This window comes from Euphorbia lathyris, chromosome 2 (assembly GCF_963576675.1).
Source record: "Euphorbia lathyris chromosome 2, ddEupLath1.1, whole genome shotgun sequence".
In the NCBI taxonomy this organism is placed as follows: domain Eukaryota; kingdom Viridiplantae; phylum Streptophyta; class Magnoliopsida; order Malpighiales; family Euphorbiaceae; genus Euphorbia; species Euphorbia lathyris.
In genome coordinates this window covers 99,806,155-99,950,333 of record NC_088911.1, presented here as the reverse complement: position 1 = coordinate 99,950,333, position 144,179 = coordinate 99,806,155, and the positions used below count along the sequence as shown (strand labels likewise).

Below are 144,179 nucleotides of genomic sequence, written 5' to 3'. Positions count from 1 at the left end.
TATTCGTTAATTATGGATTAGTTATAGTCTTACTTAGCTAATTCAGTAATACAGAAGAATATCCCAAACTAATCTGATACTTGATTTGGATGAATAATCTTTTCCATCAATGATCAAGACTAATTGAAATCCTTGCCTGAGAATCCCTTAACTGAAATTCCAACATATAATTTTACATTCAATTTCAATTCGAATCTGCAATTTTTATTTATTCATTAATCAACAATTTCAATCCCCCCCTATTTATTTTTTGTTAATTGCTTAGTTATATTTGTGATTAGATCAGTATTAATCCTTTGGTACGACCTTTACTTACCCTTTTTACAAATCCATATTCGGTCAAGTAAAGTATTAATTATTTTTGGTGGATTCGACACCCATCATTGATGCTAGGGGACATAGTGGGGGTCTTCCCTCTTAGGGAAATCTGCGAAGGAAGTCACTGTGAAATCCTACTCAGATCATCATATTGAAGTTGTAGTGCATGGAGGGGAAATAAGGCAAGATTGGAGGTTGGTAGGGTTCTATGGGTATACAGATAGGAGCAGACATAAAGAGTCATGGGATCTATTAGGCAGCCTTACTTGTACATCCACACTGCCTTGGTTAGTGTTGGGAGACTTTAATTGTATCCTTGATCAGAAAGAGAAGGTGGGTGGGTTAGCCTATCCATAAGGCCTGATCAATCAGTTCCGTGGGCTTATTTCTTCTATTGCACTTGCTGAGCAAAATATGAAAGGAAGCATTTTCACATGGGAGAAAGGAAAAGGCAATAGTGTATGGATCCGAGAAAGACTAGATGGAGCCTTTGGGTCAGTGGACTGATGTAGTCGGTTCCCCCAATATGTTGTTACAAATTTGATATCTGGATCGCCAATCCTGATTGAGCATTGAGGCCTGGCAAAGAGGGAAGCTACAGCATCGATTCAGATTTGACAAAGCTTGGATAAAAGAGGAGGATTTTGATGGGTGGGTTGCTGGAGTATGGAGACAGAATGTTCATAAAGTGGTGCCCAGAAGATTGGGCCTATGCTGTGAGGCTATGGCAAACTGGGGAAAACACTTCAAGACTAGATTTGACAGAAAGCTCCAACGTTGTAAGAGGGTTTTGGAGCAAACACGTGATATGACAGATCTGGATAGTGTGGAGAGATATATGAAGGCTCGAAATAAGTTAAATATATTATTGGAGCATGAGGAAAATTATTGGTACCAGAGGGCGAAGGTTTTCTGGCTGAAGGAGGGGGACTGCAATTCTAAGTTCTTCCATGCTAGTGTTAAGACAAGAAAGCTATCCAATCAGATTTCTAGCCTTATCAATAACGATGGAATTGAAGTCACTAGGACACATGGGATGAGAAGTGTGGTAAAGACGTATTTGAACAGTTGTTCAAGGGTGAGGAGGAGGTCAATTATGGGGCAATGGGATCCTTACCTGTTAAGGTATCAGATGTTATGAATGAAACACTGATTCAGGCTTTCACTTTTGAGGAGTTCACAACAGCTGTGAACTAGATGCATCCTGACAAATCACCTGGCCCTAATAGTTTAAATCCGGGTTTCTTTCAGCACCATTGGTCGTTGATTGGAAGGGAGATTTTTACGGCTTGTGCAGATTGGCTTGACAAATGAGAATTTCCACCTCATCTCAACGACAGGTTGTCATTTTGATTCCCAAATGTGAGAACCCGCGCAGAATGACAGAGCTGAGGCCAATCTCTCTATGTAATATTTTGTACAAAATAATTGCTAAGGTACTTGTAAACCGGCTTAAACTAATCCTCCCTAAGGTGATATCTGAAAGCCAATCTGCCTTTGTCCTTGGCAGATCCCTAATTGATAGTATGAAAATGGATTTTGAGTTAATTCATTACATGAAGAGGAAGAATAAAGGAGCCAAGGGGGGAAGTTGCCCTTAAGATTGACATTAGCAAAGCCTATGATAGGGTGGATTGGGAATTCCTAAAGGAAGCCTTGATTAGGTTTGCCTTTTGTCATAAATGGGTTAAGTGGATTATGCTCTGCATTACTATAGTGACTTATTCCATCTCAGTTAATTCTGAATTGGTGGGACCTATTATAGCTGGCAGAGGCCTTAGGCAGGGCGATCCACTGTCACCGTACCTATTTCTATTATATGTAGAAGTTTTGTCACAAATGATTAGTAAAGCAGAAGCGGAAGGGAGCATAAAAGGATGTAGAATATATGTTGGGGCACCTAGTGTCACTCACCTGTTTTTCGTAGACGGCGGCTTTCTATTTTTTGATGCCAATGTAGGGGAAGGGAACTAAATAAAGAGGCTACTTACTAAGTATGAGAGGGTATCGGGTTAGGCAGTTAACCTCAGGAAGTATGGCATCTTCTTCAGTGCAAATGTGAGAAGCGATGTTCAGGCTAGTATTAGTTCAATCCTTCAAGTTGAGGCACCACTGGATACAGGTCGATACTTGGGATTGTTGTCCCTAATTGGTAGATCCAAGAGGTCTATTTTTAGGTTTCTTAAGGAAAGATTGATGAAACGACTGAGTAATTGGACATTTCGCTTTCTTTCAGCTACCGAAAATGAGGTTATGTTGAAATCTGTAGCTCAGGCTCTCCCTACGTTTTGTATGAGCATGTTCCTACTGCCTAAATCTACTTGTGAGGAGCTTCAGAAAATGATGAACTCGTTCTGGTGGGGTACGAAGGAGGATGACAGTAACAGGATCCATTGGTTTGATTGGAGCCGCATGTGTGAGGAAAAAAAGTAAAGGTGGTTTGGGATTTCGGGAGCTGAGGGATTTTAATCTTGCCTTCTTAGGAAAGCAAGGGTGGAAGTTGATTAATGAGCCTTACACTTTGGTGAGTCAAATGTTCAAAGCTAAATACTATCCTAGAGGGATTTTCCTTTCTTCCAAATTGGGCACTAATCCCAGTTTTGTTTGGAGAAGTGTATGGAGCTCTATTAATTTACTGAAGGGAGGATTAAGGTGGTGCATTGGGAGAGGTGATCAGGTGGTGGCCCATCAGGATACATGGATTTGGAATCAGGAAGGAGTGAGAACTGGCCCGATGGATAATATGGGAGAACAAAATATATTGGTGGGTGAGCTCTTTATTCCTGGATCCAAACTGTGGGACCGAGGAAAACTGGAAGCTTACTTTAGTGGGGACAATGCAGAAATGATTAGTAGAATGGTGATTCCGTTTTTCATGAGGGATGATAGATTAATCTGGCACTTCACCAGCGATGGAATATATTCCTCTAAATCGGGCTACAGGTTGCAGACTGAGGCTCAGATAACTCGAAACAAAGAGGAAGGTTGGAAAATATTGTGGAAACAGGACATCCCGCCTAAACTGAAACTTTTTATGTTGAAGTTGATGACAAGAATTTTGCCTCTAAGACCCAGACTAGCTAAAAGAATTCCTATATCGATCAGTTGTCTATTGTGTCCAAACGATGTAGAGCATGGCTGACATCTTTTTGCGGGCTGTGATTTTGCAAAAGAATGTTGGAAAGTTGTCAACTTATCACCCTCTAGAGAGGAATGGGATTACATAGAGGATTGGGCACTACATATGCTAACATCTTGTTCAACTCATGTAATCCAGAAAAGCATTACAGTGTTATGGGCGATATAGCGGGAAAGGAATGGAGTGTTGTAGAATCAAACGGTTGGTAGACCAGCAAATATCATTAGACAGACTGTTCGATATGTTAATGAGTGGATGCAGATGCAGGTGGAGAAAAAGAAAAGGACAAGAGGGGGTGTACCAGGTAGTGTTGATACTAATGTAGTAGTTGATCATCTTGATGAGGAGGATACAGCCACGGGTAGGAATGGAATTCCAAACCCGGAGGAGTTTTGGGAGAGAGAAACACGGAGGAGGAAGTCGGGGTGCGGGCTAGCCCGGATATTGGAGGGATTGGAAAGGAGGGAAGGGGAATGGAGACAAGATTATCGACTCACGTTTATTGTTTTGTAGGTACATGGGAGGGGTTAAACGACGAGCCCAACAATGAATATCATTCTGACACGACAGCAGCGCCATCAAGATAAGCCGACGCACGCAGTAGTGAAGGTAGGTCGAGAGGCAACGCTGACGACAACACCGAGGGTGAGGGCACTCAATGGTATGACGACAAACAGAATGGTGGAGATACTGAGCATAGATAGACGGAAAGAGCAAGCAATCCGGATGATTACCGATAGCAACGACGGAGTGACCGAGGAGTGAATGCTAGTTAAAATATTAGTGGCAGCAGCTCCGCGAAATAAACAGATGCGGCTCTGCAGAGGCGAACCTCTCGGACTGACCAGAACCTAGATACGCAGTTAAACAAGCCTGCAATGACATATGGTTGGACTACTCTATTGCCAACAAGACCGAATAATAGATCTGACCACAACGGACGTCTAAACGAGCAACAAAAACATCAGACTTGGCAACCACCGCCCTATGAATATGTTAAATGCAACATTGATGCAGCTTTGTTCGAAGATGAAGGTACTATATGCGCAGGAGCAGTCCTAAGGGATTGCACAGGTACGTTCCTGCATGGATACTCAACGTATATTTCTGGAGTGGTCTCGACAAAAATGGCCGAGGCTATTGCACTGAAAGAGAGTATCGGTTGGGTTTTATCATTTGATTATAGGGCTGTTATTTTCGAATCAGACGCTAAAGTGGTTGTTGACTCATTAACCACCAAGCGAACGGATCTAACAGAAAATGGTCAAGTGCTTAGTGATATTAGGGAATTAATTTCAAATCATCCTAGGTATCGGGTGAAATTTGTTTCAAGGTTAGCGAACCGTGCAGCTCATGTGTTGGCACGTAATGCGCGTCCCTATGCTAATTCTTTTTCGCATAGATTTAGTCTTGTATTCATTCGAGACATCTTATTTCAAGATGGTTCTACCATTCATTAATAAAGTGCTTATTATTCTTCAAACAAAAATAATTTAATGATATGATTTAGTTGTATTTATACTTAATTATGATATTGATGTATTTGACCCAATTTAGATTAGGCCGTTGATAGCCCAAAATAGTTTTAGCAGCCCAACCCATTTTAACAAATACTAAAGAACTGATACACAATGCCAAAGAAACATAAATTAATGAAAAGATTACATGATTTAAGTACTTTTTACACAATAAACAAGATTTCATCACACAAATATTGAAATTTTCACATTAAACAATACATGTACACATCATAAACCAAAAATGAAAAACAGAAATCTTGTTCACGAATGATAATTGTAATTTTATTAGGTAACATATGAAAACCTAAGAAAATATAATGATAATCTTAAAATATTCGGATCTTTTTCAAATTAACATGCCAATCTTAATCAACCCAAAATTTTTGGATTCAATTTCGTATCATTCCAAAATAGAACTATTACTTGTTAATAAAACACTGAACCAGTAATCCGTGTTAGGTTCATATCCTATTGTCGATTCGTGTATAGTATACACAATTGCTTTACGAACCCTTTCAAACCCTCCGTCGAAACAGAGTTAATGTATTGAAGATGTTAATCTAATTCAGTAGAGCAGTAACAAGAAACACTATGTCATTTTTCCTTTCACATGACATAAGATACATGACATACATTTGTTTTCGTGACGTCTGAAGATTTTTCGTGACAGTATTTTAACTGTATGTCATCTGAAGGCGAAATAAAAAATGTGCTCGATTCTTAGATGACATTACGATTACAGAATCCTGTCATCCAAAAAAAACGCGCGTTTTCATTAAATTTGATGCGCTCAACGGATGACACCTCTAATAAATGAATGTCATTGTATGCCGAAAATAAAAAAGCGGCAAATGAAATTTCACTTACACGGCCATACCAAATTTTTGGCGCTCTATTGTTTGACTGAAATTTCAGCTGATATATAGACCCTCTCTCTAATCCCAAACCCCAGTTTAGGTTACGCAAGAGCTTCATCCCTCTCATCCCTCTCTATCCCCATGGTTGATTTGAACATGCAATCGTTGGGTGAGCTCGAAACACGGTACTGGTAAGCCATATTTTCTTTGTTCCTAGATGTATTAGAGTATCATTGTTCCTTACTCTACTTTTTCCTCATCCGATTTACTTTTGTGTATGTCGATTTCAGCAGCTGGAATAAGGATCTTGTGATTTTTAGACCTATCGTTGAAAGGTTTAGATCTCTCGCTTAGCTACACTGATTTTATTGTATTCAGATTCACTACTAAAAAGCTTGGGTCTTTATCTTTTTTAACCTAGGGAAATACAGTGCCTAATGCTGAAGATGGTATGAACTCATCTGATTCCTTTTTATTTGAACATAATATTTGCATGGATAGTAAGAATGCTTCAATACATGGGAAGGCTGACTGAAGAGATTGTCAATCGGTTCATGCCTTTAGCATATGGGAAGATTTCTTTAACTTAATGAATATATATTAATGTTATGTTGGTTTGAACTGATTGGCCATGCCTTTAGAAGTGATTGAGTATGTTTGATGTACTGTTTAGGAACCTAGAACTCATTGATTTAGGAAACTAGTCTGATTTAGTATATATATTGTTATGTGGGTTTGAACTGAACGATTACATATATGTATGATGTTGTAGGTGATGATGAAATGATTGGTATGAACTGATTGGTTAGATATAACTGTTTAGGAAGCTAGGACTCATAGAGTTTATGTATGAATGATCATTAAGCATGTGGCTAATTAGGCATACTCTAAAGCTTTGAATGTTCATTGTGATTGACAATACTCTTACACCTATGAGTTATACTGCTAGAAGTGATTGAGTATATGTATGTGTATGTGTATGTGTATGAAACATGTTTATGTTTGATGTTCTGCTGATGTTTATGTTTGATGTTCTGTATGAGTATGTGTACGATTGTTCATTTGGGCATGTAGCGTATTAGTTACATGTATGATGTTGTTACATTGGCCATACTTTTATGCTATGAATGTTCATTGCGTGAAATAATGTTCATGCCTACTTGTTATAGCATGTTCACTTGAATATACATATGTCTACTTGAATAAGTTGTCTACTTGTTATAGCATGTTATGCATACTCTTAAAGCTGAAAATGTTATGAACTCAACTGACTCATTTTTATTTGAACATGAGTTATGCTGATAAGTAAGGATTCTGACTGCAATTCGTTTACAATATACCTTAATCATGCATCAAGTATTAGAGGAACATTGTAAAAGGGTAATTGAGCATGTATAAAGCATGTATTAAAGGGTAAATTTAGGCTAATTGCATGTACTGATATGGCTTGCAAATGATAAGATATATTTTGGTTAGATAGAATATACATATACATACGAACTGAATAACAAGCTCTACGTAAAGGGTTATGTATGTGCATTGGCCATACTCTTACTATGTTCCTTTCCACTCGGTTTGATATCGTAACAACAACATTAAACATGGTGATAGGTTTATGATGCATTCAGCACAAATAGAGTCCCTTGTGGTGTCAGCATCATAAACCTCATTACCAAGTTCAGAGTACAATGAGTACAACGCAAGTGGAAGGAGCATTATAAAAGGGTCAGTTTAGTCTACTTGCACAGACATACGAACTGAATAGAAAAGCTCTATGTTATATTACAAAATGGGGGGATGAGTGTTGCCTTTCGGTTGTAATTGATGGTCCAAAGCTCTTTAGCTGTTCTGACTAGTGAAAGGAAATTTGGAATTGGAATGAGAACCACATTTGGAGCTCACATTGCCTTTCGATTCTCCTTTCACTTAGTCAGGACATCTTAGGAGATTTGAACACCCTTATATTAAGCACAAACAGAGTCCCTTGTAGTGTCAGCATCATAACCAAAGCTCTACGTTATATTACAAAAGGGGGGGGGGGTGAGTGTTTCCTTTCGGTTGTAATTGATGGTCCAAAGCTCCTTAGCTGTTTTTACTAGTGAAAGGAAATTTGGAATTGGAATGAGAACCACATTTGGAGCTCACGTTGCCTTTCGATTATCCTCTCACTTAGCCAAGACAACTTAGGAGATTTGAACACCCTCATATTCAGCACAAACAGAGTCCTTCATAACCCTCATTACCAAGTTCAGAGTACAACGAGTACAACCCAAGTGGAAGGAGCATTATAAAAGGGTCAGTTTAGTCTACTTGCACAGACATACGAACTGAATAGCAAAGCTCTACATTATATTATAAAAGGGGGGATGAGTTTTGCCTTTCGGTTGGAATTAAAGGTCAAAATCTCCTTAACTAATTTGAGTGGAGAAAGGAAATTTGGAATTGGAATGAGAACCATAGTTGGAGCTCGCATTGCCTTTCAATTCTCCTTTCCCTCACTCAAGATAGTTTAGGAGCTTTGGACACCCTCATATCCACTTTGCATACTCCTCAGTCCATATCCGGGCGAGCCCCTCATACTCTTCCCTGTTGCTGCGGTATTGCTCAGCAACTGCTTCTTGCCCAGGATATGGCTCCTCACTATGGGGCTGTAGAAGTAGATCATATAGGTGCCACAGAAACTACAAAATGCATAGAATAATTAGATCAAAAATATGATGTTGTATGTTTATCAAATGAAATAGATAAATGGTTGCATTATACTGTGGCAGTGGATAAGTGATTGGTATTAAGGATACGGGGAAGATGAATCAACCCTTGAGGAGCCACGTTAGGATGATATATCCTATTCCAGAAGCGAAACTGAGAATAAAAGGAGAAATTTATTAGTTTATGTTTCATGTAGGTGATTATATCTTACTGATCTGAGTTAATATTTACTCTTGCAGGACTGTTTGGGAAATCCGGAGGGTAGCTGATTCTGATTTCAAATACACCCCTTTCATATGGGGTGTATTGGGGGCCTTTCATTCTGATCGGCCATTTAAAGAAGTTACCATTGAGGGGACCTGTACGTTATCATCCAAGAAGAATCATTAGAAATACACAGAAGCAACCAGGAAGAGTTACAGAACAACTATGGATTGACATTACGTACCATCGATGGCCAGAAGCCACTCTGGGTTCTCCATGTACAATTTCTCCAAGTCAGCAATTATCTCTTGTGGAGTTTCAACAAGGGGATCCATTGTTACAACGTAAGTTTTCTGGTTGTTGAAGGTATGAATTCTGAACCATTATGATGCATATATTTATAGTGATATGATTGTGGTAAGTGAAAGGCCGTGAAAGGGGAAGGGTCGTAATTATTGAGTTTAGGGTTGTGTGTAATATTAATGACTTGCTTGGCTTTTGCAGATACCAAGACCTTTGGGATTATAGGCCTAATTATTACTCCAAGATATGGATTGACGTTATGGAAGATTATTGGACCAATTTTTGTGTGTTTTAATTCAGAAATGTATTGGTTATTCAAGATATGGATCGACGTTAGGCACAAATGTAAACATATTATGAGTATTGGTCACCAATAAAATTAAAACCATTGATATACAGAATTTCATCTTCATATTTTAGTATGTTTCAGTATTCAGGTATAAAAACCAGAAATTCAAACGAAGAAGAAGGCAAAAAGAGACATTTTAATTTTTAAAAATGTCATATAAACAGCAATAAAAAGACATTAAAATAAACGTATCTGTCATCTGAAAAAAAATCCGTTGACATGATTGATTAAGAGCTATGCCATCTAAACAAGCTATAACGACAGAAATTATTATACGAACTGTCATCTCAAATTCAATATGCCAATTTCCCACACGCTAACTGTTGAAACACCTTTCCACATGATTTTGATTTGACAAAATTATTTAAGTTAATCCATGATTAAGACAATTAAATTTAAGTGCTTTGATTTAATTGTACTAATGTGTTTGTTCAATGATAAGTATAAGAATATATTAGAACAGGAATCAAAAGTAAGACAGGACGAAGCCAGCATGAGAACACAGCAAAAGCTGAAGTGTAACTCAGCATTATAGAAGATAAGTCTTCTTCTAAACTAAAGCTTGCAGACGAAGCTGACCACGGAAGCTGAGTAGAACGTGACCCAGTCTCGCCAGAGACAAAGAACAAAAGCAACGTCTATAAAGTTCAAGCTGAGTATTCGTCAGGACAGCGCGAATGATCCGCTTGCTAAAAGACAAGATCCGACAACCATCTGCGCCAATACAGAAATCTTGTAATTATGCACGGAGTCAATTTCGAGACGCATGGGTCAACTGGCATTTGGCTAAAAGACGAAACTAGTGCTAGAAGACAAACCTGTAGGAAGAAGACAAGCCTGACGCCTGCTAAATTCAGACGACAGGATTGGCCTGCGAATTCTGAATGCTGACCAAGCGTGTGACGCAAGAGAGTCGTTTGAATCCAACGGATACTTCCAGATTCAAATGATTAGAGCTTCAGAATCAACTATAAAAGGACAAGACCTTCACTTGGATCCTTTGCCAATAACCGAAAAATACAAGAGAAAAAGAATATACATACAAAGCACATTCAAACAAGAAAGAAGATCTTACACCGAATTTCTATTTCTGTGTAAAAGCTAGATTGAATTTGTATTCATCTAAAGTGTTCTTCATCTAGAAAGCACAAGTTTGTATCAATTGTAAAATTGAGAGAGTGGTGCTGAGTACTCGGTTTTTAGTACTCAGCGGTAGAGAAAAATCTGAGTGTTCGGTTATAGCGCTCAATAGGAGTTGAGTAGATGAATAGAGGAAGGTACTCTTGCATATTCAACTTCCTTGTAAACGGTTTGTGCTCTACCTTTAAAGAGCTCAGTATTGGATTGAAAAAGCCCGAAGGGATTCTGGGGACTGGACGTAGGCGGAGAGGCCGAACCAGGATAAGTCTGCTGAGTAATTTCTAACTCTCTCTCAATATATATATATATATGTATGTGTTGCTTGATTAAATTGCTCAGGATATAAATTGTAAAAGCTGACACTGAGTAATCTTGGTGCTGAGTTGGAAGCTGACCTCAAGTGTTAATTCCCAACTCACAAGTAAAACAGTTCTAGTCAGCATCTGACTAAAGCTGTCTTACATCTCTCGGCCATGCTGAGCTAAACTAAGTTAAGTAACTTAAAGAATTGATTAAGTCAGCATAATTAAGCGAAAAAGTTACATTAGTTCCTAACCCCCCTGGAACTAATCACACGGGACCAACACTAACCTGACGGTTTTAATTATTAGAATGTCATGTGACGACATTAAAGGTGACATCAGTAATAAATAAGGTGCATCGTAAAAAGGGTAAGATGACATTAATAAAATAGGCTAATGTCATGTGTGATGACGAAACATGATAGAACCTGACTGTCATCTGAAGGTGCAATAGACGGCAGCGAGCCCCATGACAGATTTATATCTCGCGTGATGACGGTTTTTAACCGTCGTCTGAAGAGGGTTTTAGCATAGTGAAAATTGAAAAAATGCTCTCCATTAATTGAATGAAGGTTACAATTCTATAACTCGGTTTACAGATATAGATATGAATAACACACAAACTCATATAGTTCGTTACAATATGAGGAACCATTTGGCCCTATAACATCGTTAGCAGAATTAATTTTTTTGTAATCTTTAATAACTAAAGATTGCAAAAAGGAATTGGACAATTTTCTACTGTTAAAATACACAAAAAGAATTGGATTAATCCATAATGAAACATATTTATTAACAAAAGATTGCAAAAAAGAATTGGAGAATTTTCTACGATTAAAATACACAAAAAGAATTTGATTAATCCAGAATGAAACATACTTACGAATACAGAATTAAGCTCATACTTGCTGATTGCGGCAATAAGAAAGAACGATCATTGTGCAGCTGGGGGGGGGGGGGGGGGCCTCTACAGCTGGTGCTGCATTCTCCTCCATCAACATTATCAGAGCTTCTGCAGCCTCTGCTTGCCGCACCACCACAAGTTGTCCCGCCATTTCATAGGCCTCTCTGGACGGGTTTGGGCATGTACGAATTCCCCTGTGTGAAAGTTGGGCCAGATGAAAGGTGAATCTTATTACATTGGTCCTATGTATAATGATACCACAAAGAATAATGAAATTGAAATTCCAAAAGATGATCAAGAACATTAAGAAATGTAAGACTTCGCAGATGAAAAAGGTGGGAGTAACTTCAAATGTCTCAAATATCCTCGGAATAGGAATTCTTTTGTATTGAACTTGAACTTAAAAATAACTAGGCTTAACCCAAATTAACCCATGTAGGTTTGGGAAATTATATATTAATATATTATCATTTAGTCGAACTCGTCGAATTTGGTCAAAATTAGTCAAAATTATATTACAATTTTTTTTTTTTTGAGATATTCAGTCCAATCTCATATTTCTAGGATCCATGCCCAGCCTTAGTGTACACAATTGCTTTACGAACCCTTTCAAACCCTCCATCAAAACAGAGTTAATGTCTTGAAGATGTTAATCTAATTTAGCAGAGCAATAACAAGAAAATTGGAAAAATGCTCTCCATTAATTGAATGAAGGTTACAATTCTATAACTCAGCTTTTACAGATATAGATATGGATAACGCACAAACTCATATAGTTCGTTACAATATGAGGAACCATTTAGCCCTATAACATCGTTAGCAGAATTACATTTTTTGTAATCTTTAGTAACTAAAGATTGCAAAAAGAAATTGGACAATTTTCTACTATTAAAATACATAAAAAGAATTGAATTAATCCAGAATGAAACATACTTATCAACCAAAGATTGCAAAAAAGAATTGGAGAATTTTCAACGATTAAAATATACAAAAAGAATTGGATTAATCCAGAATGAAACATACTTACGAATACAGAATTAAACCCACACTTGCTGATTGCGGCAATAAGAAAGAACGATCATTCTGCGCAGCTGGTGCTGCATTCTCCTTCATCAACATCAGCAGAGCTTCTACAGCCTCTGTTTGCCGCACGACCTCTGCTTGCCGCCACAAGCTGTCCAAATCTGAAGAAAGATAAGAAAGGTAGCAGAAAAGCTATGGTGGCAATGTGGAGCGATATTGATGAGTCAACCTCATCAGAAGCTGATGCAAATGTGACAGCAAATATATGCTTCATGGCCGACGACGCTGCTGACCACTGCCGATCTGAGCAAGCTGACCTCTCAGGTGGATCTGACCAAGAGGAAGACTCCAATGAGGTAACATCTCTTCTCTTGCTTAGAAATGAAATGGTCAACGCCTTGAGTGATCTATATACACTGACCAAAAAGTGTAATAAGAAAATAAAGGCACTCAGCAGGCGATGTGATGAGATAGAAGAGGTCAAACTGAGTGACCTCCGATATCTTCTCCAAGACAATACCAGGCAAGATGAAAATCTAAAAGTCATGCATGGTTTTGTTTCGGAAGTCCAAACTGAGTCAAAGAAGCTTAGAAAAGACATCACAACCATACAGAACTAGCTGAGTAAATCGGCAAAGAAAGGGTTCTATCCCAATGCTGAGTATCAAGGTACTGGTCAGCATAAACGGTACACTCAGCAGAACAGTCAGTGTGACTGTTGTGGGAAAAGGGGACACACCATAGATGTGTGTTGGCATACTCGGTGGAATGTCCAATGCGACTTCTGCGGAAAGAAAGGCCATACCACTAAGGTATGTTGGCATGCTCAGCACAATCGTGCTGACCAAAAACAAAGTCACCCTCAAAGGGTAACCTATTGTGACTTCTGTGGTAAAGCTGGCCACACCATAAACATATGTCGTCACAAATTAAAATATGATGTTTCACCTGTTCATGCTAACCAACGAGGACCCAAAAAGAATTGGGTACCTAAAGATGAATAGTCTAAATTGCAGGTGAGCCTGAGGTGCATGGAGAAGTCAAAGCTTTGGTATATTGACAGCGCATGCTCGAGGCACATGACTGGTGATGAAACTCAGTTCATCACACTTGAGCGTAAACGAGGTGGAAGTGTAAGCTTCGGAGACAATAAAAAGGGTAAGATAGTCGGCTCAGGTACTATCGGAGGTAACCCTACTATTGAGTTAGTCTCCTTAGTCAGGGGTCTCAAATATAACCTATTGAGCGTGGCTCAACTGTGTGACAGCGGTAGAAAGGTTGTATTTGATGCCACTGAGTGTCATATACTCAAGGGAAAAACAAACGATTTGATTTTAACTGCCCCTCGTGTTGACAATGTGTACATGTTGAGTTTGGAAAAGAATTTTTCGAAAAACATATGCTTAGTGTCAAAGGAGGGCAACTCCTGGCTATGGCATAGGAGACTTGGTCATGTAAGCATGGACCTCCTTGCCAAATTAGCAAGAAAGCAATTAGTTGAGGGTTTGCCCAAACTTAGATTTGAGAAAGATCAATTATGTAATACTTGTCAGCAAGGTAAACAAACTAAAAAGTCTTTTCAAAGTAAAAACGTTGTCTCAACCAAGAGTCCATTGGAATTACTACATTTGGATCTTTTCGGACCTGTCCAGCCACTCAGCTTGGGCGGTAAGAGATTTTCCTTGGTCATTGTAGACAATTTCTCTCGGTACACTTGGGTCCTTTTGCTGAGTAGCAAGGATGAATCTTTTGAGAAATTCTCAACACTGATCAGAAAACTTGAAAATGACAGAGATTTAAAATTAGCTCACATCCGTAGCAATAATGGCGGAGAATTCAAAAACCAACAGTTTGATGAATTATGTGAAGTCAGCGGCATTGACCATAATTTTTCTGCTCCAAGAACTCCTCAATAAAATGGGGTTGTTGAAAGGAAGAACAGAACTCTAGTTGAAATAGCTAGGACAATGCTGACTGAAAATAGGCTTCCAAAGTATTTCTGGGGAGAAGCTGTCAACACAGCATGCTATATACTCAATAGGGCTTTAGTTAGACCTATTCTTAAGAAAACCCCCTATGAACTTTGGAAAGGATGAAAGCCCAATATTGGATACTTTCGTGCTTTTGGTTGTAAATATTTTATACTCAATACGAAAGACAACCTAGCCAAATTTGATTCTAAAGCTGATGAAGCAATCTTTCTAGGGTACTCAACTAACAGTAAAGCATATAGGGTGTTCAATAAATGAACTCAAATTGTAGAAGATTCTGTCCATATAGAGTTCGATGAAACTGGCCTTGCAGGAAAGTCAAGTCAGTATGCCGAAGATGACCCAGGCTCAGCTTCCGCTGACCAAAATGGAGCCACTGAGTCATTACCGCATGGGCTGACCAAAGGTAAAAATGAACCTGAAATTACCTTTGCTGACCAATCTAAAACTGCAGAGATTGTTGAAACACTTGCCGCTGACAACTCAACATTACCCAAAGAAATCAAAATTCCAAGAGGACACTCGGAGAAGTCCATTCTTGATGCTGCTGAGAACAACCTGTTGACAAGAAATCAACTCAGGAGATATCTTAGCAATGTTGCGTTCGTCTCAGTCCATGAACCAAAGAATTTCACCGATGCTGAGCACGACGAATTCTGGATCAATGCTATGCAAGAAGAGCTTGATCAATTCAAGAGAAATGAGGTATGAGATTTAGTACCAAAACCTAGGAATCAAAAGACCATAGGAACTAAGTGGGTCTTTAGAAACAAACTACATGAGCAAGGCAATGTAGTCAGGAACAAAGCCCTACTTGTAGCCCAAGGCTATAGTCAGCAAGAGGGCTTTGACTATGGTGAGACCTTTGCTCCCATTGCTAGGTTAGAGGCTATACATATATTATGTGCATATGCTAGTTTCATGAACTTCAAACTATATCAAATGGATGTCAAAAGTGCTTTTCTTAATGGATTTATAAACGAAGAGGTATATGTTAGTCAGCCTCCAGGGTTTGAAGATCCAAAATTTCCAAACCACGTTTATAAACTCAAGAAGGCCCTGTACGGCCTGAAACAAGCACCACGTGCTTGGTACGAGAGGTTGACTAGTTTCCTGCTGACCAGGAATTATGTCAAAGGCAAAGCTGACACAACCTTGTTCATTAAGAAAAAGGGTAAAAATACCCTGCTGGCACAAATTTACGTAGATGATATAATCTTTGGTGCTACTGATGAATCTATGTGCAAAGAATTTAGATGTCAATGATGAGGGAACTCAACTTCTTCCTCAGACTACAAATTAAGCAAGGGAAGAACGACATCTTCATCAGTCAGTCTAAGTATGCCAAAGAAATGTTAAAGAAATTCAATATGGAAGAATGTAAGCCCATATCTACCCCAATGGGTACTGACACTGTCCTTTGTGCTGACGAGAAAGGTAAGTCGGTAGACAGTAAGTTATATCGAGGTATGATTGGCTCTCTACTTTATCTTACTGCAAGTAGGCCTGACATTCAGTACTTAGTATGTTATTGCGCAAGATATCAAGCTGACCCCAGGGAATCTCACCTTATAGCTGTAAAAAGAATTTTCAGATATTTACAGAGCTCAGTTAATGCAGGTTTATGGTATCCAAATACAAATGACTTCATACTCATTGGATACACTGATGCTGACTATGGACAAGATAAGCTAGAGCGTAAGAGTATTTCAGGAGGATGTCACTTCCTTGGAAGCTGTCTAGTATCTTGGTTCAGTAAGAAACAATCGTCAGTGGCCCTGTCAACAACTGAAGCTGAGTACATTGCTGCTGGAAGCTGTGTGGCCCAGGTCCTATGGATTAAGCAACAGCTTGAGGATTATGGTGTAAAAACAGAAACCATTGAAGTCAAATGTGACAACAAGAGTGCCATTGACTTATCCAAAAATCCAATCCAACACAGCAGGATGAAGCATGTCAGCATAAGGCATCACTTCATAAGGGATCATGTACTCAAGGGTGAGATCAAGCTGACCTATGTTCCAACAGATGAACAGCTTGCGGATATCTTTACGAAGCCTCTGGCTCATGAGCAATTTAACATACTAAGGGAAGCTATCGGTATGTCTAATCCTCTTCAATAAAATTCTATGTTTAAATTGAATGTTGAGTGATTACCATGCTGAGTGATTTGTGCTAAATTACTAACTATTGCATGCTGAGCTAAATATGAAGTATATCACCCTATGTTGAGTAGACATACATATTGAGTGATTACCATAAGCTGAGTTACTAAGCACACGAATATTTCCTCTACGTAAAACTGAGCACTCAGAAAGATAAAAACGCTTGAGATTCTAGATACTGCGTAAAAGACAGCGAAAACAATAAATGCTAGCACGCATATTAAATAGCCACCTAGGATGACATAAGCGCAATTATTAGAAAACACATGCGCCGAATGTGTCATAAATGCCAGGATTCCTATCGATTGATCATCTCGATGCCAAACCGCCATTCCGACCTATCAGATCAACTCGGCTTTCCTATAAATAGTGGACGAATTCCCACTCATACCTCTTTACATTCGAAATTTCTGGCATTCAATCTCTCTCTCTCTTAAATCCCAAAACCTCTCAAAATTTCTCAAGGAATCATGTCTGACGATTCACAAAATATCTCTGGTGTCGGTTACGACGACAAACGCTCCGATGAAAATCCTCCTTCCCCTGCTCAGCAAGACTACGAAGAGACTTCTATTGAGTCTAATGATCAGCATGACCAAACTAAGGTCAGCACCTCCAGCAAGAACCCTCAAGCTGACCAAGCAACCCCTTCGAAAAAGAAGAAGGAAAAGAAAGACAAGCAACCAAAGGAAGATGTATTCCTTCCTATGTACAACAGCATCAAGGGGTGTGAGGTACTCCGGTGCCGCTGGTTCTCTAAGGGATTCGTAGAGGCTGAGAAACCCTTATGTGAATGGATCTCCAAAAACGGCTGGTCTGAATTCTTCTCTCTCCCCGAAAATACCTTCCCACAGTTAGTAAGGGAATTTTACACAAACCTCAGGGTTAACAAGGACAATGTTGACCATCTAGTAACCAGTGTCAAAGGCAAGAACATAACGATTACTCCATCCTATCTAGCAACTTTGCTAAAGCTGCCGGCCAAAGGTAAAGAATTCAGGACCACAAACGCCAAACTTGACTACCCTGTTGAGTTCTGTAAACCGAAGGACCACAAAGGAGAAATAGCCAGCACGTGTATGGGTCAAAATCAAAAAATGGCTCATTACATCCTGACCAACTTCATATTCCCTAAGGTCAACTCCGCCTCATCAGCCTCCAATTTTGAGCAGTGCTTTATCTGGCACATGCTGACCTACAAACCACTCAATATGCCCGTCTTTCTTATCGGTGCATTCCAACGGAGTACCGGGAAACTTAGGATGGGATCCCTTATCATAAAAATTCTTCAGGACCATCAGGTGAGCACCTTCGAAGAAGTTGAGACTTGGGGTACTGAAATCACAGCGGCACTGCTGTTTGGGTTAGCATACAACCAACCCCTCAAGTCTAAGAAAGGAAAGGGGGTTATTGAAGAAAATGAGGAAGAAGTTAATGCTGAGGAAGGAGCACAAGCTATGCCGACCAAGAAAGGAAAGAAAGTGGTGGTGAACAAGGAACCTGCTGATCGCACTAGACATGATAAAAAGAGGAAAGCTGCCCAAACCTCTTCCAAAGATATTAACTCAGCTCCGAAGAAGATTCGGTTTGTATCAAGTGCGAAGAAAGCTGATGCTGAGCAAGGTCAGGAGGAACCTAAGTCAGCAGAAAATAGAAAAGGCTAGTTGTGCCTGAAGAAGAAAGTGAGGACACACCTGAAATGCCTCTGAAAAAGAAGAAGAAGAGCTTTGGGCTGACGCCAATCGAAGCCAACCCATTTGACTTCGTGGTTACTCCTGAATCTCACTTTGTATGGAGTCAAGATATTGACCTTGAAAAGACTCCTACTGACCAGGAGGAAGAACTGGGTAATTTTGGAGGTTAGTTTGATGCTGATAAGACAGGTTCTGCCAAGCCATGTGTTAAAGTTGCTGCTGAGCGAACTGTGAATCCAACTGAGCAAAGTAAGACAGTTGATGCTGAGTCCACAACGAAAGACAAAGCTCTGAAAGATCTCAATGCTGACCTTGGGCTGAACTCCTCTTCTGAGTCCATTGACTCCATTGCTGCTGATCCCTCTCCTCCAACAAATAAGAACAACACAGGCAAACGACTCAAACGAAAGGCTCAAAAATCTCCAGTCATTGACCTTCTGGACGATTCTCCCCTAAGGGAACCAATCACTGACCTCACCACACTCCAGTTTCAATTCTTCTCCACGGTCACTGAGCCAACTCCAGACCAACTCAAGAAAAAGCAAGCCTCTGTTTCTCAAACTGAGGAACAAGCCGATCCCAAAGCTCTTGAGGATCCAATTTCTGCCGAGCAAGTGCTCGAAGTTCCTGCTGCTTAAGACAAAGAGTTAGCAAAGGAAAATCCTGCTCATGTCAGCTCTGAACTACCTCCACCTTCTGCGACTACTCAGCTTCAGAATGATACTGAGCAGGTCAATATCTCTACTGATCCACCTCTTCCAAATCCTTCAACGCGGAATGAAAGCCAGTCAGTTTATGCTGCTGACCTGAACAAAAGACCAGCTGCTGACCACGCTGGCACATCTACTTTTGGACAGCACCAAACTCCTCCTCCATTCGGTGCTATTCCAATTCCGGCCTATGAACCACATAATGATGAATCCTATGCTTACTTGCATGCTACTGAGTCTGGACGAAGAATCATCGACTCAGCTCAAGCCCTACTCCAGGATATTCATCAAACTCATGCCGATGCTGCTGGGTCTGCCCACGTTGAGCCAACACATATCTCGTCTGTCACTCAACTTTTAACTGAAATCAAGGGTCTCAAGGACTTGATGAGTGTCATGACATCCTTTGCTTCTCAACAGCCCAAGCAAGAATCTATAGTGAAGCTGGCTGAACTCCAGCTGACCATGGTAAATCATATGAACTCCATTCAAGGTCAACTTAATACCTTGTCAGCTGCGAACTCAATCTATGCAACCTCTGCTGAGGTTAATCAGCTTTTTACCCAACTATCCTCTGAGCCGACCGGGGCTCGAGAATTAATCTCCTCCTCCTCCTAGTGTTCCATTGAGCAAATTAGTGAAGTCGTTCGCCTACTCAACTTGAGTAAAGAAGAAATGGACACTGACCAAGTAAAGACAAATGAGATTCTGCAGTACTCTCAAGCCACATTTTAACATGTCCGGCATACCAATGCTCAACGACAATTCTATGATGCTGCTTTGCTCAAAATGTATCATCAATCATATGCCAAGATGACTGACACTATAACTTGGATCGAGAAATCTCAAGAATATCTTCTCAGTATGCTCAGTGCCACCATTAGGATACCCGCTTCCACTCTGGACGATGGCATGGCAGTCTTCGATGGTCTTCGGGAAAGTACGAGTCAACTCCAAGCGTACTCATCAAAACTGACTCGTGCTGTTCTTCACGATACCTTTACTCCTCCATCACCGGATGCTGGCAAAACGGGGGAGAAAGAAAAGCAAACTAAGCAAGCTGATGGAACTCAGCAGAAAACAGGGGAGGCATCTGGTTCTGCAACTCAGCTTAAGCCGGGGAATCAGGGTCAGCAACAAAGAATCGCCAAAGGTAAAGGAATAGCTAACCAAGCTCACGTCAACAGGAAGAAATAGATGGACTAGTCTTAGTTCTTGACTTGTAGTTTTATCTAGCATATTCTATTTTGTTAATGCTGACCATCTATATATATTTATTAGGGATGGCAACGGGTAGGGTACCCGCGGGTAGTGCCCTTCCCATACCCTTACCCGTTTATCTGGGAACTACCCGTACCCGTCCCATTACCCTAATGGGTATCATTTCTGCATCCCATACCCGTCCCAGTTATTTCGCGGGTACCCTTACCCGTTAAGGAATAAAAAAATAATAATACAATAAATTTAACAAAATCATACATTTCATAAAAATCCATCTAAAAATTAAACAAATATCCAACATGAGTTTATAAATCATCCACAAAACGTCCATCTAAAAATAAATTGTTCCGTTTTGGTTAATCTTCGCTTTTGCTCCATTTTGTGTCGCCTTTATCAACCTTTAAGAGAATGAAACACATAAATTAATAAGTTATATAATGTAAAATCAAAATATATTGAATAAAGGAAAATACATACCTTAAATCACCATTATCAAGCAATAATTTCCCAAATGTCTTCTTCGTTTTCACTTGTGAAAAGATTTTTAGAAGGATCTTCAAATAAAAACACATATATTAGTTAAGTAATTCTTTAACTTCTAATTGAATTAAAGCATAAATTTTGAAGTTATTATAGTTACCTCCATAAACCGCTAACCAATTTTGAGCACACATCAATGCTTTCAAAGTATCTTCACGAAGCTTACTCCTATAATCATTGACAAATCTTCCACTAGTACTAAAAGCGGATTCAGATGCAACTGTGGAAACGGGAATAGCTAGAAGATCTCTAGCAATCATTTGCAAGGTTGGATATCCATATATCCATATACCCATAGCTAAAAACCTTTATATTGGTGGATCTTGAGTGTCCTCTGGCAATAATTATCAACTGTAATAATGTCAAATTGTCAATGCAACAAATAGTCCCTTATTATACTATATAAATACTTACATACAAAGGACAAAATTCCGAAACAAAACCAAGCCTCAACAACATTATCATATCACAAATATCATATTAGTGCCTCTCTAGTCTCTCCAATTAATAAACCAACATCAGTTCTATCTCAATATTCTTTTATATCATATCATAAAAACCCACTTCTCTTAACTTAATTTTGCTTTTTACTCTATAATATTATCATATCACAAATATAAATGTAGCAGCTATTAGTTTTTTATTATTTCTTTTTGTTTGTTAATTCGGGTTGAGCCCCATTTGGGAATAATATAAAAAGTAGTAGAAGAATATTTGAATCATCAAAGTCTCCACAAATCTTAGAGAGGCAGCAAACAACATATGAGTTTTCGGTAAATACCTTTCACGATGAGTCGGCGGTGATGGTTGACGGCGTCGGCGGTACGGCGGTGATGGTTGACGGTGTCGGCGGTGACAAAAATCAATGGAGAAGTGGAGGAGAGGCGGTGAGGAGAAGAGCAATGGAGAAACGATGTGGTGACTGTAATTTTGAGAGAGGCGGAAAGTTTGAGAGAACAAAAGAGAAGAACAAACAACGATGTTGGTGGCTGTCATTTTAGGGTTTTGTTTTATATAAATAATAACTATAGTAATATAATATAAAACTTACAGTTTAAATGTAAACCATAACAATAGAGTGACGGAGTGGTAATGCTTATGCCTTATAATCAGAAGGGCATGGGTTCGAAACCCATGTCTGTATATGTAGTATATTTTTTTATATAAAGGTAATGGGAAATGGGTAGCGGGTAACGGGTACCCGTTACCCGTCAGATATATACCGGGTATCGGGTACCGGGTACCCGATGGGGTATTCCCATAACCGTCCCATACCCATGACAGGTAGTATTTTTAATCCCATACCCTCTAAAACAGGGTTCGGGTAGTCCCATTAGGGTCGGGTAGTGCCGGGTACCCGCGGGTACACTACCCGTTGCCACCCCTAATATTTATACATCCTTTATTCAAACTGACAAATCTTATGTGATGCTTACTTACTTGTTGTGCTTTGTGCTGATCTGTCTTAAATGAACAAACAAACAAAATTAAAAAGGAATATACTCAGTACACATTAGCTCTGATACATCTTTTCATAACTCTGATACCTGAACTGACTATGTATCAAACTGAGTAAACATATGTTTCAAGCATTGAACTCTTCTGAAAGCTGACCTAGGCTCATCTGAATTAGATCTTGGAAGGTCTGGAATTGAACTAAGTCAGTATATGCATGTTTTAATTTTACTCGATTAAATCTTAGAAGGTTTAGAGTTAATTTAAGTCAACAGATGCAACCCTTACGGGGGAGTAACTTCAGAAGTAGAAAAGAAATTTCAATCATGGGGAATCTCAATGCTGAGTTCCACAATTAAATATTTTGCCAACATCAAAATGGGGGAGTTTGTTGAAACACCTTTCCACATGATTTTGATTTGACAAAATTATTTAAGTTAATCCATGATTAAGACAATTAAATTTAAGTGCTTTGATTTAATTGTACTAATGTGTTTGTTCAATGATAAGTATAAGAATATATTAGAACAGGAATCAAAAGTAAGACATGACGAAGTCAGCATGAGAACACAACACAAGCTGAAGTGTAACTCAGCATTATAGAAGATAAGTCTTCTTCTAAACTAAAGCTTGCAGATGAAGCTGACCATGGAAGCTGAGTAGAACGTGACCCAGTCTCGCTAGAGACAAAGAACAAAAGCAACGTCTATAAAGTTCAAGCTGAGTATTCGTCAGGACAGCGCGAATGATCCGTTTGCTAAAAGACAAGATCCGACAACTGTCTGCGCCAATACAGAAACCTTGGAATTACGCACAGAGTCAATTTCGAGACTCATGGGTCAACTAGAATTTGGCTAAAAGATGAAACTGGCGCTAGAAGACAAACCTGTAGGAAGAAGACAAGTCTGCCGCCTGCTAAATTCAGACGATAGGATTGGCCTGCTAATTCTGAATGCTGACCAAGCGTGTGACGCAAGAGAGCCATTTGAATCCAATGGATACTTCCAGATTCAAATGATTAGAGCTTCAGAATCAACTATAAAAGGACAAGACCTTCACTTGGATCTTTTGCCGATAGCCGAAAAATACAAGAGAAAAAGAATATACATACAAAGTACATTCAAACAAGAAAGAAGATCTTACACCAAATTTCTATTTCTGTGTAAAAGCTAGATTGAATTTGTATTCATCTAAAGTGTTTTTCATCTAGAAAGAACAATTTTGTATCAATTGTAAAATTGAGAGAGTGGTGCTGAGTACTCGGTTTTTAGTACTTAGCGGTAGAGAAAAATCTGAGTGTTCGATTATAGCGCTCAGTAGGAGTTGAGTAGACGAATAGAGGAAGGTACTCTTGCATATTCAACTGCCTTGTAAGCGGTTTGTGCTCTACCTTTAAAGAGCTCAGTATTGGATTGAAAAAGCCTGTAGGGATTCTGGGGACTGGACGTAGGCGGAGAGGCTGAACCAGGATAAGTCTGCTGAGTAATTTCTAACTCTCTCTCAATATATATATATATATATATATATATATATATATGTATGTATGTGTTGCTTGATTAAATTGCTCAGGATATAAATTGTAAAAGCTGACACTGAGTAATCTTGGTGCTGAGTTGGAAGCTGACCTCAAGTGTTAATTCCCAACTCACAAGTAAAACAGTTCTAGTCAGCATCTGACTAAAGCTGTCTTACATCTCTCGGTCGTGCTGACCTAAACTAAGTTAAGAAACTTAAAGAATTGATTAAGTCAGCATAATTATGCGAAAAAGTTACATTAGTTCCTAACCCCCCCCCCTTGGAACTAATCACACGGGACCAACACTAACCTGACGGTTTTAATTATTAGAATGTCATGTGATGACATTAAAGGTGATAGCAGTAATAAATAAGCTGCATCATAAAAAGGGTAAGATGACATTAATAAAATAGGCTAATGTCATGTGTGATGACGAAACATGACAGAACATGACCGTCGTCTGAAGGTGCAATAGACGGCAGCGAGCCCCGTGACAGATTTATATCTCGCGGGACGACGGTTTTTAACCGTCGTCTGAAGAGGGTTTTGGCATAGTGAAAATTGAAAAAATGCTCTCCATTAATTGAATGAAGGTTACAATTCTATAACTCGGCTTTTACAGATATAGATATGGATAACACACAAACTCATATAGTTCATTAAAATATGAGGAACCATTTGGCCCTATAACATCGTTAGCAGAATTAATTTTTTTGTAATCTTTAATAACTAAAGATTGCAAAAAGGAATTGGACAATTTTCTACTATTAAAATACACAAAAAGAATTGGATTAACCCATAATGAAACATACTTATTAACCAAAGATTGCAAAAAAGAATTGGACAATTTTTTACGATTAAAATACACAAAAATAATTGGATTAATCCAGAATGAAACATACTTACGAATACAAAATTAAACTCATACTTGCTGATTGCGGCAATAAGAAAGAACGATCATTGTGCAGCTGGGGGGCTCTGCAGCTGGTGCTGCATTCTCCTCCATCAACATCATCAGAGCTTCTGCAGCCTCTGCTTGCCGCACCGCCACAAGTTGTCCCGCCATTTCATAGGCCTCTCTGGACGGGTTTGGGTATGTACGAATTCCCCTGTGTGAAAGTTGAGCCAGATGAAAGGTGAATCTTATTACATTGGTCCTATGTATCAAGATACCACAAAAAGAACAGTGAAAATGGTTCTGATTATCCCCTGCTGCTAGGGGAATTGCAAATCTCCACATGGGAGATGGCGGCATAGTGAAGAAACTAAGGAATGAAACTTAAAATCAAAATGGTTGCAGAAAGAATAATGAAATTGAAATTCCAAAAGATGATCAAGAACATTAAGAAATGTAAGACTTCGCAGATGAAAAAGGTGGGAGTAACTTCAAATGTCTAAAATATCCTCGGAATAGGAATTCTTTTGTATTGAACTTGAACTTAAAAATAACTGGGCTTAACCCAAATTAACCCATGTAGGTTTGGGAAATTATATATTAATATATTATCATTTAGTCGAACTAGTCGAATTTGGTCAAAATTAGTCAAAATTATATTACAATTTTATTTTTTTCTGAGATATTCAGTCCAATCTCATATTTCTAGGATCCATGCCCAGCCTTAGTGTACACAATTGCTTTACGAACCCTTTCAAACCCTCCATCAAAACAGAGTTAATGTCTTGAAGATGTTAATCTAATTTAGCAGAGCAATAACAAGAAAATTGGAAAAATGCTCTCCATTAATTGAATGAAGGTTACAATTCTATAACTCAGCTTTTACAGATATAGATATGGATAACGCACAAACTCATATAGTTCGTTACAATATGAGGAACCATTTGGCCCTATAACATCATTAGCAGAATTAAATTTTTTGTAATCTTTAATAACTAAAGATTGCAAAAAGAAATTGGACAATTTTCTACTATTAAAATACACAAAAAGAATTGAATTAATCCAGAATGAAACATACTTATTAACCAAAGATTGCAAAAAAGAATTGGAGAATTTTCAACGATTAAAATATACAAAAAGAATTGGATTAATCCAGAATGAAACCTACTTATGAATACAGAATTAAACCCACACTTGCTGATTGCGGCAATAAGAAAGAACGATCATTCTGCAGCAGGTGCTGCATTCTCCTCCAACATCAGCAGAGCATCTGCAACCTCTGCTTGCCGCACGACCTCTGCTTACCGCACCGCCACAAGTTGTCCCGCAATTTCATAGGCCTCTCTAGACGGGTTTGGCATGTATGAATTCCCCTGTGTGAAAGTTGAGCCAGATGAAAGGTAAATCTTATTACATTGGTCCTGTGTATCAAGATACCACAAAAAGAACAGTAAAAATGGTTCTGATTATCCCCTGTTGCTGGGGGAATTGCAAATCTCCACATTGGAGATGGCGGCATAGTGAAGAAACTAAGGAATGAAACTTAAAATCAAAATGGTTGCAGAAAGAATAATGAAATTGAAATTCCAAAAGATGATCAAGAACATTAAGAAATGTAAGACTTCGCAGATGAAAAAGGTGGGAGTAACTTCAAATGTCTCAAATATCCTCGGAATAGGAATTCTTTTGTATTGAACTTGAACTTAAAAATAACTGGGCTTAACCCAAATTAACCCATGTAGGTTTGGGAAATTATATATTAATATATTATCATTTAGTCGAACTAGTCGAATTTGGTCAAAATTAGTCAAAATTATATTACAATTTTATTTTTTTTCTGAGATATTCAGTCCAATCCCATATTTCTAGGATCCATGCCCAATCTTAGTGTACACAATTGCTTTACAAACCCTTTCAAACCCTCCATCGAAACAGAGTTAATGTCTTGAAGATGTTAATCTAATTTAGCAGAGCAATAACAAGAAAATTGGAAAAATGCTCTCCATTAATTGAATGAAGGTTACAATTCTATAACTCGACTTTTACAGATATAGATATGGATAACGCATAAACTCATATAGTTCGTTACAATAGGAGGAACCATTTGGGTTGAGAGCTTACCTATGCCTTGGGAGGTCATGGGTTCGAATCACATCTGGGTCTGGTGGTGATTTTTCTTTCTTCTTTAATGTAAGCGCATTGCGCAAATTTTTTTTTTAAAAAAAGGAGGAACCATTTGGCCCTATAACATCGTTAGCAGAATTAAATGTTTTGTAATCTTTAATAACTAAAGATTGCAAAAAGAAATTGGACAATTTTCTACTATTAAAATACACAAAAAGAATTGAATTAATTCAGAATGAAACATACTTATTAACCAAAGATTGTAAAAAACAATTGAAGAATTTTCAACGATTAAAATATACAAAAAGAATTGGATTAATCCAGAATGAAACATACTTACGAATACAGAATTAAACCCACACTTGCTGATTGCGGCAATAAGAAAGAACGATCATTCTGCAGCTGGTGCTGCATTCTCCTCCATCAACATCAGCAGAGCTTTTGCAGCCTCTGCTTGACGCACGACCTCTGCTTGCCGCACCGCCACAAGTTGTCCCGCCATTTCATAGGCCTTTCTAGACGGGTTTGGCATGTACGAATTCCCCTGTGTGAAAGTTGAGCCATATGAAAGGTAAATCTTATTACATTGTATCAAGATACCACAAAAAGAACAGTAAAAATAGTTCTGATTATCCCCTGCTGCTCGGGGAATTGCAAATCTCCACATGGGAGATGACGACATAGAGAAGAAACTAAGGAATGAAACTTAAAATCAAAATGGTTGCAGAAAGAATAATCGAATTGAAATTCCAAAAGATGATCAAGAACATTAAGAAAGGTAAGACTTTGCGGATGAAAAAGGTGGAAGTAACTTCAAATGTCTAAAATATTCTCCGAATAGGAATTCTTTTATACTGAACTTGAACTTAAAAATAGCTGGGTTTAACCCAAATTAGCCTATATAGATTAAGAAAATTATATATTATTATATTATCACTAATTATAAAGTTTCAAACTAATCTTAAATATTTTCTTTTTAATTAATTACATGTCATATATCATTATTATAATTTTGTTAGTAATACATTTGGAAAGATTTGAAATGATAGTTAAATACCAATCAAACCCATTTTTCTAATTTGTTAAGTCTAAATTTGTCTTTCCTTAACACAATTTTTATGCCAAAAAAAATAATATTGAAATTATGCATATATTATTTTTTATATCTAAAGCATCATTTTTTTTCTTCAAACAATTCTCTTTTCTACCATATTTCTTTATATTTTTATTATTTTATCACCTCTTATTATTTTTGAAATATTTTTTCTTCCATACTTTTTTGTTTTATTCTTTTTCTTTATTCCTTTTTCTTTTACATTTATGATTGGAGGGATTATTCATTAATATACCTGAATATAAATAACGGGTTATCGATCGAGTTATCTCATATAACGTAGATCATTACCGATAAATTGTTCGAGCAAAAGAACGAAAACCACAAACTCATATTGTAGAAATATGCATTTGCAAGGCATCAAAATATAATAACCATATTTAATCGATTGTTCTAAAAAAAATGGAGATCAATAACTCATTATATATATATATATATATATATATATATATATATATATATATATATATATATGGAAGAGTTTTCAATGGTGAGTCTCCATCCATGGAAACCATTATATTCTAAATAAATGACCTGCTATAGTAGGTTACCAATAAGTTATCAGGTTACCTAATGGTGAATAAGCAAATTCTACATGCTAATTAAGGTGCATGTGATCAAGACTGCTCTATAATAAATGATTGTCCACATTTTCCAAAAATACTTACTCTTTCTATAATAAATTCATAAAACATTAAAAATAAATAAATAAAATCAATAAAAAATCGTTGTCTCCAACTTTGGTGAATGAGTTTATTTGGGTAAATTACCAATTTTCACATTATGACCACTGAACTTCAATTCTTTCCGGTATGGTCACTGAACTTTACACTTTTTAACACCGGTGACCTCTCAATTATTAATTGAGCTTACAATTCTAAGGATTTCTAAATTGAGCTTATATTTATTACGTTACTTTACTTACGTTGCATTGGGTTACGATGTGTTAAGGATTGTAAGCTCAGTGATTGTTTATAAATAAAAGTTGGGATAAGGTACCAAAATAGGTCTAAGGTTTTTGGGGAAGTACCAATTTAGGCTCAACGTTCAAAATAGCACCAATATAGGCTTAACGTTTACAACATAATATCAATTTAGGCTTAACGTTTACAATATAGCATCAATTTAGGCCTCACGTATAAAATAGCACCAATATAGGCTTAACGTTTATAAAATAATACGAATTTAAGCTTAACGTGTTACAAAATATATACAATTTAAGCTAAACATCATAATTAAATTAATCATATTATATTCTTTCCCCATTAACTTTATATGTTATCTTTTATTTAGTTCTATATTCTTATTTATTATAATACAATTAATTAGTATTCTTGTCCATTAAAATTTTATATTTGTTTTTCATAAATGATTCCATGACTACTAAATTTCATTGCTCATATAATATATGCAAACTAAAAGTAATTGAATATCCATAATATTTTGAACACTATTATGGATATTCAATTACTTTTAGTTTGCATATATTACATGAGCCATGGAATTTCGGAGTCATGGAATGGTTGATGAAAAATAAATATAAGGTTTTAATGGGCAAGAAAACTAATTAATTGTATTATAATAAATAAGAAAATAGAACTAAATAAAAAGAAAACATATAAAGTTAATAGGAAAAGAATATAATATGGTTAATTTAATTGTGACGTTTAGCTTAAATTAGATATATTTTGTAAACGTTAAGCTTAAATTCGTATTATTTTGTAAACGTTAATCTTATATTGGTGCTATTTTGTACGTGAGGCCTAAATTGATGCTATATTGTAAACATTAAGCTTAAATTGATATTATGTTGTAAACGTTAAACCTATATTGGTGCTATTTTGAACGTTGAGCCTAAATTGGTACTTCCCAAAAACCTTAGGCCTATTTTGGTATCTTATCCCATAAAAGTTTAAAGAAATAAAAAAACCTAAGGATTTACAAATTCAGCTTCCAATCCTAAGGATTTATAAATTGAGCTTATATTTATTATGTTATGTTACGTTACTTACATTATGATACGTTACGTTGCATTAAGGATTGCAAGTTCAGTGATTGTTTATAAATAAAAGTTTGAAAAAATAAAAATAAAACCCGAAAGATTTACAAATTGAGCTTACAATCCTAAAGATATATAAATTGAGCTTACAATCCTAAAGATATATAAATTGAGCTTACAATCCTAAAGATTTATAAATTGAGCTTACGTCACGTTACTTAAACATATAAGATTTATATAAAATTCAAATGTTTTACGTAAAACTTGATTTTTTGCAATGTTACTGCTTTTTTTTTTTGTAAAAATACAACTTTATGTTAATTAAGTCCAATTTTACATAGATCTCTAAAGTTATGAGATTTACGTAAAGTTCAATTTTTTTACATGAAAGTAATATTTTTCGTGAAAGTTAGTGATCTACGTTACGTTATGTTACGTTACGTTATGGTATATGTTGCGTTACATTACGTCACATTACATTATGTTACGTTACATCATATTATGTTACGTTACGTTACGTTATTCACGTTATGTAACATTATATTATGTTATGTTACGCTACGTTACATCACGTTATAATATGTTATGTCATGTCAAGTTACGTTACGCTACGCTACGCTACGCTACGTTACAGATTGACAGCTCAATGACTATTTATAGATAAATTGAGCTTACAATCCTAAGGATTTACAAATTGAGCTTACAATTCTAATGATTTATAAATTGAGCTTATATTTATTACGTTACGTTATGGATTGTAAGCTCAATGATTGTTTATAAATAAATGAAAGCTTAAAGAAATAAAAAAAAATAAAGATTTACAAATTGAGTTCATAATCCTAAGGATTTATAAATTGAGCTTACAATCCTAATGATTTATAGGTATACTAAACTGAAATATTACTAAACTGAAATATTACTGAACTGAAACATCACTGAACTAAAATATTACTAAACTAGCACATCACTAAACTGAAACATCACTGAACTGAAATATTACAAATATGAAACATTACAAAACTAAAACATCACTGAACTCAAACATCACTAAACTGAAATATTACAAAATTTAAACATTACTAAACTAAAACATTACAAAACTGAAACATCACTCAACTGAAACATCATTGAACTGAAACATCATTGAAGTGAAACATTACTAAACTGAAATATTATTAAAATGAAACATTACTGAACTGAAACATTATTAAACTGTAACACCGTGGAACTGAATATTACTGAACTGAAACATTACTGAATTGAAACATTATTAAACCGAAAAATTACTAAACTGAAACATCACTGAACTGAAACATTACTAAACTGAAACATTAATAAATTGAAACATTACTGAACTTAAACATTACTAACCTGAAAAATCACTGAACTCAAACATCATTGAACTCAAACATCACTGAACTCAAACATTACTAAATTGAAACATTACTGAACTGAAACATCACTGAACTGAAATATTACTAAAGTAAAACATTACTAAATTGAAACATTACTGAACTGACACATCATTAAACTAAAACATCACTAAACCGAAACATTAATAAATTAAAACATAGCTGAACTAAAATATCACTGAACTGAAATATTACTAAACTAAAACATTATTGAACTGAAACATTACTGAAATGAAACATTACTAAACTCAAACATTACTAAACTGAAACATTACTGAACTAAAATATCATTGAACTGAAATATTACTAAACTTAAACATTACTCAATTGACACATCACTGAACTAAAGCATAACTGAACCGTACGATGACTAAACTGAAACATTACTGAACTGAAAAATCATTAAACTGAAACGTTACTAAAGTGAAACATTACTGAACTGAAACATCAGTTAATAGAAACATTACTAAACTGAAATATTACTGAACTGAAACAATACTAAACCGAAAATTACTAAGCTAAAACATCACTAGAACTAAATATTACTAAACTGAAATATCACTGAACTGAAACGTCACTAAACTAAAATATTACTAAAGTCAAACATTACTAAACTAAAACATTACTAAGGCAAAACATTATTGAACTAAAACATCACTAAATTGAAACATTACTGAACTAAAAAATTACTAAACTAAAACATCAATAACCGTAACATTATTGAACTGAAACATCACTAAAATAAACATTATTGAACATAAAATCACTAAACCAAAATATTGATAAACTAAAACATTACTGAATTGAAACATTACTAAACTGAAACATTACTAAACTGAAACATTACTAAACTGAAATATTAGTGACCTGAAACATTACTAAACTGAAACATCACTGAATTGAAATATTTCTAAATTGAAACATTACTAAATCATCATTAAACTGAAACTTTACTAAACTGAAACATCACTGAACTGAAACATTGCTGAACTGAAATATTACTAAAATGAAACATTACTGAACTGAAGCATTACTGAACTGAAGCATTACTGAACCAAAGCATTACTGAACTGAAGCATTACTGAACTGAAGCATTACTGAACTGAAATATCACTGAACTGAAATATCACTCAACTAAAATATTACTGAACTGAAACATCACTGAACTAAAACATTACTGACTTGAAACATCACTGAACTTAAATATTACTAAACTGAAACATCACTGAACTAAAACATCATTGAACCAAAATATTACTAAACTGAAACATCACTGAGCTGAAACAATACTAAACTAAAATATTGCTAAACTGAAACATTGCTAAACTGAAACATTACTAAACTGAAAGGGCATACCCAGATATTTACCAAGATTGGTAGTTCTCCTAAAGCCTAACTCCGAACAAAAGTGATTTTGAAGCTTGTTAGAAGTATTAGTAGAAAAGGAAACACGAGATTTAGATAAACTAACCTTTTTCGCCGAACTATTAAAAAATGATACAAAACATGCTTCAAATCATGCGCCTAAGTTAAAGACACTTTAGACATAAGGATAATATCATCCACAAAGAAAATATGAGACAACAATGTCCCATTTCTAGAAACTTTGATAGGCTTCTAAAAACTATCTGCAACAACATTAAAGATAAGATGACTAAGGCACTACTAAACTAAAACATTACAGAACTCAAACATTACTAAACTGAAACATTACTGAACTGAAACATCACTGAACTAAAACATCACTAAACTGAAACATTACTGAACTGAAAAATTACTAAACTGAAATATTATTAAACCGAAACATCACTAAACTGAAATATTACTGAACTAAAAATCACTAAACCGAAATATTAATAAATGAAACATTACTGAACTAAAATATTACTGAACTGAAATATTACTGAACTGAAACATTACTGAACTGAAATATTACTAAACTGAAACATTACTGAATTGAAACTTCATTGAAATGAAATATTACTAAATTGAAACATTACTGAGCTGAAACATCACTGAATTGAAACATTACTAAATTGAAACATTACTGAACTGAAACATCTCTGAACTAAAACATCACTGAACTTAAATATTACTAAATAGAAACATCACTGAATTGAAACATCACTGAACTGAAACATCACTGAATTGAAACATTACTAAATTGAAACATTACTGAACTGAAATATTTCTAAATTAAAACATCACTGAACTGAAACATTACTGAACTGAAACATCACTAAACTTAAATATTACTAAACTGTAACATCACTGAATTGAAACATCGTTGAACTAAAACATCACTAATCTGAAACATTACTTAATTGAAACATCACTAAACTTAAATATTACTAAACTACAACATCACTGAATTGAAACATCACTGAACTAAAACATTACTGAATTAAAACATCGCTGACTTGAATTATTACTAAACTGAAATATTACTAAACTGAAACATTAATGAACTCAAATATTACTAAACTGAAACATTATTAAACTGAAACATTACTGAACTGAAACATCACTGAACTGAATATTTCAGTTCAGTAATGTTTCAATGATGTTTCAGTTCAGTAATATTTCAGTTTAGTAATATTTTAGGTTAGTAATGTTTCAGTTGAGTGATGTTTGAGTTCAGTTATGTTTGAAGTAAGTAATATTTCAGTTCAGTAATATTTGAGTTTAGTAATATTTCAGTCAGTGATATTTTAGTTGATTAATGTTTCAGTTTAGTAGTATTTCAGTTCATTGATGTTTTAGTTCAGTAATATTTCAGTTCAGTAATGTTTCAGTTCAGTGATGTTTCAGTTCAGTAATGTTTCAGTTTAGTAATGTTTCAGGTTAGTAATGTTTCAGTTCAGTAATACTTCAGTTGGGTGATGTTTGAGTTCAGTTATGTTTGAAGTCAGTAATATTTCACTTCGGTAATATTTGAGTTTAGTAATGTTTCAGTTTAGTAATCTTTGAGTTCAGTAATATTTCAGTTCAATGATGTTTCAGTTCAGTAATATTTTAGTTCAGTGAAGTTTGAGTGCAGTGATGTTTTAGTTCAGTAATATTTCAGTTTAGTGATGTTTTAGTTCAGTAATATTTCAGTTCAGTAATGTTTCAGTTTAGTAATGTTTCAATTCAGTAATGTTTCAATTTAGTGATGTTTCAGTTCAATAATATTTCAGTTCAATGATGTTTCAATTTAGTGATGTTTCAATTCAGTAATATTTGAGTTCAGTGATGTTTTAGTTCAGTAACATTTTAGTTCAATAATGTTTCAGTTTAGTAATGTTTCAATTCAGTAATATTTTAGTTCAATGATGTTTCAGTTCAGTAATGTGTCAGTTGAGTAAGGTTTCAGTTTAGTAATATTTCAGTTAAGTGATGTTTAAGTTTAGTGATATTTTAGTTTAGTGATGTTTTGGTTCAGTGATGTTTTGGTTTAGTGATATTCAGTTTAGTAATATTTCAGTTCAGTGGTATTTCAGTTCAGTAATGTTTCAGTTCAATGATGTTTTAGTTCAGTAATATTCCAGTTCAGTAATGTTTCAATTCGACAATGTTTTAGTTTAGTGAGGTTTCAGTTCAGTAATGTTTCAGTTGAGTAATGTTTCAGTTTAGTATTATTTCAGTTCAGTGATATTTTAGTTCAGTAATGTTTCAGTTCAGTAATATTTTAGTTCAGTAATGTTTCAGTTAAGTGATGTTTCGATTTAGTGATATTCAATTAATTAATATTTCATTTTGGTGACATTTCAGTTCAGTAATATTTCATTTTAGTAATATTTCAGTTCAGTGGTGTTTCAGTTCAGTGATATTTTAGTTTAGTAATCTTTCAGTTTAGTAATATTTCAGTTGAGTAATATTTCAGTTGAGTAATATTTCAGTTCAGTAATGTTTCAGTTGAGTGAAGTTTCATTTCAATAATGTTTTAGTTTCGTAACGTTTCAGTCCAGTAATGTTTGATTTCAGTAATGTTTCAGCTCAGTGATATTTCAGTTTCGTGATGTTTCAGTTCAGTAATATTTGAGTTCAGTAATATTTCAGTTTATTGATGTTTCAGTTCAGTAATGTTTCAGTTTAGTGATGTTTTAGTTCAGTGATGTTTCAGTTGAGTGATGTTTCAGTTGAGTGATGTTTCAATTCAAAATATTTCAGTTCAGTAATATTTCAGTTCAGTAATGTTTCAGTTCAGTAATATTTCAGTTCAGTAATATTTCAGTTCAATGATTTTTTAGTTCAGTAATATTTCAGTTCAGTAATATTTCAGTTCAGTAATGTTTCAGTTCAGTGATGTTTCAGTTCAGTAATATTTCAGTTGAGTGAAGTTTCATTTCAATAATGTTTTAGTTTAGTAACATTTCAGTCCAGTAATGTTTCGGCTCAGTGATATTTCAGTTTCGTGATGTTTCAGTTCAGTAATGTTTCAGTTCAGTGATGTTTCAGTTGAGTGATGTTTCAGTTGAGTGATGTTTTAGTTGAATGATGTTTCAATTCAAAATATTTCAGCTCAATGATGTTTCAGTTCAGTAATGTTTCAGTTCAGTGATGTTTGAGTTCCGTAAAATTTTCTGTTCAGTGATATTTACGTTACATTACGTTTGTGTGAGTTTAAATATATGAATTATAGAGATTGTAAGTTTAATGATTGTTTATAAATAAATGAATGCTTAGAGAAATAAAAAAAAAATTTAAGGATTTACAAATTGATCTTGGAATCCTAAGGATTTACAAATTGAGTTTATAATCCTAGAAATTTATAAATTGAGTTTACAATTCTAAGGTAATAAATAGGGGGACAACACCATTAATTAGAACATCATTAATGTTGTATTTGGTTATCATAAATAATAGTTGGTTATATCTTGAGAAAAGAGAAAACGTTTTTCAAAGCACAATATTCCAAGTTACAACTGATATGTCATCAGGTAAAACTCATTTTAATATTAAATCACAACTTAAATTATGGACCATTAGATCTTGATCCAATGGATATTAAACACTCACCACCCATGGAGATAATTTAGTGCTCACCATTGAAAACAACCATATATATATATATATATATATATATATATATTATAGCCGTAATATACTAAGTACTAATCGTGTTAATGATTTTCAATTAGGGTTCATGATTAAGTAGACTTGTTCATGGGTTGGGTCGGACTAAATTTAACCGGACTTTACATATATTTACATTATTCAAGTGCAGCTCAGTTCGAACTATATTTACACTAGACTCGGACCGTGTTGGGCTTGATTAAAAAACTAATTTTAACTCAGTCCATCCAACTAATATTATTCTTTGTATTTGTATTTATATTTATATGCATGTTAAATTATTTAGCAATGAAAAGAAAATAGGTTAATTATAAATAGATACACTGTGATTACACTGATTTGCAAATGGATACCTATAGTATTTTTCTTTGCAAACACAACCATGAGATTGCAAGATTTTGCATTTTTTTTAACTTTGCTAGATTTGACCGATAACGACTTCAAAATGAAAAAATTTCAAGAATTAAAGTTGTTTAGTATCATATTTACTATCGAACCATATTTTATATTTTTCAAAATCATCATTTTTTGAGTTTGCCTCTCTAAACATTAACTTTTTTATTATTATTAGATTGTGTTTAGTAATATGATTTTGTGACACAAAATATATTTAAAGGATAAGGTACCAAAATAGGTCTAAGGTTTTTGGGAAAGCACCAATTTAAGCTTCACGTTCAAAGTAGCACCAATATAAGCTTAACGTTTACAACATAACATCAATTTAGGCGTAACGTTTACAACATAGCCTCAATTTAGGAATTACTAACCGAACGTGACACGTTATTCGTTAAGTCTGCCAACTCAGCACCACGTCGCATAAGATACCAAAATTGGCATAAGGTTTGTAGAAAGTATAAATTTAGACCTCATGTATAAAATATCACCAATATATGCTTAATGTTTACAAAATAATATGAATTTAGGCTTAACGTTTACATAATTGGTTTATTTTTTTTTTTTGATAAAATATAATTGGTTTAATTAATTGGTGGATCCATTATGATTAGTTTAATTAATTGTTGGATCTCTTGTGATTGGTGGATCCATTATGATTGAGTGGTTATAAAGTTTAACCATTAGAGTTAGATAGTTTAATAAAATGATGTTTATTAAATGGATGATGTGGCATATATATTAAATGATTGTGAGTATGAACCATTGGTGATGCTCTTATATTTGTTTTTCATCAATGATTCTATGACTTCTAAATTCCATGAGCTCATATAATATATGCAAACTAAAAGTAATTGAATATCTACAAAATTAATACTATTTAAAATGATATTGATATATGACCATATTGGCACACAAAATATCAATTGTCAACTGACAACTCATCCAAAATGTTACTATACAGCCACACAAAATCCAAAGTGCCTAATATCAGTTCCATAATTTGTACCATGCTAGAAAAATAAAATTATCTTTTTGACACAGCTTAAATTGGATATATTTTGTAAACGTTAAGCTTAAATTCGTATTATTTTGTAAACGTTAAGTCTATATTGGTGCTATTTTGTAGGTGAGGCCTAAATTGATACTTCTACAAACCTTAGGCCTATTTTGGTACCTTATGTGATGTGGCGCTAAGTTGGCAGACTTAACGGATGACGTATCACATTCTATTTCTAATTCCTAAATTGATGCTATAATATTGTAAATGTTAAGTCTAAATTGATGTTACGTTGTCAACGTTAAGCCTATATTGGTGTTATTTCAAACGTAGAGCCTAAATTGATACTTTTCCAAAAACCATAGACCTGTTTTGGTACCTTATCCCTATATTTAACCAAGTTTTACCTCTGTCAATGTCAATTAATAGAATGCTAGTGCGAGATAATAATTGTAAAAATAAGTGATTCGGAATGTCACTTAGGCCCAAGAGGCCCAGTGATGCCCGACCAGCGAATGGGCCAGGACAACAGAAGGCCCACAGGCCCAAGTCAATCCGCTATAAATACACCAAAGAAGGAAGAAGAGTGGATCGGGTAACTAATTTCCTACCTCACTCTCATTTGATTAGAATACTCTCTTGAACCACTAACTGTCTTAATCTTCGGAGTATCCGCAGGGACCGTTCCCCGCGCAGAGACAACTCCCGAAGAAGCCAGACCCTCCCGACGAAGACCCAGATCACTGTTCCACATTCCCAGATTATTTGGTGCGATGAACGTGGAATACAAGTGACTTCGGAGCTTCAAACAAAATACAGACCCCGACTGACTCTGTCCCGACGATAGTACCGGAAGTAGGAGCAACTAGCTCCATGACTAACGTCGAGCGTTCCACTCCGAACGTTCCAATTTCCCCCAGAAACCTGGGGCCACTGATGGAGGAGGTGAGCCCTGAAGAAGAAGAAACTTACAATACCACACAACTCCTTAGTGCAATCCAAGGTTTTCAAACAACCCAGGCTATTCATACGACGGCTCAGATGAAGATCATAGACCAATAAAGGAGCCTGTAGGAGGAGAACGCCAAAATCTAGCAGTACCTTAAAGAAGCAGCAGAAATACAAAGAGAAGGGGGTTGCCAGGAGAGCCCGCGGGACCCGGGGTCCTCGCAGGAAGAGGGGCTGGGGCCGCCTCGACCGGTGAGGGCGGTGCGCGGCGCGAGGAGACAGCAGCCGCGAATAGCGAAGACTTGTTGGAACTGAAGATCCAGTGGTTTCTTGACAAGAGAGCCCTTGGGGGCGTCATGGGAGGAAGCATCACCTCCAGCAAAACGCCACTAGTACAAAGGATCATCGAGATGAGGTTCCCACGGGACTGGAAAGCTCCTCGACTATCCTAGTATTCAGGGACCGAGGACCCGAACGACCATGTGGCATCGTTCATGAGCACCATCAACTTATACTCGAAAGACGAGGACATCATGTGCAAGGTTTTTCCAACCACACTCTCGTCTAGTGCGCAAGAGTGGTATCGAGGACTTGCTCCAGAGTCAATCGACTCATTTGATCTCCTAAAGGATCTTTTCCTCTCCTATTTTTCCGCAGCAGCAAAGGTAAGGAAGATCAGCTCGGACCTCAACGGGCTCAAGCAGTGAGCAATTGAACCGCTGTGCGACTTTCTCTCTAGGTTTCACCATATGGCCTCACAGGTTAAAGGCCTCAACCTAGAGGTGGCTCATGACGCTCTGGCAAAAGGGATCTCATGCGAGCCTCTAAAGCAGAAATGTTTACAAAAGATGCCAAGATCTTTCGAAGAGCTCATGACCATGGCACAAACCTTCGTCAGATACGACAACTGTGACTGGCCCGCAGGATACGAGGAGTCAGACATGGACAAGGCCAGAGGAGACACGCACAAGCAGGAAAAAGGCAGACCGATCGCAGAAGCACGTGAGGAGGGCCGAGCCCGTAAGGAGGCCCCAATGCCTTTTCCGGCTCGGACCGAGCGAGCAAACCTGGAGCGTAGGGGAGATCGATCCCGCGGGAAGGAAGTGCATTACGCTACTCAGGGCCAGCCTCGCCGATTCACGCAGCAGATCCCATCCGCCGATAAGAGCAAGACCCGTGCCGAGAAAGAATACTGCAAGTATCACAAATCCTCCGGACACTCCACGGAGAACTGCTATCAGCTGCAGAAGGAAATTGAGCGAATCACGGAGCAGGGCACGCCACCAAAGGCGATCAGGCAGAGGGAGCAGAGCCCGAAGCAGCGGGAAGCAGGCCGAGCAGATGAGCCAAAGCGGCCAAGGTACCACGGGGAAATACACATCATAAGGGAGGGGGCACCAGCACTCTGCGCGCCTACGGAGAGCTCCCGTAAAAGGAAGGCAATCGAACAAACCCTGACGGTGCAACCACCGCTCCGGACCAGCCATTTGGAGGCTCTTGTTGTCACCATCAACATCGCCGGCTTTAAAATGCACCGAGTGCTAGTAGACACAGGAAGTTCGGTGAACCTGCTCACTTGGACGGCACTCCGTGCAATGAAGAATACTCACGTTGCCCTCCGAGCCGGGACTTTCCCCCTGGTTGGCCTGTCGGAAATTGAAGTCCCAGTGAAGGGAGTTATCGCACTGTCGACTATCTTCGCCGAAGGTGTCGAGGAGATCGAGGATACCGCAAAATGGGTGGTGGTCGATATCCCCCTGGCCTACAATGCCATCATCGGATGGCCACTGCTGGCTACCTTGAAGGCCACAGTTGATATCTCTGGATTATGCTTGACCTTGCCGCTTCAGCACGGAAGGATCACCATCCAAGGGGATCGCATGCTGGCCAAAAGATTGCAGTGGGAGGCAACTCAGCCTCGGACAGCGCTTTACCTGGAGGATGGCCTGATGGATATGAGGGGTTACAATCTCGTACCAATCGAGCCAGTCAGCGATTGTGTTCTCGGGGACACCAGGATAGTGAAAATTGGGACCAGGCTCGCGTCCCCTTTGGCCGACGAAATCAAGGCTGTCCTATCAGAGCATTCAGATGTGTTCGCTTGGTGCACCGGAGACATCACAAGGGTCTCACCTAATCAAGCAGTGCACAAACTGAGCATCGACCCCTCCGTGGAGCCCTTGAAGCAGAAGATGCGAGTACAGGCGAAGGACAAGCAAGCCGCAGTGAAGGCAGAGGTGGACAAGCTCCTAGCTGTAAAATTTATTCGCGAGGTCCACTATCCGGACTGGCTTTCTAACGTTGTACTTGTAAAGAAAGCCAGCGGAAAGTACCGCATGTGTGTAGATTTTACAAATGTTAATAAAGCTTGCTCCAAGGATTCTTACCCGCTGCCTAATATAGATCAGCTCCTCGACCAAACTGCTGGTCGCAAATTCCTGTCTCAGTTTGATGCCATCGCTGGGTTTCAGCAAATCCCTATGGACCCAGCCGACGCCGAGAAAACCTCCTTCATTACGCATGAAGGCACTTATTGCTACAATGTCATGCCTTTCGGGTTAAAGAATGCGGGGGCCACATACCAGCGGTTAGTAGATAAGATGTTCGCCCATCTCATCGGCAAGACAATGCAGGTGTACATTGATGATATGGTGGTCCTAAGCGCTGAAGAGGGAGACCACCCGCGAGACTTGGCGGAGGTGTTAAGATTTTCAGAACCTACAACCTTAAGCTGAATCCAGAGAAATGTTTCTTCGGAATTCGCAGCGGCAAATTCCTGGGATGCGTGGTGTCAGAGAAAGGCATCGAACCCAACCCGCGAAGATCGAGGAAATCTTGGCAATGGAGCCACCACGCGACTTGCATGGGGTTCAAAGGCTCAACGGAAGGATCATCACCTTGGGATGTTTCATCTCTTGCTCGGCACAGCGGTGTTTGCCTACAAAGCAGTCAAGAAGGAGCATCCCTTTAAGTGGTCTACAGACTGCCAGGCCGCATTCAACGCCATCAAAATCTTCCTCGCCACACCCCCACTACTGTCGGTGCCAATGCCAGGGCGGGACATTCACTTGTACTTCACCATCGCCGATGAAACGGTAGGAGTCGTTTTAACTCAAGAAGAGGGGACGGAGCTTTATCCAATCTACTTTCTGAGCAAAGTTCTGAAGGGAGTCGAAATCCGATACTCCGAGGTTGAGAAGGCTCTGTTCACCATAACTCAAGCATCCGAGCGTCTAAGACCGTACTTCCAAGCACATACGGTTGTGGTCAGGACCAATTACCCTCTAAAAAAGGTCGTTCAGAAACCAGAGGTCTCCGGTCGAATCACCAACAGGTCCGTTCGACTGTCCCAGTTTGACGTATGATTTGAGTCCCGCACGACGATCAAGGCTCAGGTACTGTCCGACTTCATCGTAGATTTCACCGGATTGTCTACTGCCAACCCCACGACAACAAAAGCTCGTAACAGCGATGTCTGGACCATGAGTATTGATGGGTCCTGCGCTCCAGGGCGGGCAGGCGCATGCGTAGCCATTCAGGGACCCGATAATCTCCACATACAGTATGCCACCCGACTCGATTTCCCAACCACAAATAATCAGGCAGAGTATGAGGCCTTGATCGTAGCTCTTCGATTATCGAAAACAATAGTGAACGGACAGCTGACGATATACTCGGACTCCAAGCTCGTCGTCATCCACGTCAACGGTACCTACAAGGCAAAAGATCCGACGATGTGCCAGTACTTGGCCCTCGCCACCTCCTTGCTCAATGACCTCAAAGCAAAAGGAATAACCCTCGAACTCATACTGGTGCCACGAGAGGAGAACGAAGAGGCGGATGCTATCGCCACTCTCGCAGCAGGCGAACAGTCCAGTGACCCGCATACCCTCATCGAAATCGCTGTGGCCCTGACCATTCACGTAGAGAGCTCGCTACAGATCGACTCGGCGGACGCTGCGGCTAGCGGGTGGAGAAGTCCAATAATCAGGTATCTTCAGGATGGAACACTCCCCGCAGATCGGACACAGGCGTCCCTCGTGGTTCGGCATTCTTGGCGTTATGCAATGCACGGTGGCTTACTCTATCGGAAGTCCGCCACGCATCCCTGGTTGCGCTGTATATCCGAAGAGGAAGTGGATCACTGTCTAAAGGAGATACACCAGGGCGTCTGTAGCTCACATCAGGGTGCCCGAACAATTACGAAGAAAGCCCAGCTCCAATGGCTCTACTGGCAGACCATGGATTCCAATGCGAAGTGTCTAGTTCTCAGTTGTCAGGCATGTCAGCTACACGCCAATACTCATCACGCCCCGGCGGCTCCGTTCAAAGGCATTATCACACCTTGGCCATTTGCTGTATGGGGCATTGACTTGCTCGGCCCTTTTCCGATGGCTTTAGCACAAAAGCGCTTTGTAGTAGTGGCAGTCGATCACTTTACCAAATGGATCGAGGCTGAGGCAATTGCCAAGATAACCACTGATAACGTAATCGGTTTCCTCAAGCGAACAATCATATACCGATTCGGGGTCCCTCACTCCTTCATCACTGATAACGGGAGGCAGTTCGACTGTAGTCAATTCCGCGAGTTTTGCGCAGAATGCGGTATCAAAGGGCGATACACCTCGGTGGCACACCCTCAGAGCAACAGCCTCACTGAGGTAAGCAACCGAACACTCCTGCGAGGAATTAAAACGCGCATATCCGACCAAGGCCGAGCATGGCCTGACCACATCGCGGCAATATTATGGTCATACCGCACAACCCCTCATTCGGGTACAGGGCGCACTCCTTTTTTCCTCACTTATGGGGCAGAAGCAATGGCACCATCTGAGGTCATCCTTCGTTCCCCTCGACAGACCACTTTCGAAGAAACCGACAACAATGCGGAACTTGCGGCAGCTAGTGAGCGGCTTGAAGAAGAGCGCCTTAATGCGTTATTACACATCACGGCCCATAAGCAGAGCATAGCGCGTTACCATGATAGGAGGGTTCGTCCCTGCACTTTTCAAGTCGGAGACCTTGTGCTCAGAGACGCCGCAGCTGCACAGTCCCCGTTAGCTCAAGGCAAGCTCGGCCAATCATGGGAGGGACCATACAAGATCGATACTGTCCTCCACAATGGAGCTTACAAAATCGCCTCTTTAGACGGCTTGGTCTATGACAATAGCTGGAACATCCAGACGTTGAAGAAGTATTATCAATAGCTTCTTGTAAGGAAAATCATGAATAAAGGGTTTCGTTCTTTTTTCTTTTCTCTAACAATCCCATATTGTTATCGATTGCTTACAAGCGGGCACCACAATGCATTCTCCGCTACAAAAGCATCAAGATGCTACCAAAAGGCTTATCGAGCATCTCGACTGCCTTCGTAATCGCATAACAATCCCATATTGTTATCGATTGCTTACAAGCGGGCACCACAATGCGTTCTCCGCTACAAAAGCATCAAGATGCTACCCAAAGGCTTATCGAGCATCTCGACTGCCTTCGTAATTGTCTAACAATCCCATATTGTTATCGATTTCTTACAAGTGGGCACCACAATGCGTTCTCCGCTACAAAAGCATCAAGATGCTACCAAAAGGCTTATCGAGCATCTCGACTGCCTTCGTAATCGCATAACAATCCCATATTGTTATTGATTGCTTACAAGCGGGCACCACAATGCGCTCTCCGCTACAAAAGCATCAAGATGCTACCAAAAGGCTTATCGAGCATCTCGACTGCCTTCGTAATCACATAACAATCCCATATTGTTATCGATTGCTTACAAGCGGGCACCACAATGCGTTCTCCGCTACAAAAGCATCAAGATGCTACCCAAAGGCTTATCGAGCATCTCTACTGCCTTCGTAATCGCCTAACAATCCCATATTGTTATCGATTGTTTACAAGCGGGCACCACAAATGTGTTCTCCGCTAATAAAGCATCAAGATGCTACCAAAAGGCTTATCGAGCATCTCGACTGCCTTCGTAATTGCATAACAATCCCATATTGTTATCGATTGCTTACAAGCGGGCACCATAATACGTTCTCCGCTACAAAAGCATCAAGATGCTACCCAAAGGCTTATCGAGCATCTCGACTGCCTTCGTAATTGTCTAACAATCCCATATTGTTATCAATTGCTTACAAGCGGGCACCACAATGCGTTCTCCGCTATCGAGCATCTCGACTGCCTTCGTAATCGAATAACAATCCCATATTGTTATCGATTGCTTACAAGCGGGCACCACAAGGCGTTCTCCGCTACAAAAGCATCAAGATGCTACCAAAAGGCTTATCGAGCATCTCGACTGCCTTCGTAATCGCATAACAATCCCATATTGTTATCGATTGCTTACAAGCGGGCACCATAATGCGTTCTCTGCTACAAAAGCATCAAGATGATACCCAAAGGCTTATCGAGCATCTCGAATGCCTTCGTAATCGCCTAACAATCCCATATTGTTATCGATTGTTTACAAGCGGGCACCACAAATGTGTTCTCCTGAGGCTAATCGAGCACCTCCAGTGACTTCATAGTCACCTAAACAACCTCGTATTATCAACAGTGTTTCATGAGTAAATACTTTGATTCATGCTCCACTAAGCAACACTACACGAGCACCTAAAACGTTCACTGAAGAAGGAATTTTCCACGCAATTCAGAGCAAAAAAGGCTAAATAGCAAAGCTGCATAAGCGCATAAATTTTATAACAACAAGCGTACCAAACTTCATTACAGAAAAAGAGCCACAATCACGTCCAAAACACAAAACACTATAGGTAAAACACATCACAATCACTCAAGAGAAGCACGGACACTGTCGGGGTTCAGGATAGCCTCCACATCCATGAGGGCTTGGTGCACTGCTCGCCAATCGACACATTCATCGGTGTTATGCCCATTCTGCCTATGGTATAAGCATGCTTTCCCGACATGCGCCACTCGATGTTCCGGATTGGCCGGAATAGGCCCCAGAAACCCTTGTCTCGAAAATTCAAGGAAAACCACACTACGAGGTTTCAGCGGATCGACAAACGTCGCCTCGTGGGGACGGCTCGACGAAGCATGGTGCCCAGGACGGCGGTTCTCCAGCACAGGAGGAAGGTTCATAACTCTGTCTAGTTCGTCGGCAAGAAGTCTCCTTACCCAGGCAGGATGAGGATTTGTCACAGGTACCACTGACTCGTCGGGATTTAAGAACCCAATCCCATCCTGCAACCAAGTTTTCTTCTCAGTGGAAGAAAAGGCGCTGACAACCACATCGCATGAGTCCGTCACAGATCCAGTATAGGGCACGGAACTCTCACTCTCCCCGTTTCGACTTCTCCGCGAAAAACCCCGGTTCATCCACACAGGAGAAGCATATCACACTTTCTTGTCCAGCTCGTAATCATCCCTCAGGGGATAGTACACGTAAGGATGAGGCATCGCCGAAATAGCCTTCTGGACCTCAAGCACCTTAGCGGAATCCACAACATCCCGAAGTGACATCGCGTGAAAACAGGAGTAAAACGAACGACTAAGAGTACGAGCACTCAAAGCAAGAACGCCACATGAACGAAAAACAGAGACAAAAACGACTCCTATTTATAGCAAGAATGGACAAGACTTGACAAACACATCATGCAAGCTCAACTCAAATCAAAATGCAAAATGATGATCACAATAAACTGCAAAAAGATCCACAAAGATACCAACCGTACATAAATTATTACATCTTTGAAATTATGAAACAAAAACACTGGATATCAGTCACACTCATTTCTTCTTGAATCGACCGCAGAACTCTACGGCTTTCGCCTGGGCCGCCTTATCATACACATTCGGAGAGAATATGACCTCCGGAGGCACATCATACCCGGCAGAGTGAGCAGCAGCAATGAGCATCATCCTATCCATTTTGATCAGCTTCTCCTCGCGTTGACCCTCAAGGGCACGTAGCTCGCTAGCCTCTTTCCGAGCAACCTCTAGCTCTCGCTTAAGTTTCTCATTCTCCTCGGACAGCGCGTCGGCTTGCTTGGCTCTCTCGTCAAGTTTCTCCTTCACTCGACGAGTCCATAGGGTGGCAAACTTGAGCATAACTCTGTGAGAGCGAAGTTTCTCCACATCAAGTTTCAATTTTTTCGCCAGCTCCACTCGGCCTCCCGTCTCCACCTTGAGCTTCTCGGTCAGCACAGCAATCTCGCCCTCTCGGCGCTCCAACAGCTCCCCGGCGGTGGCTATTTTTCCATTCGCCGTTTCTAGATCCTTCACCGCGTTCCGCAGACCTTGCTCCATATCACGAAATAGGTTCTCGTCATTCACACACATGTCAAAGACAGTGTTAGCATTTTGAATAGCCTGCATACAAATCGCACAACTCAGGACACGGTTGTTAGAAACAAACTTAAGCGAGAAGGTCAAGAGAGCTTACCACACCAAGCGCCGATAGGGTCTCCACGCCAAGGTTCATCTTGGTCACACCGTCCATTCGGGCAACTTCTCCGGGCACCTTTGCTACGCGAGCCATCGCCCGAGCAAGTTCAGATGTTGTCATATCGGAGTGAACCAACAAGCCCATAACATATTCCCGGAACTTGGCAATCTTGAAATCCATTCTTTTCATCATCTTCGGATGATCACCTACACGATCCATCATCCCCGCTCTAAGATCGGACCCACCATCGGTACACGCCCGTTTAGAGCCGTCGCTTTCCCCACCAATATCATCTCCAGCACATATCTTTTTGTTTTCCGTTCCAGCAACGGCCTTACCCTTGTCTTTCTTGCGTTTCCGGGTAAGGGGCCCCTGAAGCTGATTCTCGACCTGTTCCTCTTCGACAGCCATCACCTCCGCGGTTTGCTCAGCCTCTTTCTCTACCACGGGCATCCCTTGCGGAATGTCACCAGCAGCGTCAAGGTCCTGATGCGTCGCAAGCATGCCTTTCATACTCTGAACCACTTGGTTCGCATCCTCAAGCGAAGAAAACGATGCTAGGGATCCGGAGGCAACAGCAAATGCTTCCTCTGCAGTGTCGAGGCCAACACCGATCTCATTCGGATCAAAATCCATGCTGACACGGGGATCTCTTGGACCTGCACGGCAAGAACGAACGGAAAGTTTAGACCACACATAAAATATATAGGACGAAATGAACAAAACCTACAACCCCGACCCCTCACCTACAACAGCGACGTTCACGGAAATCGCCTCTAGTTCCGCCAACTCTCCGGCTTTGAAGTTGTACCCGCGTTTCCACTTCTCAAAGTCCGCTGTTGTCCATCCGGATAACTGGGCCATTCACCATTGGTTCCAGATATAGTACCCGATGACCAGGAAGTGACGCACAAGCTCATCCACATCTTGCTTACGATCTTTATCTGTCGGAAGCCCCTTTAAATATGTCACGAGCCGCTCCTCAAAAGGCAACTTTTCTCGAGGTTTCAGCCAACGACTGGAATCCATAGGCTCCTCGTTCCACACTACTCGAAAAGGGAAATCGCCATCCAGCTTACGCCCCAAAAAGTAGCGGTGCCTATATTCATGAACTTTGTCCTTCAAACCGCCAATCACCTTGAACTTCTGATGCGAGAAGGTGACATGTTGCGATCGGGGCCCCTTATTTGGCCGAAAGAACTCACGAAATACCAACCTAGTTGCCCGGTATCCAGCTGATCGATATAACGAGTAGAAGGCCACCATCATCCTCCACCCATTCGGATGGATCTGACCAGGGCACAGGTCATACTCCTTTAGAACCTCCACGAAAAAAGGAAGCAGGGGCAACCGCATCCCCGATTCCAACTTCTCCTCGTATACCACGAGCTCGTTCACGCCGCCCCCATGATGAGCACGGATGTCTTCTCCGAGCGCAACTAGCTCGTATGGCTTCCCCATTCGATACACCGCGGCGATAGCAGCTAAGTCCACAGAGACAATGATACTATGCGCATCGTCCATCGAAAAAGATTCCAGTCTTTTTGGCCGCTCTACTCCCTCAAACCGCCGACCATCAACACTAGTGACCCCCGCATCACGCGTCCATACCCTCTGGCGCATTTCCTCATAAATCGAGGCCAGGGGACGCTCTTCGGTTATCAAACCCTCTAGTACTACAACCACTACCTCAAGAACACCGGTAGCAACTCCTCCTAATGGCCGCTCGACACTAGGCGGCGCACGCTCCACGATTTTCTTTCTCTTTCTTGCAGTAGAAACACTCTCCTCTCCCGCGTTCGCCCGCCTTTTTCGTTTTACGACCCGCGTCCGCGAAGCGTCGCACAGTGTAAAATCACCCGGTGTAACTGGCGGCAGTCTTCTCAGGGCTCCCCGTGAAGAACCCTCTGACATACTCCCCCTCCCCAGCAAAAACAAATAAACAAAAGAGCTAAAGATAGGAGAAATAAGAGGTACGACTGACTTCGCAAAGGTTACGACAAGCATCGTAGTGAATCTTCAGCAGAGCTCCATCAACTAATATGCCCGTTGCCTAGCAAGCGCGAGTAAACGGCAGAACTCCGACGGAAATATCAGTAGGAAATAGCGGCTCCAAAGGAAAAGCGAGACGGTCAAATCACACAAGGGAAAGAAATTTTGGCGAAATAAGACGAAAAAAAGGGCCTCCCCTTGCATTTTATATCCAACCAAGAATGGAGGCGCCGACAAAGCACGATATCCAAGATCTTTTGACGGCGCGTGCAGGAGCATTTAATGAAGGGGCAATAAATGGCGCGCTAAAACCCACAAGCGCATGCATCAATCTGAAGGGTCTCTATTAGGAAATCGGGCACCTTTGCATACAGTTGTCAACCATTCGTTACAAGAGAATAAACCATTGAACTCCTCGTCTCCTCGCATGCAATACTCGGCTAACATAGCCGGGGGGGACTACTTGATTCGGAATGTCACTTAGGCCTAAGAAGCCCAGCGATGCCCGACCAGCGAATGGGCCAGGACAACAGAAGGCCCACAGGCCCAAGTCAATCCGCTATAAATACACCAAAGAAGGAAGAAGAGTGGATCAGGTAACTAATTTCCTACCTCACTCTCATTTGATTAGAATACTCTCTTGAACCACTAACTGTCTTAATCTTCGGAGTATCCGCAGGGACCGTTCCCCGCGCAGAGACGACTCCCGAAGAAGCCAGACCCTCCCGACGAAGACCCAGATCACTGTTCCGCATTCCCAGATTAATAAGTAATATTTCCACAATTAAATTAATGATTATAAGAATATAATATTCATGAAAAGAAGATGCACTAATCAGAATTTATACTAGAATTTTCTAGCTTCATGTCCTAGAAGACCAATCAATCTAAAGTGTCTCTGATTCCCTTCAATCCATTGCGCTTTGGATTCAGCATGAAGATGGGAGAAAAACAGAAGAATGCCCAATAGAGAAGAAGATGAGTTAAACAATGTTGATTAAAAGGAGAATTTGGAGTTCTTTCATCTCCGTTGCTGTTCAATAGATATGAGGCTTGTCATTTAACAAGTTTGGTTTTGTCTTGTCCTTTGACAAGTTTCTTTTTTTGTTTTCAATTCTTGCATCAAAAGTTCTTTTTCCATCTATGGATCATCAAGTAATCATTCTGGAGAATGCATTCTAGCTAAGATGAGAGCTTTTCATAAAAATCTCAGTCCTCAGTTAGCCGAGGCTATAACTATCAAAGAAGCTTTAAGTTGGATTAAGAAGTATCGCCCCAGTGAGAAAATTCAAATTCAGTCGGATTGTCTTGTCATAATCAAGACAATTCAAATGAGTTTAGAAGGTCTTTCGTATTTAGTTGACATGATTTCTAATTGTATTCATTTATTACGAGATTTAGAGTTATGCTATATCTCCTTTATTAAGCGTTCACCGAATTCGGCTGCCCATGCTCTAGCAAAAACTGTCAATTCTGTGTCTCTTCGGGGTAAGTGGGCATATCCACTACCATTTCTTAGTAATATTCTTTCATCTGATTTAAGTTAATAAAACTTGGTATTATTTTAAAAAATGAATGATTATAAAAACATGTGATTTTTTAAGCTCAATTTCACTTTTTTGTTTTGTAATTTCATAATTTTAGTATATTTGTGCAATTGTAATTCATTGGTATTGAGATGTAAGCAAAATAATGGTATCTCATGAAATATTACGATTCTAATTGGTGGAATATTTTGTGTTATTTATAATGTAATAATATAAGGATGTGTCGAGCCGGATTTTTGAGATAAATTCTAAACTCAGCTCATTTTATGGGTGTGCTTGTATCAGCTCGGACCAACCTAAAATCAAATAAATATGTCCAAGCTCAATCCATATAGGACGGTTGGACAGACTAGCGGGCTTGTGAACATGTAATAGTAGTTATAAACTAAAGTGACAATCATTCCATCTTGTACTCTTTAGTTTCTTATATTTATTCAACTATATAAATAAATATAGATAAAGGTACAAATTTAGCCTATAATTATTGGAGAGTGTGAATTTAGTCTTTACGTGCAAAATAATGTAATCTTAAGTTTAGGATTTACCATATGATACAATTTCAAGATTCATCAACAGAAGATGAGTTTTTTCTTTTCATTAATAAAAATGTTAGAAGTTGGTGGATGATTAGAACATGGAAAAAATACTCATCTTCAGGGGCAGAGCCGGGGGGGGGGGGGTAGGGGAGGGTCTCCCGACCCTTCGGCCCCCCGGATTCCGCCACCAGGGGTGTTTTTCACCCCTGGTAAATAAGTTATCTGCCATGGCCGGAGCTCCTCCGGCCATGGGAGACGAAGCCCCTCTTCTTCTTCTGATATAATTTTTTTTTTAATTCCTTTTAAGTTCAAAACGACACCGTTTTGGACTTAAGTGAATTAAAAAAAAAACAAAACTTACTTAGTACCGCCACACTCCACTCCCTCTTTCTCTCCTGCGCGAATTTCTTGTGCCCCCCTTCTCTTCTCCTGCTTATCCTTTTCTTTATTTTCTTTTCTGCTCCTTTTCTTTTCTTTCTTTCCTTTCTCTTTTTCTTTGATTGAGCAACAAAATAGAACAAAGATCAACGAAAATTACATATACAAAGATTCAAACAAAGATTATCCAAGGTTAGTTTTGCAATTTAAATCCCTCATTTATAATTAGGGTTTCTTTAATTTAAATTTTATAAATTATTGATTTTGTGTTTAATTAAGTGATGCTGTGTTTAATTAAATGATTTTATGTTTAATTAAGTGATTTTGTGTTGATAATTTTATTGATTATATAATTTAGGGATATAATGCACAAATTTAGGGTTTAGGGATATAATGCTTTGATGATTTTGTGATTTTATGATTTTATTGATTTTGTGATTTTGCTTTGATGATTTTGTTGATATATATTAGGGATATAATGCACAAATTTTATAAATCGGTTGATAAGGTTCAAAATGTTGAATCTTCATCAAATGACCCTAATCCCAGTGAAAAGAGACAATGTGTGGAATCCGATGATGATGTAATTGGTGATCCGGGGGAAAGGAAACCGATTATTATGTATGATAATGCAATTCAAGATGAATTACGGAGGCGTTATTTGTTAAAAGGTCATTGTCAGCCAAAGGGTCATGTATTTCCTCGAACCTTTATTTCCGGACTTCACAGATGTTTTCAAGTTAAGTGGTTTGATTCGTATCCATGGTTAGAGTATAGTGTATCTAAAGATGCGGAATTTTGTTTCTATTGTTATTTGTTTGCTAGAGGAAATAGGTCTGGTGATAAAGCTTTTACAGAAATTGGGTTTAGAAATTGGAAAAAGGCTTTAGAAAACTTTAAGGATCATGTAGGAGGTATTAATAGTCCACATCATTATGCTACAAACCGAGTTTTTGGATTTCAAAAGCAAAGGCTAAATGTTGACTACTTGTTATCGAAATCAAAGGACACAAATGAGGTTGCTTATCACACTCGAGTAACAACAGTTGTGAAATGTGTCCGATGGCTTTTAATGGAAGGCTTACCTTTTCGCGGACATGATGAATCAGAAGAGTCATTAGAACGGGGCCACTTTCTTGGACTTTTGACATTTCTTTACAATGAAAATGAAGAAGTGAATAAGGTTATGAACTTGAATGCTCCAAGAAATAATCAAATGACTTGCCACCAAATTCAGAAAGAAGTTATTAAAGCTTGTGTATCTGAAACACTCAAAGTTATTTTAAAAGAGCTTGATGGAAAGTTGTTTTCTTTGTTGGTTGATGAGTCTCGTGATTGTTCTATGAAAGAGCAAATGTCTTTGGTTACAAGATTTGTGAATGAAAGTGGAGAAGTTCTTGAACGATTTCTCGGGCTAGTACATGTTGAAGACACTTGTGCACAATCTTTGAAAAAAGAAATTGATAATTTCTTTGCACTGAACGAATTATCTCTCTCTAGTCTTAGAGGTCAAGGTTATGATGGAGCTTCGAATATGAGAGGCGAGATTAGTGGGCTAAAAACACTCATTTTAAGTGAAAATAAACATGCACACTATATTCATTGTTTTGCTCACCAGCTACAATTAGTGGTAGTTGCTGTTGCAGATGTTAACCAAATGGTGGGTGATTTTTTTAGCTATCTATCTCTCATTGTGAATGATGTTGCTTCTTCATGTAAAAGAAGAGAACTTCTGAATCAACTTCAACATGAGAAAATAGTGTAGTCTTTAGAAAGTGGAGAACTTACTTCAGGAAAAGACAAAAATCAAGAAACGAGTTTAGCTCGACCAGGTGATACACGATGGGGTTCTCACTATACTACTGTTTCACGTTTCATTACTATGTGGAGTTTAGTTAAACAAGTGCTTGAGGTTTTAAATGTTGATTCCACTGATCGTAAGATTAAAAACAGTGTGTGGTTTGCTTAGAAGAATGTATAGTTATGAAATTGCCTTCATTGCTCATATGATGAAAGACATACTCGGAATGACAAATATTTTATCAAAATGTCTACAAATGAAGAATCAAAATATTGCTAATACTTTACGAATGATCCAAATGACAAAGGACAATTTGAAAGACTACTTAATGAATGGGTGGGATCAGTTATGCAAAGAAGTCAGTGATTTTTGTATAGCCAATGACATTGAAGTGCCAAATATAATGACCGGGCTAGAAGGTTACTTGATTGTGGACCAAGGACTTATTTTCGTCATTTTAACAAGGAGATTTTTGTGGAGGTACTATGTGTTGGTCCCGTGTAACGTGACAAGATTAGTTCCAAGGGGGGGGGGATAGGAACTATTCAAAAAATTTATCCGTTAAGGCTGACTTCTTTTCTTTAGGAAAAGGTTTACACAGCAGTGTTGAGTAGTTTAAGACACAAGCTTAGTCAACTGGTGACTAAGTCTGTTTCTTTTCTTGAGTCAGGAGATAGCACTTGAGTCTATTCCTGAACTCACCTTCTCAATGCACTTAACTCAATGTGAGTTCGTTACTTGGTCAGTTTTATAGCAAGCAATATATAAAGGAGTTAAAGGTTAGAAATATGTTACTCAGCAGACATATCCTGGTTCGGCCTCTCTGCCTACGTCCAGTCCCCGGAACTCGTTCCGAGCTTTTTGAATCCTCTACTGAGCTCTTTAAAGGTAGAGCACGAAACCTTTTACAACAGAAGCTGAGTATACAAGAGTACCTTCCTCTATTCCTCTACTCACTCCTATCACTACCGCTGAGTACTATAACCGAGTACTCAGCTTCTCCTTTCTATACTTCTAGAAATGATAAGTGTTTGTCCTAAACAACAATTGCTAAGACACTTTAGATGAATAAAATCACTCTAGACTTTTACACAAGATTGGAATTGGTGTAAGATTTGCTTTGCTTTTCTCACAGAACTTCAAGTATCAATTTGGTCAGCGTTTTGACTTAATTGAAGATCTGCATCGAATGAAGCGTTTGAGAGGCCTATTTATAGTGACACTTCAAGCACCGGTGATTTCGAATTTTGAAATAACCGTTGGAGGCAAACGGCTTCCTGTCGCTTTCACTTAGTACGTGCTCAGTGTCCTTGGCCAATCATATTCTTGTATCTTTTGTCTTTAGCAGTGCTCAGTAGCTTTTCGTCAGATGAAACATAATGTTCTCACATTTATGGCAAAGTCTTCCAGACAGCTTCCTGCGTCTTCTGAGCTTTACCCAAAGTAGAAATACTTTGTCTCCAAGTATGTTTGTTCTGCCGCTGACCTGACTACCTTGTCGCTCAACTCAGCAGCTTCATTTTGAAGCCGTTGTGATGAAGGCTTCTCGATCCTTCTTCAAGCTGGGCTGGCGTTTTACTTAGTACGACTGCGTTTTGTCTTCATAGGCCGTGAGGTCTTGATCTGTTGACTTGGGCTTGACTTCCACTTATGGGCCTTTAGGCTTTTTTTATCTTAAATGTCTTATAAATCAAATAACTCAACATTGAACAAACATATTAGTATGAATAAATCAAAGCATTTAAATTTAATGTGTTGGAATATTTTTATCATTCACATAAATAATTTTGTCAAATCAAAATCATGTGGAAAGGTGTTTCAACAAACTCTCCCATTTTGATGTTGGCAAAAATATTCAGTAAAGAACTCAGTGTTGAGCTCCCCCATGATAGTTGACCTTGTTTTTCTCAAGATACTCCCCCGTAAGGGTTGAGCTACTGACTTAGTTTTACTTTAAACATTTCAAGGTTTAATCAAGTAAGTCTAAGGTCAATTTTCTGAATTAGGTCAGCTCATGGAACATATTCTTTTTACTCAGTTAAGTTATGCGGAAGATCGAGTTTAGATATCAATGTACGATGAGTATATCTTTGTTCAATGAGGTTTAGTTAAGAAGACATATAAAAGAGGTCAACATTTAGATCAACACAGCAGACAATCATAAGGCAATGTGAATAAATAACACAGTTGATTCAATGAAGATACGTTAGTGTTTAGCACAAAACATAAATAAGCATCACATAAAATTAGTCAATTTGAATGATAGATGCATAAGTTTAGATTGATGGTCAGCAAGACAAAATACGCCAGATAATAACAAAAGTACAAGCCAAGATCTTAACAAATCTAGCAAAAACTATTTCTTTCTGTTGACTTGGACAATACTATCTTTGCCTTTTCCCTTGGCGTGTCTTTGTTACTGTTGACTACCAGATGCTTCTCCAGCATGCTGAGTTCTACCAGCTTGTTCTTTCTCCCCCATTTTGCCAGCATCGAGGGGAGGAGGAATGAAGGTGTCGTTGAGAGCAGTACGAGTTAACCTCACGGAATATGCCTTAAGCTTTTTCGTGCTTTCATTGAGACCATCAAAAACGGGAACACCATCATCCAGGATAGAACGGGGAACCCTGACCGAGGCACTGAGCATACTCAGAATATATTCTTGCGACTTCCCAACCCAGGTGATAGTATCAGTCAGCATGCCATAAGCTTGATGAAACATCTTAAGCAAAGCCGAATCATAATACTGATGCTGAACATTCGTGTGACGCGCATGTTTGAAAATGAATTGGGAGTATTGCAGAAGCTCATTTGTCTTGAGTTGGTCAGTTTCCATCTCTTCCTTACTCAAGTTGAGTAGACGGACAACCTCACTAATTTGCTCAATGGAGCATTGGGAGGAGGAAGAGAGTTGCTCATTGGTTCTGGCGAGTTCAGAATGAAGCTGGGAAAAGAGGTGATGAACCTCAGCAGAGGTTGCATATATTGAGTTCGCAGCTGACAGGTTTTGAAATTGACCCTGGAGAGAGTTCATGTGATTTACCATAGTCAGCTGGAGTTCATCCAGCTTTACTAGTGATTCCTGCTTAGGCTGTTGAGACTGGAGAGATGTTATAACACTCAGAAGATCCTTAAGACCTTTGATTTCTGTGAGAAGCTGAGTGACAGAGGAAAGTTGAGTTTGCTCAACATGAACTGACCCAGCGGCTTCGACATTGGATTGATAAAGATCCCGGAGTAAGGCTTGAGCTGAGTCAATGATTCGTCGACCAGACTCAGTGGCGTGCAGGTAAGTGTAGGATTCATCAATGTTTGGCCCAGATGCCGGAATATGAGTAGCACCAGATGGAGGAGGTGATTGGTGCTGTTCATTATTTGAAGTGCCAGCGTGGTCAGTGGCTGGACTTTTATTTTGACTACCAGTAGGAATTGACTGGTTGATATTCTGTTCTTGAGTATGTGGAAGAGGATGATCGGCAGAGTCATTTACTTGCTCAGAGTCAGGCTGAAGCTGACTAGTTTGAGGAGGTTGAGGAGTTTCAGAACTGACCTGAGTAGGTTTTTCCTTTGCTATCTTAGTATGTTGAGGAGCAGGAACTTTGAGCACTTGCTCGGTATCAACTTGACCTTGAGTAGCAGTTGAGTCGGCATGTTCCTTAGGTTGAGAAACAGAGGCTTGCTTTTTCTGTTGCTCTGTTGGAGAAAACTCAGTGGGATTGGAGAAGAATTTGAACTGCATGTCAGAGAGATCAGTGATGGGATCTCGTAGAGGTGAGTCATCCAGAAGGTCAATAACTGGGGATTTATGAGCCTTTTTCTTAAGTCTCCTTAATTTCTTAGTCTTTGGAGGAGAGGGGTCAGCTTGAATAGAGTCAAGAGATTCAGAAGGTGAATTTACCCCTAGGTCAGCATGATCCTTTGCTGCTGGCTCAGCTTGTTCTTCAACCTGCTCAGTGTTAGTTGTCTCATGTTGCTCAACATCTGCTGTCTCCTCAGCATCAAACTGACCTCCGAGATTACCCAATTCTTCTTCATCTTGTTCAGTGGGGGTTTTCTTAAGATCAATGCCTTGACTCCTCATAAAATGTGAGTCTTCAGAGATGATGACGTCAAGTGGGGGTGCATCAATAGGACTCAACCCAGAGGAGATCTTCTTCTTCTTTCTCAAAGGTTGCTTAGGAGTGTCCTCTTTGTCTTCTTCCTCAGGCTCAGCTTGCCTTTTGAGGTTTTCTGCTGACTTAGGCCCAACCTGACCTTGTGCAACTTGAGGCTTTGCTCATTTGGACACAAACCGAATCTTTTTCGGTGCAGCATCAGCGTCTTTGGAAGAGGTTTGAACAGCTTTCCTCTTTCTGTCTTGCTTATCAGCGTGAGCTTTATTTGCTTTCTTTCCTTCTCTAGTCAGCATCCCCTCTGTTTCATTAACAGCGGCCCCTTTTCCTTTCTTGGGCACAATCGGTTGGTTGTAAACCAAGCCGAACAATGCAGCTGCAGTAATCTCAGTCCCCCAGACTTCAATTTCCTCAACCAAGCTCACCTGATAGTCTTTGAGGATTTTGGTGATAAGTGAGCCTAACCTAAGGGTACCAGTACTTCGTTGAAAACCACCGATGAGAAAAACTGGCATGTTGATCGGCTGGTAGGTCAGCATGTGCCAAATGAAGCACTGCTCGAAGTTAGACGCTGAAGACATGGAGTTGACCTTTGGAAAGAGGAAGTTGGTCAGTATGTAGTGTGCCATTTTCTGACACTGACCCATGGAAGTACTAGAGATTTCCCCTGAATGACCGGCGGGTTTGCAGAACTCAATGGGATACTTAATTTTACCGTGGTCATTCGTTGTTCTGAGTTTAGCTCCTTCGGTTTTTAGCTTGAGCAGTTTGGCAAGGTAAGGAGGGTTGATAAAGATGTCTTTCCCTTTGACCTTGGTGACCATATAGTCACTGTTATCATCAGCGGCTCTCAAGTTAGCGTAGCATTCCTTCACCAACTCTGGGTAAGTGGCTTCTCGAATAGAGAATAGATCGGTCCAACCATTCTTAGAAATCCACTCGCAGAAGGGTTGCTCAGCTTCAACAAACCCCTTCGAGAACCATCGGGAGTGGTCAACCTTGTATCCCCTTACACTTTTATAGACCGGTGTGTAGGTTCTCTCAATCGGTTTCTTCCCTTTGTCTTTCTGTTTCTTTGACGATGTAGCTTAGTCAACCTGGGGTTTCTTGCTCGGGGTAGTGACCTTAGAATGGTCATGCTGACCAGGTTCTTTAGACTTGGTGGGAGTCTCGCTATATTCCTGCTGAGCAGGAGATGAAGGGTTTTCATCGGAGCGGTTATCATCGTAACCGGCACCGGAGACATTCTGAGAATCGTTAGACATGATTCTTAGAGATTTTTGAGAGGTTTGGGATTTTTAGAGAGATAGAATTTGATTGCCAGAATTTCTAAGTGTAAAGAGGTAGAAGTGGGAATTCATCCGCTATTTATAGGGGTGTCGAGTTGATCTGAAGCGTTGAGGTGGCAGTTTGACCTCGAGATAATCAACCGACAATGATTCTGGCATTTATGACACAATCGGCGCATGTGTTTTCTAATTATTGCGCATACGTCATCCTAGGTGGCTATTTAATGCGCGTGCTAGTATTAATTCTACCACAGATCTTTTACTTAGTGTTAAGAATGCCATACGTTTGGTATTCTGAGTAGTCAGTTTTGTTGAAACACCTTTCCACAAGATTTTGATTTGACAAAATCATCTATGATTAAGAGACAATTAAATTTAAGTGCTTTGATTTAATTGTACTAATCTGTTTGTTCAATGTTGAGTATAAACTTAAAAACAAAAAGAAATAAAGAATAAGACAGGACGAAGTCAACATGAGATCAAAGAACAAGCTGAGTAGAATCAAACTCAGTATCAAAGGATAGAAGTCTGAAGTTTAACAAAGTTAAAGTGGAATGGAACTCAGCATTAAAATCCCTCTCAAAAGTTGTCTTGCAAAATAGAACTCAGCATAGAAGTTGACAACAAACGAAGACAACGAATAAAGTAGAAACTGAGTAAATCTTCAGGACAGCATGAGAGATCCGTTCACTAGAAGACAAGTTCTACAAACCTTCTGCACCAATAATTGGATCCTCGGAATTACGCAAAAGACACATTCCAAGATGCATGGGTCAACAGATTATTGCTAAAAGACAACTGCCACAAAAAGACAACGTCTGCAGGAAGAAGACAAGTCTGACGTCTGAAGAAATCAGAGGATAGGATTGGCCTGCAAAACCTGAAGCTGACCAGAAGCTGTCTCCTAAAAGAGCCGTTTTGGATTTAACGTCTAAATCATTTGAAATGATCCTCCTCCAGGTCTTCATCTATATAAAGACAATCAAACTCTTTGGATCATTGCCGAAGTACAAAAAGGAAAAATACAAGAGAGAAAAATACAAGTTCAAAGCATTCAAAAAACAAGAAAGAGATCTTACACCCATTTTCTATTCTTGTGTAAATGCTAGATTGATTGTTTGTAATCATCTAAAGTGTTCTTCATTTGAAAAAGAACAACTTGTATCAATCGTGATATTGAGAGTGTTGTGCTGAGTGTTTGGTTGTAAACATTCAGTGGTAGAGAAATCTAAGTACTGGGTTGTGGTGCTTAGTAGGAGTTGAGTAGAAGAATAGAGGACGGTACTCTTGCATATTCAACTGCCTTGTAAACGGTTTGTGCTCTACCTTTAAAGAGCTCAGTATTGGATTCCAAAAGCCCGGAGGACTCTGGGGACTGGACGTAGGCAGAGAGGCCGAACCAGGATAAGTCGTACTGAGTAATTTCTAACTCTCTCAATATATATATATGTGCATGTGTTGTCTGTTGAATTTACTCAGCATATAAATCATTTAAACTGATACTGAGTGAATCAGAGTGCTGAGTTGGAAGCTGACCACAGAAAGCGTCAATTCCCAACTCACGAGTAAAACAGCCTTAGTCAACATCTGACCAAAGCTGTCTTACATTAAGATCGGCCGTGCTGACCAAAAGCTGAGTTAACAAACTCATCAAAATTATCAAGTCAGTATAATTAAATTAGCAAAAAAATTATATTAGTTCCTAACCCCCCCTTGGAACTAATCACACGGGACCAACAAGTTTTTCGTAGAATAATTGTTCATATGCTTAGTAACTAAACTTAAGATAATCACTCAGTGTGTACATCTACTCAGCATAGGGAATTTCATATCATGTTATACTCAGCATGCAATAGTTACTAATTTAGCACGAATCACTCAGCATGGTAATCACTCAACGTTTAATTTAAGCATAGAATTTTATTGAAGAGGACTAAACATACCGATAGCTTCTCTAAGTATGTTGAATTGCTCACGAGCCAGTGGCTTGGTGAAGATATCAGCAAGCTACTCATCCGTTGGGACATAAGTCAGCTTGATCTCTCCCTTGAGTACATGGTCTCTGATGAAGTGATGCCTTATGCTGACATGCTTCATCCTACTGTGCTGAATTGGGTTCTTTGATAGGTCAATGGAACTTTTGTTGTCACATTTGACTTCAATTGTTTTAGTCTGAACACCATAATCTTCCAGTTGTTGCTTAATCCAGAGGACTTGAGCCACACAGCTTCCAGCAGCAATGTACTCAGCTTCAGTGGTTGACAGGGCTACTGACCTGAACTAAGACACAAGACAGCTTCCAAGGAAATGGCATCCTCCTGGGGTGCTTTTTCGTTCAAGCTTGTCTCGTCCGTAGTCAGTGTATCCAATGAGTGTGAAATCATAAGTATTGGGATACCATAAACCTGCATTCACTGAGCCTTGCAAATATATAAGGATTATTTTTACAGCTATGTAATGAGATTCCTTAGTGTTAGATTGATATCTAGCGCAATAACATACTGAGAACTGAATGTCCGGCCTACTGGCAGTTAAGTAGAGTAGAGAGCCAATCATACCTCGGTACAATTTACTGTCTACTGACTTACCATTTTCGTCAGCGCAGAGGACAGTGTCAGTGCCCATTGGGGTAGATATTGACTTGCAGTTCTCGAGTTCATACTTCTTCAATATCTCCTTAGCATACTTAGTTTGACTGATGAAGATGCCATTTTTCCCTTGTTTGATTTGAAGTCCAAGGAAAAAGTTGAGTTCTCCCATCATTGACATTTCAAACTCAGTCTACATCTGCTTACTAAATTCCTTGCACATGGACTCATTAGTGGCACCAAAAATAATGTCATCAACATATATCTGAGCCAGTAGGGTATCTTTACCCTTCCTCTTAATGAATAAGGTTGTATCAGCTTTACCCCTGACATAATTTCTAGTTAGCAGGAAGCTGGTCAGCCTCTCATACCAAGCACGTGGTGCTTGCTTGAGACCATACAGAGTCTTTTTGAGCTTATAAACATGGTTTGGGAACTTGGGATCCTCAAACCCTGGAGGCTGATTAACATAGACTTCCTCGTTTATAACTCCATTAAGGAATGCACTCTTAACATCCATTTGAAATAACTTAAAGTTCATGTAACTAGCATATGCACATAAAATTCTTATAGCCTCTAGCCTTGCCACTGGGGCAAAGGTCTCACCGTAGTCAATACCTTCTTGCTGACTGTAGCCCTGAGCTACAAGTCTTGCTTTGTTCCTGACTACGTTCCCTTGTTCATCTAGCTTGTTGCGGAATACCCATCTTGTTCCTATGGTCTTCTGGCTTCTTGGGTTTGGCACTAAGTCCCATACTTCATTTCTCTTGAACTGATCAAGTTCTTCTTGCATTGCACCCATCCAGAACTCATCGTGCTCAGCTTCAGAGAAGTTCTTTGGTTCCAGAACTGAGACGAATGCTACATTGCTGAGGTATCTCTTGAGTTGATTTCTGGTCATCAGGGTGTTTTCAGCAGCATCAAGAATAGCACTCTCTGAGTGTCCTCTTGGTATTCTGATCTCCTTTGGTAGAGTGATGTCTTAAGCTGGTTGTGTTTCAACAATCTCTGCAGGTGTAGATTGGTCAGTGAAAACAATTTGAGTTTCGCTTTTACCTTTGGTCAGCCCTTGAGGTAGTGACTCAGCGGCTGTTTCTTGGTCAGCAGGCGCTGAGTGTGGATCATCCTCAGTCAGCTGTTTGTCTTTTCCTGCAGGGTTAGTTTCATCGAACTCAACATGTACGGACTCTTCTAAGACCCGAGTTCATTTATTGAAAACTCTGTATGTTTTGCTGTTTGTTGAGTAGCCTAAAAAGATAGCTTCATCAGCTTTTGAATCAAACTTAGCAAGGCTGTCTTTAGTATTTAAAATGAAACATTTACAGCCGAAGGCACGAAAGTATCCAATGTTGGGTTTTCATCCTTTCCAAAGTTCATAGGGAGTCTTCTTTAATATGGGTCTGACTAGAGCCCTATTAAGTATGTAGCAAGCCGTGTTGACAACTTCTCCCCAAAAGTACTTCGGAAGCCTATTCTCACTCAGCATTGTCCTGGCTATTTCAACCAAGGTTCTGTTTTTCCTCTCAACTACCCCATTCTGTTGAGGCGTTCTAGGAGCAGAAAAATTATGGTCAATGCCGCTGGCTTCACAGAATTCAACAAACTGTTGATTTTTGAATTCTCCACCATTATCACTTCGGATGTGAGCTAACTTTAGGTCTTTATCATTTTCAAGTTTTCTTACTAATGTTGAAAACGTCTCAAAGGTTTCATCCTTGCTACTCACCAAGATGATCCAAGTGTACCGAGAAAAGTCATCTACAATGACCAAGGAAAATCTCCTACCACCCAAGCTCAGCGGCTGGACTGGTCCGAAGAGATCCAAGTGTAGCAACTCGAGCGGACGCTTGGTTGAGACACTATTTTTACTGTGAAAAGATTTTTTAGTTTGTTTTCCATACTGATAAGCATTGCATAATTGATCCTTTTCGAACTTAAGTTCTGGCAATTCCTCAATTAATTGCTTTCTTGCTAATTTGGCCAGGAGGTCAATGCTTACATGACCAAGTCTCCTGTGCCATAGCCAGGAATTTTCTTCCTTTGACACTAAGCATACATTTTTTGAAAATTTCTTTTCCAAATTCAGCATAAAGACATTATCAACACGAGGGGCAGTTAAAATCAATTCATTTGTTTTTCCCTCGAGTATTTTACATCCAGTGTTATCAAATATAACTTTTCTGCCGCTGTCACATAGCTGAGCTACTTTGAGTAAGTTATATTTAAGTCCACTGAATAGGGAGACTGACTCAATAGTAGGATTACCACCAACGGTTCCTGACCCTACTATCTTACCCTTTTTGTTGTCTCCGAAACTTACGCTTCCACCACGTTTACGCACAAGTGTGATGAACTGAGTTTCATCACCAGTCATATGCCTCGAGCATGCGCTGTCAATGTACTACATTTTTTACTTCTCAGCACACCTCAGGCTTACCTGCAATATAGCTAGTTATCTTTAGGTACCCAAGTCTTTTTGGGTCCTTGTTTGTTAGGCTTAGCAGGTGAAACATCATGTTTAATCTTATGACGACACACTTGGATAGTGTGTCCATTTTTCCCACAGAAGTCACAGCTGACCTTCCGTTAGGGATATCTCACTGACTGGTCACCACCCCAGTGCTGAGCATGCCAGCACACTTTTGTGGTGTGTCCTTTCTTCCCACAAAAGTCACACTGGACATTCCACTGAGGATTCCATCTCTGCTGACTAGTACTTCGGTACTGAGTGTTCAGAGGAATATTTCTTTTATTCGGAACCTTGAATTGATTCTGAATATATGTGATGTCCTTTCTCAGTTTCTTAGAATCTGATTGGACCTCAGAGAAAAACTTGTGCATAGTTTCTATGTTGCTATGCAAAGTTGAGTTGTCTTGGAGAAGGTATCGAAGGTCACTAAGTTTGACCTCTTCAATCTCGTCACATCGCCTGCTGAGTGCTCTAACCTTCTTGTTACACTTTTTGATAAGTGTGTAGAGGTCACTCAGGGCATTTATCATTTCATTTCTGAGCAGGGGTAGTGATATTACCTCAGTTGAGTGTGCCTCATCGTCAGATGCAATGGAAGGGTCAGCATGCTCAGAAACACAAGGCTCAGCAAGCTCATCAGCCATGAAGCAAATCTTTGCTGACTCAGTGGCATCAGCTTCTGATGATGATGACTCATCACTGTCACTCCAGGTTGCCACCATTGCCTTCTTGTTGTTCTTCTTTTCCTTCCTCAAGGTAGGACAACTTGATTTGATATGGCCAGTTTGAAGACATTCAAAGCATGTGATGGGCTTTGAGTTGTCCTTCTTGTACTTGCTGTCGCTGGACTCAGCTTTGTACTTGTCAAACTTCTTGTAAGGCTTCTTGGAATATTTGTCATTCTTTCTAAACAGCCTTTTCATTTTACTAGTGAACATGGCCATTTCTTCATCGTCTGTTGAGCTCCCATCTGTGGAGTCAGCTTTCATAACAAGAGACTTTTGCTTCTTGTCCTCAGACTTCTCCTTCACCTCAAAGTTCTTCATTGAGATCTCATGGGTCAGCAGAGATCCAATGAGTTCATCATACTTATAGGTGGTCAAGTCTTGAGCTTCCTCAACAGCAGTTTTCTTGGCTTGCCAGCTTTTGGGAAGACTCCTCAGTATCTTCTTGACTTGCTCTTCCTCAGTAAAGATCTTGCCAAGTCTTTTGAGCTCGTTGATTATGTTTGTGAATCTTGAGTTCATTTCAGAGATTCCTTCATCATCATTCATTTCAAACAGCTCGTACAACCTCATGTGCTGGTTCACCTTGGACTCCTTAACTTTGTTGGTTCCTTCATAGGTGACCTCCAGTTTCTTCCAGATTTCCAGTGCTGACTCACAACCTGAAATTTTGTTGTACTCTACAGCATCTAACGCACAGTGAAGCATGTTTATAGCCGAAGCATGATTTTGTAGCTTCTTGAGGTCATCTTCTGTCCACTTAGTCTCAACTTTAACAACCGTTTGGCCGTCAACAGTTTCAACAGGAACAAATGGGCCTTGGACTATAGAAAGCCATGCACTCATATTTGTTGTCTGAATGAAGTTTTTCATTCTGTTCTCCAAAAGGTGTAGTTAGACCCGAAGAACAGAGGAGGCCGAGTAATGGACAGTCCCTCAGGAAGAATCTGAGTTGTCTGATTTCCTGGGAGGAAACGAGTGCCGTTCTCAGCCATTATGGGGATCAGCTCAAGATAGTTATATCTTGCTCAGTGAGCTTTTAAGCTCTGATACCACTTGTTGGTCCCGTGTAACGTGAAAAAATTGTCCGTTAAGGCTGACTTCTTTTCTTTAGGAAAAGGTTTACACAGCAGTGCTGAGTAGTTTAAGACACAAGCTTAGTCAACTGGTGACTAAGTCTGTTTCTTTTCTTGAGTCAGGAGATAGCACTTGAGTCTATTCCTGAACTCACCTTCTCAATGCACTTAACTTAGCGTGAGAGGCCTATTTATAGTGACACTTCAAGCACCGGTGATTTCGAATTTTGAAATAACCGTTGGAGGCAAACGGCTTCCTGTCGCTTTCACTCAGTACGTGCTCAGTGTCCTTGGCCAATCATATTCTTGTATCTTTTGTCTTCGGCAGTGCTCAACAGCTTTTCGTCAGATGAAACAGAATGTTCCCACATTTATGGCAAAGTCTTTCAGACAGCTTCCTGCGTCTTCTGAGCTTTACCCAAAGTAGAAATACTTTGTCTCCAAGTATGTTTGTTCTGCCGCTGACCTGACTACCCTGTCGCTCAACTCAGCAGCTTCATTTTGAAGCCGTTGTGATGAAGGCTTCTCGATCCTTCTTCAAGCTGGGCTGGCGTTTTACTTAGTACGACTGCGTTTTGTCTTCATGGGCCGTGAGGTCTTGATCTGTTGACTTGGGCTTGACTTCCACTTATGGGCCTTTAGGCTTTTTATCTTAAATGTCTTATAAATCAAATAACTCAACATTGAACAAACACATTAGTATGAATAAATTAAAGCATTTAAATTTAATGTGTTGGAATATTTTTTATCATTCACATAAATAATTTTGTCAAATCAAAATCATGTGGAAAGGTGTTTCAACACTATGTTTTTCTTATTCTTTTTACACATAACGTTATAACTTATAGCTATTATTAAATATTTTGTTGACTTTTTTTTTTATTTTTACTCAATGCAAGGTTATTGCTCGACTTATTATTGAATTCGATAGTCCCTTTTCTGAATCGAATACAGAACTACTTGTGTGAATGTCCTGTCTTGATCCTACGAATTCATTTGAGAATTTTGATTTATAACGAGTGCTTCAGCTTGCTAAGTTATATTCAACAGATTTTTCCTATTGTGATCTATCTCAGCTCAAAGATGAATTTAAACTGTTCATTTATGAAATGAGATCGAATGAAATATTCTCTAGTATGAACGATGTTGGAGTACTTGCAAAGAAGATGGTTGAGCTAAAGTATCACTCTCTTTTTCCTTTCACATATCGGCTTATTGAGTTGATTTTGATCTTACCAGTTGCAACAGCTTCTATTGAAAGATCTTTCTCTGCAATGAAACTTATTAAGATAGATTTGCGCAACAAAATGGGTGATGACTTTCTCGAAGATTGTATGATGTGTTATGTTGAAAAAATGATTTTTGTTGGTATTGAGAATGAAGCAATTGTGCGCAATTTCCAAGCTATGAAACGTCGAAGGAATAAATTGCCATCTTCTCAGATTTGCTTATCTTCTTCGAGTCAGTTGAAGGTCAAGAAACGTTAATTTTTTTTTACTATAGGTAACGAGAACTATTTATTACCAATTTATGAAGAATTTGTTTTTTCGATTTTTTTTAATGTAGTTTTTTTTTTCTTGCACACAATTTAGCCCCCCCGACTATTGAGTCCTGGCTCCGCCCCTGCTCATCTTTCATTATGAGGTTTAAAAGTACACTATATGGTAAACGTTATGTTTAATAAGATCGAATTGTTTTGTACGTAAAGACTAAATCAACTCTTCTATAATAATCATAAAACTAAATTTGTTCATTATAACAATAAGTATATAAAAGAGGAGGTGAGATAATATGAGAGGAGAGGAGGACTAATTAAACAACCTCACAAACATATTAATTACTGCAAGCATTTTAATCTTAACGCCTTTGGTTTGAAAAAAAAAGGGAGAAAATTTTAGCCCTTGTTTGGCATGAAGTTAGAAGGGGTTAATGAAAGTAATGAAATGTATATTACCCTTATTTTACAGTTTTTTTGTTCTTGGGAGAGTAAGGTGTTGTTTGATAAAACTGAAAATTAAGTGCTGAAAAAATAAGTACTGAATTTTAAGTGCTGAATATTTTAAGTACTAAAAGTATTGAATGATATAACTTTTATAAAAATATTAGTTGATAATATTTAACTTAAAATATTAAGTTAAATATTTTGACTTACCAAAATAAGTGATTTTTAACTTAATTCATTAATTTAAGCAACCGTTATCAAACGCACTTAAATTAAATAAGTGTTGAACATTTTAATTTCAGTAATTAAGTGCTTTATCAAACAAGACCTAAGTGAAGGTTAGTGAGAGTTGATTTTTTACTCTCATTACCTCTAAAATTTATCATAAAATTGAGAGTTAATGAGAATAATGAAAACTTTTTAATGAAAACTAACATTTTAGCTCTTATTTTCATGTTTGGAATTAAAAGAATTAAATTGTTTCTTATCTACAAAAATATCTCAAGATGCCAACTTTGGTAAGACGATTTGAAAAGGCTATATTTCAATTTCTATTAGAATGGTTAAATAAGTGGTTACATGGTTAAGGTGAAAAGTTTCTCTCGAGTGGTGAAAGGGAGATACCCACTAAAGCTATGACGCATCGGATTTCCCATTATATATTTTTTTCGTGATTTATGTCACAAGATCCTTGAGAATTCAATATACGAAATTACAAACTCATAAATAGTATAATAGCCAATTGCATTAACCTTTAGAATTTAAATGTGTCTTCTAACATAACAAAAGTTGAACAAGACTAGATATCCATGTGTTACAGGTAGCCCGATATATGTCATGTTGTGTATAAGACTAGATATCTATCATCATCGTTAGGATAGTGAGTAAATATCAGTACAATCCAAGACAAGCACATTGGATTGCTATGAAAAGTATCTAAAATTGTGAATTAGTCTCTGTGTTATTTGCAAGTAAGATGATACATTGATGTAAATTGGGAAGGAGACTTAGATGTGAAAAAACCCACATCTACCTATGTTTTTTCATTGTGATAAGATGTTATACTTATTGATTAGAGAAAACATGTGATTCCCTATCTTCCATATGATGAGTTGAGTATACGTGATACTCGTTTTTAATGCAAGAAGTGGTTAAATCAGTTTATGAACCATTTAAGTATTATCCCTCTAATACTCATGTAGTGATTAATAGTGATAATCAATCTACTATAACCTCTAGTAAAGATTAAAGGTTCCATATGAAGTTCAAACACATAAAAATTTGGCCTAACCCCTTCCAAGCCCCTTAAATTTGTAACTTTTTTTCATTTAGCCACTTTAACTTTAGGTGTTCCCATTTAGCCACTTAAACTCAAACATTGTAACTCTTTTAGCCTCTTTTTCCAAATCAAAATTTAAAAAATTAGCAAATTCGTTAAATGCAGTTGTTAATTCATCATAACCAATTAAGTTATTAAACAACTAGCCCCATAATTTGGACATCCATAAAACAATCTTCCCGGATTTGAGGGTTTCCATGATACTTTAAATGGTGAAATTTTACCTAAAGGAATATAAATTTAATATCATACGCGTCTCCTTATGTTTGGAAAGACAACAAGTGATATGTAAGTGCCATGTAGGCTTATAAGGGCCAAAGGTGTTTCATTTGTTGAGTTCAAGTGGCTAAATGGGAACATTCTAAGTTTAGGTGGCTAAATAAATAAAAAAGTTATAAGTTTAAGGGGCTGGGAAGGAGTTAGGCCTAAAAATTAAGTATCATTTTGTTAGAAATTTAATTGCATGTAAATAAATTAATATTAATCATGTATCCACTCACGACATGATATCATATTCCCTTACTAAACTTGTCATGAGAAATGTTTATGTAAAACATGTCAGATCCCAATATTTATGTCGGATCTAAACATACTTCATTTTTCATGTATTTTGATAACATGATTATTCAATAAAGTTTGAATTTTATCAATACATGAGTGCAAATGTTTTCGTTAATATTTGCTTTTATATGATTATGCATGTCAGATAGAGAAGTAATTCACTCATGCGAATGTTTACCCTTATTTTTCCATATAGTAACAAAGATAAGGATCAAGTTGTTTTTTTTTTTTTTTGATAAAGGATCAAGTTGTTATTCAACAGATGCATTGCCTAAACTATGAAAATTATTTCATTAAAAGTACGAGAGGATCATATACCTGAAAACAATGCTTGTATATGTTATACTACTACATGTATTCTAAATGGCAAATTAAAAATAACTGTAAACTTTCTATCTTTGTAGCCAGAAATAGTCCTTAAATTAAGTGGACTAAGTTTGGATTCTTAAGTTTTGATGCATGTGTATGGTGTTAATGAAAGGTGTGTGCTTATTTTAAACGGAAAGGATACAATAACACATAATATCATACCATATGCGCTTAGCGATCATGAGATGAAAAATGTATGATCCCAACTTTTCCTAGTATGTGACTCCCCTCACAAAACTATGATTTTTCAATATTTTATCCTTAGGATCCTTGGCTTACTATGAAAGCATAATATAATGTGCCTATCTTAGAAGGATGCTTTGTCAGGGCTATGATGGATTCGACCCGGAAAGGAGCGACTAGACAAGCAAATTAGATTATGACATAAGTATATAGTGCCTCATTAACCCTCTGACTCGTTTAAAGTGACATAAGTACCCCGTTAAATCCACATGGAGTAACAAACGAGAATTTAAACAAATTAAAATGACAAAACAACATAGCGAGCAAGGGGGCTTCGAGGGGGTTAAGCCTCCCGAGCCGCCAGAACCACCCTTACCATGGATGGTTTCCGACCCCCGACAATTGGAACTATGTATTATGCATAGTTTCAGTCCCCTGTTTCCGACAAATTAAGGCTCAGAGTGGTTAATTAACATTGAGTTTATATTCAATTACGAAAGCCAACTTGATTAATATATGATATGCGATAAAATTTCTCTAAGTTTGTTCAAAACGATTCAATTTTACTTTTGTAATCCAAATCTAGTTTAATTTTGAGAAGTTTTACATTGGTACGTACAAATTGGTCTTGGACCACTCAAATTATAACACGTATATATATAGAAAAAAATTGAGCAAGTTCAATTTAGGAAAAAAATATTTAATGCACACCCGTGTAAAATTGGCCATCCCAACGGAGGCAGGACAGCAAGAGGAAAGCTGCCCTCTAGGTGCGCCACTACTTGTAGCATACGTCCAAAAGTCCAAAATATAGTCTGGAATAAGTAAAACTAAGCTGCGGCTCGATTTTGACAACCAAAATTTAAATTTTAGACTGGTTTCTATAATCAATACACAAAAACAAAAACAAACAAAAAAAAGTAGGTAAAAAAATACCCTAATTTGGAGAAATAGTGAATTCAAAGAACTATTGTAACGACCCGGTCTAAGAGCGGCGTCGGAGTAGAAGACTTGAGCAAAGAGCGGCTCTAAGGGATGACGATGGGGGCAGAAATGCACTGAATCCCATATCGGAAGTGGAGGGAGAGTGATTGAGGGCGTTAAAGACAGATTACTTACTAACTCAGATAGATACAGAAGGCATTTGGCGACCTCTGGAGCTTGCGGTAGATGTAGAGGCCATGTTGAATCGTTGTGCCACGCTCTTAGGGATTGCCCTAAGAGTGAAGAGGTTTGGAAGAAAATTCTCCCTCATCATACTTTCTCTTCCTCATGTCCCATTCTGTGAACGACTGGTTCGCATGGGGACATTTTCTTTGCCATTATCTGTCATCAAGTGTGGAAATGGAGGAACGAGGAGATTTTTGATAATAAAGCTGTGCTTTTGCCTAACTTAGCTGAGTTCTTCTTGAAGAAACTCTCCTCTATTATTGATAGTTTCAAAGGTGAGTCCCTTGCCAGATCTTCCCCGAGTAGTGATGTCCACCTCGTGAGCTGGAGCAGGCCGAGAGAGGGGGTTGTGAAGCTGAATACTGATGGTTCCTGCCTCAGTAATGGTAAGATTGTTGCCGGAGGTGTTCTTAGGGATGCGGGAGGCGCCTGGCTTTCTGGGTTTACCCAGAATTTGGGTTTGGGTTCTTCCTTCTCTGCGGAGCTTCTGGGATCCAGCTGGCGATTAGGCTGGGTGTTAAGAGGCTTTCTGTGGAGTCAGATAACTTGGAGGCCATCAATATGATTTTGGGTAGTCATGCCATGGGTCTTCATAGCCGCAACCTTATTAAAGCTATTAAGAGGCTTAGCCCCTCATTTGATATCCTTGAGTTCAGCCACATTTTCCGGGAGCAGAACCGTGTTGCAGATCACTTGGCGGCGGCAGGCCATGAGGGGGTGTTAGGTGTTTCTACCCTTACCGTTCCCCTATCGCTCTTTCTCCTCTTCTTTTAGAGGATAGGATTGGGGTTAGCTTTCCTAGGCTAATCCCGGTGTAGTTGCTTGTTTTGCTTTGCTTTGCTTTCCTTTTCTACCAAAAAAAAAAAAGTAAGGTGTGAATCCAATACATGTAGACGCGTTTTAAAACCATGAGGTCCAATGTATTGGATTTGGACTAAAGCAGACAATATTTGTAGTGGGTTAGGATGTTAGAACTATATTTCAATTGAATCGGATACACAACATAAAGATTAGTGACCAACTAAACCAATTAAAACTCTCAACAAACTTCCACCACAAATTTCTATAAATCAGCCTTCTCTAACTCTTCTTTAATCTTCATACCAGCTTCACCAACCAACTACAACTTCTTAGCTTAGAATAAATAACATATCACCTAGTTTTCAGGCAGAAGAAACAAAACATAGCCATGAAAACATTGATGAATTGTTTCTTCTCACTTCATCTTCTTCTACAAATCCTAACCGTAAACGGAAAAGTTCCGGCCATCATCATTTTCGGAGATTCTACAGTGGACACTGGCAACAACAACCAAATACCTACAACGCTAAAGAGCAATTTTGCACCTTATGGTAGGGATTTCATAGGTGGCAAGGCTACTGGGAGGTTTTCGAATGGTCGGGTTCCAGGAGACTTAATTTCTGAAGCCTTTGGAAACAAGCCAACTATACCTGCATATTTGGATCGCTCCTACGATATAAAAGATTTTGCTACTGGTGTTTGCTTTGCTTCGGCTGGAACAGGTTATGATAATGCTACTTCTGATGTTCTTGTAAGTTAGATTAACTTTATTAACATCAAGATATCCTATATAATTAATCATTGACTAATTAATCTCACTGGAATTGCAGAATGTAATGCCGATGTGGAAGGAATTAGAACACTATAAAGGATACCAGAAGAAGCTTAGAGGATATCTAGGAACTGAGAAAGCTAATCAAGTAATAAGGGAAGCACTCTATCTGATAAGCATAGGGACCAATGATTTCCTTGAGAATTACTATGTACTTCCTCGCAGACGACTACAGTTTTCTGTGAATGAGTATCAGTATTTTCTTCTGGGAATTTCTAGAAAATTTATCACAGATCTGTATCATCTCGGAGCTCGAAACATAGCTGTCAGCGGACTTCCTCCAATGGGATGTTTGCCTTTGATAAGGACTACAAATTTATTTTCTGGAAGTAAATGCATCGAAAGATTGAACAAGGTAGCCAAGGATTTCAATGACAAGTGTAATAGAACAATCACAGAGCTCAACAAGGAGCTTCCCGGGATCAAACTGGTGTTATCAAACCCATACGATATCGCCTACGACATATTTCAGAATCCACATTCTTATGGTAAATTAAGTTCTTAGCTACACTACTAAACTAAATGCATTCATATACTGTGGAACTGGACTTCTTCTGACACAAATCCTAATCCTAATTGCAGGATTTGAAAATGCAGCTCAAGCATGCTGTGGAACTGGACTTTTTGAGATGAGTTACCTGTGCAATAAATTCAACCCCTTTACATGTTCAGACGCAAACAAGTACGTATTTTGGGACTCTTTCCATCCCACAGAGAAGACAAATAAGATCGTTGTTGATTACATAGTCAAAAATTTCTTAGCTCAGTTTCTTTAATGATCACAAAATGCCATCATGAATGTTAGTGAAACAATTCTAGCTCTAGCACTTGTTCTCTAATTAATTAATAGGTTGTAAAGTTTTGGCTATTGTAAACTAATTGTTGAATGAGCAATGCACCGAGCAATAGAGAAGATGGTGTATTTGAATTTTTATTTTTAATTTTGGGGTTTGTTTGTGATAATTAGATAATAAGGGGTTAATTTATAAAATAAATAAATATAAAAATTAAATTAACTCTTTTCCCTTTGACTTTTGACTTTTTTTTAAAACGTTAGTCAATTTGGACTGTGTTCGCTAACGGAATCAATCTCAAGGTACCTATTGCCAACTTTTAAACCACATAGTCTACGTTTGAAAATGACCTAAACCACAAGGTTTATTTTTGTACTTTTCCCTTATTTTTATTTACAGTAAGGGGGTCTCTGGGTACTTTTCCAAGACCGTATTTTGAACTCTAAAGGATAAGATTGAACGCTACAAGGTTTTCCGGCCAGATCTGAAGAAATGCATCAAGCGAAAATTTCAAAAGAAGAAACAAGTTTTAAGAATGGTTGACAGCAAGAAAATCATCAAGGAAAATATACCAAGCACTGCGGGAGTTTTCCTAAAATATGCAAAGAGCATCATCAAAACTAGGGAATACTAGTGAATCATTTTGCTTACATGAATTTTCTCTCAAAATATGAATCACGATTACATTCGAAAGCTACAACCCTTGATGCAATATAGGGAAGGAGAAAATCACTTTGGAATTACAACCCCATCTTGAATGCATCAGATATAAACAGAGCAATAATCAGTAAATATAATGTTACATTGTAAAGCACCTTCGTATATTTCTGACATGCGAGAAAGATATTACTTCAAGGAAAATGGTTACTCAATCTCAACTTTCAACTTACTTGGGCTCTTTGGGGAAGTGCAGTTTGATGAGTGCAGGAAGTTCAGCTAGATCAACCTGAGGTTTGCCCAATAAGATACTCGTCAACTTTGCATCACAATTGACTACATTCTTGTTGTTTCGATCCTAGTATTGCAAAGATGACCAAGGTATCAGAGTTGAGAAGATAAATATATGTTCTAAAAACCAAAGAAGCACAAACAAAATCTTACGAAAGAACAACAAGTGAAATGGATATCCTATTTGGAATTACATTTGCAAGAAATCAACAATTTTAGGTTCATACAATTAAGTTTTAAAGCACGCTCACAATAGCACACACATACAGTTAAGGACTAGAAATAACAAAAAGAGTTTACGGTACTAATTACAAATAAATAATCTGATAGTAAGACTCTAGAGTTTTAGCTGCAATTGCTAGGATTCGCTTAAAAGATAAACAAAAGTCACATCCTATCATTACCTACCAACAAAGTATTTTAGAAGGGTATCTGACAATGTTTCAATTATCAAGTAATTGATGCAAAACATTAATATATATATTATGTAAAACAATAATAAAATTACATGAAGATGAGAGAAGATCAAAAGGAGGCAAATCTTCGAGTGTAATATATAATATTTTCAAATTTCAATCGAAGTAAATACAAACTATATTCAAATAAGATGAAAGTAGTACAGCTAAAATTTGAAATTTTCAATGCCAGTCTCTCTAATTCCATTCTAAATTTTATAGGGAAAGTTAAATCAAGAAGCATAAACAAAGGTAATTGGGGAAATAAGAACCTGGAGATTATTGGTCTTGATATAGGACCAGACACGCATGAAGCAGCCCAATCGAGAAATTTGAGACTGGCCAACAAAGTCCCGAAGGGTTGAAGGAAGATTCACAAGATCAATCAAATTAGCGAGCTTCTTAGGGTTGTCTATGGCAGCCTTCTTAATCTTTGGTGGCAACATCTCCTGAAGCCTGCCTCAATATTCTATCTGCAAATCAGTAATCAACAAATGCATCAATCTTCCTGACTACTTCAACTACTTAAGTTTCTCAATAAACACCAAATTTATTATCTCCATGCATACTTCTCTCAGTTTGCCAAACATATATTCAGGTGAAGAATAAAATCCTTAATGGAGATAACCATTCAAATAATTAACTCAATCCTCAATTTCACACATGAAATTTCCTGCAAGCAGATTTTCACACATACCAGACTAAGTTGATGTCATCACCAAGACATAATTAATCATCAAAAGAACAAAACACATGCGGATTAATATGGAAAATTCACACACGCAACCCACAACCAAATAGGTTATGAGAACACCAAGAACCCATTTTTGAGTTATTTGAAATGGCTCTGGGTCCTCTTTAACTTCTATTTTTCTTTTATAACGATCTTCTCAAATAGCACCAAGAACCAAAGTTATGACCAAAATACACACATGCCATAAATATTTCAATCAATTTCCACAGTTTCAGACATAGAGTTACTTATCCCTGCACCCAAATTATTTCAGGTAAAATAAGGCATCACTATGCATTTGCCAATTATGTTCTTCAATTATCCGTTTAAAGCTTGTGCCATAGAAGTTCCCCAGCAGAAGCTCAAATAACGAAATTGCAGAAATCAAGACCTTGACTAATAACTGATAACTGACCCTATTTCAATAATCATATTCATTCTCCATAAAAGCGGCTCAAAAAGTGAAAATGGAAAACGCATGGCAAAGTTCCAATTATTTTTTCGGGGGAGAACAAGCAGGGTCTGTGGAGAATTTAATCAAACAATTGGCATGCAAATAAAAATAAGTCTTTGTCTATCAAAACAGTTACGAGAAATATCTGACCTCAATCGAGTATAACGATATGCAAATAATCCGTTACTACGTACCAAAATATTAGAACTTCAACAGCAAAAAGGCCGACGGATTCTTAGAGTCGGCGGTTGCTTTGAGAATATGCCAGCAGCAGCAACTGTTCCTGGACCTGCGATTTATTTAGTAAGCCTTTTGAATATCCGGAGTGGCTTCACCAATTTTCAGATAAAACAATGGATTTACTTGAGGTTTGACACTTTTAATAAAACAAAGACATTTTGAATTAATGTTATTAAAATCATCTTTAACGATTTAAAAATAAAAAATTTCAAGAATTAAAGTTATTCAATATCATATTTGCTATGGAACTGCATTTTCGAATTTCAAAAATCATCTTTTTTTGAAACTTTCTCTCTCTAAACATTAACTTGATCTCACTTTACCAAACATCATCTAAATAATCTCAAAATAAAAAAGTTGAAGAATTAAAATTGCTTAGAATATTAGTAGTTCTTAAAATATGTCATTTTTGAAGTCGTCAATGGTGATTTTAATAGTATCAATTGAATTATTTTGCTAAAGTTGAAAACCGCAGTCCTTACTAGGGGTGCAAACGAGACATGGTGGTTCACAAACTGTCCGAGTTCGGTTCGGTCAAAGCTCGGTCAAAGCTCGACTCGATAGAGCTCGGTTCGAGATCGGGATCGGCTCGAGACATTCATGAGCCAAGCCGAGCTTTCTTAAGTTCGGCTCGAAAGCTCGTGAGCGAGCTCGATTGATTTTTTAATTAATATATTAATATTTAATTTATAATGTAAATAAAAAATAATTATCTTAATGCTTGGTGTAGCGCAAATTAAAATTCTGTTGTATACTTTGAAAAAAAATTATGGAACTAAAACTAAAAGTAATTAATTATTGAAAGTGTATCAAATATAATAAACTCTTTTTTTTATAATAAACTCTTTTTAATCTTTACTTATATAATATTATATAATATTGATTAATAATTTCAGTTGATATTAGACCCTGTTCTTTATTACTTAATTTCAGTAACAATCAGTTCAGTTCAGTTCAGTAGTAATCAGTTCAGTTCAGTTCAGTTCAGTTCAGTATTCAGTTTCAGTATTCAATAATTTATCATTATTTATTATAATTATTATATATTATTATTATTTATATATAATTTATTATTATTATCATTATTTATTTATAATTTCAGCAATTTATTATAATTATTATAATTTATTATATATTAATTTATCTATTTTCATTATAATTATATTTATATATAATTTATGCTTTGTCATTATATATATTATCATTATTTATTATAATTATAATTATTTGGTGCAACTTATTTGCAAATTTTGCGAAAAGTAAATAAATATTATATTAATACGTTTACATTACAATGCTCTAAAAAATTAACTGGCTCAACTACCTTAATATCTCAAATAGTGCAATTTTATCCCTAATATTAGAAGCCAATAGCAATTTTACCCTTAACATTGATAAATTGAGTCAAGATTTTGTATTCATATGAAAATTCATATTTAGACGTTAGGAGTAAAATAACCCCGGACCCAAAACGTTAAAGGTATTTTTGTACCTTAATACTTAATTGTAATAAAAAGTTAAGAGTGTGTATTCATATAAAAATTTGTATTTAATTTCATAGGCTTTAAATTATATATAAATTTGTGTTTGTATGTAATTTATATTTTTAATTTAAATTAGACTCATTTTTATTTAATGTCATAGGATTTTATCGAGCCTAGATTTTATTTGATATTTAATTTAGTTTAATCTTTAATAATATGTTTATTTATTATTGATATTATTTTTTTTTGGTAGAAATATTATTATTATTATTATTATTATTATAAGCTTATTAATGTCCAATATTATCATTAAATTATTTTAAAGTCTAATATCATCATTATTGTTACGTTCGATTAAATTCGGTTAAGTTCGGTATCATTCAGTTAAGTTCAGTAGCATTCAGTTAAATTCAGTTCAGTTCAGTATTCAGTATCATTCAGTTCAGTTCAGTTCAGTTCAGTTCAGTTCAGTAGCATTCAGTTCAGTTCAGTTCAGTTCAGTTTTTTTCAGTAATAAAGAACAGAGCCTTAGACTTGTGAAATATATTAAATTCTATGTTTTTTAACAAGCTCAAAATTGTTAAGAAAAAAAATAAGCCCAATGAGTGTGAGGCTTACCAAACTCAACAGGTACAAATATTGGAAGATTTCACTTGGAAAGCAATCCCACATCCGAAATATGTGTCCAAATTAATGAGGTAGCAGCCTATAAATAAGAAGGAAGAATTGGCTCAGTATACTTGCTTGGATAGGTCAGACTAGTGTAGCTTATGGTTTAAGGTTGTGACCACCATTGAACTTGGGATAATTGTGTCCTGAAAGTTTTCATGGCTAATCCTTTTTTAAATAATTGAGTTTTTTTTAAAAAAAATATATATATTAAAAGCTGTTTTTTAAAATTAAAACGAGCCGCTCGACGAGCTTCGAGTTCGAGCCGAACTTATATCGAGTTCGAGCCGAGCTCTAAAATTTCAGGCTTGGCGAGCTTCGAGCTCGAGCCAAGCCCGATCTCAACACTTCTCGAGCCGAGCCGAGCCTGCCCCTGTTCGGTCTCGGTTCGGCTCGAGTGCACCCCTAGTCCTTACTTTGAAAAAAAAGTAAACCACAATCCTTTATCTGAAAATGAGTAAAACCACAGGAGTTTTATTTAAAATTTACCCTATTTGAAATTAGGCTAAATTATTAATGGACTTTTTAAACCTCTAAATTATATTATCATTACAACTAAATTATATTAGTAAATTTAATTTTTAATATGTAAAGTTTTCCTATTGTATATCATTGATAAAAATATATTTTTATACTCTAATTTAAAAATTCTAAACTTCTTTCCTGCTAGATAATACATTCTAAACTCTTAATTTCTAAACTCTAATAAATACTTTGCATTGTCCAAGTGTGTATGTATCTAGTTTTAGTGTGATTGTATCCGATTGTAAATCCATATTATTAGATCTTAAGAATAGTAATGTATTTTTTATCAAGCAGTCTGCAATCAATGTTACCGATACATTACCCAAAACGATTTGTTCTATATCAAATTGGTCTCTGAACAATGTTAAAAAAAAATTGGAGCTGTGCTTCACAATAGTGAAGACCAGTTCTGTGGTGCGTTTTTTAAACTTTTCCCAAACAACTATCAAGTCAGAGATGGAGAAACGTGAGTATAAAGAAAGCGCTAAATTGGTTAAAAAATAAATGTTTGGGAAGATGTGATATTGAATTGGATGTTGCTACGGTAGTTTTTTTTTATTAGAAATAGTAGTCTAGGAGCTACAGAGAACAAAGCCTAGGAAAGGAGACGCCCAGGACATCCTAAAGGAGAAGGTCTTAAATTGCCCTGAGGGGTTGGTCAAAGATGTGCAAGCCCAACGGAAGATCATAGGCAAGGTTCGCTAAACCGTTCGCACTTCTGTTTCCTACACGGTAGATGTGGGAGACGACTACTATCCAGTCACGACTCAACAGATCCTCAATGGCATTAACCAAATTATGAAAGTCGTTGGGGCATTGCTCTCGGTCCTGAATCATACTGATCGCAGTTTGGCTATCCGATTCCACCTCAACAAAACGCAGCCCTTTGGTCCAAGCTAGAGAGACCCTCAAAAAGACCCCAAAGCTCTGCCTTGGTAATGGAACAGTGACCGGTATTCCTTGCAAAGCCAGCGATCCAATTGCCATTTTGGTCCCGAATTAATCCGCCAATAGAAGCACGGAAGGAGTGGCCTTTGAAGGCACCGTCAACATTAAGCTTAACCCAGTACGGAGTTGGTTGTTTCCAAGAAATTAACTTTTCGACTTTGGGATGTTACTGTCGCCGTGAATCACTTAACAGTAAATCGTTTGCTTGTTTAACCTCATTGCAGAAGGCCTTGATATTCTGACAGAGTTCAAACCATGTCTTGGACTTGAGCTCAAAAATTGCAGCGTTTCTATTCTTGCAAAGAAACTAGCAAACGACTCCAAATAAAATATGCCCATCAGAGCCCAGTCCATGCAACGACCCCTGTAGATTCTTCAAGAGCCAAGAGTCAGGCGGTTCTTGTATAAAGGCGTCAAAACTGCATGTTTGTAGGATGTGAAGCCAGACCATACGAGCCATAGGGCAATCCCGTAAAACATGGATTAAAGTTTCATCCCCAAAATTACAAATCGAGCAAGAGCTAGTGAGGGATAGGTGTATTCGGCTTCTTTCAGCGTTAGTAAGCAGCTTGCCCTTGTGTGCAAGCCATAGGAAGCATCAGATCCGTTGAGGTCCTGGCCAGTCCCAGATCCATCTCCAATCAGAGGAGAGGGTAGAACCAAGAGAGGCCTCTTGAAGAGCGTAAGTTGAACTAACACTGAACCTGCCATTTGAAGTGCCAAACCAGAAGCAACTATCAGACCTGCGATCATCCCATGGAGGGAGAATGGAGGCAATTTGAAGGGTGGAGAATTCGGGTAATATAGTAGCAAACTCATCCCACTTCCAATTTCCATTGTCACCATATCCTTCACCTTTAACCTTATATCAGAATCAGTGAGAATACTTGTAGAGAGAAATTTCTGAGGTCCTAAATCTCCCGTCCAAGCATCCAACCAGAAGTGGGCTCGGGAGCCATCGCCAATATGCCATTTAGTGCCTATAAGGACTTCATCTTTAACTTGCATAAGGGCCCGCCATAAAGGAGAGCAAATTTGTCATGGCTTGATAGTGGCATCAAAATAGGAGGCGCACTTATACTTACTCATGATCATCTGAACCTAGAGAGAGTGTGGCTTGCTAATGATTTGGAAACCCAATTTCATGAGGAATGATTTGTTCATTGTTCTCATTTTTCGCAGACCAAGACCTCCATAATTGGGAGGAAGGCAAATGTCGTCCCATTTAACCAGACTCATTTTCCTCTTGTCTCCATTGAGACCCCATAAGAAGCGTCTGATTATTTCCTCAATCCGTGTACAAAAGGAGCTAGGCAAGGGAGTGGATTGCAAAGAGTAGTAAGGGATTGAAGCAAGCACAGATTTAGCAAGAGTGAGACACCCCGCAAAGGAAAGGGATTTAGCCTTCTAGCCCGAGAGCTTCTGGTTGAGCCTATCAAGAATAAAGTGGTAGGTTTCTTTGTTGATTCTGGCGTGTAAGAGAGGCATACCCAAGTAACGGCCAAGGTTATCCATCATTCTGAAACCAAGGATACGGGCCATTAGGATTTTCTGAGTGTTTTCCAAGTTGGGAGAAAAGAAGATATTTGACTTCTCCTTGCTGATCTTGTGTCTAGAGGCACTGTAGAAATCCTCAAGAATTTTTTGAATCACCTGAGCTTGAGCCATCAGTATGAGCGAATAAGAGAGCAGATCATCTGCGAAGAAAAGGTGGCTTAAGCCAAGTCCGTTTCTGCCAAATGAGAGGGGGTGCCACACCTTAATGGACGTTGCCTATGGGATAACTTTTCCATACAAAGGACAAAAATATAGAGGGACATGGGGTCGCCTTGGCGAACCCCCCTAGATGGAGTAAAGCTCTCCGAGATGGTTCCGTTCCACTGAATTTGGAAAGTAACAGAGGTAATACATTTCATAATGAGTTTGATTAGGTTTGAAGGCAGACTCACTTCCTCTAGAGTCTCCCGGATAAACTGCCAATTGAGCTTATCATAGGTTTTCTCAAGGTCAACCTTGAGAGCCATCTAACCTTTTTTTCCCTTTTTTGAATCTCATAGAATGAATTGCTTCTTGCGCAATTATAATGTTGTCGTTAATATTCCTGCCAGAAACAAAGCTTGTTTATTGAAGAAGAATGAGTTTAGGCATAATTTTTTTCAATTTGTTAGATATAACTTTAGTTATGATCTTGTATGCTACGGTAGTTAATCTTAGGGAAATATCTTTTATGTGTTAATTAATTACTATCCTGAAATTTGACAATTTACTTTTACTTTTTTCTTTTAAGCAATATTACTTTTACTTGAAGACTTTAAATGCCAGCATATATTGGAAAAAAAAAGGTTTTAACAAATACGAACTAATAACAATATATACTAATCAGCAAGGTTGTAAGATCTAGCCGGTTCAACCCATTTGAACTGGATTCGGTAGACAAATTGGTCTGGAGATACTGAAAAATTAACACTACTGAAATCTGTTTAAAACCTGATGAACCGTTAATTCGGAAAACCGGTCACGGGTTAGCTTTTACAGGTCAAAATGGTGTTTTTTTTTTTTTTGAAGAAAACCTAAAATCAAGTTTAATTTATACTATTAATTGTCAATAACTTATTAATTAATTAATTACTAAATACGTTTTATGAAAAATTGAGAATTTATGCGCTGGAATAATTTAATAACTGTTCTTAATTATTCTTTCAACTTTTCCATATTGATACAGATATACTACGACTCTTTACTTTCTAATTTTTAATTCTATATTTATAATTCTATTTCGTATATCCTATTTGCAATCTACCCAAGTGTATTTTAAGATTAGTTTTATAGTTTTTATTTATAAATTATTCTCTTCATCTCTTTGTGGCTTTCAAGTTTAATGTCAAGTCTGAATAGAATATGCTAATCAATCAAAAATTTGAGAGGAAAATTGTAATTTCTAGATATTAAAGAACATTATATTATTATTAGTATACATTTTTATTGATATTATTAATATTTTTCTATGTTAAGAGGTTAAATAAAACTAAAAATATTAGTTTTCACGCGAGATTTTGAACTCTGGTTCAATCATTGTTCAACCTTAAACCCCAAACCTTTTGTCCTTACCTCTTTTCTGACCGGTCCGATTTTAACAACCATGCTAATTAAAATAATATCTTAAGATGAATTTAAATATTTTTTTATTTCAATAATAAAATATTTCAAGAGTTGAGTAAAACAAAATGTCTTTTATCCACGCTAAGGGTTTTGTTTTCTTCCGAGGGATAAGTCTTATTTGCCTTCTGTGGCTATAGTTCCATTGAAAACTATCCTAGAGGAGGTTTTTGAGCAATTATCTTTTAACGTTGAGGAGGATGAGGAGATTTTGCTAGAACGAGATGTGGAAGGAAGTGAAACTATTTTGACTCAGTTTTGTCTGGTTAGACAGTTCATTACTAATCAGACAATAAAATTCTCGGTCATGAAATATTGAATGGCGAGGCTGTTGAGGCATGGAAAAAGGATAACTGTTCGTGAGCTCGGTGGTGGTATATTCTTATTCCAATTTTATACCATACTCAAGATTTGAGACGTGTTCTGGATAGAAGACCTTAGACATTCGATTACATTTCCTTATCTTACATCATATCCAAAAAGGTGATGTTACAACCAGCGTCTCTTTTACATCTATCTATTTAGGTGCAAATGCACGATGTTCCTGTCAGTTACATGTTTATGGCAGTGGGAAAATAACTTGGTCAATTCATTGGACTTTTTATGGAATATGATGCAAAGAATAACATTAGAGGTTGGAAAAGCTACATGATGATTAAGGTGTAGATTGATGTTCGTTTGCCTCTTAATTGTTGGAAAAAGATTAAATTACAATCTAGAGTATAGGGGATTATCCAGTTAAGTATTAAATTTTCGATAAATAGTCTCATTTACTACATTTGTGAGTTGTTGGGTCACAATGATTCTCAATGTCCTCAATGTTTCAACATGCGTGTAGGAGAAATGAAAAAAATGAAATGTGGAGGTGGATTTGGGTTGCTGGCCGAAGGCAAGTGGCTAGTGGTAGGAAACGGTGACCGAAAGAAGATATGGTAATTGGCATTAATCAAGGAATGAAACCGAAAATCTTGTCCGACAAGGAAATAGATTCCATGGATCCGGACTCTTCCGTGATTAGTGGGATTAAAGGCAATCTTAACAATTTCCCTTAATAATGTTATTTACATGATAATTGTGAAAGTCATTTCTTCCCTCTATTATTTATGATGAGTATCCAACTTTTGTGCTTATTACTGATAATATGACTTGGGATTTTTGCCCGTAGATTAAGACCCTTCCACGGCAAGGTGTGCCCCAGAGAGACCCTACCATGGCAGGGTATGACGAGAATATGGATTTTGTGCCTTTCTTTTACCTTCTTGGTATTTCTAATCGACTTTTGTATGTAGTCAAACTTATTTCAACAATGTCAAAGGAAAAGAATGCTCCAAAATGTCCAAGTTTTTTCTTTTGTAAATATCAATTTAGTTTCATTTTGGCAATTTTCTTATTTTATATTTTCTTTATTTGCTTTTGATATGTTATAAACTAACGTATTACCATAAAATTATAAAAATATAATACTTTATTATCTTTTATCCACATAACTTTTGGTAACTTTTATTTTTAAAAAAAAAATTGTTCCAATGTTATACAACTCCAAAAAATTACTATAGTCCCACAAATTACTATTTTATTATTTAAAAATTGTATGTTTTATTAAGAAAAAAAAGATAGTAATGGCGACAAAAAGTGTTAAAATTGCCATAAAAATATCATTCACCTTAACAATCACTCATCTAAACACTCCTCATTAAAAATGCACTTAAAATCTCATCTCCATGTATGGGAGCAATTTCATCCCCATTTCTATTCGCGGCTACATAAGAAGTCCCATTCCCATTATGATTTCTTTTTTCTAAGATAACACACTATAATAAAATCATCCACAAATAATGCAAATTTAGAATATTGTTGACAAACTTGATTTGAACTCTATCAATACTGTAATAGAACCAAAAATCCAATGAATTGGTGACAAGTTTTCTCCCCACCTCAACTTTATAATATTAGGTTTTGAGGGGCAAAAGCAATAGATATATAGGTAGTGTCCACCCATTGACAATCCTACTCATCTCCACTAATGAATTTGCTTTTTATTGAGCAAATTAATTAGGCATGTAGAAATCACCATTTTCATTTCTTATGAGCTTGGGTTTCACATAATTTAATAAAAAATCTTCTAACTAATTTTAAGTGAAATTGCACGAAAAAGTTATGTACTTTTCTAAGAAGAAAAAAATAATAAAAAAGACTTAATAATAAATTAAGAAAAGAGTTTGAATTTCAATTTATGAATGATACCCAAAGTAGTTAGGATGGCTTTCCTAATGCACCATCCAATCCAACATAAAAGAAAGCTGCTTATTGATATACAACTACTGCTCAACTTTACCATGAAAAAGAAAAAAGTAGACCTAAGAATTGATTACATATTTCAATGCCTCACGAAACTTCAAATGGATATGAAGCATACCTATACATACGATTGCAATCATAAACTCATTTTCAAGCTGTTCCTAACATATTCAACGGATTGGTAGATACCTTCAAAATCGTCTCCCATTAACTGCCGAATTCTGTAAAAAAAGTTAGTCGTAGGGATTTCTGAAGTTCTTCAAGAGCTCGGGAATGTCATAACCAAGCATGTCATCAACAGCTTGTATCATTTTAGACTTGAGTTTTTCAAACTTGTCAATGTTATAACCACTCAAAACCTCTCGGAATTGATCCACATTTGGGAAATCACCTGGCGGCAAATGATACTCCCTTTGGACCTGCATATATTCAATTGCATATCATACAACAATTCTAACACGCATATGCTATACAGGAAGAAGAGAGAAATTTAAACCTTTCCGAATTCAGTTTCCAAATTATCCAGAAGTCGTTGTTGAGCCTTCGATTTGCCCATCATTGCTGGCATCTCCTTTTTTAGATGGCTTATAATGTAAGCATGTATCTTGGCAGCCCTCGCTCGTTTCACAAATTCGTTTATCTGTCAGAAATTTATTACATTAAATTTATTACTCCAAGGTGGATCTTCATTATATATCTGGCTGAGTCTAAATTTCAATTTCAACTGAGGATGATTTTGGGGGCAGTGGACAATTCAAGCTTTACTCTATGTTTCTTTTCAGCACGTTGTGGATCCGTCATAAATGGATTACATGCTATTTCATAAATCCTACCAGGCTAACTTATAAACATATATGAAAAATAACAACCTCCAACCCAAATAGAAACAATATACTCACTCGACGATCACAAGCCTTCTTCGGTATATCTTTTAGATCAGATAGAAGGTCTTCCTGTTCTCTCTCGAAAAGCTCCTTCCCAAGTGGACCAATTGCATTTTCATTTACAGGTTTGTCATTGAATGATCTGCCAATCGATTTCTGATGTTAATTTTCAATCAATAAGCATGCAAAATAAATAAGAGTAATATCTGTTCCATGTGATGGATATATAAACAAACGAAAACGATCTTGGAGGCATTTCAGTAAAACCAGAAGCAACTAATCCAAGGAATGCTTTGAAAAGAAAAATAAACCCTAACCTAACAAAATCAGTTAGCAACTAAAAACAGTCCAACCAAAAAAAAAAATTATATATGGTTAATACGCTTATGAGGTTTGTCTTGTAATCATTCTACAGTTCTATAGGAAAAAAAAAAAATCTTGTTATCAAGCTTACCCAATATAGACACGCACAACTTCAGGAGTATTTAGAACTTTCCCAAGTGACCACATTAATGCTCCATAAACCCTCATTAGCTGCACAACAGGAGGGAAAAACCAAGTCAGGCAACGCATAATGGATACAAGAGAAGCCACCAATGCAATCATAATATCCATGATAACTTCATGAAATATATACAAGAAAACATATCAAATTAAGTTCTTACTTGTTGAGTATCAACTTGGTCTGCCTTGTTGAGGACCACACGAATCTTATCATCATGACCACGTAGAGATGAAATCACACGCTTGAACTCATCACTCACATCAAGTTTGTGAGGATCAAACAGAAGCAGAATGAGATCACACTTTGCAGCAAACCACGAAGTGACACCAGTAAAATCATATGCTCGCTGAGTTCGTTGTTTTTCTCCAGATAAAACACCAGGGGTGTCCACAAATGTAATATGCTCCAGCAACTTCAGTACAAAAAACACACACACACATATATATATATATGAGTTTAAAATGCTTGAGACTTAAATATGAAGCATATCACATGGATTAAGATTCATGAACTCACAGAATGAGGCATTTGAGAGCATTCAAATTTTGATAAAAATGCCGATCCAAAAGTTGTGAGTCCATTAAATGGCATATCTGCTTGAACTGCTATCGTATTGCCTGGAATACTCCTTTCATCAGCACCCGACTAAACAAAGCATGAAACATGTAAGCGTTTTGCTAAAATAAAACAAAATTTCATCATGAGATACAAAGTAGATTATTAAAAAATGAACTATAATCTGCATAATTGTTCTGGCTAAATATACATCAGGGCCAACTAGATATGAAGTAGGCTTGATTTTTCTTTAAAAAGTAGCATTTATCCTCAATGAAAAAACGCTTAAGTGAAAAAGATGACGAAGTAGAGAAGGGAAAGTAATAGCGTTAATCCTTCTCCCTAATCTTTTTCAATCATTCACAAACTCCAACTCTGATACTCTCACAGGCCATTATTGACACTTGATTCATGTTCAAGCAAGTCTTCTCTATGTTTGCACCTTTCATTTATTACAAATTCCAAAGTCCCAAAATAAGCTAGAGTCCTCCAATATGGCATTATTATTGGGTATATAACTGAGGGATCTTTGGGATTTCAATAAAGAAATCAATAAACCAAAGTTTTTCGCTCAGCATCAGCATTGCCAGTATAATGATACTGAATAATATGAAAAAAGTAGCAAGACAAATTCCACTCAAAGAAGAAACAAGCTCATGTTGAAACATAAAAAGAATCAGCACATATACCAACACTGAAATTGAATTAAACCTGCTCCAAGAACTGGGCAAATTAAAAGTCAAATAAGCCAATAAATCAAATGGAAAATGATCATGGGCAAAAAATAGTTTCCACTAACATTCTCCTCAAGAAATCCTTATCTTTTTTCCTAAAATCTGAAGTGGTGGTATTATCTTGAGCAAAAATAAACTTCCTATGTCATAAGATCTTCAGTAGAAGAGGACAGAAATAACCTTAAACTTGTGAATTTATTTCATTCTCTAATGTATAATAAGTTGGATAAATAGTCAAGTACAACTACCCTCTTCTCAAATTCAATTACTATTTCACAAGGTAAATTATATTTGACAAGCCTCTAAGAGAATCAAGAAACTTGACCCTCATTGTTTCTCCCTTTTGCCTTCTCAAACAATAAATGATTTTCCGGTGTTCTAGATATAGGAGTCATGAGGAAGGCTAGAAGGTACAAAAAAGACAAGCAAATGGAGTAAGAGAAAGAATAACTTTCCAACTTCCATCACATTACTGATACCAACCCACTGAGAGGAGATGAAAAATAGATTTGGCAAAAACAGGAACTTATGTTTTCAATGAATTTAATTAACAATCTCAAACCTCAGAGAAAAATAACCACTAGCGGACCAGTGCAAGCACAAATTGATGGCACAAATAATGGCAGCCTAAAGTATATAGATTTTGGAAGTACCATAACAACAACAAATCTGTCAGTTGTTGGCTCAGGTCCAATATGAGCTCCTGTAACAAAACCAGAAAGAAAATGTAATGGACAATAGATAATGCCCTTATGGCAAGTTAATACTACTTTATTTTTAGGGAGTGCCTGTGTTGGGAGTTAAATAGGGCAAATGCAAGGGGAGAGAAGATTTGCTGAAGAGAGAGGGAAGAGCTTACCTGGATAACCACATTTCAGTAAATGCTTGATAAATGTGGTTTTTCCAGTGGAATATTGACCCAAAAGCATCACCATTGGTTTAGCATCAAAATCACTGTTTGTCTACAGGAACAAGTTCACAAAAATCTGTCAGCTCATATTAGACCATGTTCTAAAATTCACACACGCTAAGAATGAAATTAAATCAAGAACAAGTTGCATTTATTATCCGAGTAAGATCATCATAAGCTGAAACTATTGCTCACCAACAAAGGAGATACAAAATCATTAAAGCGATATGCTACTTCCAATGGCTTCAGCTTCTGAATGTACAATCTCTTCAGTCCATCAATGATAGAAGTAACAGATGATAGTGATACCTAATAGCATAATGTCAAGCGTGAGTTCATAGAAAGGTAAAAGGTTCATAAGTGAGAAATCAATAACAAAAACACATGCCACTTAATTCAGAAGGAAGAAAACGTTGCAACAATAGGATTGTGTATGTATCAGAAACATAGGATTATGACAACATAGGAAATTCTTATGGTGGTAAATATTTCTTTGCTTTAAATTAGAAGCAAAAAATATCTGCAAATATCCAAAGTGCTAATGTTCTAAGACATCCCAAATGCAAAAAGCTACCCAATTCGTGGGGGTTATGGAGGATCATCAAGAATAGTGAAAGACTATTAATTTGAAATTGGAAGTAAACTATTCTACAGGACCAGTCCAGCTTTACAGACAAATCTCAAAAACTCCAACACGTTGCCACTCACATGACCCAGATAGAGTCATAAGACCTCCTCAATCATGTCATACCTTGCCTCATAGTCTGTGTTTTCCTACATGGATAATCACCCTATTAATCAACTTTCTTTGTCCCATTAAATTCAAACTCACACTTCGACTACAACATCTATAGGATTTATTAGTTCTCTTCTTCCACTTTTCCATAAGCCACATGCCAAAACACGTTTGGGCACTGCCTTTGGAAAGAGTGACCACTACAAAAGGCGTCCTTATATTTGCTAACCGGAAAATAGACTAAATGAAATTGAAGATGCCGTTCTAAAACTAGATTGAAATTTCTCTAATCATGGTCCTAAATGATCCTTGTACAACTTTTCTAACTTGAAACATATAACATTAAAAACAAACCAAAAATCAACTGGACAAACCTCTCTTGGATGTGAACATTCACATATATCATATGACGAGTAGTACAGGTCATTATATTCTTGTTTATAACTAGAGCGCACATGTAAAACAACACCAATACATCCAAGACATGCATTTTGGGAAGAACAATTACTTGAATTTAGCACTAATAACCATCTGCAACACAAACCTTTTTTGATGATTTAGAAGAAAACCAGTTAGCTGAGGGTGATGATTCCGCAGGAATGCTACCTACAAAATTAATAATCATTGAACACCACTATATAACATAAATTACCAATGAGAAAACAAGCTTACCATTTCCATCAGGGTCACTTGATGTAGAAGACCGCTTCTTCTTCTGCCACAAATTAAATTTAAATATGATCAACATGAACATGCACACAAGGAAAAAACACTAAAAAGTTTAATTCAACAAAAATTAGCAGCACACTTACAGAAAGCATCTTATCCAGACCTTCCATAGCTGGAAGTTTCAAATTTACAATGTCTACTGCAAATGTTACCATACAACTGTATTGATTTAGTATTTTAATCCAACAGAACATATAATCTTCAATGCTATGCAAACTATAGGATAAATAAAACAAACAATGTAAAGATGTAAGCATGAAGAGCCTACCATCGCTCTGTAAGATATCGTGCGTTAGCTCGTGTCCCGCTTGTGCCAAAGCAACTAGCTACACTTCGAAAGTACAAAAGATTAGCAAATAACAATCAATTCAAAACAATACCCCCAAAAAAAATCAGTAACTGAAACCTGCATAGAAGTGATGAATTCGTTGAAGCCAAGATAACCCTGCCTCTTAGAATCAGCAATTGCCCACACCTTTGAACAGATGGCAAAAAAACTAACTATTTAGCTAAAAAACAAATAAACAACCCTAAAATGGAAAAGAACAAAAACTGAATACAGAATCAAAAAGGAAGAAATGATGCATAACCTGCTTGAGATCCTGCCGAGATAAATTGGACATGGAAAAGAATTTTATAGCATCATTGCCAGTAATTCGGCCATCACCATCTACGAAAACACCAAACACATCACCACAGCTGAGTAATTATTGACAAGTTAAAAATAGAAAATGGAGCTTTTCATAAAAGAGAGCAAAATGCACCTGCATCAGCAAGACTAAACCAGTCCAGGTAGATCTTCTGATTCTCCTTAGAGGAAGAACCAAATGGTCCCGAGGATATTTCCATTGTCCGCAAGGAAGGGTGGAATCGAAAATTTCTGTTTGGTAAATCAGAAAATCAAAATTCAAAAAGTTTGAATGAGATAGAAAGTTGGGAGAATAACACTTTCTTCCGCTTTCTCTTCCTTTTTATTGGGTTTCTGGTTTTCAGGAGGAAGAGAAGAGCGTCCTTACGGCCGACGAAAAGAGCCTCGTACCATGCGCAAGAAACGCTGTCGTTTCAATTGTTGATTGGGCGCGTGATTGGTCATCGAATATTTAACGGTATCTTGAAAACGCAATTATGTCTTGCTGTCATTTTCCTTTCCTTTCAAAGTGAGCATTTTGTATGTAAAAAGAAATTAAATTCTTATTTTGCGCTTCATGAAATTTTTGTACTGAATGTTTGAATTAAAAATTATTCTTTTAAGAGAAACTGTAGGCAAAAATAAACTTACAAGTTACAATGTGTTTGTTTTATTTTTGTGAGCTGTTTTTAAATTTTTATTCCAAACAGTGAAAAAATATGGTTCGATTAAGTTTATAAATAAAATAAATTGACGTTAGTTTTTCTTTAAAGGAAACAATAAGTTTGTCCAGTAGTGTTCATATGAATCCTGATGACCAAATGAATTGTGGTCATTCACCGTTAGATCTAGGCTAATTAAATATAAGTTTTATTATGTTTTGAATCTCCATCCCATGTTTTTGATCAATTTAGATCTAACGGTCAATGACCACAATTCATTTGGTCATTAAAATCCATGTGAACACAACTGTAAGTTTGTCATGAAATTCTTTTTATATTTATTTGATTTTTACAATTATTTTTTTATTTCCATAAAATACGATTTTTAATCTTATTTTGATCTCTATATAAATATTATTAAATGGGTAAAAAACCATTTTCACTTAATAAATTATTTTATTTTTTTGGTAGAAACAGGAAAAGAAAATGAAAAAACCGAGAAACAAAACCTAGCCTAGGATTAGCCTAGGGAAGCTAACCTCTACCCCATCTTCAAAGAGAAGAGAAGAAAGAAAAACAAGAGGATAAGAAAAGGTTGTGACGCCCAACATCCCCTCATGACCAGCAGCCGCCAAGCGATCCGCAACCCGGTTCTGCTCTCTGAAGATATGGCTGAACTTTATGAAATCAAAGGAAGAGCAGAACCTTCTAATACCTTTGATAAGATTTCTGCTATTTAAACAAATAGCATTATTATCGAAAATCATTTTGATGGCCTCTAGGTTGTTTGACTCTACAGTCAACTTCTTCAAACCCAGACTCTTGGCAAGCTTAAGGCCAGAGAAAATCCCTCAAAGCTCAGCTGAGAAGGACAAACCCAAACCCAGATTCTGGGTAAACCCAGACAGCCAGGCGCCCCCATCATCTCTAAGAACACCTCCTGCAACAATCTTACCATTTTTAAGGCATGAACCATCCGTGTTTAATTTCACAACCCCTTCTCTAGGCCTGCTCCAACCAAGGAGGTGGACATCCTTCTTCTGGGTTGACCTAGCAAGAGAGTCACCCTTGAAGCTATCAGTAATATTTAGTAATTTCTCCGAGAAGAACTCAACTAAATTGGGAAAAGACACAGTTTTCTTCCCAAAAATCTCCTCGTTCCTCCACTTCCAAATCTGGTGACAGATAATAGCAAAGAAAATATCACCATGCTCAAGGTTAGCCAATAACTTCCCACTAACTCCATCAGAAAACCAGTCAAGCTCAGAGTGAGCCAGGAAAGTAGAAAGAAGGTGGTGGGGAAGAACTTTCCTCCACACCTCTTTACTCCTAGAACAGCCCCTAAGAGCATGGTACAAAGTTTCAACATGGCCTCTGCATCTGCTACAAGCACCTGAATCCACCAGATGCCGCCTATTTCTATCCGAATTAGTAAGCAGCCTGTCCTTAACACCAAGCCACAGAAAGCTCCTAATGCGGTAAGGGATTTTTAAGGCCCAAATGATTTTCCAAATTTCAGAGTGAGGACCCATCCTACTTTGGTTGAAAGCTTCAAAGGCAGATTTGCAGGTATAAGCCACATTATTAGTCAAAGCCCAACAATGACTATCCCTATCTTCCTCCTTGTTACTTATCTTCACCCCTCTAATTCTAAGGAGCGTATCCAGACTAAAATAAGTGTCAAATTTAGACCAAATCCAGTCCCCCTCTAAATCAACCACATCGGCGATCCTCCAATTGCGGATATTACTAGGCGTAGGGGAGCTACACACTTCTAATAAAGATTTGTCTCCAATCCAGATATCATTCCAGAAGCTGATGGACTTACCATTCTCCACCTCCCAGCCTATCCCAGAGCAGAACTCTGCAAACACAGTACTAAGCCCTTTCCAGAGAAAAGAACAATTGGCAACTCTCTCCTTGGGGCCCCTAAAAATCTTATCTTTTCGATACTTCCCACAAAGAAGACGAACCCAAAGAGAAGAAGGACATTGCCACATTCTCCACGGAAGCTTCATTAATAAGACTTTGTTATTGTCTTTGGCTTGTCTTATCCCTAGGCCTCCCATTATTTTCGGTTGGCAAACCTCATTCCAAGGGACAAGGTGGATCTTTTTTCCCTCTTCAGAGTCCCCCCAAAGGAAACGCCGGTTGATTTTATCAAGATCATTAAGAACAGGCTCAGGCAGTCTACAAGCTTGAATAATATGATTAGGAGCCGCGCAATTGACGGACTGAATTAAAGTAAGACGGCCCGCTAGGGAAAGAGTTTTAGCTTTTCAAGTGGCACACTTTCCATTAGTCTTGTCCAGAGTCTCTTTAAAAGAGGCTTTGGAAACTCTGTCACTATGGAGGGGGACCCCCAGATACTTACCCAACGAATTAGTCAAAGGAATCCCAGATAAGTCGCTAAGCCTTTTGCAGACATCTTTATTCATGTTCTTAGAGCATAACATCCGGGATTTTTGGATATTAATCTTTTGGCCAGAAGCAGCGCAAAAACAGTTAAGGATATCCATAACCACACCAATTTGCTCCTCATTCCCTTCCACAAAGATCATAACATCATCAGCGAAGAACAAATGGGTAATCGAAGGACAGAATTTGTTGATTGAAACCGGATGGAAGTTCCCATTGCCCACAGCCTCTTGGATAAGGTGCGACAACCTTTCCATAGCAATAACAAATAAGAAGGGACTCATAGGGTCCCCTTGACGGATCCCCCTGGAAGGATTGAACTCCTCCGACATATCTCCATTGATCAAAACCTGAAAAACAGGAGAAGAAATGCAATCCTCGATCAATCTCCTCCAACTATCCGGGATACCAGCTCTCTTCAAACTATCCAGAAGAAAACTTCAGTTTAAGCGGTCATAGGCTTTTTCCAGGTCCAACTTGAGAGCCACAATACCTTTCTTTCCCTTCTTGATCTTCATGGAGTGAACCATCTCCTAGGCAATAACCACATTATCCATCATCTGTCTTCCCGGAATAAAACTGCCTTGATTCTGGCTTATAATCTCAGGAAGAATACACCGGAGTCTATTAGCCACAATTTTAGTAATAGCTTTATACAACACATTGCAAAGACTAATATGCCTCATTTGTAAAAAAGAGGAAGGTTTCTCCACTTTTGGGATCAAGACCAGAAGGGTTTTATTCACCAGTCTGATATCGTTGGAGCCGCAGAAAACTCCTTTAACAAAACTGTAAATGCCTTTCTTCACAGTTTCCCAATGTTTGTGATAAAAGCTGGCAGGAATACCATCAATCCTAGGAGCCTTGGTAGCACCAATACTAGAGAAGGCCAGATCAATCTCTTTCTGGTCAATAGGACGGAAAGCTTCCCTAATAGTTTCCTCTTCCAACCTAGGAACAGAAGTCCTAGAAAGGGCTTTATCCAGATCCACATTCTCCTCTTTAAATAAGTCTTTATAAAAATTAAGGACCAAGCGACGAATGTCTTCATCCTCATAGACCCGATCACCATTAGACTCTTTGATAGCATCGATCCGATTCCTCTGCCTTCTAATAATAGTAGAAAGGTGGAAAAACCTGGTATTACGATCTCCGTCTTTAATCCAAGCCTTTCTAGATTTCTGAAACCAAAGTAGCTCTTCCTGCCTCAGCACAGCTTCCAACTCGTTCTGGAGAGATCTAAGAAGACAATTCAGACTATGATCAAAACTAATCTCCAAACTGCGATGAATGCCTTCAATTCTCCTTAAAAGCTTATTCTTTCTTCTGATAATGTGGCCAAAGATGTTTTTATTCCATCCCACCACATTCCTTCTAAACCCCTCAGCAGCAAGGAGAACATTGGAGTGGGGCTGCTAATTGTCCCGAACAAAGTTTTTAAACTCAGGGTGAGACTCCTAGGCTACCTGGTACCTAAAAGGTCTATCCCCCTTAGGCCGATGACATTTCACTAGCTTAACTAGGATAGGACAATGATCAGAGTGGCGGAAAGGGAGATTCAACACGTTCACTTCAGAAAATCTATAAATAGCCACAATATTCGCATAAACTTTGTCCAACCGAACAAAAACGCTATTACGTTTCCAAGTAAATCTGTGACTAGTAGCTCCCAGATCGAAAAGCCCACATAAATCCATATTTTGCTTATGATTGAGACACTGGTTCACATAGTGGTTCCCACCCCCTTTTTTATCACTCATAAGGGCAATATCATTAAAATCCCCAGCCACCATCCAAGCATCCACCATGCTCGTACTCATAGTATACAGGATCTCCCACAACCTTTTACGATTGGCCATGATAGGATCAGCATAAACAAAGGTGATAAAGAAGGGTTTATTACCAGGGTAAATAACCTTACTGTGAATAAATTGTTTATTCATACTAATAATGTCAATTTGAACGCGATCTGGCTTCCAGAAAAGCCAAATCCCCCCCGTCCGACCAGTAGCCTCCGATCTGACACAATTCCAATTCTTAAACTTTCTAACCACCTCATCTGCTTTGCAACCACTGATATTGGTTTCCAGCAACGCAAAACAAGAAGGATTAAATTGCTTAATTAAATCTTTAACATGGATATGAGTAGCCTTACTAGCCGCACCTCTAACATTCCAAACAAAAAAGTCCATCAAAAAGGAAGACTACTGACCACAGGCCCAACACCCTAAACCATGTATTTATTCGGGACTCCTGAGAGCCTTGAAGAGGTGCCAGCAGGCCCCCTTTTATCCCAACCCTCCAAAGAGCTATGGTTCTTTTTATGATTACCCTTAGGTTTTTTCATATTCATCTTATTGACTCCCATAGCCTTTCCATTTGAATCGTCAACATAAGTTTTCGGAATACTAACCTCATTGTGCTTATTTTTCCCAATTGGGCCAAGATTCTGGGAGCTCCCCAAGGCAACAGCTTTAGACTCAAACAAGGGGTTTACAGACTCTACTTTGTTGGATTCTGGCTCAGCAGATTCTAACCCTGACATGCTTAATTCCATATGCTCATTTGAGAAGTCCGAATCATGAGCATCCTCAATAGACAGGACCCCGAATCTTGATCCTGAACCGAGGACCGTTTCAACACCAGAACCAATCTTAATATCGGGGGGCCTTTCCTTGATGTCGGGGGCAATCTAGAGAGAGTTCATCTCCTTACTAATATCAGGGGGATGATTTCGAACAACAGTTGCCCGAGGTCTTCGTCTAACCGACCTTTTAGCCAGCATCCAGGGGCCAAAGTTCCTCCCTTCGCCTTGAATCTCCTCTACTCTTTCTTCATTAGCCACCATCACCTCTTCAACCACCTTCTTTTTCTTAGGACACCCATCATAAGTATGGCCAAACATACCACACTCATAGCAAATATTATGAATGCCTTCATATTCAATATGGTAAACCGTATTCTGAACACAGAATTTAGACAGAAGAGGCTTAGCAAGATCAATATCAATACAAACCCTGACAAACTTGCCTCTCACTGCCCCAATGGTAGTTTTGTCCACATGGTGAACTTTCCCAACAAGGCCGCCAATTTTGTTAAGAAATCTTTCATTATAGTATTCAATAGGTAAACCTGGGAATCTTACCCAAGTTAGGATCCTATTAACAGAACAGTCATGAGGATTAAAATTTGGGACCCATAGCCTTAAAGCCAGAACATGATTAGAGATAATATAAGGGCCACCATTAACAACGGTATTAAAATCCTCCGCCCTGGTAAATTTGATAACATAATAGTCATTTTCTAAGTTAGTAATGGTGACTTTCCCTTTTTTCGCCCACTGCGCCTGGATTCTCTGATCAAAATAATTGAAACTAATCCTCTTCCCAAGCACAGTAACTATTAAAGCTAATTTCCATTTAGATCTAAGGGCACGCTTATCTTCCGAGGAAAGTCGAATCACAGGACATAATGGGTCCTCTTATTCACCATCCTCAACATCAGAGTCAGAATAGACTTCCTCAGACTCATCTTCGATTATTTCTTCCTCTAACACGGGTTCCTCCTCGACCACCCCCATCACCGTATCTCTCCAAGAGAATTTACCCAAGCCTTGCTCGATAGAATTTTTGTTTAAAGTATCAACAAAGGTCCGAGAGCCCAGATTCAAATTAGAAATGGGTCCATTTTGAACCGCAACCCCCTGGATAGTCGGCCTGCCCTTCAGGACTGCTGGCCCACCAAACTGGACTGCCGGCACGCCCACAAGGACAGCCGAGCCCCTGCCGCCTGCTTCTCTCTCCCCTACTGCCCTAGATCCAGGGATCGCGCTTGGCACTCCTACCTGGCCTGTCGGCCCGCCCGCCAGCGCTGCCGGCACTCCATCCTGGGCAGCCGAACCACTGCCATCCGCCTTGCTCTCCCCTTCCGCCCCAGATCCTGAAATCCCGCGCCTCACGCCATCTTCCGCCCCAGATCTAGAGATCCCGCACCTCCCGCCATTCTGGCATGTCGGCACTCCTTCACGCGTAGCCGGCACCCCTCCCAGACCAGTCGAAGCCATATCACCCGCATCACTCCCCCAAGCCGCCTCAGATCTGACGACCTCACCGCAACCCTAACGCCCCTCGACCTTGCCCCTTCTGTCCCCAAATCCTCCCCACCTCCCATGCCCCCATCCATATCCGGTCCCTCGCCCTCCATCTGCGCCGTCGGCCGGTCCCTCTCCCTTGAGCGCTCCCTCACCCTCACGCTCGCAATCCCGCTCTCTCGCCGCTTTCTCTCGTCGCTTTCTCTCATCGCTCTCACGAAAAGGATTATTATCTAATTATTATTGATCGAATTCTGAATTATTATTTAAATCCTTTTTAATTTTCATATCACATTTTTTAAATTATAAATTTTATAATTTAGATGTTTGGCTAATTTAATTAGTAATAATTTATCACAATTTTTATCAAACAGCTAAATCACTTTGTAGGTAAACTATATTACACACTAAGAATTCATTGTAAAATTACAAAATATTTACTAAAAAAAAATTAAATTTTTATTGACTAGAATGGAAACTCAAAACCCAATAAAACTGCACCAAATGTGAACAAAAAAAAATGTTTATTCTCAAAACTTGTACTGTTTAAATTCAAAATTTATAACTTAACCGATCAATTAAACCTTAATTGATTAATTTTATTGCTTCTACGTTTATTTTTTTCTTTCTTTTTCAATTTTTCTTGGATTTACTAACAAAATATACTATTTAATTTATTCAAATCTTAAAAGATGATAAAAATTCAAATCTTAAAAGATGAAATCCCAACAAAACAACGTGCAGTCCACCTTGGCAATCGTGATGATATACACTTTCAGTTAAAATTCATATCTTTTCCAATTTAAAATCTATATCTATCTATCTATATATATATACTATATATAATAGCAGAAGCAGAGAGAAATAAGGAGAATTGTTTTAGAGACATTTTTTATGAGTTGTCAACGTAGTAAAAAATCAAGATTAAAAAGATTTAATTAATAAAAAATAACAGATTTATATTTATAATAAATTAAATAATTATTAGCCCATTAATTAAAATAATAAAACAAAGTAAGAGTTACGGGAAGATGAAAAAACACAAAGCAAAGGAAATCCAAAAGTCACAAATAAACTTCTATATAAAGCATAATAGATAGTATTCCGCTATTATATTTCTGAAGGTAATTATTCGTTTTTTTCATATGTTGTATTTATTTTGTCCCCAATTGTGTTGTTGTTTTATTTTTATTAAACAATAATTGTTATAATTTCATCTTTCAGATCCATTTCTGGCGTTACCCATGTTCTATACCTCTCGCTACCTTATCCATGTTTTTCTTTTTTATTTGTCTTTTTTTTCCAAACTCGTATCTCCAATTGAAGAAATCCGATAGAAATAGAAGATGCATGGACAACTAAAATCGAGAAATACAAAAGTGTCAAAAATTACAAGAAATTCTTACGTTTCTCAAGGTAATTATTCGATTTTTTTCATATGTTGTAGTTATTTTTGTTCTCAATTGTTTTATTGTCTTATTTTTATTAAACAATAGTTGTTATAGTTTCATCTTTCAGAGATGAAATTCCATTTCCGTCGTTACACAGGTTCCATACCTCTCGCTACTTTATCCATGTTTTTTTTATTTGTTTTTTTTTCTTTCAAAATGACTAAAATAAAGATTTTATATATTTGCATTCTTTTTTAGTATATGTTGCTAGGTGTTATCGTTTCGATTATTAACTCTAACTAAATTTAGATTTTCGGCTTTATATAAACTCAATTTTTAGCTTTAATTGAAGTTAGATTAATTTTTCTAATCGAAACATGTTGATATTTTTTTAGTTTGAGTTTATCTAACTGATATGGATTGTATTTTTTATTTTTATGTATTTTGGTACAAATAGATATAAAATTTCACACAATGGTTGTTCATTGAAGTTTAAGACATATTGAATAAAATATTAAAGAGGTATTGAAATATTATACTTATGAGGAAGTTTATTTCAATTATAAATTATGTTATATTATTATTATTATTAGGGTAAATTCTAAAAAAAAAACCCTGCGGTTTGATGTTCTTCCGAAAAAACCCTTGTGGTTTGTTATTACAAAAAAAGGACTGTGGTTTGCGCCGTTAACCAAAAAACGGAAAATGGCTTAACGGTGTTAAAATGCTGACGTGGCACAGGGGTAAGGTTGGAAATTCGAATTTTTTTTTTTTATTATTTTTTTTTTCCCTCTCTCTCTCCTCCTTCTTCTTCCTCCTTCTTCCTTCTTCCTCTTCCTTCTTCTCCTTCTTCTTCTTCCTTCTTCTTCTTCTCTCCTCCTTCTTCTTCTTCCTTCTCCTTCTTCTTTTTCTTTTTCCTTTTTCTTATTCTTCCTCCTTATTCTTCCTTCTTTTTTTCTTTAAGTTTCCGGAAATCTGGAAATTTCCAGATTTTCGGAAATTTTCCAGATTTCTGGAATTTTTCCAGAAATCTGGAAATGAATGAAGAGCAAAATTTTAGACGGCCGTCTGCTGAGCTCCGCCGCCGGCCTCGACTGTGGGTTATACGGTCGCTTCCTCCAGTACTTAGCCGATCTCCGTCTAACTCGTCAAGGTAAGCAACTCCACACTCGACTTATCCTCTTCTCTGTTGCGCTTGATAATTACCTTGCTTCAATTACATGTTTCTTGAAGTCACTATCCAGTTTTCTGTCTGATTGTGTTATTTTGGCTAATGAGGTTCATGCCTTTGCTCTGAGAAGGGGATTTGTTGCTGATGTATTTGTTGAGAATGCTTTGCTTACTTGTTATTCGAAGTGTGATGATTTGGTTTCTGCGAGAAAGGTGTTTGATAAAATGCGGATGAGAGATGCAGTGACTTATTCAATGATTTCAGGGTATTTTCAGGCGGGAAATTACGGTGATTGTAAACGTTTGTATAGGGAAATGGTGGATCATTCTGGTTTCAGGCCTACTGAGTTTACTGTTGTCTCTGTTCTTCAAGCTTGTGGACAGATTACGGATCTTGCTTTTGGAATGGAAGTTCAGAAATTCAAACTTGTGGGTTGATGTTCGAAATTCCAAAAAAAGAGGAGAATTTCCGGGGAAAATCCAGAAATCTAGAAATTGTCCAGATTTCTGGAAAATTTCCGGAAATCTGGAAATTTCCAGATTTTCGGAAACTTAAAAAAAGAAGAAGAAGGAAGAATAAGGAGGAAGAAGAAGGAAAAAGAAAAAGAAGAAGGAGAAGGAAGAAGAAGAAGGAGGAGAAGAAAGAAGAAGAAGGAGAAGAAGGAAGAGGAAGAGGAAGAAGGAGGAGAGAGAGAGGGAAAAAAAATTCGAATTTCCAACCTTACCCATGTGCCACGTCAGCATTTTTAACACCGTTAAGCCATTTTTCGTTTTTTGGTTAACGGCGCAAACCACAGTCCTTTTTTTTGTAATAACAAACCACAAGGTTTTTTTTGGAATAACATCAAACCACAGGGTTTTTTTTGGAATTTACCCTTATTATTATCAAGAAGTTATTGTTTTATAGTTCTCTAGACAAAGAGATTGTAAACGTCTAATGCATTTGATAAGATGTTTATTCTTGAATAATTTGGATTATGCTAGATACGAAGTCAAAATGAAGGTAAACAAAAATAAATTTTAATGCTCAAAATCCTAAAAATGTACATTAATTATGAGATATTGAGATAATTGATTTTGCAATATTGTGTTATATAGTTTCTAACTATTATATTGGCCCTGTTTGGAAATTAGCTGTTAGCTGATTACATTAGCTGTTAGCTGTTAGCTGATTACATTAGCTGATTTGATTAGCTGTTTGTGTAGACCTGTTTGGTAAAAATTAGCTGATTTTAAATAGCGGTTTGTGCAAAAAGACGAATAAGGGCATTAATTTTGGCGCAGGAGAAGAGGGAGTCTATTTATTGGGGTCAAAAAAGTCCATTAATTTTAATATCCCAAAACGCTAATTGAAAAAGCTCCTAAAATGAGCTTTTTCAAAATTAGCGTTTTCATCCCAAAACGCTCTTCCAAACCTCTCTCCACCAAACACTCCAATCAGCGGGTTCAGTGGTCAAACCGCTAAAGTTGGTCAAAAACGCTTTTTTTATCTCAAAACGCTCTTTACCAAACAGGGCCATTATGGTTTGTACAAAATTGTTAGTATTTCAAGAGTTTTTAACATATGAAAATGAAACATGGTCATAGAACAAGTTGTTGAAAAATATTAATTAAAAAAATATTATTATTTGAATCTCTTCAAATTCTCAAATATTGAGCATAATGATTATAATTAATAGAATTAATTTCACATATTAATTATAAAATGTTTTTTTTTCCTTGAGTAGACTTAATATTTCATTAAGAAAAAATAAAATTTTAATTAATGGGCAAAAAATATTTCCACTCTCCTCTTTATATGCTTATAGACATTCTCTTTTATTTTCGAAAAAAACGAGAGCAAGATAGTTCTATCATAAGTATCTTTTTTGTCCATTCATTTTTGTTTTTTATTCTTTTATTTGTTTTTCTTGCTTACAAAATTCAAGAATATATAATTATTAGAAAATATTAATGAAATAAAATAAGTGATATATGCGAGCGTGACTGATATTCTATATAGTGAAAGAATGAAGAACAAATTGATTGAATGTCTTGATGAGATATTACGAGATGAAAATATGAGAAATCATCACCTTAAGCTGATTCAATTGGATATATTTGGTTATTGTAGCAGAATGAATAATTGAATTCGAATATTTGGTAATCATGAAATTCCATCAAGCTAGATGATTATCATCAAGATGAATTTGTGACTAATTCTTATGACTTTCATTTTTTTTATATGTAACATATTGAATTGATAAAGTTTCTTCATGTGCAATATTAGAAAAATATTGATTGTAATAGTTTGTAGCATAATATATTGATGTTCCTTCCACTTTAACATAGATTGTAATTTTTTTGTATCGTAGATATAATATTTAATTTTAATTCTATTAATTCAATTTTTGTTTAACATATATTGTAATTCTTTTGTATCGTAAATATAATATTTAATTTTAATTATAGTTTAATTCAATTTTTGGTTTTTCATTATATACTAATATATTTCTTAATTTCTTTTATTATTGTTTCATAAAATTTCAAAATATGAAAATGTCTTAAAAAGTACAAAACATTAAATTTTGTAAAAATAAATAAATCATTTACTTTTAATTAAAATTCTATAAAAAATTAATTATTTATTTTCAAAATTAATTTAATTTGAATTATCAATAAAAAAATATATATATTAATTTCAAATATACATAATATAAAAAAATTCATAACATGATATAAAATTACTTAAAAGTAAATATATCAATTTATTTATTTCTCAAAATTATATAAAAGTTTCGTATCCCGTGTATCGCACGGATTTTTAACTAGTATTTACTAAATCTGTAGAATATATTGCTGATTTGTCGTATTTTAAGACTATCTTGGCTGATGTGTCATATTCGTAAAGCATCACTTCTCTCATTTCTGCTTCTCTCATTTCACGTTACTTTAACACGGTTTCTGATTCGATTTGGGAAAACTCGGTAAGAAATGGAGTTAGGAAGAACAGAAGAACCGATTTGGGAAAACTTAACACGGTTTCTCCACAGATTTATACCTTCTCTCAATCGGTGTTTTGCAATCTGTTTCCAGGTGACTCGGTTTCAATCTTTTCGATCTGTTTCCAGGTGATGAATTCATAAAGCTAAAAATGAAGAAATGGAGATAGGAAGAACAGAAGAACCTATTTGGGAAAACTCCGTCTCACTCTTATGACAGTCATGGCATTATTAAGAAGGTAACCATTTGAAATGAAATGATGATCTTTCTTTTAATTTGATTTTCATAATTTGTGAACTATGGATTGGGCATGAAATTTGAAGATGACAGGTAGATTAAGAGACTTAATAGTAAATCTTATTGTTGCTATTTCTCTATTTTCATATACCTTCTCCAGAAAATGTGAAATAGATTGATGTCTGGTGCTTATGGTGTTTCTTAGAGGGTTTTACTGGATATTTACGGAACTGTTGATGTAATTTTTTGATACAGCGGTTGTACGCAAAATTAATGTGGCCTCAGGTATTCCAGTAATTGAATTGTTTAATTAACTGATAATAGAGGTTCAACTTAGAATGAATCGATTTTCTGCGCCTCTTTCATTTCCCAACCCACAATTTCTCAAAAGATGAACTCAGACGGAGTAAAATAAAATTAAAAACACATGCATGTTTATAGATAAAATAATGCACTCAGTACTGTAATTTGCATTGTGTCTCAATTGTTCTGTGAGTTCCACACATCACGAACCAAAAACCAAAGGCTTTCACTGACTGTTTGGGTGAAAAGTATGGCTATTTTATTTAGAGCCTAAGTGGAGATTTAGGCTAGAATTGTGCTTAGTAATTGGATTTTTCTGTTTAAAATAGAGTTGCTTCTATCTTGTGCATGCTCAATTATCTAAAGTTAGAATCACTTCTTTCATGTTAAATTCGCTTCCTATGGTGAAATGTGTAGGAACTGGGTCCAACAGACCTTCCTATCCTTCATCAAAACCAAAAGCAGTAGATTGGGACAAACTGGAAGCTAAAGTGAAGAAACAGGTAATCTCAACCCTTTCCTTATATATGCATTTTCTCCTCTAGAATGTTGTAGAAAGTTGGAAAGATGAGAAATTATGTGTTAATTTCAGGAAAAAGAGAAAGGAAGATTTTAGCTAATTACAGGTAATCTCAACCCTTTCCTAATTTCTTCTCTAATTGTTTCTATAATAGAAAAGAAGATTTTAATTTGTAACTTAGAAATGGGATGCTGATGAAGACATTTCATTATATGAATAAATTTGAATCTCTAATCTATCTATACAATATACTAAATCTGTAGATGAATTGGTGATGTGTCACTCTCTTAATATATCATTTGCTTATGTGTCTTTTTCTCAAAATTACTTCTTTTTTTGTTTCTTTTTCCTTTTTTAATACTGGCTTCTTCTTCGCATTTAAAAAAAAAAATACTGTTTCTGCTCAGCGGTTTATATCTTACACCTGCATGCTATTTTTTTCCACGATCTTTCAACAACAACAACAACAACAAAGCCTTAGTCCCGAAATGGTTCGGGGTCGGCTAACATTTACACAAAAAAACCGCTCCTCTGTATGATCATCACCCATCACCCATCTCCACGAAACTCAAAATTTCTCCACCCAAAACCTTTATCGCCACCAATTTGCTCAAAACCTCCATCAATTACTAGCTGGAAGAAGGTATCAATGAGGGTTTGGGACCCATCTTCTTCAAAGGCTACAGGTTGTGATTAGGCGGTCAAGTGGATTGTCTAGGTATATGTGGGTTCAGAGCAATTTGAAATTAGTGGATTTGGATGGTTGTGCTTCTTCTCTCCCTCTGAATTTTGAGGATGGCTTTGGTAAATTGTTTAGCGTTTCTCATCTGTGAGTTTGCTTCTTTATCTATCCTTACTATCTATCTTCTTCCTTTTTCCATTGATTTCTTTTTTCTTTTCTTATGGATTCTTATGTTTTTTCTTTCTCGCTTGCTAAAAAACGACACCATGTGTTGTTTTATGCTGTTTCCTAACCCCCTAACCCCCATTCTCTGTTTCTTTCATGTGTTTTGGGATACTCATTCTTCTAATTGATGTTAGGTTTCTCTTTAGCTCATTTCAATGCATATAATGTTTTTTGTTGCTTTCATTTTCTGTTATTGAGCAATGATTATGTATAATTAAATATGAAAATTTTCTAATTCTAGAGAATAAGATAACTGGAAAAAAAACTCGCACAAGTCTCAGCATATGGCTTCTGCTTCTCTAGATAATGCTGAAAGCACATCAAAACCATATGCTATGAACAAAAATGAAGTGTGATTACCTTCCAAAAGTAATGTATGAAATGAAGAGTAGAGACCAAAGAACCAACCATGACAAAAGGTATTTTGCTTTTGAACACCCTCAAAATGAACAAGATTGAGAACAGTTTCAGTTGATATTTAACCGTTGTTATGTGTCTATTGTGCATTATGAAGGACATAGAGTCTGCTACTGTGAGCGGTAATGATGCAGAAGCTGGACATATAGTTGCAACTACAGTGAATGGTCAGCATGGACAACCAAAACAGGTCGGTTACCATTTTAGCTAGCAATCAAAAAACAAAAATGTCACAAGTTCGCATTAAAATTGGACATTTAGACCAGCTTCATAGCATATAAAATTTCGCATTTCACTATTTTATAAAAAATTTGGTTTTAGTTATTAGTTTGCACATATTCACCTCTCTATTTAACTGTGCATATGTTTTCAGAACGAGTTCATATTGATGGGTGGTACCTTCATGTCATTGCCAACAGATTGCCTTGATTAATTCATAAGGAACTTTCATGATGCATTGTCAGGACACACTTCTTCCAATGTTGAAGAGGCAGTTGCCTATTCTGAGCATATGGTACAGTGAAAGTGTATTGGAATGACGATTGAAACATAAGTATATTGAATGAATTTGTGTGATGGAATTTATAATTTTGTCATCCTATTTCTTCGGTCGAATGTTGTTTGAGGTTGATTTTGGGATTGTTACAAATTCGCACAGGATTCCCTGTGAGTCTAGAAATTCAAACCACATAAAGGTTGTTCCCAAGTCCTTTAAGCATTTGATGCTTCTAATATATATAGTTTGAAACACTGAAAGTGTGAAAGAGAAATAAAATGATAGGAATACAATGAAAGAACAAAGTAAATAAATTATACAAATATATAAAAAAGTATAAGTTTGGTGTAAGTTGAGAAGACTCCTTCCTAAATACAACTTAATTTTTTTATACTTATCAGTAGTAGTCAGTGCTTAATGCTCTTCCAAATCAGCATCAGAAAACACATCCTCCTTTTGGCCAATCTAACAGTCCCTCTCACATTAATAAGTTAACAATTTCACTAATTTATTTTCTTTTGACTGTGGTTTTTGTTCGTGCTATTCTTATCAAGGGCATTAAAGTTTATCTTTATCTAAGTCTTTCAGCTGTTCGATTTAATGTCGCTGAAATTGGTATTGAATTTTTTTTCCTACAGAAAGCAAGAATGGGAAGCTAACTCCTATCATGGCTTTTACTGCTTTTCAAAACAATGAAGCATACAAAAATAAAAATAAATAAATAAATAAATAAAGGGAAGGTGGTAGTTCAATGGAAGCCAAATCAGACAAAAGTAGTATTTGAAAGATAAGGAAAGCAAAAAATTAAATGGCAAAGCAGCTTCAACTAGCTTAAAAAGGCAACAAGTAGGTTGAGTTATTGAGGAAAACATAATTTGAAATTTGAAATTCCATTATAACTCTTGAAAGAGAAGCATTTCTCCTCAATTCATATTCCAAGAAAGAAACATCCTCCAATCCATCCATCACCTCTCTCTTAAACTGATCAATACTTATTTGAAAGAAGAAGAAAATAATAATAATAATAATAATAATAATAGGAAACCAAATAAAAGAAAGGAATTCAAGTGTTATTTGATGTCTAAAATGCAGGTATGATGTGTTATTTGATGTCTAAAAGAAAGGAATTCAAGTGTTATTCGATGCTCATATGATGTGTTTTCTACACATGTTCTTGCCATTAATTTATTCTTTTGGTAATGAAATTGAATTGGCAAGTAAAAACAGATAAAAGTTGATTTAAGAGCGTTAATTATCAAACTAAAAGGACATTATATTTCTAATTAAAATTTCAAATAACTTAACCCTTTTTATCAGCTCTGAATAATATGTTTTTCCATTTCACTTTTGGTACTTTAGTTGTTGATTTGAAAGAGAGTAATATTTACCTCTAAACAAAATTTATATATTTGTTGCTATATTCTTTAATCTATTTGCATGGATGTTTGGATCTTTGCAAAAAATAATACATTAACATATTCATAACATAAACTTATTATATGGGTTCAATCGTTTCCCTACATATATTTTGGTTTGGTTTGAGTTCAAATTAGTCACCATTTCATTTCATCTCTATTTTTGTTGTTTTCTATAGTCATTTTAACAATGTTATTCATAAAAACCTTATAGACTTTATTCAATTAAAAAGAGAAAACTTCATAATTATCTACTTTTTAATTTAGAAAATATAAAATAAATTTATATTGTTTTCCAAAAAAAAAATCCCAAAGATATGAAGGAAAAAAATGCTTACTTTCTTTAAAAAAAATGAAACCGAGCTGAAATTATAAAAGAATAAATAAATTTACCGTGCAACGCACGGGTCTCTTGCTAGTTTTTATCTAATTTTTGTAAAACAATACACAATAAATTTTGGGTTAAAATGAAGCCAACTTTTCATTCAAGCTCATTCTTTTTTTCTTCTGCTAAGAAATTGTTCATAAATCAACTTGCGTCAGTTTAAGTTTTATGTCTAATAATTTGTAAAAGCAACATGTAGTTGATAAATAAAATTACATCACTGTGATCAACAAACATAATAATAATAATAATAATAATAATAATTAATAATAATAGTAATAAATACAACACCATGAACACATAAATATACATCAACATACACATATGTAAACATAACCTCTCTCTCTCTCTCTGAGTTGCTAACCCATCTAGAAAATTGGCAGAAAAACCATTTAACATCCTCAAGAAATTCCAACAGTCTTCCCAAGCAACCATAATACAAGAGCTAACTCCACTCCAAATATTGAATGTATTGTACTTCGATCCAGTGTGAACCCATATACTGTAATCCCAGCTCTATTGTTCTCAAAATATGTCACTGCCATACAAAAAATAATCACAACTTAAATTCTATGAAATCAAGTTAATTATTTATTAATCAATCAGGAAAATGACTAAGTATGACATATTATAATTTGTTTTAAGTGATTGTTCCACAAACTTTGATGGACCTAACTAGGACACTTCATTTTTGCAGGAGAAAAGGAGTTGTTACCTAAAGCTTGTCTTTTCTGGAATGAGATGCTGCTGTATGCATATGCAGGAATCAGCTTAGTGCTATCCAACTCGTCTTCTTCATCATCACTCGAATCGCTGCTCGAAGAAGAATCATCGGCCTGAGGTGGAGCCCTTGGTGTCTCACCTTCTACTGCATCAAACGAGTCTAGTGTGGCACAAATATGCCATTTAGTAGCCAGGCTAGTAACTGCTTGTGCCTTGTGTGTGATTTTTGTAGCACTTCTCAATATTATGAGCAGCCCCGTCACAAGGGTTATAGAGCATAGCTGCAAATGCATACATTTTTACATTAGTTAAACTAATTATATGCGCATACCCTGAAAAACAAGTCAACAATGGATTCGAATTCGTTGCATACCGCAAGTTCTCCAGCTCTGTAAACATCAACAGTAGCACTAGACTTGGTAGTGGTGAGCAATGAAGCAAACTGGCTACCTGTAACCAAGATCAATGCCCAGAGAACGAATACACGATATCGATGGCTGATGATCCTCAAATGCCTCCTGATCCTTAGGTGCTCGGATAAGACTGAATTGACATCAGAATCAACCTTGAACACCTGAGCAAAGTCCTGGATTCGTAGGATCTGAAGTTGGCAGATGAGACGGAAGAGAACACATACTAAGAAGATTACAATAGTCCGGTAAAGCCAAGAGCATAGTTCCATTATGCAAGCTACGGTATCACTCAGGACTACATTGCCTAAGAATGGGATTTGAGAGGCTCCAGAGGCATACCACCATATCTTGTATCCACATTCTGCTATGAAGCAAGGTAGAACAAAGATTGACAGAATGTGCAGTGACCTCTGCATAACAAGTATGAATATCAATTATCATTTTCAAGTACATGTCAAAATTACAAATGACATTAGGGCGGCCCGGTGGGAGGGGTCCCACCACAAGGATTTATTGGGGGCAAGCCATTCCTGTCAATTTTTTGGCAAGAGGCAGCTTCTAAGACTCGAACCTGTGACCTCTCAGTCACACAACAACAACGTTTACCGTTGCGACAAGGCTCGTTTTTAAAAAAATAAATTTACAATGTCAAAATTTGGAATAGTTCCATTTTAAAAGCTAATGAGTACAATCCCAACCATTTGAAACTTTGGATAATCATGTGAAGACCTCATGGGATCCACATGAGAGAACATGGCCTATGCTGTTTCGTCTCTAATTAAATATGAAGTTGTCAATTCAGTGCTTTAGTATGGCATAAGTAAAGTTATGGGGAATATGTCCCCCCTGCTTTTTTTCCTTTAGTAATGAAGATTGAAAAACATTCTTCTAAATTAAGTGCAACAGAACATAAATAAAGTATTTTCTGGACAAAACAATAAACAATTTATGAATAAAATTAGATCATGTATGATATACAGAAAAATTTATCATGACAACTAGATTCAATAACAGGGTGTTTGAGGTGCTCTATGGTGATCTATGGGTCCTTAAATCATATTTTTTTGTACTTAAAGTTTCGTACACAACTTCTATGGAGTTTGATCGCGTTCTCCAGCAACCAATGGGTTCGATCCGTCACTGAATACAGGAATTTCAGATGAATCTCAAACAAAATAGGCATAAATTCGAAACAACAGTAAATTTGTGAGTTTGCCATGTTCTAGAGTTGAAAAGAAGAATGTTGTTTCAACTGACAATTTCGTATACAGAATTGATCCATTCTGTTTTGGCATTTATGAGTATAAACCACGAAAGCATAAATGTCCATAGAATATTTAGGGTATTTATTAGTTTTTTTGTGTGTGGTTGGGAACAAACACCGCAAACTGAGGAAACTCTTTCAAATCCTCCCTTTAGATTACTGAAATCAATCATCCAACAGTAATCTTGGGAACAAAACTGATATTTGTTGATGTTCATAATATTCAAATGGACTTCGAACTCAAAACCTAATAACAAATTCAGAAACAGATTGATGTTCATAATATTAATCTTTGTTGATGTTCATAATATTAATCTTTTTTTCAAACTCCAGAGGAACACAATTTTCAAAATGAATTCCTCCAAGAATCAAAATAATCTATAGAATTGGATCAAAAACAGAATAATGTGTAGAAAAACAAAGAAATTGAAAACTTACATTGAGTTGATGGGTATACTGTCTCCTGACGGACTCACTCTCATCGCAAAGCTTATCGAAGAACAAAAAGCGACGAAGGCCATACTTTTTAACAAATTTGGTCAAGCAGAGAAAAGAAAGAACGGCAAGGCTACTCAAAGAAAGCTGGACCACGGAATCATAAGGGCGTGTATGGTTGCTATCGCAGGTAGAACAAGCCAAAACGAAATGAGAAATACAGGGAACAACAATGGTGAAGACAATAAAGACAGCCCAAGAAAGAGAAGCGGACCAAATAGTAGATTGATCAACACACATCCATCGAAGATAGGAGCGGAAGCTCTTTAATTCATCGAAGGCATTGGATTGAGATCTTTTGAATTTGCTATTGGTATCAACAATTAATGGGCTTCTATTGTCTTCCTCCATTGTTGAGAGTAGAAGAGAGAAATGAGGAGTGTATAAATAGTTGTTTTGGGGATTGCTATATGAAGAGGGGGAAGGAACATGGTTACGGAAAAAGCAGAGCTGGAGAGCTAATTAGAGGAGGAAAAATGGCGGTGATTGGTTTGCTGTTATAAAACAAAACCAAATCCTACCTGCAACTCTGGACCAACTAATTATAATATTGCCAAATATAAAAAAAAAATTAACTTTCTTATTTTCCTTAAAAAAAAAAAAAAACAGACAGTACTTTCGATAAAAAAAAAAACAAAATAATTACTATTTATAACCCTAATTTCCCACATGTAACTTTTAACAAAAACAGAAATACCTTTTAGTCAAAATCTTAAATCCTTTCAAATTCTAAACTCAAATCCAGATAAAAAGTATGGATCGAGAGAGAGGGATGGTTGCTTTTTTACGGTTTTGAGATTGAAATTACTGTTTTTGAAATTTCGATATCAGAGTTTCAGGCGTATGAGTATCACACCTTCACCTATGGTGAGGTGTATGAACATCACACCCTCACACAGGTGAGGGCGTGATGCTATTACGCCTCACCTGTGGTGAAGGCATGATAGCATCACGCCCTCACCTGCATGAGGGCGTATGCTCGTGAGGGAATAATTATTTTTTAAAATTTTATTTATACATACATATAAATTGTTAATTTTTTTTTATTTTGTAGTTTAAATTATTTGTATTTTTTTTAGAATATAGTTAGAATAATAAATTATAGTTTTAATTTATTTTTTAAAAAATAATATTTAGTTCGACGAATATTTAGTTAGACGAATAATATTTGTATTCAGTTTCTAATTTTATAAAATCATGTGGTCAATACGTATAGAGGGAGAGTGTAGCCGAAAAATCTATCCTGTCAACAGCGAGGCAGCTAGATATGGATGTCGATGATACACCACGTCATACGAGAGTGCGTGGTGTTGATGTATCATGCCGTAGACGGGGAGCGCAGCAGTTGCGGGCGGCTGAAATAGATCAGCCCGAGTTGGGGGGAGAGGAGGCGGATGATGTGGGAGACCGAGATCCTGGTTATGACGTTGTCGATGAGTATTTTCAGGAGTTAGTCGAGGTCCAGCGACGACGGGGATCTGATGATGATATGTAGCCGACTCAAGGCTCGAGGAGACATCACAGGGGTGGTCGATTTGCTAGTACATGTATTATTTATAGTATAATATTATTTAAAATTTAATATTTTTTTAGTTTAAAATTTAGTATTATTTTTAGTTTAGTATTATTTTTAGTTTGCTATTATTTAAAATTTAAGATTATTTATAGTTTAGTATTATTGAGAGTTTAATATTATTTCAGGGACCAAAAAACGGTCAAAACCTACTGAGGACCGTAGCTGAATTGTTTCGAGATCGGTGGACGGTGGCCCCAGTGATGGTTCCGTGATTCCTAGTTTTTTAGGACACGTTGCCTCACGGATGTTGGGAGGGCATCATCGATATTTTCTTATGTGCTACAACAGATCAGTAGCATGTGTCGCAGTGCAGCGATGGTATCAGGGTATGACACCCGAGGTAAGAATAATTTGCTCAATAAATTATTTTACTTATTATTTTGAACCCTAACCCTAAAAAACATTCAGTAATTGTATATGTGTTATGTTTACAGCTGAGGACTATGGTAGACAGGACTAGGTTGTCTCACCTCCCATCCACCATGTTCAAGAATTTGGATGCGCCTGTGATATCTACGTTCGTGGAGCGGTGGCAGCCCGATACGAACTCCTTTCACATGCCGTTCAGGGAGATGAATATCCTTCTGCACGATGTATGGCAGATTCTTCGTATTCCAGTGCATGGTCATATGATCTCTGATACATGTAGTGTAGCGGATGCAGGCCATGTGTATGATTATGTTTGGAGTCACTCAAGAGGAGTTGTTATCGTCGTTGTCGTATTACTGGAGTGGTGGAGGTGTTTATACGGATGTTGTGGAGGGCCTTACCCAGCCGGAGGACGATCGGGATATCGGGACTCGAGCCACAGTATGGATATGGCTTATGTTAGGATCCACCTTGTTTGTCGACAATAGTGGTGATAGGATCAGGCCGTCCCATCTCCAGGAGGTTCACGACGGCGTCAGAGGGGCAGTTGGAAGTTCTTGGGGTCTGCTATACTTGCCACCTTATATCGGCAGCTAGGGATAGCGAGTAGAGGAGAGTGCTCGGGTATATGTGGATATTTGACCCTCCTCTAGGCATGGATATATGAGTATTTTCCGGTGTTTTGGCCCTATCGACTGCCACTCCAGACTCTAGACACTGCTCCCCGGGTGTGCAGAAGGGATGTCGGGACTCCAAGCAGGAAGGCCTCCCTACTCAAGACCTTTTGTGCACAGTTGGACCAGATGACGGCAGCCGAGGTAAAATAATATTTTATAAATTTGCAACAATTTACTTAAATAAATGTAATTTCTTATTAACATGCTATTATATATTTTTTTGCAGGTGACGTGGTTGCCTTATGGTCCAGTCGCTGATGATGATCAGCTACGAGTGTCCTACGCTGGTTGGATACGGTGTAGAGATATTGTTGAGCCATATATGCCCGATCTAGTCCTGCATCAGATCGAACATATACAGACTATCCCGGTTGAGCATATTAGACATGATACTGCATTCCAGCCATGGAAGTCTATATCGTACAGACTCGCGCATTCATCTGTTACAGTTGATGATACTTGGCGGAAATTTCCATCTACCCGTGACGTTGATCGGAGGAGATGCCAGCCAGTTGGAGCCGATCCTGGTGCTTGTGTTGCCGGGTACATGGAGTGGTACAGACGATATTCACATCCTCGTCTGCTTCGTGCCCCTCGGGATGCGTCGGTCCACCATTCTCGCTCCAACAACGAATATGTAGGTTTTTTTATTTTTTTATTATTGTTTTACCTATGTTTGTTTTCTAATATTTAATTTTGTGCAGTGGGTTAGCCGTTTGGCAAGCATCACTCAGCGGGCGATCTCACTCCTGCCCGATGAGCAGGCTCCACCAGTTAGGACTGATCTGGAGCAGGTTATGGAAGAATGGAACATGGCGAATTGACTTGTTGTAATTTAGTAGAACTTATTGTTTTTAACACATTTTAACACATTTTAGTACATATTTAATGTTGCATGTATATTATTTAATTATAATATTAATTATTATATTTCAAATTATAAGGTTAATAATTCAAATTATAATGTTAATAATTATAATTCAAATTATAATGTCAATAATTATAATATATAGAATTATTTAGAATAATAATAATATTAAAATTTGAAGTTGGAATAAATTATATACACACGTGGGCATGAGGACATTACGTATCACCACAAGGTGAGACGTATGTATATCACGCTTCACCTTGTGGTGAGGCGTGATAGCCACACACCTCACCATGGTGAAATCTGATGGTCATCAGAGAAGCAGGGAGGACGGATTCGAGGTAACTGGGAAATGGAAGCATTTCAATTGTTCCTTGAGGAATGCCAACCGTATGATCTTGGGGTGGAAGGGATTGGTTTCACATGGCATAATCACAGAGCTGGGGCAGATATGATTGGGAAAGACTGGATCGATTTCTTACTACTTCAGAATGGATAGTGTTATTTCCCACGGCTACAGTCTCGCATCTGCCGCGTATCTCATCGGATCATAATCCCGTTGTGATTGATTTTATCGAATGTCTGACTGGGGCTACTCAACGGGTTTGGGTATTTTGATTTGAAGCATTTTGGACGTGGCATACAGTATGTCGCGAGGTGATCTCGAAAGTCTAGATGGCTCAGGTCGGTGGAGAAGCTACGATGCCACATAAGATACAGAAGGTGGCTAACGAGTTACAAAATTGGAATTAGGTGACCTTTGGAAATATACAAACCCAACTGCCAGATTAAATAGTGAATTGGATCAATTGCAATGTGACTTAGATAGTAGAGTTCATGACATGGCTCTATTACAAAAAATAGTCAAATTGTTGTTGTCTGATGAAATGTTATGGAAACATCGAGCAAGAGTGGAATGGATGAAATCGGATGATCGGAACACGACATTCTTTCATGCTAAATGCAGTGTCATGCACTGAAATAACACACTCTAGAAATTCAAGGATGTGGAAGGTATTTGGGTGATGGGGATAGAATTGATTGCTCGGGTGGCTATTGATTATTTTGATCTCTTCCTTAGCACTGAACCAACTGGATGGGTGAATTTTGTGGATGTTGTAGATTCAAGCTTATCGGTTGAGCAAATTTACTAGATATCTGCCATATTTACCTGGGAGGAAATCCATTAGGAGCTTTTGCATATTAACTCGACTAAAGCCCCATGAACCGATGGTATGTCCTCTCTCCTCTATAGGTCTTACTAGGATATTGTTAGGGATGAGGTCGTGTTATTCACTCTGAACATTCTCAATACTGGGATAATGCCTGAAAGTTTAAATCATACAATAATTGCATTGATTCCTAAAGTGAAAAACCCGGTAGTCATGAAGGATCTTAGACTAATCGCACTATGTAATGTGTTGTACAAGGTAATTTCTAATGTGTTAGCTAATAGGCTTAAGTTGGTATTGGCTGACTTAATTTATGATACCCAAGTCGCCTTTGTACCGGGCTGCCTTATTACTTATAATTCAATTATAGCTTTTGGGGTCTTCCAATATCATGAAAACTATACTGAAAGGAGTGAAGGGTAATTTTACACTCAAACTATATATGAGCAAGGCCTATGACCATATTGAGTGGAGTTTTGTTCGCATGGTTATCGAGAAGATGAGTTTCCTATATCATTTTGTGAAATTAATTTTGATGTGTGTATCTACAGTATCAATATCTTTCCTGGTAAACAGTCAGTCGAAAGGGTTATTGCAACCCTCTAGAGGGCTTAGACAAGGGGATCATATTCCCCCTATTTATTTTTTATTCGTGTCGAAGAGTTTTCAGCGAATATCAGGCGAGATATTGACACTGGCAGTTTATATGGTATCAAGGTGAGTCGGTTAAGTCCTTGCATCTCTCGTTTTTTCTTTGAAGATGATTCCATGATATTTAGTTGGGCTAATTCAAAGGAGTTTGGAACTACTAAATCAATTTTGACTAAATAAGCCTCTGGCCAGATGGTTAATTATGAGATGTCAGAAATTTGAGTACAATTTTCTATTCCATTTCCATTAACTCATTCCAAACAAAGGGCTTAATGGCAACTGGCTAAGGGATCTCACTGTTAATATTAGGATATCGACTGTTATCTTTGTGAAATTATAGGGTCTATATTATGGGCTTAATCTGGTTTGGAAGAAAGGAGGTAAAAGCTCATTGTTGAATTTAACCCTCAAGTGGTTCTCATGTTCATGAATAAGGATATGGACATGCACCATAAGTTTGGATAATTCAACATTGCAAAAGTTTTCAATACATGGACTAGCAAATTAGGTTTTCTCATTTATAAAGGTAATAAAATTGTTGATTGGATAACGAATTTCACTAATTGTCTCTTTGAGTCATCAAAAGTGTGATGTGACTCTTACAAATATTTAAAACATTCTTTTTGAGATTGTCTTGAGTTTTATAATTTTTTTTTTTTTTTTTTTTTTTTTTTTTTGTGTTTATTTGACTTGAGAAGTTGATAGTTCCAGCAAACACTTATAAGCCAAATAATACTAATTTCTCATCGTCAGCAAGAATAAACTATGTGATTAGTCATCATAATCAACATTAATCATTTAATTAAAATATTTAAAAACATTATATAATAATATGATACAATTGACAGACAGCTAAAGATGAGACGTGTACAATTGCAGGGTCATGTTTCACATGGGATGTCAAGAATCACAATTTTTAATTTAACCAGCCTCTACAGTTGTCCTATATCTATTGCACTTTCTACGTTATCATTTCAATCCAAACAAACCCTTTGCTTAAACAACACAAAATTGAATCCATTTTGTTTATGTTGTTAGTCTATGATTGGTTGCATATGCAATTATTAAGATCCAATCTTATTTTCTTATTTAATTTTTAATTATACCAACTCAACTTAAAATTACAATAATTAAAAATTCTACTGGAAACTGAGACCGGTCATAATCATTCCGTTCAGATGATACCACGTCCTAACTATTAATGTTGCATCATTTGAGTGGAGTTACTATAAATGATCCTGATCCACAATAGAATTTTTTGAAAAAAAAAATATATATATCTAAATTTCTATATAAACGCGTATGAGTAAAAAATGTGAGTAAAAATAACTAAGGTTAAATTACTTCTATTTATATTAGGGGCAATGTCTTTTATGACCTTCAATTCACACGGTGTACTCTGACCTTATTTAAAACATATAAAAGTAAAAATGTCTAGGTTTATATTACACATGTTCAAATATATATTGAGAGTCCTTCATTTAACATGAAAGACTAGAATTCCCTAATAATTTCTTATCTAGAGAATCAATAAACTTCATTTCATTATATTATTCCTCTTCAATCTTTATACAACCACTCAATATATAGAAAAATATATATTATAAATCTTTAGTATATATAGCAAAATATATAAATATATTTAACTTTTTGTAAAATTTGTTGGGTATATATAGCAAAAATATATAAACTTTAAAACAAACAAAAAGTTGTAACTTTTTTTTTAAGTGTTAACTTCTAAGGTGTCGTTTGGTTCATAGAATGAAATTGAATAGTTATTCTTTGGAAATAGAATATGAGAGAATAAAATAACTACTTTTATGTTTGGTTAAAAAAATAAAATAAGTTAGAATAATTAGTTTTATAAGTCAAAAGATATCCTTACCCTCAAGTGTAATTTCTTAATTATTTTAAAATTTTAATTATGATAATAAATTATTTAAATATATGTTAGTTCAGAGGAAATATGAAACACGGTAAAAAAAATGAAAAACACAAAAAACATGAAAACGCAAAAACAAAACAAATAAAATAAAAGTGGAAAAGACTGAAAACGCGAAAAACATGTAGACGGCTTAACACAATATATGAACACGCAAAAAAAAAAGAATATGTAAAACGGTAAAACGCAAAGAAAAAACGTAAAGATATGGAAACTGTGAAAACGGGAAAATGGTAAAAATTTGAGAAACATGAAAAATAATAAAAACGTAAAAATAGAAAAAAATATAGAAAAAACTCATAAAAACACGAAAATGCAAAAAAAAAAAAAAAACATGACAAACTAAAAAAAATGTGAAAACATGAAAAAATATAAAAATGCAAATGTGCTTAGTATAGAGATAGAGAGAAGAGAAGAAATCTCTTACTTATTATGTGGTTACTCATATTTTATAGGCATTAATTCAGACTTTGGTTTACTCTTAGTGATTTAAGATTGACTAAGACATATCATCTTCAATAATACTCCTTATATTCATTTCTTATGTATTATTTTATCATTAAAATTATTAATTGTTGTTATATTTACCAATAGTGTGAGGAGATACACTTTCAATAATAAATTATTAATAAAAAATGAATTAAAAGACACTAAGAGGTGGAGAGAGGCTCTATTAATAGAGAGGATGAGGATGCTCTTAGTGATTTGAGGAGCCACTAAGAGACCGTTAGAGCTCATTTTTTATTCTCCCTACTCAAATTTTAACTTAGGGCTTGTTTGGTTAATGGTTATTTAAAGTAAGGTAAGGTAAGCTAAAATAAGTGAGGTGTATGAAATAAGTTGTTGTGTTTGAATAGAAGGTGAAGTAAATGATGGTTAAATAATGTAATTGTGTTTGGTTTGAAGGTAAAGTAAGGTAAGATTGTGTAAAAAATTACTTTTATATCCTTACTCTTACTTTTAATCATAACTTCTATTTTTCTATAAATTAAATAAATTCTCATCAAAATTAATTAAATTGCTATATCCTCATTTTGCTAAATATGGAAATTAAATCCTCAGTAATAATCAAAATAAAGAGAAATTTCAGATTGTTAAAATTTCAAAGCAAAAATAAAATTATCTTACTGTAATAAAACAAACTAATTAAAAAAAATTCCAATATATTAGTAGTGGGTTTTAAATTGTAAAAGTGAATTTTATATTGCTTGCCACAGCAAAAAAAAAAAAAAAAAAAAAACTCAGCCATTTATTGGAAAAGAGGGTATTATAGGAAGGTTTTCTATTTAACCCTCCTTACCCCCAAATCGGGGTGCACCCAAAACATGGTAAAATTTACCTTCATCTACCCTTATTTACTGTACTCAATTACACTTCAAAACAAACAAACTAACTCTTATATACTTACTATATCTTACTTTAAAAAACCTTCATCCAAACAAGTTTTTAAAAGCGAACTTAAAAGATTGTTGAAGATGCTCTTAATTAGTCCCCAAAGGGTTTCCAACGCAATTGCATAAGTTCCTTTTTGTGTCTTGGGCCCTTGGGCTTGTATGGTATTACTTTGCCCAACGGCTCGTGATTGGGCTTTGGACCAGATGCTTCATCATATAAATTTACCCTATTCTCTTTTCAAATCAAACTCCCCTCCTTTCCAAATTTCCTTATCTATACTACATATAATTACGGAAGCAGAGAGAAATAAGAAGAAATGTTTTAGAAGTCTTTTTGATGAGTTGTCAACGTAGTAAAAAATCAGATTAAAAATATTTAATTAATTAAAAATAAGAAATTTATATTTATAATATATTAAATAATTACTAGCCTATTAATTAAAATAATAAAAGAAAGCAAGAGTTACGAGAAGATGAAAAAACACAAAGTAAAGGAAATCCAAAAGTCACAAATAAACTTCTATATAAAGCATGATAGATAGTATTCCACCATTATATTCATTGGTCACGATAGATAGTATTATATTTCTGAAGGTAAATATTTGATTTTTTTCATACGTTGTAGTTATTTTGTTCTCAATTATGTTGTTTTATTTTTATTAAACAATAGTTGTTATAGTTTCATCTTTCAGATTCATTTCTGTTGTTACCCAAGTTCTATACCTCTCACTATCTTATCCATGTTTTCTTTTTTATTTGTCTTTTTTTTTTCCAAACTGATAGCTCCAATTGAAGAAATCCGACAGAAATAGAAGATGCATGAACAACTAAAATCGAAAAACACAAAAGTGTCAAAAATTACAGGAAATTCTTATGTTTCTCAAGGTAATTATTCGATTTTTTTCATATGTTGTAGTTATTTTTGTTCTCAATTGTGTTGTTGTTTTCTTTTTATTAAACAATAGTTGTTATAGTTTCATTTTTCAGAGATGAAATTCCATTTCTGTCGTTACCCAGGTTCCATACCTCTCGCTACCTTATCCATGTTTTCTTTTTTATTTGTCTTTTTTTTTTTCAAAATGACTAAAATAAAGATTTTGTAAATTTGTATTCTTTTTTAGTATATGTTGCTAGGTGTTATCGTTTCGATTGCTAATTCTTAACTAAAATTTAGATTTTCGGCTTTATATGAACTCAATTTTTGGCTTTCTCAATTGTGTCGTTGTTTTATTTTTATTAAACAATTGTTGTTATAGTTTCATCTTTCAGAGATGAAATTCCATTTCTGTCGTTATCCAGATTCCATACCTCTCGCTACCTTATCCATGTTTTCTTTTTTATTTATTTATTTTTCAAAATGACTAAAATAAAGAGTTTGTATATTTGCATTCTTTTTTAGTATATGTTCCTAGGTGTTATCGTTTTAATTGTTAACTCTAACTAAAATTTATATTTTCGTCTTTTTATGAACTCAATTTTTAGTTTTAATTGAAGTTAGATTAATTTTTCTAATTCGGAACATGTTGAAATCCACTCATTTTTTTAGTTTGAGTTTAGCTAATTGATATGGATTGTATTTTTTATTTTTATGCATTTTGGTACAAATAGATATAAAGTTTCACATGATAGTTGTTCATTGAAGTTTGAGACATATTAAATAAAATATTAAAGAGATATTGAAATATTATACTTATGAAGTTTATTTCAATATAAACTATGTTATATTATTATTATTATTATTATTATTATTATTATTATCAAGAAGTTATTTTTTTTCCAATTTTCTAGACAAGGAGATTGTAAGCGTCTAATATGCTTGATAAGATGTTTATTCTTGAAGAATGTGGATTATGCTAGATACAAATTCAAAATCAAGGTAAACAAAAATAAATTTTGATGCTCAAAATCCTAAAAATGTACATTAATTATGGATATTGAGATAATTGCTTTTACAACATTGGCTTATATAATTTTTAACTATTATATTATGGTTCGTACAAAATTGTTAGTATTTCGAGAGTTTTTAACAGATGAAAATGAAATATGATCATAGGACAAATTATTGAAAAATATTAATTAAGAAAACATTATTATTTGAATCTCTTCAAATTCTCAAATGTTGAGCATAATGATTCTAATTAATATAATTAATTTCACATATTAATTATAAAACGTTTTTTTTTGTACTGAGTGGTTACAATTGCGCTATTTAACTAAAATTAATTTATGGACTTAATACTTCATTAAGAAAAAATAAAATGTTTAATTAATGGGTAAAAAATATTTTTACTCTCCTCTTTATACGCTTATGTCTCGACATTCTCTTTTATTTAAAAAAAAAAAACCCGAGAGGAAGATTGTTCTCTCCTAATTATCTTTTTCGTCCCTTCATTTTTTTTCAATTCTTTTGTTTGTTTTTCTTACTTACAAAATTCAAGAATATATAATTATTAGAAAATATTAATGAAGTCAAATAAGTGATATCTGCGAGTATGGTTGATATTCTATATAGTGAAAGAATGAAGAACAAATTGATCGAATGTCTTGATGAGATATTACGAGATGAAAATAGGAGAAATCATCATCTTAAACTGATTCAATTAGATATATTGGGTTATTGTAGCAGAATGAATAATTGAATTCGAATACTTGGTGATCATGAAATTCCATCAACCAAAATAATTATCATCAAGATGAATTTGTGACTAATTCTTACGAATTTTATTTTTTTTATATGTAACATATTGAATTGATAAAGTTTATAGGCTGATCACAGGTTAGTTTTCCTAGGCTGATCCCAGGTTAGCTTTTGTCTCGGTATTGGTTTGTTTTCTTTCCTGTTTCTACCAAAAAAAAAAGATAAAGTTTCTTCATATGCAACATTAGAAAAGTATTGATTGTAATAGTTTATAGAATAATATATTGATGTTGCTTCCATTTTAACATAAATTGTAATTCTTTTGTATCGTAGATATAATATTTAATTTTAATTGTAGTTTAATTCAATTTTTGTTTAACCTATATTGTAATTCTTTTGTATCGTAAATATAATATTTAATTTTAATTATAGTTTAATTCAATTTTTGGTTTTTTATTATATTCTAATATATTTCTTAATTAATCTGCTATTTTATTATTATTGTTTCACATAATATTTGGAATATGAAAATGTATTAAAATTCCTAAAAAGTACAAATCATTGAATTTTGTAAAAATAAATAAATCATTCATCTTTAGTTAAAATTCTATATATAAAAAAGTAGTCAATTATTTTTAAAATTAATTTAATTTGAATTATCATTAAAAAATATATATTAATTTCAAATATACATAATATAAATTTTTTTCATAGCATGATATAAAATTATTTAAAAGTAAATATGTCAATTTATTTATTTATCTAAATTATATAAAAGTTTCATACCCCGTGCATCGCATGGGTTTTCGACTAGTTTCTTCTAATACCAAAAACATTATCTTAAAATTTGCTCTTTCTTTTTTAAGTTTGAGAGTATCTTCACATCATATAGATAAACTCCATATGCGTTTATTGATTCACTCAAAATAAACCAGACAAAATAAGGATGAATAATTTATTAAATATAGGTTTTATTAAATATAGGTTTTATTCTATATAAACATAAGAATCTATAGAATTTATATAGAATTTATTCTACCCAATTTCTAGATTTTATTAGAATTTCTAGATTTTATTAAATATAGTTTAATTCACATATATTTATTAATTTGTATATTTTTTTTATCTAAGTTTACACATATATTTTAAGATCTTTAAATTTATTTTAGTCAACTATTTCATCCCACCATCTATTTTTGTAATTGAAATCACAAAAAAATTCTTAGTTATATAAGTAAATTTTTTTATCCTTTTACTTTTTAAATTTAATCAATATATCCACAATGAATTTTATGTACTAAACATATACCATCATTTAAAAAAAATTTATTAAATATTCTCTTAAATTTTTATTCTTGTTTTATTTATTATTTAATATAATATTTTAAAATTAAAATTAAATATTATTATAAATCTTGATATTTTTTCAAAAAATTATTATATTATTATTATTATTATTATTATTTTATTATATTCATAAATTTTATTAAAAACAAGAACTTCACATTTAATAATTTTATTATATACTATCTATATTAATTTTAAATTTTTTGCCTATGCTCCTAGATTAAAGTTCTATACCTATAACAAAATTAATAAACTAAATATTATATATTGAAGAGATTAATACTATGTGAAAAAAAGAAACATAGAAAATAGAAAAAAGTAAATATTTAGTCATTATAAAATATGTTAAATGGTATTTTATCATTTTTAATTTGATTACGTCTAGTTTGATCAATAATTTTTGTTAGATTAAAGAGTTTACGGAAGACAAAACTTATTAATTATATAATTATTCTTAAAAACACGAACACCGACTAATGTAATATGTAATAAAATTTTCACCCAAAAACAATGACTTGTAATTTCACAGCAGAATAGAATGAGAAACAGTGGTTAGGCTATACTTACTTTGTTTTTTATAAAGTAAGTGTTACTTTGTATCCAATGGTGGAAAAAACAAAGTAATGCTTATTTTGTCAAAAACAAAGTAAGCATAGCCTAACCCCATAATAGAATTAGAAACAGTATCTATGAGTATATTTACATTTTTTGGGAATAACAGGGTGTTTGGTAATCTATTTGGATAGGGATAATGATAAAGGTTGGGATAGAGATAAGGATAAATGGTTGGGATAGGGATAAAAATATGATAGTCGAGAATTATTATTCAATGTTTAAACTAATAATACATTTTATTATTTTAACCTTATTTAAACTACATAATATTAATTTGAGGGATAAGATGGACTTTTTCATCATATTAAAATCGCATGAGCTTATACCACCTCCTCTTGGGTATAGGATTTTAGGGATAAGAGGCTTATCCCCCATCTGTCTCACTCTTCTATCTCGCAAACAAACACGTGATAACTTATCTCGTGCTTTTTTATCCCTATCCCGTCTCCTACTGTACATTCCTTCTAACAAACACCATGTAAGAGTACATTTATTCTTCACTATGCATATAATAGTGAAAAAACACTAAAATAGTTGGATAAATTAAAATATTAACAGAAGTAAAATTTAAGAATTTTATAATTTATTTTGGTTAACTAAGACTTATTAGTACAATAGGTAAAAAAAAACAGAACTAAAATTATTTACTCTATTTACATTATTAAAAATTGACAAGATTTAAAAATAGGCAAAAAAAGCATCCTGAGGCCCCTGATCTTTCATTGTTTGGTTCATTAAGCTCTCGATCTTTTATTTAGACATATTGAGTCCCTGATCTTTCACTATTTGGTGCATTAAGCCCACGATCTTTCATTTAGACACATTGAGCCCTTGATCTTTCATATATGGGTGTATTAGGTCATTCCATAAATCAATTAATATATAGGTTTATTAAGGGCATGTTTGGTGTGAATAAAAGGGTAAATAATTTATTAGTCCCCTGGATTTTACCTAACACACTGTTTAGTCCTCCTATTTTGAAAAACACATTTTAAGGTCTCTATCTTTTGCCAATATTAACCCTTTGGTCATTTTGTCTAATTTTTTTAGACTTATAACCGTTATATTTTAGCATAAATAGACATATATAAAATAAAAGAGTAACATGGTCAACTTGTATTGTACTATGGTTGTCCTAAAAGCTAAGATATGTTAGGTTAAAAATAAAAAAAAAATAGATAAAAGGACCACATGGTTAATATTGGTAAAAGATAAGGATCTTAAAATGTGTTTTTCAAAATAAGGGGACTAAACAGTGCGTTAGATAAAAACTAGGGGACTAATAAATTATTTACCCTTGATAAAATTACTCTTCTTATTTCCACAAAATGTGCTTCAATTTTAACATTATTTTTATTTTTAGAACATAATTATCGAAAAAGAAGGTTTTATTGTGTTCAATAAATTTTTTATTTTTTATTTAAATTATTTTTATTAATTTGTATAATATATTTTTTATTTTAGAATTTGTTATTTTTAGAACATCATTTGTTGTCACACCAAACATGCCCTTAATAAATCTATATATTAATTGATTTATGGAAGGACCTAATACACCCATATATGAAAGATCAAGGGCTCAATGTGTCTAAATGAAAGATCGAGGGCTTAATGCACCAAATGGTGAAAAATCAGGGGCTCAATGTGTCTAAATAAAAGATCGAGGGCTTAATGCATCAAACAATGAAAGATCAGGGGCCTCAGGATGCTTTTTGCCTTTAAAATATTATAATTCTTGTACAAATGAATAATTATTTATAAACGTAGTACATATTCAAAATGATTTCTTTTCAAATACTATTGCAAATGTAATTATTAATTAACGACCAATTTGAAATATCATGTTCTATTGTTAGAGTGGTAGCCAGTTGTAATTGCAATTATTATAATTAAAGCCCATAAAATTTAAAGGGTCAACCAAAATTCAAAGGAAAGCGTTGCTTTCTAGAACTTACTAGCCCACAAGTAGTTGCCACGTCACGCATGATCCAGCCCAAGAAGAAAAGCGTTGTTTTCTAGAACGTACTAGCCCACAAGCAAATGCCACGTCATGAGTGATCCAGCCCAAGAAAGGTTCGCTTATACAGCAAAAAGGAAAGAAATTTCAAAAAAATGCGGTGAGCGTGGATCGAACACGCGACCTTCAGATCTTCAGTCTGACGCTCTCCCAACTGAGCTATCCCCGCAATTGGTGAGTGTTTATAAATTATTAAATATAATCAATAATGAGTTGCCGTTTTCCAAGTAGACTGTAAAATAACTGTTTGGTATGTTTACTCTTTTTAACTGCTACTAATTTTCCCAATTCCAAATTCCTTTTTTCTTTATAAAAAAAATAAATAAATATGTGTAAGGGAAAAAAAACAAAAAAGAGAAAAAGAAGAGTACAGCAGAAGGCCTAGAAGTAATAAAAGAGAGAGGTTGCAGGCCAAAAAGAATAAGTCTCAACAGACAACAACAATGTTAAGGCTGACTATATCTTTGTCCTGCCAGATTATGTTTCAGCTTCCTCTTTTTTCATCACCATAAAATTAATTTAATTTGAATTTAATGGAAGCTCATTTTCATTTACATGACCAATAAATAAAATTAAGGAAGGATTATAAAGTGTTTTAATTATAATCATCAATTCAATTGTTATCATTTCATTTTCAATAAATTTTTATTAACAGGTTCAATATAATGAATACATTGGAATAAAACATCAAAACATCTAAAGAAAAAGAATGTTTCTTACCCTTTACCACTAATTATACACCCCCACAACAATTTTTCCTACCCCATTCTTCTTTTTCAGAACTGTACCAGAAATAAACAGTGCATATTTTTTGTGGGTCTAAACTATCCGGTTTTTTTCTACACGGACAACTCATATTAATCTAGATTTGAGCCGGGTAGATCTTTTTCCGAAGGTAAGATTCTCCATTTCACCAATCACAACTGCATTTCTATCTCTAAGTTTCGAACTCTCTGGTTCAATGTTTAAATTGGTCCAATATTGTGACCATTTGGACCATGTATTTGGTGGATATAAATAGTGAATATTAATTGAAGCAACTCTATAAAGCAAATGGTATCAAAATTTTGATTGTTACAAAAAAAAAAAAAAAAAAAAAAAATTGCAACAAAAGTTAGGTTGGACGTAGTATGATCAAAATTCGACCAACAAGGTCATTAAGGAAAATATCGAAGTCATAAAAGATTATGATTCTCATATCAGAAGTTTATCGCTTTATCAGTCATTGCCTAAATATCAGAAGTTTATCGTTTTATCATGTTATAGTCAACGACTGTATTTATATGTTTATCGGACTTGTTAATAGTTTTATTCGTTTTATTAAGAAATTGGCAAACGGTTCAGTTCATGTTTTTACTAGAACTGCCTCTGATATCTTTAAGAGGACGAATGGTTTTATGTCCCTCACTTTTCTTTTATGATACTCTTTCTTACTGATATTTACTTTAGAAACAATTTAATTATTTTCCCTTCAATAATGTAAGAATACATATTTTTTTCAATTCCTGTTTTTATCGGCAAAGACAAGCATTGCTCTCAAGTTCATCATCTGAGAAATTCAATAGAGGAAATTCCAAACTCCAGCACAAGTGAAAAATAACGAATTTATGGATTTGAATTTGGATATCAACCCTTTTAATTATCACCTAATACTCCATCTATTTTATATTACATATCTTTCTAGAAATTTTTTGGCTTAATACATCATTTGCCTCCTGAACTTGTCTAAAATGGTTGATTGCCCCCCTAAACTTTCAAAGTGTCTCGACAGCCCCTGAACTTGCATAAAATGTTCAGTTAGCCCCCTGAACTTGCATAAAATGTAATCAATTAATCATTCGGTTGTAAAATAGTAAGTCAAATGCGGAAGATATGTTACACGTGCCTTAAAATGTTATTACATACTTCACAAAATAGATTAAAACATGTTAAAAAAGAATTTCTTACTTATTCAACAATAAAACATTTTTTTCTCTAATATTATAGTCGCATACCCCGACCTTGGTCGTTTTACTTTTTAAAGATGCATGCAACATATTTGCAGCATTTAACTTACTTTTTTACAACCGAGTGATTAATTGATTAATTTTATGCAAGTTTAGGGGGCTAACTGCACATTTTATGCAAGTTCGGGAGACTATCAAGACACTTTAAAAGTTCAGGGGCCAATCAACCGTTTTGGATAAGTTCAGGAGGCAAATGATGTATTAAGCCAATTTTTTTGTTTCATGTCATTTTGATATAATCAATACACATTAAGTCCATTTTTTTCTGCTATAAAACGTGAGTTTATTAGCAGATTAATTAGAATAATAAACTTATTATAAAATAAATAAATAATGAAATCAATAATTAAATGGGTATCAAAATCTTTTTTCAATATTTTTAATTTCTGTGTAACTATATAAAAAAACATGTAACATAAAATGGAGTGAATAATCTAACTATATATAATAGCGGAAGCTGAGAGAATTCATAAGGAGTGTTTTAGAGGTATTATCGCTTAGTTGTCATCGTGGGAGAGAATATATGAATTTAAATTATTTATATTAATAGTAATTAGAAAATTAAAATATTATAAATACCATTTATCTTAAAATAAATTTATTAATTACATAGCCTATACAAATTTCATCAAACATTTTCATCAATTCAAAACCTTGAATTATAAATAGCATCTCATGTTTCATATGCAAATTGAAATATCCATTCTCTATCTTTGTGTTACTCTTTATTCTATGACTCTGTCGTTTCTTCATCGTTTGATGAAGATTTTGATGAATTTAGGCAATTCTTATTAACAGATGCAATCGACTTATTTTATTGTCCTAATCAATCTTCTTCTTCTTCTCGAGAATGGTAAGATAACTGCTACCGGTGAGGTGATGATATTTGGTTGATTACATGCAAAATAAGGCGATAAAATGGTGGATTTCCAACCAACAATGGCGGTAATGGAAGCGGAGGAGAAAAAGAACACGCTTTTGCTATTGAGGATATTGGTCTTATTTTTCTTCTCCTACATTAACTTTATTCTAATGAATTTGTATTTATGATTTTCTAATTCTTGGGTGATTAATTGCGTTTTTACACTGTTACGATTTTGGATTTGTTATATCATTTTTTGTTTGTCATTTTTCTTTTTTAAATCAAGTAAGGTTGTAGCAAATATGAGAATGCCTCTTTGTGTTTTTTTTTCTTCTTCTATTAAAACTAATAAATCTTTGATGGTTAATCTGTTGAAAATAGGGATTAATGGTGATGAAAAAGCAAGAAGATTAAGGTCGTAATGAATGATGAGAAAATGAAAGTGATATAGACATGACATGTATTTATTTGATATTTTTCACATTTCATTTCAAGTTTTTAATTGACATATTAAGTATTTATATTTATCACTTTAAACAAGTTTAGAGACTAACATGATACCTTTTAAAGTTCAAGGTCATTTTTTTTTGGACAAATTTAGCCGATTAATATGTTAAGTCTATTATTATTATTATTATATTATTATGGAGGTTATTAGCGATAGCAGTATCCATGGTTCATGCAGCTTTTATAAAAGAGAAAATTACGAATAAAAGCAGGTTTGAATGATTTTTTACAATAAAAAAATGTAGTTTTCTATCTTTTTTTTATCAAAAACTCATATTTTTTTCATTCCACATCCAATACACGGGATATAATTCCTCATCGAGTGCCATTTTAATGCTAGTAACAATTTTGTTATAAGAAAACTCCATTAAAGGTAAATATATATCCCATTCGCCTTGGAAATTTAGCATATATGCCCTCATCATGTCTTCCTAAGCTTGTATCATTCTCTCTTATTGTTTGTCTGTTTATGGATGGAAACTCGTACTAAAATCAAATTTTGACCTATAGTCGCATGTAAACTTCCCTAACATCTATATGTGAAACGCGGATCTCGATATTATACGATGGATCTTGGTACACCATATAACCTCACAATGTCAACCACATATAATCATGCTAACTTGTCCATTGGGTCTGTTTGCTTCATATGTACGAAATGTGCAACTTTACCAAGCGATCCATAATCACTTAAACACTTTCGTGCTTTTGTCTTGTTCATGGTAACCCGATAACAAAATCCATGGTAATCTATTCCCACTTCCACTCGGGAATTGCCAAAGGTTTTAACTTGCCCACTGATACCTGATGCTCAACTTTCACATATTGACACGTCAAGAACTTTGACACAAACTCAGCCATATATTTCTTCAACATAGCCCACCGGTAATAGGATCTCATATTCCTATTATCCTTATCATGCCTGGATGCATCACATACAAGGTCTTGTTCCGTTCTTGTAAAATCTCCATTTTTAAGCCATAAACATCTGGTACACAAAAGCCAACAAGTCCATATTCTTTCAACAACTCAATATCCATCTTATTTGCCTCTAATTAAGCTCCTTTTGAGTAGGAATATATTTCAAACTCTTATCGTCGATAAGAATTTTAAACGTCTCGCCGTAAAGGTAACACTTCCATATCTTCAAAGCATGAATAATGCTATCCAACTCAAGATCATAAGTCGGTTAAATGCCGAAGTCAGATACGTCGATGCTTGCACATTCTAAATAGTTCTTACATCACAAGTTTCGTCAACAATGGTTTAAACAACTCGGTGCATAATTTATGGCATTCCAAGTGCTCATTATAAAGCAATACCACCCGCCACATTGGGCGCATTCTAACATTCTAACTTGTTGCCCTTACATACTTAAGCTAGTGACATATAACATTAACATATGTACGATACTTTCTCATCTAAACTTCATAACAATTTATAATATCTCCAACAACAACTTGAGTTTTAACCAGTTCATATCTCATCATATCAATATCAATATCTCACTTCAACGTACATCTCATGCATTTTCATAAGCATATACATGATACCCACTTAAACCACATGCATAACAAGTTCAACGTAAATCATCCAAAATCATTAAAAATTACATCTACACACATATAAGATACTTCATTTACCTCTCACCCAAGCTATACAAGATTGTCGATTTCTTGTTCTTCCGTCTTAAAATTGTCTAATAACCAGAATGCTTTCTTTGGTTAATTTCCCTCAGTATCAAAGAAATTAAATTTTATGCATATGAAAACAATTACCCAAGGCCTTTAATTTTATGTCTAAATTGTGTGGTTGTAAAATATGAATCATCAAAAAAAAAAAAATTGAAGTCATTCGCACATGTATAGTGAAAGTTATGCCTAAAATAATGAAAGAATCGAAATTTTGACGGAATCTGTCCGTCGTGAGTGCGACAGAGATGAAAAGCTTGTGACCCGGCAACAATACTCTCTATTGTGAGCACCATAGAGAGCGTTGAGATCACGACGATTTTCGCTAGATTACCCCAATGTGCTATTTCATCCCTTTTACACCGTTCAACGCTCAAATGATATCTGATTCGTACGAAATTCTAAACACAACTTAACTAATCTAGTTAGAATGATGTAGAATCAATTAAACATATAATTGATCTTTAAAAATCGAATTATAATCATTGAATCACCAATCATCCAAAAACCCCAATTTACATGTAATCTCTTCTCAAACCTTAACGATTGCGCATCAAAATCATACTCACCTGATACATTTACTCTGAGAGGGTCGAGAACGTGTGTAAATCACTTCGATTGATTGGTAGATCTCCATGTACGATGGTTGGAAATAAGAAAAGAGAAGATGGAAAAAATATGAATTTTGTGTTAGTTTTTTGAAAATCAAGTTTCAAAGAGTTGGAAAATCAGTTCACAACAATAAACCACTTAATGCCACATCCTGAATGCTAAAAGTCCATTATGCCTTTAATTAAAATCTATAAAATTCAATCCCACATGAAATTACTAAATTCTTTCTCCTGAAATTAATATATATAAAACTATATATTAAATTGAGAAATTTGAGGATGTTAAAGTTAGAAATCTCTAATTGACACTAATTTGAACTTTAAACCTAATTTAAAAAAAAAAAAAGCATTTTCTGCAGGAGTAATAGTTGGTTGCTTTAAAGAGTATTTTTTTAACTTTGACCCACATTTAATAATTACAAGCATGAATGTGAAGTTATATTTAAGATGAATTTATTTAAATCAGTTTTAAACTCTTTTGTTACACCTGAGATAATTATTAACATTTATATTGTAACATTTAGGGGGTGTTTGGTAGCTGCTTTTCGATCTCCTGTTTGCCTTTTCACTTTGAAAAGGAGAGTTTAAGGTGTTTGGTGTGACACCTCCTGTTTGCCTTTTGTAGCCGAAAAGTAGCTTTTTATAAAAGCAGGGAATCCCTGCTTTTTGGAACAGTAGCCTTTTCAAACAGCAAACAGCAAACCGTAACAGGAAACAGCAAACAGCAACAGCAAACAGCAAACAGCAGATAAAACAAACGGACCCTTACTTTCTGATTTTTCAATGCCACTCCTAATTTTTCTGCGTTCATTTCCCCCATCATTTTCACCTTACAGGGTTTTTTTTTTTTGCTAGAAAATATAAAGACTTGGGTTTTTTTTACACCATTTCCACCTCCTGTTTGCCTTTGAAAATGAGTTAGATGTTTGGTTACGAGTTGTTGTTTACCTTTTCATACATGAAAAATAGTTTTTTACAAAAGCAGGCCATGTTTTTCCAACAACAACAAACAACAAACCGTAACAGCAAACAGTAAACATCAACAGCAAATAGAACCAAAATGGCCTTTAGCTTAATTATTTTTTCGATTTTACTTAGGCCCTGTTCTTTATCACTTAATTTCAGTAGCAATCAGTTCAGTTCAGTTCAGTTCAGTTCAGTTCAATTCAGTTCAGTTCAGCATTCAGTTTCAGCATCCAGTTTCAGCATTCAGTTTCAATATTCAGTAATTTATCATTATTTATTATATTATAATTATTTATATATAATTTATTATTATTATTATTATTTATCTATAATTTATTATTATTTATTATTATTATTATTATTTATAATTTATCATTATCTATAAATTAGATAAAAGTAAAGAAATGATAGTTTATTAAAGTATATATGGTTTAATAAAAAAAATAAAACTAAAGTATGCATCCATATTTAAAAATTAGGAATTGCATCATATTATGAATTATTTCCTAAATTTATCCAATTTATCAATGTTAGGGATAAAATTCCACCATTTTAGACGTTAGAGGTAAAATTACTTCTGACCCAAAACGTTATTTTTACACTTTAACCCTTAATTAAAATAAGAAGTTAAGAGTTTGTATTCATATGAAGATTTGTATTTAATTTCATAGGCTTTAAATTATATATAAATTTGTGTTTGTATGCAATTTGTATTTTTAATTTAAATTAGACTTATTTTTATTTAATTTCATAGGCGTTTATCGAGCCAAAATTTTATCATCCCGGGCTTTTATTTGATATTCAATTTAGTTTTATCTTTAATAATATATTTATTTATTATTGATATTATTAAATTTATTAGAACCATTATTATTATTATAAGTTCATTAATGTCCAATATTATCATGAAAATTATTTTAAAGTCTAATATCATCATTATTGTTAAGTTCGGTTAAGTTCGGTAGCATTCAGTTAAGTTCAGTAGCATTCAGTTAAGTTCAGTATTCAGTAGTATTCAGTTAAATTCAGTTCAGTATTCAATTCAGTTTAGTTCAATTCAATTCAGTTCAGTTCAGTTCAGTTCAATTCAGTTCAGTTCAGTTTTTTTCAGCGATAAAGAACAGAGCCTCCTGTTTGCGGTTGAAAAATGTTGCTTTTCCAAAAAGCAGATATTTTTGCTTTTATAACAAACTACTTTTTTCAGCTATGAAAAAACAAACATGATTTGTCTAACCAAACAACTAAAACTCTTTCTTTTAAAATGAAAAGACAAGCATTGAAAGAAAAGTGAGTAACCAAAACACCCTCCAAATCTATTTTCTTATAACTTGATTCTTTGAAGTGGTTTTGAATTTGTTCATTTTTCTATGTCGTTTTGTATTACCAATACACTTTTGATAATATTTTCTTTAATCTAAGATGTATATCCATTAATGGAAATAATATTAATTAAATCTGATTTTTTTTTTTTTGCATAGAAAGTAAAGATTTAATACTTAAATCTGAATTTTTTTGCATAGAAAGTAAAGGTTTAATAGGAAAGTATTAAAGGTTTAATAGGAAAGTATTAAGATAAATTAGTCATTTCAATAATTTCATTAACATTATATTGATTTTGATGAAAAAATTTAAACGACGTAAAAAAAACGGAGGAGGCAGTAACTCATTGGCAACACAAGCCTTTCATATAAATTATTTTGTTCTCTCTTTTATTTCCAACAGTCAACTCTTTCTCATGGGGTATACAAATATTGAAAAAAGAAAATCCAACCCTCTCTTGGAAGCACAATCATGAAAACCAAAATCAGTTCACACAATAATATTTTCACATTTTTCTTTTAATCAACACAAATATGTCAACTCTAATCTTTTTCTCTTTTCATCGTTATGGAGAATATGATCACAACTTCATAAGAAATGGAGGAAAATTTAAAGAAGATGAAAATGGGGAAATTAAAAATTAAAAATAGAAAAGAAGAAAAGGGTTGAAATGAGTATATTTTAAATAATTGAAGATTGATGCATTTGATTATCGCGTGCGCCTTTGTTTTTATTCAACATACACGCAGCTGTCCTGTATATGTCCACACTACCATCAACTTAATGCATCAAAAACCTCTCTCCATTACTTAATTAACACCCACCTTTTTTTCCTTTTTCATTTCCCATTTCACCACAATTTCTAAAATTTAGCAGATTTTTTTTTTATCAAAACCCTAACTTTTATTAAGACCCAATCTCAATGAAAAAATTAAACACATACCAAATGTACATTTAAATATAATGACAAAAATTATACAGAGCTAAATTTTAATGCCCACTACATTATTAATGGTATGGTGACTGTAGCAAAATTACTCAAATGTTAAGCCTAGTTTTAATTAAAATCAGGAATTTATTGTAAACGTTAATTTATGCATAGTCATAATCGCCAGTTTTAGTTTTGTATTGTCTTCCAAGTTGTATTTCCTATGTAACAGATATATATATAATAAAAAAACGTTTAGATTTTTAATAATCATAAATAAACTCATAAATAAAAGACTTGTTTTGTTCTAATTGTTATTAGCTGATTTTTCTTTGAAAATAATTATAAAAAAATATTTTTCAATCCTAACTAAATACCATTACTCTTATTAAGGTTTAAAGTGAATAAAACAAGAAATATCTACCAAAAAGAAATCAAACTATACAAAAAAAAATGATAAAAAAACTACACAAAAATTAGTACAAGGCTTAAATTAAAACTTTTCACATCTAAACCTAAATTTAGTATCAAATTATGAGATTGTATCATTCAGATCTGAATGAGAACATTTCTATCCCTAATCGCATGGACGGATCAGGCGAAAGCTCGTACAAGGCTTAAAACTTTTCACATCTAAACCTAAATTTAGTATCAAATTATGAGATTGTATCATTCAGATCTGAACTAGAACATTTCTATCCCTGATCGCATGGACGGATCAGGCGAAAGCTCAAGCACTAACCAGATCGGGGATCCAGACGGATCAGGCGAGAGCTCGAGCACTCACCAGATCAGGGATCCAGGTGGATAGGCAGATCGGGCGAGTGAGCTCCAGCACTCACCAGATCAGGGATCCAGGTGGATAGGCAGATCAGGCGAGTGAGCTCGAGCACTCCTCCCTCACCGGAAAACTCCATTAGACCTTTATGTGGAGTTTTAATTTTCCTTGCCTAACTTTTGACACATTAAAGATATTATAAATATTTCATAAAATGAAAACCCATTTCAGAAATTGATTCCTGAGTTTCACATCAAGCAATGAGACAAATGTTTGAATGCAGAGAATAAAAATTCAAACTAGATTTCATTTCACTTGATTCAATAGAGGTTCAAGTTCAATCACCCATCTGAAACTGATTCAATAATCACTAAGAATGATGCAATAAGTATCATCTTGGATTTGCAAAGATTAAAGCCCATAAACCGAAGGTTTTAATCCAATCTACAAATACAAGCAAAAACAACAAAGATTGATAAAAGAAAAACTAAATAAGGGAGGATGGATTTATAAGAAGTAGTGGAATAGTACAACGTAATTTCACCAACTGGATCATAAAAGGAAACCACCATAACTCATAGATTAAGATGAGTTTATCTTAACCTAATATTAATTTTTTTTTCATTTTTTGTTTTCTTTTCCTTTTCAATCCGCACAATAATGTTAAAAAAATATATATCATGTTTGTTACCATTCAATAATCATGGTAGTTGTCATCAAAGGCATAAAGCAGTACACTGAAGATCATCACCAGAAAAGTCAACCTGATCCAACGGCGGAAAATTCAGATCGAACGGCAAAGGCTTTCTGCACAAAGAAGACGATGATGCAATATCTCCGTCATCAACCACCGACGACGACGAATCACAATCACTATGACACTCTTCAGGCAAAACCGGCGGACTCCGATGATGATGTTTCCTCGGCACCTCACCCTGCGACAGAATCCCCAATTTTTTCGTTAGCGGCGGCCGTGGACGCGGACCGCTGAAGGACTCCACCGTACTGCTCTGACTGCTGGAAGCCGGCCGCTGCGGATTCACTTGATGATCCTCATCAAATCCATTTACGGCATATAATCTGTGATCCATGAAAGGATCGGGGGGATTCTGGTAAGCAAAAGCAGATAAATGAGAAGCGGAGATCGGAAAATTAGTTTTAGCCTTGGGGCCACGGAGGGAGCGAGCGGCGGCGTCGTAAGCACGGGCCGCATCTTCCGCCGAATCAAAGGTGCCAAGCCATACACGAGTCTTCTTCCATGGGTCTCTGATCTCCGCGGCAAATCTACCCCATGGTCTTTTCCTGACTCCTCTATATCTCGGTTCTTTTCCGTTTACAATATTTTGAGGTACAGATCCGTTTGGTTCCACAGCTTGTTTAGCTGCGGCGGCGGCGGCGGAAGCTCCTCTTCCTCTCCTCATGGATTTAAACAAGGAAACAGAAACAAAAAAGGGTAGGATTGTGAGAAATTCTGAGAAGAAAATCCACAATCAGAAGCAAAATGAAATCAGGTCTTCATCAAAAAAAAAATAAACCTAAGAATCTAAGAAACCCTAGAAAAAAAGAAGGATTCAAAAGGAATAAAAGGGAGAATATTAGGGGTAAGAGACAGAGGAGGAAGAAGAAGGGATGGAGGGGATAGATAGAAAGATAGAAACTGGATGGCACAAACACAAAGCTTAACACCTTCTATTTCTTTGTACACAACACCAAAAAAATAAAAGAAAAAAGAAAACAAAATTTAATTTTTTTTTTTATTTAAAAAAAAAAATGGGGAAGAGAGATTTATTTGGTTTCTCTTTCTTTTTGGGTTTCTCTGGTTGAAATGGCTTTTCTTTCTTTCTTTCTTTCTCGATTTCTCTACCTTCTCTCGCCCCCACAAACCGACTACCTCATTGCTTCTTCTTTTTATCTTATTATTATTATTTATCATTTATTATTTCGAGTTAGTAAATTAAAAAAAAGAGAGGGTGAAATGACAAGGGTGCCCCCCTCGTGATTTTCTTGAATGCCAAACAGTAAAAACTAAAGGTGATTGAAAGGAAGGTGAAGAGAGCAAGGCATGTTGATTTGTTGTGGGGCATGTTATGGATTTGGTCTAAGATTGTGCATTTTCCTTTTATCTTCTTTTTCTCTACATCTTCATTTTGTAGTTTGTTGCCTTTTCTTTATCCTCTTTTTATTTTCGACATTATATTTTTATCAACAAATATTTAGTAAAGAATGTGATAAAATGAACCGTTGAGAGCAATCAAGTCACGAGAGACGCAAATCAAGGTATTTGAACGACATAAGCAATCCTAAATGAGGGTTGACTCAACGAGTCAATGTTAGAACTGAATCAGTCCAAAAATCAAATCATATTCGGTCATAAGGACTTTCAAAATTCGACGTGCTTTTGTATTTTGTCCATAACTTCTTTATATTAGCAAAGATTGATGTGATTTAAGTTTCTATGGAAAAATAAAATATAGAACTTTAACTTCTATCTTTAGCACTTTTTGAAATTCAGACGTAAACAAGTTTAAAGTCGGGTCACAATGCGGGCCATTCATTGAAATAAGGGAATTATGAGTTTTTGTTATCATTCTTTATATGCTTAATGTTTTTAACCGTTGGGTTTGTATTTTCATGTGTTTAAGTTGTCGGATTTTGAGGTAATTTTACCTTTAATGTTAAAGGGGTCTTTATAACATGGCACTTACTATACTAAACATGTGGAGCAATAATGGAGTGCTCGAAGAAGTTGTAATCACTCTACCACGTGAACCAATGAAAGAAGCACACTAGTTTATAAAAGTATAATTGTCGTAACACACAAATAACGGTTAGAATACGCCAAATCCTAATAGACCACTACAAGATGTATTCCTCTTTACGTCTCTGCACATGTCCCTAACGTCGGTCAGGGTACATGAATTAATGGTAGTTACAAACTACTCTCATGTATCTTTAAATAGAATAAGATAGCTACATAGAGAAGATACATCGTTACTGAATCCTAATGTTCATCATCATTCTTCTTCTCCTCTAGGTACTTTATTTGTTTAGGTATCAAAGTAGAGTCACCTCTTCTTGCTTACTCTTTTCATCTCTTATCTATTTTATCTCAAGCGATTTGTTGACTGTCATATCAACCAAAAGCTTATCCTAGAGATCTTCTCAGATCAGATAAATTTATCTCTCTGTAAGTTGTAAGCCAACTTCTACGAATCTATTATCAATTTCATATTTTAAGAGTTAAAGATTTATATTTAAAATTGGAAATTGGAAATTGCTTCAAGTTTGTTAAGAATTTATTTATTAATTTATAGTCTAAACATTAATAATCTTCTTTCTCCTCATCTTTTTTACTATCAATAAATGCATACATTCCACATTTAATCAATAATACCAAAATTGACTTTATTTCCTAGACAACGAAGTTTTATACAATAAAATTTTACCATTTTACCATTTTTTCTATATGATTTTTCTCATTAGTTTTTTTTATTGTAATTTTCTCATTAGTTTTATGCTATAAAACTATTGAAATTTGTAATTAATTGATTTTAATTTGAAAAAAAAGTTTGTGATTTTGACACTCCAAAAGCGGCTCGAGCGGCGCGGAGGCAAAGCTCAAAGTATTAATAGAAGAAGACAACGCGATATCAAAGAATAGAAGAAGACAGCGCGATATGAAAGAATATAATACCTGTAGATCAACACGGAAACACTGAGAAAATCTATACTATAGGTGATAGGTGCTGCATATGAGAGGTACTAAATACAACTCCATGAATGAGCAAAATGGAGGTTGCATTAATGATAAAGATCCCAAAGTAGATCAAGGAGGAAAAAATCGAATGTTACTCGTATTAATGAAAACCTTCGACGCTTCTTTTCTCCTCTGCTGAAGCAGGTATGTAGGGAAAGCACTAGAAAACCAATCAATTCAAAGATCTTAGATGAATACGAATCTATGAACAGCAAAATTGTTGGATCGCCCGATTCTGCCTCGAGGACGTGTACAAGAAGGTCTTTGCCGATTCCTATCAACATGGTGCACCTCTCAGTAAAGGGGCGTGAAAACGCCGTGGAGACTTTGACCGAATGAATAGGGATCCATTAATAGACATTTTTATTGAGGCACTGAATATGAGAATTAAGTCTTTTATTATGTATGGCCCATTTAATATTTTTTTTTACAACAAAAATAATAACTTTCATTAAAGAATCAAAGAATTAAAAATATCATTATCAATGACTTCTCTCATAAATCGAGGCACTGATAACCAAAACATCGGTTGAGACCATTGAAAAGAAGCCTTAGCTAAACCGTCTGCCACCACATTAGCAGGGCGGTTAACGTGATGAACCCGGACTAATTGACAGTTAATCAACAAGCAACGACATGCGTCTACTATCCCTCCCACGTCCGACAAGTCCACTTCCTTATTCTGCAGCCAATCCACCACTCCTTTCGCATCAATTCCAACAATCACGTCTGTCATGCCCTGTAGTAGAATCCATTAAAGCACGAATTTGAGGCACATTTAATATTAAATTGGTGAAATTTAAATAAGATTTTTATGTCGACATTGATATTGGGACATTGCTTTGTTTTAGAATTTTTTTTAGTTTTCCATTTTTAAGAAATGTTGCCAAAACCCTTTACTACAAAAGGTACACAAATATTATAAAATAATATTTTTGTCCAAAAATGCCAAATCGCTAAAAAGTGTTAAACAAGTAAATAATGAGGGATAAATGGAATGGAAAATGATAAATGAACCATTAGGAGCAATCAAGTCAAGATAGACGCAACCCGATAAAATGGAGCGACGGAAGCAAGCCAACATGAGGTTTGACTCAACGAGTCAACATTTGACTTGTTGAATTAGTGTAAAGAATCAAGTTGTATTTAGTCTTAAGGAATTTCAAGATTTGATGTGCTTTTGTATTTTGTTCATAACTTCTTTATATGAACTCATATTGTTTCGATTCAAGTTTCTAAGGAAAACTACGACATAGAACTTCAACTTCTATGTTTTAGCACTTTTTGAAATTCGAATTTAATCATGTTCAAAACCGGATAACAATGAAAGTCATATGTTGAAATAAGGGAATTACGGGTTTTTGATATCAGTCTTTGTATGCTTAATGTTTTTAACCTTTGGATTTGTCTTATCTTGTTTTTAAGTTGTCAAATTTTGAGGTACTTTTATCCTTTAAGGTTAGAGGGATATTAATAACATGTCACTTACTATACCAAAACGTGGACTAATAAGGAAGCACATGAAGAATTTGTAACCGCCTCACTATGTGAACCAATGAAAGAAGCATAAAGTTGTCATCGTAACACATAAATAACGATTAGAATACGCCAAATCCTAGCGGAGCTGCTACAAGATGCATTCCTCTATAACCTTTGCACTTGTCCCTGATATCGATTAGGGAACATGAATTAATGGTAGTCCCAAACTACTCTTATGTATCTTTAAATAGAATAAGATAACTACATAGAGAAGATACATCACTACTAAACCATAAAGTTCATCATCATTCTTTTTCTCGTATAAGTACTTTTCTAATTTAGATATCAAAGTAGGATCACCTATTCTCGATCACTCTTTTCATCTTTTATCTATTTTATCTTAAACGATATGTTGACCGTTAAATCAACCAAAAGCTTATCTTAAAGATTCTCTCAGATTAGATATAAATTTACCTTTTTTTTGTAAGTTGTAAGCCAACTTTTATAATCTATTGTACTAATCAATTTCATATTTGTCTCTTCAAGAGTTAAGATTTATATCTAAAATTGGAAAATTTCAACTGCTTCAAATTTACTTAAGAATTTATTTATTAATTTAGAGTTTAAACCTTCAATAATCTTTTTTTCATTCAATCTCTTTTTACTATCATACGTTCCACATTTAATCAATAATATCAAAATTGACTTTATTTGTTATATAATAAAGTTTTATACAATAAAGTTTTAACATTTTTCTATTTTTTCTATATGATTTTTTCATTAATTTTATGCTATAAAACTTTTGAAATATGTAATTAATTGATTTTAATTTGAAAAAAAAAAGAATATAAGAATTAAAAAGTCTTTTATTATCTATGGCTCATTTAATATTAAATTGGTGAAATTTAAATAAGATTTCTATGTCGATATTGAGATTGTGATGTTGCCTTATTCCTTAGAATTGGAATTTTTTAGTTTTAGTTTGCCATTTTAAAAAATGTTGCCAAACCCTTTACTACAAAAGGTACACAAATATTAGAAAAAAATATTTTTGTTTCAAAAATGCCAAGTCACTAAAAAAATTGTTAAAATACCATAAAGGTAAACCCAATATTCCCAAAATATCAATTTATTAACATTCTTAAAATACCATAAATAATATGAAAATTTATATACAAATTCACTTTTAAAAAACTATCTACAATTATGTCAAGTTATGATTTTAAATTATATCAAATTAATAAAATCATTACTTTTAATATATTTTTAATGATTAGAGTTTATAAATTAAAAGTTTGTGATATTGTCCCTGGAAGATCTCTAATTGATAGTGTGCAGATGGCTTTCGAAACCATTCACTATATGAAAAGAAGAAATAGGGGTAGCAAAGGGACAATTGCTTTAAAAATTGATATTAGCAAGGCCTATGACAGGGTAGATTGGGGCTTTCTAAAGGAAACCATGATTCAAATGGGCTTTTGTGACAAATGGGTGAAGTGGATTATGTTATGTATCAGTACTGTTGAATACTCTTTTGTTGTCAATCAGGATATTGTGGGCTCACTTAAACCAGGAAGAGGATTGAGACAGGGAGACCCATTGTCACCTTATCTATTTATGTTCTGTGCAGAGGTCCTCTCACAGATTATAAACAGAGCAGAGCTGGAAGGCTCAATAACAGGTTGTCGTGTTTGCCCAAGGGCGCCAAGTGTCACTCACCTGTTCTTTGCTGATGACAGTTTCTTGTTCTTTAGTGCCACAGAAGGGGAATGCAGGAGGATTCAGGAAATTCTGGCTGAATATGAGCTGGCTTCAGGACAGGCTGTCAACCTGAGCAAATCTGGGATTTTCTTTAGTTCCAATGTGCCTGAGGAGATGAGAAGGAACATAAAACAGGTCCTACAAGTGCATGCACCCCTGGATACTGGAAGATATTTGGGTCTGCCGTCACTTATTGGTAGATCAAAGAGGTCAATTTTTGGTTTTCTCAAGGAACGGATGGCAAAACGTCTAAATAATTGGACTTTTAGGTTCCTATCAAATGCTGGGAAGGAGGTGCTACTAAAGTCAGTTGCTCAGGCTCTCCCAACCTTCTGTATGAGTACTTTTCTGCTCCCCAAAGCTACATGTGACGAGCTGCAAAAAATGATGAACTCCTTTTGGTGGGGTAAAAAGGAGAATGGAAGCTGTCGAATTCACTGGTTCAGT

General features: G+C 35.9%; 5 protein-coding genes, 2 long non-coding RNA genes and 1 other non-coding gene across 12 annotated transcripts; 2 read left to right on the top strand and 6 right to left on the bottom strand.

Annotated features, from left to right (window-relative positions):
- Positions 1-20,872: 20,872 nt before the first annotated feature.
- Positions 20,873-22,048, bottom strand: LOC136217250 (uncharacterized). The gene is made up of 4 exons (XR_010683456.1): positions 21,871-22,048; positions 21,190-21,440; positions 21,027-21,103; positions 20,873-20,947 (listed from the first exon to the last, which is right to left on the bottom strand). It is a non-coding gene; the product is annotated as an uncharacterized lncRNA (long non-coding RNA).
- Positions 22,049-72,553: 50,505 nt separating this feature from the next.
- LOC136220782 (GDSL esterase/lipase At4g26790) lies at positions 72,554-74,059 on the top strand. The gene is made up of 3 exons (XM_066008569.1): positions 72,554-73,043; positions 73,123-73,612; positions 73,707-74,059. The coding sequence occupies exons 1-3, from the start codon at positions 72,681-72,683 to the stop codon at positions 73,898-73,900; spliced, it is 1,047 nt and encodes a 348-aa protein (XP_065864641.1). The 5' UTR covers positions 72,554-72,680; the 3' UTR covers positions 73,901-74,059.
- Positions 74,060-74,546: 487 nt separating this feature from the next.
- On the bottom strand, positions 74,547-76,846 carry LOC136220781 (upstream activation factor subunit UAF30). 2 transcript variants are annotated; one of them, XM_066008567.1, is made up of 3 exons: positions 76,703-76,846; positions 75,594-75,794; positions 74,547-74,933 (listed from the first exon to the last, which is right to left on the bottom strand). In XM_066008567.1, exons 2-3 carry the CDS (start codon positions 75,765-75,767, stop codon positions 74,805-74,807), a joined length of 303 nt encoding a protein of 100 aa, XP_065864639.1. In that variant the 5' UTR covers positions 75,768-75,794; positions 76,703-76,846; the 3' UTR covers positions 74,547-74,804. The 2 variants fall into 2 exon arrangements, with proteins under 2 accessions (XP_065864639.1, XP_065864640.1); XM_066008568.1 differs by having other exon boundaries at positions 76,659-76,783.
- An 8,866-nt stretch (positions 76,847-85,712) lies between these two features.
- On the bottom strand, positions 85,713-91,915 carry LOC136219125 (EH domain-containing protein 1). The gene is made up of 16 exons (XM_066006379.1): positions 91,646-91,915; positions 91,472-91,551; positions 91,288-91,356; positions 91,150-91,207; positions 90,965-91,020; positions 90,825-90,867; positions 90,697-90,758; positions 89,612-89,725; positions 89,366-89,468; positions 89,160-89,209; positions 87,734-87,862; positions 87,378-87,629; positions 87,167-87,246; positions 86,728-86,854; positions 86,325-86,468; positions 85,713-86,247 (listed from the first exon to the last, which is right to left on the bottom strand). Exons 1-16 carry the CDS (start codon positions 91,728-91,730, stop codon positions 86,062-86,064), a joined length of 1,638 nt encoding a protein of 545 aa, XP_065862451.1. The 5' UTR covers positions 91,731-91,915; the 3' UTR covers positions 85,713-86,061.
- A 12,210-nt stretch (positions 91,916-104,125) lies between these two features.
- Positions 104,126-109,727, top strand: LOC136219124 (uncharacterized). Of its 4 annotated transcripts, none has more exons than XR_010684053.1 (5): positions 104,126-104,460; positions 105,180-105,265; positions 105,355-106,608; positions 106,704-107,120; positions 109,600-109,727. It is a non-coding gene; the product is annotated as an uncharacterized lncRNA (long non-coding RNA). The 4 variants fall into 4 exon arrangements; XR_010684052.1 differs by lacking the exon at positions 109,600-109,727 and having other exon boundaries at positions 104,127-104,460; positions 106,704-106,796; positions 106,980-107,202; XR_010684054.1 differs by lacking the exon at positions 109,600-109,727 and having other exon boundaries at positions 104,129-104,460; positions 105,355-105,388; positions 106,431-106,608; positions 106,704-107,202.
- Positions 109,126-112,278, bottom strand: LOC136219123 (uncharacterized). The gene is made up of 4 exons (XM_066006378.1): positions 111,741-112,278; positions 109,999-110,448; positions 109,618-109,906; positions 109,126-109,440 (listed from the first exon to the last, which is right to left on the bottom strand). Exons 1-4 carry the CDS (start codon positions 112,146-112,148, stop codon positions 109,304-109,306), a joined length of 1,284 nt encoding a protein of 427 aa, XP_065862450.1. The 5' UTR covers positions 112,149-112,278; the 3' UTR covers positions 109,126-109,303.
- Positions 112,279-127,162: 14,884 nt separating this feature from the next.
- Positions 127,163-127,235, bottom strand: TRNAF-GAA (transfer RNA phenylalanine (anticodon GAA)). The gene has a single exon. It is a non-coding gene; the product is annotated as a tRNA-Phe (tRNA).
- Positions 127,236-137,207: 9,972 nt separating this feature from the next.
- On the bottom strand, positions 137,208-138,610 carry LOC136219122 (ethylene-responsive transcription factor 3-like). The gene has a single exon (XM_066006377.1). The coding sequence runs from the start codon at positions 138,154-138,156 to the stop codon at positions 137,452-137,454; it is 705 nt and encodes a 234-aa protein (XP_065862449.1). The 5' UTR covers positions 138,157-138,610; the 3' UTR covers positions 137,208-137,451.
- Positions 138,611-144,179: the final 5,569 nt, after the last annotated feature.

Bases quoted from the DNA above. Each gene is read 5' to 3' on its own strand.
- LOC136220781 (XM_066008567.1), bottom strand. From the start codon at position 75,767: ATGTTGCCACCAAAGATTAAGAAGGCTGCCATAGACAACCCTAAGAAG. The intron at 74,934-75,593 runs GTTCTTATTTCC...TTGCAATACTAG, and splicing joins TCAAGACCAATAATCTCCAG to GATCGAAACAACAAGAATGT.
- LOC136219122 (XM_066006377.1), bottom strand. From the start codon at position 138,156: ATGAGGAGAGGAAGAGGAGCTTCCGCCGCCGCCGCCGCAGCTAAACAA.
- LOC136220782 (XM_066008569.1), top strand. From the start codon at position 72,681: ATGAAAACATTGATGAATTGTTTCTTCTCACTTCATCTTCTTCTACAA. The intron at 73,044-73,122 runs GTAAGTTAGATT...CTGGAATTGCAG, and splicing joins ATGCTACTTCTGATGTTCTT to AATGTAATGCCGATGTGGAA. The intron at 73,613-73,706 runs GTAAATTAAGTT...TCCTAATTGCAG, and splicing joins TCAGAATCCACATTCTTATG to GATTTGAAAATGCAGCTCAA.
- LOC136219125 (XM_066006379.1), bottom strand. From the start codon at position 91,730: ATGGAAATATCCTCGGGACCATTTGGTTCTTCCTCTAAGGAGAATCAG. The intron at 89,469-89,611 runs GTGAGCAATAGT...TTGTTCCTGTAG, and splicing joins ATTTTGTATCTCCTTTGTTG to ACAAACAGTGATTTTGATGC. The intron at 87,247-87,377 runs GTAAGAACTTAA...CCTGTTGTGCAG, and splicing joins ACCAAGTTGATACTCAACAA to CTAATGAGGGTTTATGGAGC.
- LOC136219123 (XM_066006378.1), bottom strand. From the start codon at position 112,148: ATGGAGGAAGACAATAGAAGCCCATTAATTGTTGATACCAATAGCAAA. The intron at 110,449-111,740 runs GTAAGTTTTCAA...CTTGTTATGCAG, and splicing joins AGTATACCCATCAACTCAAT to AGGTCACTGCACATTCTGTC. The intron at 109,441-109,617 runs GTAACAACTCCT...TTTGTATGGCAG, and splicing joins CCAGAAAAGACAAGCTTTAG to TGACATATTTTGAGAACAAT.